The sequence below is a fragment of the Hydra vulgaris genome, chromosome 09 (assembly GCF_038396675.1).
Source record: "Hydra vulgaris chromosome 09, alternate assembly HydraT2T_AEP".
In the NCBI taxonomy this organism is placed as follows: Eukaryota; Metazoa; Cnidaria; class Hydrozoa; order Anthoathecata; family Hydridae; genus Hydra; species Hydra vulgaris.
Genome location: NC_088928.1, coordinates 40037256 through 40162500, shown reverse-complemented (window position 1 = coordinate 40162500; position 125245 = coordinate 40037256). Strand labels below are relative to the sequence as shown.

The following is a 125245-nucleotide window of genomic DNA, read 5'->3' as shown; positions in this document are numbered from 1 at the left end:
TATTGAATACATTAATCTCAAACTGCTTTTCTTCATTTTTGTGGAAATGAACTTCGTTCTTGGCTTCTTCGTGAGATTGAAAGTCTGATTGAAAGCCATAACTTGCAAGACCGGAGGCAATCAAATTTGTTTCATTAATGAATTTGGGCCAAGATGATCTAAGTCGGATGAGATCCTCGATAAACTTCTTCATAAGCTTCATCTCATCATCTAAAGAGATGTTAACTGATTGAAGTGAGACAATGACATAGTATAAAAGAGCTCTGAACCAAAAGGTTGTTATGATAATGAATTCAAATGACTGAATCCGTTTCTCCAAAGATTTTACTTTATTTAATAGATCATCCGTTAGATCAAGGTCACGAAGCTTTTGCAAAGATATTAGGATTTACCTAGGTCGATTAACCAACGGCTTTACAGCCTCAATGCGTGCACTCCATCAGTTTGCGAGGTTTGATGAAAAGACAAACCTGACGTCTCGGTAAAGAATTTTTATCGAATATGGCTTCCACTAAAAAGATTATAAACTAACTAAACCTGACCAAAATAGTTCTTCACTTCAACAGAATATTCAGCAGAATGAACATGAATAGATTATGAGCGCTGCATAGCATGTAGAGTGCTTGAGGATTCTTCTTTTTATGCATGTATTGTATATAAGTATTGTAATGTATGTATTGCAAGTATGATGGCTTGTACTACTTTGTACACAAGAGGCATGTTAGCTCCGTTGTTGTATCCTTGACCTCGGCAGTTTATTAAATTGATGTTATTTTGATTCAAGACATACATAATTAACTTGGCAATGTCCGCACTTTTCTCTTTTTCGATCATCAATGATAATATAGTAAATCGACGCATAAGCGTCGATTTACTATTCTATTATCATTGATGGAAGAGTTGTCTACGGTGGAGGAGTTGTCTACGGTGTCATGATTAAAGAAATCATGGCACCGTAGACAACTCCTCCACACTCTCTGATGAATTCATTTTGAGAACATTAAACCAAAAATGTAACTGAAGGGTCTTGTTGTGCTTCACAATTAGCTCTAGTGTGCCAAGAAAGTTGCCATCATCAATCATTTTTGATGATTCCAAAACATGGTTTATAATTACACATAAATCATGACTTTTTGTTTAATTATAATATATTAACAATAATGTAAATATAAATATAATAATTAACGTTTGTAAACACACCTCTGAAGCTAAGATTGCGTGATGCTAAAAAGAGAGTTACATCTAAGATGCACCGTGGAATTTCACGCCACCTGGCTGCCTCATTTCTTATCGATTTTTCAAGACTTGAATCGATCCCACACTGATTTTCCAAACTTTTTAAGGCTGTTTTCCACTTAACGTAATAGTTTTGATGATTAGGATTGTTTTAATGGCTTTTTACTTTGTCAGCTAGCTTTCTCCAGTTTCTATTGATGCCACCATTCTAAAGTAGAAGATGCGAATGATTACAGTTTCATAAGCTTGCTTGCTTCCGAAAAGTGAGCACGGGAAACAAAGTAATAATTTTGAAGTTACTCCAAACGAGCCAATCTCGATTATCTTTTCTCGATTGCGAGATACTTCGTAGAAAACTCATTCAGGTGCCTTTATATTATACAAGTCTCTTAAATAAGATAAAGGATTTTGAGAAACTTCAGAACTACAGCATTGCGTTCAACTTTTGACAAGTTTTCAGTCCACAATTACAAAAAATAAGTCTCCTTTGTTCTTCCTTTACTTATAAGCATTATATTTAGCAGATCAAAAGGTATCAACATTTTAGTAGCTTAGTGGTTTTGAAAGACTTATGGGATTTACCCATTAGATATAAGTATCATCTTCATTTATTTGCCAGATGGTGGTTGTATATTTAGTAGCCAAGCAGTAATTAATGTACTTTAACAATTGTTTTATGCTGATCTTGATTTTTTTGCAAAATGTAAAAATGTTCCACTTACATTGCCTGTTAGTAAAACTGATGTAAACGAGACTTTTTTTATGCTAGTCCACTTAAAACATACCCATTAAAACAAAATAAAATACTAATTGGGTGTTTGTTATGAAACAACATTATATTATTTTAGCAATAATATAATAATGTAAAACTAGAATGTTGGTTTTATTAAATTTTAAAACAAAACAATACGCTTTTAAATAGGTTTTGCTTTTACAAAAAAACGCATTCAAAGTTGCCCTATTTGTGGGGAAACTTTGAATGACTATTATTTATATCATAATATTAATATTATACAAAATCCCTTTATTTAAATATTATTTTGAATTTGAATATCTCATAGTAATCGGTTTACGGTAGTATAATTGTTTTATTTTTTTTATTTTATTTGAATTTTGAATATATATAACTTAATATATATATACTTAAGTTAACTTAATATATATATACTTAAGTTAAATTTAATTATTGCGTTAATAACACCATGAGAGTATTAAGTTCAATCTATTATCTTTATTTTCTTTTTTGTTATCCTGATATCCGGATACATCCGAATAATTTGAATTTTCAGTATTCGATATCCGGATAGTCATTAATGTCGAATATCTGGAAACCCTACTTGTTTGCCATAATCTTTGAGTGTACGTTTATTTTATTTTTTGTTCGTCCTATTTGCAGCATTTTTTCTGCCTTGAGAGCAAGAGTCTTTTTTCTTGTAACTCAACATTTTTTGTTTTGTACGTAGTCAAGAAGCTATAACCAATCAATAACTTTTTTGATACTCTATTGAAAAGAGAGCTCAATATAAATTTAAAAAGTTTATATAATTGTATAAATTATTCTCACTCTGATATAACAATAATTTTTACTCACTCTGATTACTCCAAGTAGAAAAATTTTAAGTATCAAACTTGAATGTAATAAACTTATAAATTTATTTTTATGATATTTAGCGAATCTAAATAAAAGCTTAGAATCTCAATTATGCTATGTACTTTAATCACATTGAGTACTATTTTGTTAAATACATTAACACAATTTATATATAATGTATGTTTTTTAGAAACAAAACAGCCCTTCTGAATATTTATGCCTTATATAAATCATTAATGATTTCGTTTGTTAAGCTCCTTATATTAAAATTAAACTTACTTGGTTACCCGATTAGCCCGTTATTAACTGTAGCTGATATGTATTGATTGATGATTCATATGAATGAATAATAATTATTAATCTATTTTAATAAAGTTAAAGAAAATAATTTTTGCTGTTGTATGCCCCATCTAATCCTGCGCCCGGGTAAAAAGTACCCAGTGACCAACAACCAACCCCTCGCGGCAGCTATGCAGATAAGCATTATTAACACAATCTATTCATCATTACTTTTATTATTACTACTATGATTGTTAACACAAATAAAATTAAAACATGCTTTTCTTTTAAAAAGATCCGTTTTAGATTCTTTTTGAACAAAAATTCCTGAATTTTTGAGAAAACAACCTTATTTGCAGAGAACAACCTTTTGCAAAAATAAATAAACTGATTATACAATTTTCTATCCTTATGCTGAAAACTTGGAAATAAAAAAACATTAATACCGAAAAGTTATGTATAAAGTAATTCTTTTAACATGTCTACAATGAAAAATTAAAAAATACCTTCTATATATAGATGTAATTTATTTATTTTATAATAAATGCTACCTAATATATTCAAAAAAATGATGGCAAACAACACTATGACACAATGAAAATTATATGGCAATTAAAAAATATGGATGTTTGACAACTAATCAATGGTTGGTAATTACTTAATATTTTGAAAAAAAAGTTACACGGAAAAAACAATAAAAATATTGGTAATGAAAAAAAATAAATTCAGAAAATTATTCTCCCTGCCGTCCATAATAATAAGTTGTTTCAAACGTTCCGTCCCACCGAGCATCATTTATACATAATTTTGGTTCAGCATAAAATTCATTTAGGAATAATTTCCAATTCATATATTGATTATAAAAGCAATACACACTATGATCGTTAAGCGTTTTTTTATTGTTAAAATTACTAATACCTCTATTTTTCCAAAAAGTTTTCATTTGATTTGGATAACTGCCGTGAACTCCTATGTACGTACTACATATATTTTTCTCATTTTTAAATTTTTCAACAAAAGAAGCAGGTGGATTATGATGTAAACGGATATCATGTCTATAATGAAAGCTAGGCAAACTCATTGTGTTAATCCAAATTCCAATCATTTGATCTGCCCACCTATGACATAACATTGTTTCTGGATCTTGACCTAAAAATATTTCAATTAAATCCCTCGATAGCAAAATTATGCTTTCGTCAGGACGCACCAAATCTTCAATACAATGAATCCAACCCCAATGATAAAGCTTATTAGGAGGCATGGGTATTTCATAAAGAAATCTTTCAAGACATAAAAAATAATCATCGTCGAGTCTTAAAAAATAATCAAACTTGAAATTTTGCATAGCCCACACCATATGATAAAGAAATCGTTTTCCAAAATCATATCCTCCGGTCAAATTTTGAAAATAAATGTCTCCATATTTAATAGATTCTGATTGCAGGTCAACACCATAGGAACTTGGTTTCCAATCAGTTAAGAACACACATTTGACAGATAACTAAAATTTTCATTTGAAAAATCAGATATTTTAAAAATCATCGAGGGAAACAATATATTAACTAACGTTTACTGAATTTTTCAGGAGGTAAATAAATAAATTTGTAAATAATACCCTAATAGCAAGCATTATCCATGCTTATTGGTACAATATTTATCTCAATATTGACTATATATTGTTAACAATATTGGACCAATATAAAATGCCTATATTTTGATATATATAGCCAATATTGGCTATATATATATATATATATATATATATATATATATATATATATATATATATATATATATATATATATATATATATATATATTTATATATTTATATATATATATATATATACATATATATATATATATATATATATATATATATATATATATATATATATATATATATATGTATATATATATATATATATATATATATATGTATATATATATATATATATATATATATATATATATATATATATATATATATATATATAATTTTTTCTTGGTTTATTATATTAATTAATTTTGTTGCAAATTCGCATTAATAAAAAAAAAATCTTTGCGAATTTATAACAATAACTTGTCATTAGATGATTTAAACAAAGAAATCTTTGACTTTTTATTAAATTTTGACTTGTGGGTTTATAAAAACTTAAAAAAAAAAAAAAATAAGACCAAGAAAAACCTAAACGAAACGCAATTATATTATATTTTCTTTTTACCACCCAGTAAATGAAATTACTGGTAAAATATACTATATTAAAATTACTTTATAAAATTACGACCAGTAAAACCACATGGCTTTCAAATTTGTTAGCCTTAAGTACTAGTTACTAAATAGTAAGTTGTCCACACTTAACTGATTTAGTGTTTTCGGAACATTTTCCTCCATCAAAGTTTTAAAAATCACTCTTTGTTCTTTTAAGTTCCATAACTGGAACGATTCTCGTAATACTGTTGCAACATAGATTACATAACATAATGCAACAGATTTTAAAATATCTAAAAATTATTCCTCCAGATAAAGTTTACCGTTTACCTTTCGTTTTTAAAGTAGTTTTAATTAGTTACTAGGCTCTTCTAAACTTGAAAGAGGGCGTATTTTATACTTTCTTCAATAATTTATAAAAAGAAAGCAATACAACAATAACACAACAACAATACAACAACAACAAATAAGACTTAACAAATGTGTTGAAATAAAAATGAAATAAAAACTTTTTTGTAATAAAAACATAAACCTTAAGTTATAGTTTTTCGTTCATATGAAGTTTTCAAAATGCACGTGGTCATTCGAGAAAGATCCACAAAACGAAAGTAAAAACTTATTACTATTTGGAATTTAATTATTACTTATTAGTTTAGAAATATTAGATAAATTATAATAGATCATATTTAATTATCTTAATATATTATCATCAGAGGCGATTTTACGACATGTGTGTGTGGAGGGAGGAGGAGAGGGAGTTCCTCCGCCCCCCAACAAGGTGATTTTCAAGTTATAGTCAGCTTTTTTACGAATTTAATCGGCTAGCCGGGTATTTGACACACTTTAGTCAGGTAAATTTTAGTTTTGAGAAACTTTTTTTTTTTAAGAAGCCAGTCGATACTTTTAATAATAACTAATCTATTCATTGAGTTGATATTTTTGGTAAGAATCAAGAAAGTAAAAGACAGTAGAGGTCCGAGACCAAGACCAAGATTCTAGGCTTTCAAGACCAAGACTAAGACCAAGACTTTAGGCTTCAAGACCAATACCAAGACCAAGACAGTTAAATATGAGTCTCGCGGCGTCTCGAGACCAAGACTTTAATCTCGAGACCTACATCTCTGATTATATCACGAATTTTTTAACGGTAAAATTAAAAAAAACCATGTTGTAGCAAAGTAATTTTCAATTTTTTCTCAAATTTAATGCAACCTCCAACCCCCACCCACCTCCTTTTCGTCTAGACCATTACTGTTTTAAAAATCAAGTTGTAGCAAGGTGATCCCATAAAGCCATATGTGCCAAATTATTCTAAGCTTGATCTAGAAAAACTAACAAATAAGTCGTATACATATTTTTATGTAATTCAGATCTCCATCTGAAATTATATGAAAAGTTACAAACTTCTCAAAACTTTGGTGAAATTTTTTTTAAATCAAAATAATATCTTGAAATCATTTATGATTACATATCCTTTAGCATACATATTCCAGAAAAATATTTTGTGAAATATGAACACTCCTAATATAATATAATGTAATATATATATATATATATATATATATATATATATATATATATATATATATATATATATATATATATATATATATATATATATATATATATATATATATATATATATATATATATATATATATATATATATATATATATACAGTGGCGAGCAAAATAATAAGTGTGAATAATATATTTCACTTAAATTGATATTTTACAGTATATTTTATAAAGTGACATCTAGAAACTGATTGCTACACAAACTATGCTTATTTTATTATAACAGAGAGCAGTATATAAATAATTTTAACTTTATAATATTCTCTCATATTTTCATAATTTTACTTGAGACTTTTTTCTCATTCGACCAAGAAGTATTTTTCTCCCGCGTTTTAAAAAAAAAGTCAACCAGTCAAAGGTACAACACGTACGTAGTACCTTTGATAAATGCGCGTTGTTCTTCTGACCAAAATGTCACAATTAAATATCGTGCAATTTTTGGACTTTTTTAATATTTTAGCTTGTTATATATTATATAGAAACTTCTGGCTTACCTCATGTCAATAAAAAAAACAAATATAACTAATTTGTAATTAATCCTTACTTAATTGTCTAAAACAATATATTGTCTAAACAAATAATTGCCTAAAAAAATCAATTCTTTCAATCTTCCAAAGATTGTGTATCGAAATTACGTCAGTCAGCATAACTAATAGTATTAATAATTATTTTTTATGAAATCAGTTATTATTACCATTTTGATAAAGTCACATATTTTCTTTAGTTAGATGTTACTTACATGGGATGATTACGGTTAGGGTCCAAAACATTAAATGCGATTTAATAGTACAAAATATGCGATTTAATAGTACAAAATATAATAGTTATTTTTATTATTTTAGATAAGAAAAGAGCAAAAATATATTTCTATAATTTATACTAGCTAGTGGTCTATATTCATTTACATATGACCATAACGTTTTTTACTTAGAAAATATTTTAATGATAACAACAAAAAATACAATAATAAAAGAGTATAATACATTAATTATTACAAGAAGTCAGATCAAGATCAAACAAGATATAGACGTTTAAATGAACTATGACAAGTACTCGGTGGTGGAAGTTTCATAATAATATCTTCAAGTTCCACTCATAAATATTGTCATCTTCTTGAATAAATTTGTTAACAAAGTCTCCTGATTTCTTAGGATACTTAATTTTGTAAACTATACCAGCAACTTCTATAACTTCTGCGATATTAAGTCTAGAGTATTTAGTTCCGGCCAACTTGACAATTAAAAAATTTCCAGAAACAATTTTACTTTCAGTATATTTACTCCAAAAACAATTTTATCAGAACTTTCATTATTTAAACACGTGTTAAACTGACTAAAAATAATCTGTTTTGCCTTTTTTTTTCTTTTTCTTGAGGAGAAATTTTTACATTGTTGGTTATTTGATTTTGAATCTAAAATAACTATAATTTCAGGTGTATCAGTTAAAATACGTGATTTATCCTTACGCCTTTTTAAAGTAGTTATTTTTTTTAATTTGGCTTTGGGGCGAGGTCGTATTATTTCAGGTGAAACAATATATGATGTCGATGGTAAACTCACAGGAGCCATTTTCCCTAAAACAATAGACAATTTTGATGGTAAACTGGCAGGATCAGTTTTAGAATTAATACTTTCATTAGAAATGCAAGTTTCAGTACTCACTATTGGTCTATCAGTAACATTTGCAGCTTAAAAGTCAATATCAGTAAAAGTATTTTCATTAAATGGATAAAATCTGGTACATTTAAAACTATTTACAATATTATTTCGTACAAAAGCATGAGGATAAGCTTGACCAATAAGATACATCATAAACTAAAGCTGGTTTACCAGCATTGCCTGGTGATATTATCCAATTATTCATGGCATTGTTATAAAAAGTTTTAAATGGTCCAAAAACACCACGATTGAGAGGTTGCATTTTATGGGTTGTATGAAAATGAATTGTCATTAAAACTATGCTTGATTTTTTTTCTAACTCAATAACAGAAATGTTTACATGACTCTTATGGTTAGCCATTAATAAATAAACAGGTTTTTCAATTGATAGTTGTATATTACTGATAAAATGTTCAAGAAATTGCACAAAAATAACTTTATTTGACCATCCAGACTTAATAGCTGCTTCTACACTTCCAGAAGGACAATTATTTAAAATGTAGTCTTTAAATTAAATACATGGAAATACAAGTAATGGTGGGATATTATTTCCAGTAGCATTAATAGCTGCAATCATGGTTACATTATTGCCTCGTTCAGTACTAGTCATGCTCCTAACTTGTTTTTTGCCTTTTGACGCTAGAGTAGACGGTAGACTGTGGTAATTCCTGTTCATCACAGTTCCAAATGTTTGATGGTTCAAAATGATAACGTTCTAAAGCATTTTTGTAATTTTTATACACAATTCTTGCGGTTTCTTTATTGAATGCAGAAGATCTACCAAGACTTGTAGGCTGTGGTTTACGTAGAGATAACTTATTATTATATCTTTTGCGAAAATCTCGGAGCCATTGCTCACCAGCACATTTATTTTTCATCCATAAAGTTTCAATTTTTTTATGATTTGCTAAAGCATACTCATATGTAAAGGATATGATCTGCTTTAATGTAAGTCTGTAATGCATATTTGCAGCATTTGCCAAGTAGTTTACCAAAATTAATTATTCTGTTGAGTATATTGTTTTGGTTTTTTATGTGGATATGAATATTTGTAGCTTCCAGATTTTTTAAACTGTTTCAACTGATATATCAAAGTTGATTTTTTAATGCAATATCTTGCAGCTTCACTTAAACTCATTTTTTGATCAAGCACAAAATTCACTGCATTAAGCATATCCGTTTCGGAAATCTTCTTGCGAAAAACACTAACCTTGCTAATTGGCATTTTAATTAAAAATGTATTAACCAAAATGATTAACTATTTTCATGCATTTAATTCCCTATAGTTATGCAAAAATAAAGTAATAAAATAAAAACCTGATTATAATGTTGCTACAGCTGTCCAAACTAACTTAATTGACAAAATTGATCATCGCAAGTGTAGTAGTGGTCCAAGAATAAATGGCGAGTTGCATTACAAATCAGTGGAATTATTTCATTTCCATAATACTAGAAACAATAATGCATGCAAGAGCAATAAAGTACAGCCACCTGATAAACTCGATAACAAATTTCATAAATTTGGCCTTTTAAAGTTCGCAAATAACTGAGGAAACAACTTTTGCCGGTCAAAGGTACAATGTCCTAGTCTGTTCAAAGGTACACGAGATGGATTTCTTTAACAATTATCGTCTTAATCCCCATTTACCGTAAGAAATAATCATTCAAACTTTTCCATAACAGCAACAATAAAAAAAAGATGTTGGGTAATGTTAATTATGTCGAACATTATTTAAGCAACAGTTTGTGACTGTTTTAATATCAAAATAAGATGAACACAAATATTTACTTTTTAAGAGCCAAAAATGATAATTTCTCGTGGATTGAAACAATTCAACCCAAGTATAATCTTTTACGGTAAAAAGAGTTGTCACAGACTATTATTTCAAATGGCACTTCATGTTTTTTTAAATAATAATAGTAGGCCGACAGGGTGGAGCGACCTAAGGTACAACGTGGTCAAAGGTACAACAGGTTCCCCTACTTAGAAAGTTCTGTAGAATTCGTTTTACTTTCGCATTGAAAGCAGTATTGTAGCAGCGATCTTTAAAGGTGTGCTCTGTTAAATCAGTATAATTAAAAACATTATCCTGTGGTAACGTTGTTCTAACGTTACAGTAAGTTATGTTTTTACCGAGACATACCTTTTAGTGGATATTTGCCAGAGGAAGTTTGCCGGTGGTTATATGTTGGAAAGATTATATTAGAAATACTAGATAATATTTTTTACTGTGTGAGTTAATAATATTTGCAATGTTGGGTAGACAGCTATAACTGACTTTTAAGTTATACCTATTAAAGATTTTGCAAAACTTATGCTTTTTAATTAGATTTTGAAAATTTCTTGCAATGTTGGTTCTTACATTTTGTGAAAATTAGGTATTAAAACAAATAATGTTTAGTGATCTTGATTTTGGTTTTGTTAAGGCAAGGTTTTTTTGGAAAGTAATCTTTTGATTATACCACCTATTGTAAAATGGTGTTGCTCTATCGAAAACTTCTATGCTAGATGAAATATTGCTAATTTGGTTGGATACCGTGGTTAGTATGGATTTAATAAAACTAGGAAGGTGGTTAGAATTTACGTTAATGTATAGTGGGTGGTCACCTAGTTTTCTGTATGGCTGAAAAGTATTTTCTGGCAGGTTAAACGTGACATTGAGAAAATTTACAATTTTTAAGTTACTTTTTACTGTTAGTTTTAGATTAAACTTCTACTTGAAAAGATAAACAATGTTTTTTAGTTTAAACTTCTACTTGAAAAGATAAACAATGTTTTTTGTTTTTAACGTCTGATGATCGCATAAAGTGTGAAACTCCAAGTCATGTTTTAAATTTAAATGTGATTATTTAATTACTCTTCAAATACATGAGGAGCCCATATGTAAAACGCAAAAAGAAAATTTTTGAGTTAAACTTTGCAATATATAAGACTTCGAAGAAAAGATAACAACAAGTGCACCAAACAATGTTTTTCAACTAAAAAACAAACAAAAAAAGAAGTCCGGATTTTACATGTTGTGTACCTAAATGCTTTAGCAACTAAGTAAAACATAAAAATTATTTTATGCAATTCCCGACAAAGAAAATATTGAAGAATTTAAAAATTTTAATTTCTTATAATAATTTTTACATACTTTTACATCCTTTCAAATTTTTTTTTAATTATAAACTGAAAATAAAATGTATTTAAACAAGATAAAATTATTGAACCAGTTTTCATTTTCAAATTTAATTGATTGCACAAAAAAGTCTTCATTTTTGTATAAAACAAAGTCAATTTCAAAAAAAGTCAACAAAGTTTGTTTTTTAGTTTTTGCTGTCTATTACTATTTCCAAATAAAAAGTTTTATTGGAACAAGCATTTTGTACACAAAGATTTCTTTTTAAAAAAGAGCACTTTACTTCAATCATTTTGTAGCTGTCTTAGTTAATACACAACCCATCAGGGCTAAAACCAGCCATGGCATTTAGGATTTATAACAAGATCACACTTTTTAGCATCACAGTTAACTTTTTCTTTTAACCATTGATGAGCAACATCTTCATTTTCATTACTCCAGTAAGTATTTTATTTTGTTCTTTAATCCATTTTTGATTTTGTATTCTTTAGTTTTTGATTTAATTTGAATTATTCTCTCAACATTAATTAATATTATCGCAAGCTTTAATGGTTGAGTCGTATTTTATGTACGTAAACAAAAAAACTAAGAATATTTAAAATTAAAAAGCGCTTTACAAAATATTATTGCATAATTATGAAACATCATATTAAGCAAAAAAAAAAATGTTTTGTTATGTCTAGTAATAAAAATCCGTTTTTAAAAAATTTTTATCTTTTCTTTTTAATATATTCAAACCTGATAAGTAAAAATTATATATTTTTTGTGACTGAGTTTCTCCCAACAAATTCATGTAATGTATGTAAATAGCTTGTAAATGAAGCTTGTAAATAAAGCCTTATAGCACTTTCTTTTCTTTTATTGTAATTCTTGTCTCAATAGAACGAAATGCTCGTGGTCATGGCATTTTTTAATTAAAAAAGCGCAATAAAAATGAAGTGTAAATGTATAAATAATATTATTTTGATAAACTCTTCTTAAATTTTAGGTTTCATGTTTTTAATGTAACGTACAAAGTTTTAAAAATTTCTTAATTTATGCAAACTCTTTTGTTATAATACTTTTGAAACAAAAGAACTTTTTATTTACTTTTTAATACACAATATGCGAGTTGCGTTTTTCACTTAATTAGTTTCACTTAAATAATTTCACTTAATTAGATTATTTGTGAATTAAGTGAAATTATTTAAGTGAAACTAATTAAGTGAAAAACGCAACAACAAACGCAAAATTAAAATAAGACTTAACCGCTTTTCTCCAGTCAAATTAGTTTTAATTAAATGGTCCACACAATATAGCATTTTTTTCATTACGACTAGGCTTAAATTTTTAAACATTTTTTCATTTGCTCGTTAAATAAATATTTCACAAAAATGATTTTGGCCAAATTTTATTTCAATAATTAACGCAGCCGTTGTCATTCCTTGGTTTAATTCTATATAATAAAATATTTGGTTTAACTCTAATCAATTTTACATAGTTCTCTTTGAATAATTGATAACCAGCTATTTTATGTTTAGCAGCTCGTCTTTCGAAATATCGTCTGATATATCGTCTGATATATCTATATACGTAAATATATGTTGATGTGTTATCGGAAACAGAGATGTTGTCTTTTTGACCATTAAGTTACATCTTTAGAGATTATTTTATTTTCATTACTATTAAATTCCTTGCGTGTAATTATACAAAATGTTGCATTTAGTGGAATCATGCTAGGGTTTTATAGAGTTAATTATATATTCATTTACTTATGTATACTTGTAAAATATACTTCAAACAAGCTTCTCTAACAAAAATCAACTACATCTACGTTTAATATTTGTTTATATTACAATGCAGTTAATACGATGCAGTTAATACAAATTAATACAAACTGCAATGCAGTTAATACAAATATTTGTGTATATTAAAATGCAGTTGTTCACCTGCGGAGGTTATAAGATTTTAGCGTAAATATAATTAATTATAAGAGAGAAAACTGTTATCTATGTACGAACTGTTATCTATGTACGAGCTTGCAATGCATAGTTTTTTTAATTAAAAATTAAAAAAACTATGCATTGCAAGTTTTTGATTTTCTGTACATACAAATGCCATAAAGCATTGCGTGAAATAATAATAAGGGGAAAAGTGAATCTACTCGGACTTTTGCAAATGGGCTCTTCATATATATACATTCATACGTTGTGGAGGACAAATTTATTCTCCTTGACGAAATAGGTTGACTCTGGAAATAGAAGAAATGCTTATGTTTTCATTTTTTTATGTTTGTATACACAATTTTAAATACTAAACATTGTTACAACTGCTATTGGTGCTTTTTTAAAATCTTAGACAGTTATTATTTTTTTGGTATTTGATTTCCACATTTTATTTTGAGAAAAGGTATACATTTTATGTTAAAAAGTTTTTTTGTTATTTGTTATTTATAAAAAGCTTAAAATTCTAAGTAAATTGCTTATCTTAATACCATTTTCTTTTTAAAATTGAAATAAAAAGCGTTCTTCTAAAATTGTATTTATTTTTGAAAGTTTTCTTCTCATAGTTAAAAAATCTAAAAAATATATATTATTTTAACTGAGCAATACAAATATCTTTTAAAATAAAGGTTTAGCTCTTATTTGGATCCAAGTATTTGTTTACCAGTGCTGATTCCAGGAAAAAGTTTACACGATTTAAAATTGTATGGTTTTATATTTAAAAAAATTTTAATAATTAGTCCACCTGTATCGGTCTTTTCCTATCCATCGGCATCGGCCACAAATGTGCAACCGGTACACCACTAATATGTATTTATTCTAATATATATATATATATATATATATATATATATATATATATATATATATATATATATATATATATATATATATATATATATATATATACACATATATATACATATATATACATATATATACATATATATATATATATATATATATATATATATATATATATATATATATATATATATATATATATATATATATATATATATATATATATATATAACCCGCGGAATAAGGAAAATTAAGGTCGCCAATTATTTGCCGACCTCAATCTTTTTGAGGCATCAGGTCGGCAAAAATTATTTGATACAAAGGTCTAACCATAAAACATAGAAACGAGGTCGGCAATTTTTTGCTCACCTCAAATACGTTCAGGTCGGCAGTTAGGTCAGCATTGCCGAATGCTGACCCTAATTGCGAGGGTGTATATATATAGGGGAAAGGCGCCTATGATGGCATAGCGCCTATGATGGCATACCGGTCATATTTCCATTAAAATTGGTTTTGGTAAAAAAATGATTAGACCTACATGACTATACTGACTTTACATTAGTTTTAGTAAAAAAACGTCCCTTGTGCACAAGTATTGTTTTTATAATCAACAAAAATCGATTTTGGGATGTGCTGTTGTAGTTTTATTTCCTTTATATATTTAAGATTGTGATTTTACTATTAACTGTGCAGAAATGAAATTTTCATGCATTTTATATTCAAGTTTTGTGCATTTAGTGAAATAGTTACTTTAATTTTATCTTTTGAACAAAGCAGGCACGGCTTGTTTTAATGAAAATGATGACTTTTACCCATGATGGCATACTGACGAGTTGGGGGTGTTGAAATATTGACGAGTTGGGAAAACCTTTTTTTTTTTATAAGAAAAACTTATTTTTAAGTAAAGTTAAAAGAAAGCGATGCTCCAAATTTTTTTTTGGTCCAAAAAATACGTAAAACGCAATATATCCCATGCGCATGCGCAAAATTTTACAATGCTGGTGTGTAGCACGAAATGGTAAATTAGGATGGTTTCGAGTAATTTCTGGCTTTTCTGAGGGAAGACTCTAAGGTTAAATGAAATCATTAAGTTACCCTCGACCCTAACTAACCCCATCCTCCCCTATGCCATCATAGGAGCAGTGGTTGCCTATGATGGCATACTTGTGCTTTTTTTTGCAATAAGAATAACTTATAAAAAAATAAAACTGATGAAAACTCCCAGAAAATTATTGTTCTAGATGTTACAAGGAATTCATATCAAAGCTTTTATTATTGGTCTTCAGGATACTGAATAAAGAAGCTTCAAAGTTAAGTATACCATCATAGGCGCCTTTCCCCTATATATATATATATATATATATATATATATATATATATATATATATATATATATATATATATATATATATATATATATATATATATATATATATATATATATATATATACATATATATATATATATATATATACATATATATATATATATATATATGTATATATATATATATATATATATATATATGTATATATATATATATATATATGTATATATATATATATATATATATATATATGTATATGTATATATATATATATATATATATATATATATATATATATATATATATATATATATATATATATATATATATATATATATATATATATATAATGTTAGTGTGTTCTACAAACGGAGAGCTCAATGTTCTTAAAGAACAGAGCAATGAATCTACTAATGGTGAAACAACTTGTTGAACAAAATTAGATAAGCGTTTTTACTAATATATATATATATATATATATATATATATATATATATATATATATATATATATATATATATATATATATATATATATATATATACACTCCTACAACATTTTTTATATATTTGTTATATATATATATATATAACAAATTAACACTTAACAAATTTAAAAACTTCATATTTATATTTTACCTTTGAAGTAGATTTGCATTGTTTTAACCAAGTTTGACGAATTGCAAGTCTTCTATCAACCCTAGATGGCGCAGAGGACACAATAATAATCAAGCCAACTGTTTCAATTTTATTTGCTTGGAAAGCGTTTAGATTTCTATATACAAAGTTTTCATTTAAGTGGTCAAACTTGTCTGGTCGTGTATGCCAAGGCAACACTTCCTTTATTTGTGATACTGTTGTATTATTATCAGAATTGTCAGAAACACTTGAAGATGGTTTCTTTCTGATTTTTTGTTTATCTGATTTATTGATGTTACTATATGAAAACATTTTACTCAGCCTTTGTTGATGTGTACTAAATTGTCTAGATTGTTTTTTATAAGTTAAACTATCTAATTTGCTTATAAAAAATTGGGCTGATCCCGCTGCATTTTGAATATGTTCTCCATTAATATTTTTCTTAAAATCATTATTTTTGTTAACTGTTGAAGTTAATTTGACTTCTGTTGATGACTTGTCTGATTTATCATAAAACCACAGTTGGTTGACCATAAAATGCTTATTGGGTAAATAAAAACTATTTTTCCAAAGAACAGGTACTACCATAATTAAAATTCCAGAACTTAAAATAACTGTACAAAATAGTCGTTTCAATAAAAATTTATTTTTGGGTAAGGCAATAAAAAATGCCAAAAACAAATTCAAAAATGCCATAAAAACCTCCGATAACTTTATTCCACCACCCAGCTTCAACTGTTGGTAACCTTTATTCCACCACTCAGCTCCAACTGTTGGTAACCTTTAAACTAATAATAGTTGTGATTATCTACAAAATGCAAATATAATTGAAATAATGGTTCTATGTAAATATATGTTGAAGCACACAAATATAAAATAATTAACATCAAAAATAATATGTAAATATATACAGCCAGAAATACCTTTAAGTAGCGCTAATATTTTATTTTAGCGCCACTTTAAGGTATTTAGTGACACTACTTAATGGTGTAAGTAGTGGCGCTAAATATACCTAATATATATATATATATATATATATATATATATATATATATATATATATATATATATATATATATATATATATATATATATATATATATATGAAGACCTCAATGGAAAAACCAGCGATGTCACATTTTTGAAAGTTTGGAGTTATGATTATTTTTCAAATAAGCATATTTTATTTTAATTACCAAGTGAAAAAACCTGGCTCTATATCTCAACAGCATTAACTATTAATTTAAAGAAATATACAATTTTGTTGCTGAAAATAACAACCACTCTAAGGAAACAAAAATAAAAACAGTACACAATTTATTTAAATTATATATTTCATTTATTATATTATTATATATTTTTATTTTTTTATATTTACTTACATATAAAATACTATTTTAATTTCCTAATTTGCTAGTTTTGCTTTCTTTATTTTTGAAACTTTTTTCCGCAACGCTTTATATAAAGAAAACTTGCAAACGGCCAAGTCGTCTAAAACAAAATACTCGTGCGTGGACATACAAGATCAAAATACTCGCGCGTGGACATACAAAATGAAAAAACGCACGCGTTTCCTAGGAAGGCTTGTATTATAGATATATGTATGTGTATATATATATATATATATATATATATATATATATATATATATATATATATATATATATATATATATACATATATATATATATATATATATAATACAATATATCCCATCTCTTCCTAAATTTTTTTTGTTTTTCTTTCCCTCACCCTTTTGATCTACTGTTATCGGCGAAATATACGTAAACAATTATTAACAATTATTATTAATAATTGCATAACAATTGCTAATTATTATTATTAGTGATGTCACGAATATTCGGCGACCTAATAAAAAAGGCAATCGTTTAATCGTCTTTCCCATTAAAGTTAAACCATGCTTTAAGTTCAGGTTGTCGTGAAAATAACATTTTTAATAAGTTTAGAGTTTTCTATACTAATTCAATCTATAGCATTTTCTGAAATTACCTCAGAAGTGCAAGATATACCTGAGCTGGTTATTTTTGAACTTTTCTGAATGGTTTGAAGAGTATGAAACTTTTAGGCATAACTGAATCGATGTTTTTCAAAAGGGCTGATTTGCTCAAAACCCGTTTCTTAGAAAACTAAAAAAAACTCTTTATATCTTTTAATATTAAATATGCAGAATTTGTTTAATATATTTTCAAATTATGTGTGCAAGAGTAACATCTTAGTACACTTTTATAATTGTTATAACTTTTCGTTTGTTAATAATTAGTATTCAGAAATTTCGAAAAAATTGCCTTTTTAAAAAAAATCAAATATTTCAGGAAGAAAAACAAATTAAAACTTCTTAAGAACTATAAGTATGTATTTAAAACAATGTTTTAACATGTCAGTAATAAGTATAATACATATATATAAGTTAATAACTAAAATAACTATCAGTAAGCATTAAGTCATTTTATTCTGGTTCTTCCTCAAAGTCACTATCAGGAAGATTTTCACATTCGTGAGTTGGCCAGGAGAACAGCTCATTATAAAACTCGTTGAATTCTTCAGGAATGAATTCTTTCAATTTTTCAAGGTCCTCCACCTTTGCTTTTAATGTAACCTTTTTTATCATGGTCATATACAAAATGAAATAAGTTACTAATAGAAAAGTGAACCTTCTTGTCTTTTTGGGTATTTTTACCCTTGGTTTCTGAAGAAATGCAAAACTTTTTGTAATGTTTTGGGTTCCATGTTTTAAAACCGAAAAAATAAGATGCATCTACTATTTCTTTCACAGTAAACTTTCGTGATCTGGAGCTGCTAATAATAAGCTCTGTGAGTTGATGCATGTGATAAAGACGGTCATGTCTTTTTAAAACTCTTGAAAACTGTTCGACTTTATCAAACCTGCCACTATCTGTCAAGTATAAGCAAAAACGTGATATGGTTTGATTTTTATTTTGTCCACTACAGTTGTCACAAAACAGACGTAATGTATTATACTTTGCCAGAACTAAGCTTAAAAAATCATTTAAAAATGTAGCCACTTCATTAGGTCCTTTTCTTCCTTGACCTTCATGGTACAAATATACATGACTTTTTTCTTCTTTAATGTTGTGTATAGAAAAAATAATGACTGATAGCTGTCTTATGTAGTAAAGTTGTTGAACAGGTATTTTTGGTAAGCTTATTGTCTTCATATAGTCGAGTGCCAATGATAGAATGTGCTGCTCTTTTAAGCCATCTTCGGACGTTTCATGTTTAAAGCATTGTAAAACTTTTTACTCCTGCGCTTATGAACATCTAAATCTGTGCTGCTCTTTTAGCTACATCATTGAGATTTGGTGATTTTAGTTTAAGATTTAATTCTTCACACTTGCAGCAAGTGTCCACTTGTGGTCGCCCAAACCGAAAGTTAAAATTTGCTTTAAAATGGTTCCAAAAAAAAGACTTGCTCACTTTTAAATCTGGATTTCTTTCACAAAAAAGTTGCCACATTGTCTTTATATTTAAATTTGCATTTAGGTAATATATATTTTTTTCCGGAATAATAAGATTCCTTGAGAGGAAATGATCTTATGTAATTACTAACAATGTCATGAACATTCTGAGAAAGACAATTAGTAATACCTTTTCCTCTTTTATCTTCAGGGATTACTCCAATAACCTTAAGGTTCCTTATTCGCCGTAATCGTTTTTCTCTAATACTTAGGACAGATAAAAATCCATTGCAACATATCTCTATGCGTACATTGCCCAAAATCATACGATAGGAGAAACTATTCGGTTGCTTTGGTTTTTGAAGATCCTTTTGATGCGGCACACTTCTTTTAACTTTAATGACATCTATTAATCCTTGAATATACAGATCTTGTTCGTCTTTGCTTTTTATACCACAAAATTTTGAAAAGATATCCACACAGTTAGCCTCTCCAAAGTTGTCCAAACACTTTTTATTGCACCTAAAAGTAGAAATCAAAAAAATTATTTTACAATTAATACAAGCTAGAAAACTGAGTTTCTATTAAAACCCACAGTATTATTTGTAGTTATAAATACAGAATAACAGTGACTTGGCACAAAAGTAAAGAAGGGAAATAGACTATTTCATGTTTTTATGTTTTTCTTTTTAGCGCTGCAACCTTTGTTATACTCTCAAGGACTATGTATAGTATAACGAGTATAATAAGAACTATATATAGTATAACATAGGTAGGTCTACCTACCTATGTTATACTCTCAAGAACTATGTAGGTCTAGGCTTACTATAACAAAATTTAACTACTCAGAGTATGTTTACTATCTGGAAAAAAATCTTAATAAAACATAGGCAATGGCATATTAAATAACTGCGCAAGAAGGGTTTAATATGTAAAACCTGTAAATTATTTACATTTGAGTCAAGTTACTCATAATACCTGTATAAAGCAGGTATAGGGTATATCCGTTTCATACAGATATGATGAGTAAAACCCATATCTTAGTATTATAGCTGGTTCAGACCTAGGGTTATATATATATATATATATATATATATATATATATATATATATATATATATATATATATATATAAATATATATATATATATATATATATATATATATATATATATATATATATATATAGTGACGGTTTTAGCTCAAACAGCGCCCTGGGCGAGATTTCTACGGCGCCCCTAGCTCAATTTAACCCCATTCAAAAAAAAGGCAAAGGGTAAAATAAACAATTAGTAATAACCAATTAAATAACCAATTAGTAATATAAATAACTATTTATTAAAAAAAAAACTAATAAAATTTAGCTTTTCTTGCCTTTCTATCGGCAAACTCTTTTATGAGTTTATCAAAGTCAATTTTTTCAGCGATTTTATTTTCGATTGACAAAGTTGCTAAGTTTGTCAACTTTGATTGGGATATTGTTGATCTTAGATAGGTTTTTATCAACTTAAGCTTTGAAAAAGTCCCCTCCCCACTAGCAACCGTAACAGGTATAGTCAATAATATTCGCAATGCTATCCATACATTTGGATATAGCTCTTGTAAGTGGCGATCTTTAATAAAATTTAAAACAAAAACAGGAGTAACCACATTCTTATCATACAAAAAAACTTTCAGACTTAGGAGTTCATCGCACAACATACTACCGTCAATATCTGACTTAGAGTCCACAGTTAATTTCAATTGGAGATTACTACAAAGTTTGACAAGGTCAGGTTTTCCCGGAACCTGTTTTATATTGTACAAAAAAGACCATGATTCTGAATACTTACTTAACTGATCAAATCTTTCATTGAATGAAGTTAATGTAGAGTCCAAAAGACAGTTAAAAAATTCAACTTTAAATTTTTTTTCTGGGGAAGTTATAGGCTCATCGCAGACAGTTTCTCCAGCTTGACGCTTAACACATCAAACTCTTGATGTGGCTTTAAACACAGGCTCAATTTCTAGTTCTTCGGCCAATTCCTTTGCCGTTAAAATGGCGGATTTGAATCCTGTATTTCTATATTCCTCCAAAAAAGTGTAGCATTTTTTCAACATTTCTGTGCATTTACCAAAATCTATGTCTGATGATTGTAGAGATTTACTAACAACATTAACTTGAAATGTCATACCAAACAACCAACGAAACTATGAAACTGAAATCTTTTAACTGTTCAGCTAGAGAAAAAGCCTCATGAGAGACTTGAACATCAGTTTTTTGATTTTTAATAGCCAAAATAATTAAAGCATCATGGATGGCACTAACTTGATAACGGACTGCTTTAACACTGCTTATTCTTGCTTCCCAACGTGTGTCACTTAGCTTTTTTAAGGTAAATATTCCCAAGTGATCGGTTAGAATTTTCCAACGATGAACAGAAGCTGAAAACAATGTAAACAACCTCTGAAGTACCCCAAATAAAGTGACTGATTTTACGGAAGACTTAGCGGCATCACATAGTACGAGATTGTAGCTATGACAGGCACACGGTACATAAACAGCTAAGGGATTTATTTCCAAAATTCTACTTTGAACCCCCATATTTTTTCCTTTCATGTTCGCTCCGTTGTCATAACCCTGACCCCTACAATTGTTCAATTCCGGTCCGTATTTATTTAAAACATCTATAATAACTTTAGTGAGTCTTTCACCAGTCGACTCATTAACAGACAAAAATTCTATGAAATGTTCTTTCACTGATATTTTATCGTTATTTGATGATAAATCAACAAATCGTATTGTCAGTGAAAGTTGCTCTAAATGAGTAATGTCCTGAGTACAGTCAGCTATAATGGAATAATATTTCGATTTCTTTGCGCGCGATATAATTTCTGACTTCACTTTTGCACCTATCAGTTCTATTAATTCATTTTGTATATCTTTTCCGCAGTAATGGTCTGAAATATCACCCTTCGTAGCTAACTGCAAGTGCTCCTGCATAACTGGATTAAATTTGGCTAATAGTTGTACTAAGCCTAAGAACTTTCCATTATTAGGCGTATATAGTTTGTCGGAGGTACCTCTGAACGCCATATTGTTTTCAGCTAAATAAAGTGTAATATACATCAATCTAGATAAAACATTATTCCATCTTGTTGTTTCTTTTCCAATCAAATGTTGCTCTTGGCAGTCTATTGTTTTCCCTGTTTTTAATCGTAGTTCAGTGTCGATCCATGAAAGATAAAACATTTTATGTGAAGTGCTATTCTCATGAATTTTTAACATTTCTGACAAGTGTTTCCAGTTGTTATATCCTTCAGATACTAAACTCGACGTTGATTTACTATCAAATAGCCGGCAACAAAAACAATAAACTCGATCCTTAGAGACGGAATATATTAACCAACGACGCTGAATTGTTTCGTTATTTGCAAGTTTTTTTTGCTTAAGTCATCTGGTATTTGTATGCACATCGCCAACGGAGTTTGTTGCACATCGCCATCGCAAGTAGATATTGTAGTTTTAGTACAACTCATCTCATCACTTCGAGAAACTTCGTCCACAATATCTTTAATAACTATCTGATCTACTGATGCATTCGTTGTTATTCCAGATGTAGATGTCACAATCAGGTCTTGATTTTTTGTTGTGATATATTTCTCTATATTCATAAACTTTTTTGTTTTTTGAAATTCTTTTTCTTTTTCTGCCTTCCGCTTTCTACATTCTAACCCAGATGGTTTTCTTTTGATAAGATCAACGTATTCATAAGTACTTACAACTATGTAACTTTTCTTTTTGTTCGTAGACAATAATAAAAGACAATAATAAGTTTTTAAATAAAATAACAGTACTTTTAAATAATTAAAATGAGTACCAATCTCGACCAATATAATGATTTTGCGCTAAATTTCGCCCTACCCTAACGCCGCCACTGTATATATATATATATAATATATTTAATTGTATGTAAATCATTTTACATTGAATGTTTGAACCTTACCTGCAAGTAAACTCAGGGTACTTTGGTGGAACTTCGATTTCCTTACTATTTATGTATGACTGTCCCATTAAACGTGTTTATTTTATTTTGTTATGTTTGTACTCACATGGATAACTTTCTTTCCTTTTTCTGGGATTTGGAATAGCAAGATCCATGGCTGAACTATTTATAATACTAACAATAACAACAATATATGAAAAACTATATTTTCCGCATATTGCGCCTAAAAATACCAATCAGTTGGAAAGTGATTTTATTTAAAAGGGCGTATTTGAAGCAAATTCTCCTTTTTAATAAAAACCAAAAACTTTCAGGTGACTTTATTTGTATAAGAAGATAACATTTAAACATACTTTCAACAGAAAATGATGAAGCCATCATAGAGGAACACAAAACATACAAAAAGTGTATTTTGAAATAAAATGTCAAACCAGCCTTTTTAATAAACACTGATTCAACTATAGTTAAAATATTTGGTGTATCAGTCAACAAATAATGTATGCTGTGACACAACCTGTTTATAAATGCCCATAGAGTAGTTGACTTATGCACTACAACAAAGCAGGTCGGAGCCCTCAATTTAATTAAGTGTTGCCGAATATTCGGCCGAATATTCGTGGCATCTCTAATTATTATTAATAATTGCTCACCAATAACATAGTAGACGAAAGGGAGGGGCGGGTAGAACCAAAAGCACAGATTTGAGTGTTAAAAAGCAACAGGTATCCAAAATTAAAAAGCGCTAAAAGATTGGGGATAATAAAAATACAAGAAAAGAAAAGTAATATGAAACAATTAAGACTATGTGAAAAAAGTGTAGACGGCATGGCCTAATTGCAGCTTAATAACTATGTAGGGGAAATGGGGCAAGATGACGAACGTTTCGAAAAACGCCTGTATCTTAGTCAATATCTGTCCCAAAAATTAAAACTTGATTTAAAAGTGATAAAAAATCATTCCGCGTCACTGATGTATCAAAAACCCACTCTAAAAGTAGAAAATAGCTAAGGAAAAACTCATTACACAATGTTAACTCAAATCGTCATCTTGCCCCGCATACGGGGCAAGATGACGATTTGAGTTAACAAAGATTAAAACTTTAAGAAAAGAAAACTCTATGAAGCTATAAACGCCTCAAAAACCATCATCACAAATTCTTTTTTATTAAAAAAGTAATACAAATAAAGGTGTAACTTTTAAAACTAATAAATTATACATTTATATCGGTCAATGCAAAAAAAAAAACAGTAACAACCTAGTAATCAGTTTGAGCAAACTCCAACGCAACAAAATAAAACTATTGTCAAACAAATATTGTATTTCGTAATAAAATAATGACTGAACAATACAAGAATAGCAAACAGTACAAGTAAACTTCCGTTTAATATAGATTACGGACAAGCCATCTTGTCCCGGTCATCTTGCCCCAGGCTAATGCAATCTTTAAAATGAATCAGAATCAGTACATAATCAAATTATCATAGCCTAATACTTCTTGTATGGCTTCCAGTTTAATCAAATTAAATAAAAATTTCTCGCTTAGCTTTAGCTGGTGATGTAGCGATGTAATAAATCAAGTAAAACGAGGATAAAAAGTTTTTTTCTTAATGTCGGAAAAACTTTTTTAATACTTAACTTTCGTCACAAAAATAATACTTTAAAAGAAACCATTGATAAATCTAGTAAAATTAATCCCTTTCAGCTAAAGTCAACTGTTATATTTAGTTTTGCTTAAGAGCTAACTGTAGGTCGTCATCTTGCCCCATTCGTCATCTTACCCCATGTTCCCCTATGTTTATTCGTCATCTTACCCCATGTTCCCCTATATGTTTGTGCGCCTTTCTTAGAAAATACAATGAAAGGCTTAAATGGTATAAGAAATCTGAATGTGAGGATATGTGTATCATTTATAAACATACAACAAAAATATTTTTTTATATACAAAAAAATAAAAGATAAGAGATCGTCCATGAAGTACGTACACTCGGATGGAGAAGAGGGCGTCTGCAAATGGCGTTTTTGAGATGGGGGCAAGAGGTCAATTATAAAAGTAAGGAGATATTAAATTAAAAAAATATCATAAAATGTTCGGTAGGTAGGTTAAAAGCGTACGTACTTTAGGGTGGTGGAGGTTTTCAAAAAAGCGTATAGCAAAATGCAAAGGGGAGAGGCTCAAAATAAAAGCGTGCGTAATTTATGGACGACCCCTAAATGGTTAAAAAGCAAATATATGACCGGCGGTATTTAAAAGAAAAGCAATTGAAATAATGAACAGTGATCGGATTTTAACTCCGTGTATGATGAAACGCCTTATCCAAATAAGCTAAACGCGCCTATACTTGTGAAAAAAATAAATATAATTATATTATGAAAAAAGTTATACATAAAAGTATACACATGTTTCAAAAGATTAAGTTGCGGTTGTCACGTGATTGTAATGTTATCACCCATTTGAAATGGTAGAATCCGTAAAATCGGTACAATTATTTTTCTTCATTCGAGTTTAATTAACAATGTAAAAATTTTTTACGCTGTTTTTTATTTCTAAGTACCTAATTAAGCTTTAGTAAATAATAAATCATTATTAATTAGTAAGTCACACCTTTAGCAAAATGTTTTAAGCAATGTTGAATGGATAATTTATATTACGTTGATATCATAATAAACGTACATCACAAATTACGTTTTTTATGATATAAAACATAAATAAAATTCAGCAATAATAAAAAATTAACGTCATAAATTCCGTATAAAAGTTATCTATACTTCCTTATAAACAGTTTGGCAGTTAATATATGCAAAAAAACTTGTATAGAATTCTCATATGTCGAAAAAAGTAAAGAAGTGATTATAATAAATCTTTACATTAGTCTCCTTTATGTTGTTGTTTTAACAATTTTGAGCATAACAGCTTTTTAGAATTATTATCAATTCTGAACAACATGTTAAGAATTGATAATAAAATATTTCATACTTTTATATCCACTTCTTCGCGTGATTCAATTTTTTTAAACTCCTTTATAACCTCTTTCTTACGTAATACAACGTTTCTTAACACTTTTATAAACACTTCTTGACGTGACACAATTTTTCTTCACTCTTTTATAACCACTTTTTTACATTATACAATCTTTTTATCACTATTACAGCTCACCTTACTACTTCCTCGCATAACCTAACTGAACAACAGCTAGAAATTAACTTTTAATTCCAAAAAAAATGAAACGATGCCGTAATAATGCATGACGTAAATATTAGTATATAGTTCTTCGCTGATATAATAATTACATCATTTATTTAGCACGTCTTCATAATGATATTCTTATAACATTCCTAATTATCAACAATTCTTTGAGGTTTTCCTTCTTATTTTTCGCAAGGTTCACCCCATTCAACATAGGTGCCGTTGCGATTGTTTTTGTTGACGTCAAAGCGACTTAATAGGCCGGGTGAATAAAAATGACAATTGCTTTTACTCAGTAATTGGTCAGCTTTACATAAATAAAAACTTGAGCAATTTTGCTTAAGTTTTAATTCAAGTAAAGCTGAGCATTACTGAGTAAATTGCTAAACTTTACGCGAATAAAAATTTGAGCAAAACTGCTGATGTTTTTATTCATGTGAAGCTGACCAGTTACTGAGTTATAGCAGTTGCTCATTTTTATTCACCTGGCCTAATCAATAGTGATAATATTTAACATTAAAATTATACAAATATATTTAACAAACAGATAGCAATTTATATTTTTGCTTTCCTCTTTAAAAAAACAAATAAGATATAAGAAAATCATTCTTTTTAATGTTGACTTTTTTTTTTGCTTTGCCTTATCCAAATTTTCCGCTGAAAATAGCAGCCACTGTAAAGATAAAAATAAAAACAGTTCGTAAATTATTTAAATAGTTAATTTTTTTTTTCCATTGAAATTAATTTTAATTTTCTATTTTTGCAGTTTTGCTTTCTTTGTTTTTGAAAGTTAGTTTTTTCCGCAACGCAACGCCTAATAAAAGAAAACTTGCGAACAGCCGTGACCAAGTTGTCTACAATAAAATACATGGAGTGGAGGAGATACCAGACAAAGAACCGCTCGCGTTTCCTAGGAAGGTTTGTATAAGTGCATTAGGGTGTCTCAAAACTTTTTTTTGAAAATTAAAATGTGGAAAAGTTCAATCATTATCAATATGTATTGTTAGCTTATAGTGAAAATTTCAGCTTTCCAAATCAACTCTAAGGTAAAGAAGATGGTTTTAGGCAATTCCTATATAATCGAATATTATATTGCAAATTTATATTTATATTATAACAATTTTTATATCACGAGAATTTAGCAAACATATCTTTTATTTTATTTAAATGTTTAAATAAAATTATTTGTATAATTTTTTTTAGTTATTTACATACTTTTATACATAATACATAACAAAAATCATTTAAAATAATATAATAAATAATTTAAATAAGATGTTAGAAAATAAATATTTGTTTGCTGATTCCAGGGCCGACGACACGATTTTCGAAGTGGACGGGCACAATCGTCAATTTTTAAAAAAGTCCACTATATCTAGAATTTTCTTTAAAAAATAAAGATAGTCCTTTAGAAAAAAGTGGACCCCCTGATTTTATTTTATTGAAAAATTAGAACATCTAATTGTGAACAATTAAAACACTAGGTTGACAAATTTTCAATTTTCTCAAATAACATATTTGATATATAATTAACAATATTAGTTTTTTTTTTACAATTAAATACATTGTTGGCTTTTACAATACAATTTTCCATTTTAAAGGTCAACAAGCAGTGGAAAAGTCTTTACTTGATTTTAAAGGTCAACAAGCAATGGAAAAGTCTTTACTTGATTTTAAAGGTCAACAAGCAGTGGAAAAGTCTTTACTTGATTTTAAAGGTCAACAAGCAGTGGAAAAGTCTTTACTTGATTTTAAAGGTCAACAAGCAATGGAAAAGTCTTTACTTGATTTTAAAGGTCAACAAGCAGTGGAAAAGTCTTGATTTTCTTCAGTCTCATAGACTACATCAAACAAAGTTTTTTTTTAATTAGGAGTTAACTTGTTTATTCTAAGAACTTTACCTGTACACCAAAAATATTTTTTAGTGTTGACTTTCATAATTTTATGTTGAATAAATTTCCCAACAAGATAATTAAGATCATTTAAAACATTAGGCAAGATGGTTAATTTTTGTTGATTGGCTAACTGAGACAGTCTTGCAATTTTCTTCAATTTTCCACATAACTCTTCTTTTTGTTTCAAAATCAAAATATTTCATTCTTTTCTTTCTTTAAGAGAAATCTTTCTCACAATGGGCTCTGGAAAACTCCTTTTTCTAATAATTGATTGCAAATTACTGAATAACTCATAGTTTATAAAGTCTATTCTCTTACCACCAAGCATTTTAGTTTTGTAAAAATATTTAGGTTCACATTTTGTTTCCATAACATACCTATAAAAATCTCCTAATATTTTTTTGGTTTTTAAGGAGTCACCTAACAATACATATTCATCATCTGCTTCTTTTGAAGTCAACCACACCTTTGTTCTTAATTTTAACAACTTATTTAACAATTTAGCTTTTTTAAAGAAAGTTTTATTTTCAGCTGCTTTTTTAGCTTTGTGTTTTTCAGACAATCTTTCACTCATTTCAAACTTTAATTCTAAATGGTGTTGTTTGCATTTATTTTTCATTTTATTAAAGTTACTTGAAGTTTTTTTAAGCTGAATAACTCATAGTTTATAAAGTCACACTCATACAAAGTCTTTTCATCCAACCAGTCTAGTGTTTTATTTTTATACCACATAGTATAAGCTTCTATAGTTTGTATTTTGGCATTAGGTTTTGTACGAATTAAAAGATCTAATACAGCAAAGCTACTTTCTGACGATTTGTTTGTTGTTGGGACATTCTTTGCAGACTTACTTATATTATCAGAAGATATTTACCTCCAGGAAGTTGATAACCAGATTGTCTTTCAAGAACAACCAATAAAGAATAACAAATCACTTTGTTTGCAGTGTTAAAATATTTAAATCAGTGTCAGCAGTCTCTTCAAATAATATATCATTCAAAATATCTTTATGAATATTAACATCACTTGGACTGAATATAGGTGTTTTCGAAATCATAATTGATGATGCATTTTTAGACAACTCTGAAAGTTTCATTTTTAAGGTTAACAAAAATGGATTCAAGAATACTTTTTTGTGATTCAATTATTTGTCAAAGTGGGCCAATAATCATTTTATCAACTAGTCCAAGAGCCCGCACTTCTGCTAAATATAAATTGTTGCTAATATCTTCTTTAACTGCAAGTAAAAGATTATTTAGATTAATTTTGAAGAAACTCTAAAATATCCTTGGAATGAAAATACAAAGTTGTAGCATTATAATAAAGTATATTAAATTTGTTACCAACAAAGGGTTCTAGCATACACTTACTTTGTCCTTTATCAGCAAGAAATGCATTAAAATACCCAGCAACTCCGGCTTCATCACTCCCCCTAACACGAAAGGCTTTACATGCAGTTCTTATTAATCTAGTGGCGCCTGATTCTGCAGTATTGAATGAAAAAATATTTTCATAACTACTGTTTAAAACTAACTTTTCAAATGATTTAATTTTTTTATCAGTATCTGTTGCAAAGTTGGTTAGTAAATTCACAAAAAAAGTTTGACATTTCAATGAAATCAGTTTGCTCACCTTTTTTTAAACTTTCTCAGTTCTTTATAACTTTAGGCAGTAATTTTTTTCTCAAATCTTTAAATTTTAAATTAAACAGTGGATTAACTGGCCCAAGATCAGACATGGCAGTTTTAAAAAAACATACAAAGTTAGAAAAAATTTTTTCCTTGCTGCTATTATTTAAAATTTTTGTTTTGGTTATCACATTAATAGTATAATCTGCATCACTTCCAGCCATTTTAAGTAATACAAAAGATAAAGTACTTCCACTTGTGGTAGTAACTTGGAAATTTTGAAAATGTCTATGGTGTTTAGTGATACCGTCATTGTAAAGACAATTGCTTGAATTACTTTCTACAGTATGTATCATTTCTTCTCCAACTTGAAGCTGAGCAAGTGCTAATGCTTCAGTCATAAACCGAGATTTTGTACCAATTGAGGGAAGCTTTTCTATATATAACTTTGCTAGTTTTTTCAAAACAATTGTGACAACCTCATTAACTTTATTTATGCTGACATTCAAAGAAACTTACTTCATAATAGCCTCTCTTATATCATTAGAATACCTTCCATTTTGAAATGTTACTATTTTCCGATCAAGGAGAAGACAATTTAAAATGTTCAAATCTTTATTTTCTTTGTATAATAATTTTTCTCCAATGTTAGGAGAGTCAATGTCTTTTTTTGTTTTATTTAAACTATTAGAAGAAAACTTTTCATGTTTATTTACTACCATGCTATACTTCTTGTTTGCATAATACAATTTTTTGCATGCAATTCTTTTTTCCTCATGAAGGAGTGCAACTTTTTTGTCACTTTTTTCAAGCCTTCCTATCAAAAGTTTATCTGTTTTATTAAGGTTTGTAATGACTTTATTATAGTAATCTTTCAATTCTTTTATTTCCTCGTTTTGTTTTTAGAATCGGATAAAGCAAATTTTAATATTTTAAAACAACTTTTTGAGGTACTATGTTTCAATTTTACCCTTTGTTTTACTGTTCTCACTTGATGTAAATACATCAAAAAAGTTTTCTGAAATAGGCGGTATTAAGGACATCGGATTATATATTCTTTTTTTAATGTTTTTTTCTAACGATTTAAATTTATCTATAACAATTTTATTTTTGTTGTACAAACTCAAATTATTTTCGGTTACTGAAAACAATTTTGAAAATCGGCTTCTAAAATTTGAGTACACCGTTTTCAAAAATTTATCATTCAAGCATAGATACCAATCATACAACTCTTTATGATTCATTATACTGAAGCTAATTTTATACAAATATTGATATCAATATATTTAATAATATAGTAATAAGCTATTATTATTTTTGCCGAAATTTCGAAGTAATATTAAAAAGGACGGAAAGGAAGAAGATGGGATTTAACAGGTTTTCAACTCTAATTTAAAATTTCGGCTGAAGTACCGAAAATCAGTCAGAACTTGGTTTTTTTAAAAGGTATTTTAGATCAACCAATTCATCACAAAACCAAAAAAAAAAATACACAGAAACGAGAAATGGTTATATATTATTTTAAAGGGTGCTAGAACGCAAGTAAAATAATTTTAAGCTAAGATAATTACCAAAACATTATTAAAATTGTTCCTACAGTCAGATAAACATTAAAAAATCTAGCATATATTTTATGAAAGTATAATCATTTTACTTTTCGTCAAAGCTTGACGAAAGTCCTCTACTCAAAATTGAGCAGCAAGACTGGTATTTAAAACTAGAATAGAAAATCATGTAAACGACCAGGAATTTAACAAATTGCATTGGCTGAAAATTAGAGAACGAATATAATTCAAGGTCCTTTTAAGAATGCACAAATTTACAGGGTGCGTAAAGTTTTTTAGGATACCCGTATATGTGGCTGTAATTTATAGAGAACAATTTTTTTTTGCATAGATCAATAATGGAGGACTATAAAGTAAAAACTAAAAACACAAGAAATGAAGAGACATGCAGTTATCGTCGCTATATGCGCGAAACACACTGATTTAGAAATCTCCAATTTTCTCAACTGCGCCGGATTATTCGTACATAAGGTTCGTCGTGAATTGGAAGCATCAGCTGGCGATGCAGAAACTGTTGCAGAACGCAAAAGACATGAGGAACATTCGGACACTACTAAAAATATACAATTTGTCACTTTCCACAACACTCCTAACATTTCGGGCTGAACAAACGTTATCTACTAATAAACCTTCAACTATAAATGTGCATAACAAAAATCTTCCGACTTCAAATTTGCAGTTTAATAGAAAAGATACCATTATTGTTAGTGATGAATTAGAACCTGAACCTAGTACTGCCCGTTCAGAAATATAGAATTGCCCCAGCCCAACTGCAATTGCAAACGTAGAATGAAATTCTGAGTTCTGAATTAGTCGGTTTGTACAAGCGACAAAAACGTAAAATGCTTTTCATATGAACAAGATGCTGAATTGAAAGAAAAGAAAAAAGACAATTTAGAACAGGAGGTGAATAAAAAGAAAGCTTACCAGAGAAGAGTAAAAAAAGCAAGATAGCTGAAGAAAATAAAATTCACTTCTTCATTTGAAGATAATCCAGAACTAAGAATAACTCTAAATGTCAGAGACAAGCCTGATGGGCCAAGATTCAAACAAAATCAGCCTTTAGTATTTGAAACTATTGTGAATATTGTGAATATAATATGTATGGATCAGCATCTCATGAAAAACGAAATAGTGATGTATATAGAAGCATCAAAACGTTAGACCAACTGGCTGAACAGTTGAAAATTAATGGCTTCACAACCAGTAGAAGTGAGCTTTAACTTCGTTTCTTACCAAAGCGCAGTTCATCTTTTGAAGGCCAGCGTCATGTATCAACGGTACCAGTAAAATTAATTAGAGCACGTAAGGATGAACACGCTAAACATATCAACGACTTGTTTTGTACTGCTACATTAAGGCGCTTATAAGAGTTAGCGTCCATGTTATAAATGAATGAAGTGTTCTTTTTGAGTCAATATGACAAAGCTCGTGTGCCAATTGGGTTTACTATTACCAAAAAATAAAGTCCATTACTTATGCACATTGAGTAGACAGTCAGCTTACCTGACTTAGGTGATGGCTGCAGAACACAAATTAATTCCATCGGTGTATGCTGGAATTTCAATTAAGTCTAATGGTCTCGGAAACCGAGAAGCAGTAGGATATACCAATCTATATAGAAATCAGATCAGAAAAACACTCAAAATCAACAGCATTCAGCCATGGAATTGATTTTCAAAGATTGCTTACACTCAATAAGTTTGAAATCATTACCAGAAGTGGTATTGATCGATTGGTTAAACCAATTTTTGACAGTTGATGGTGGCCCCGATAAGGGTCGAAGAACCCAAGATACCAAAAAGTAATAAAGGTTGCAGTACACCACTTTATCCAGCATGATTTTGATGCATTATTTCTTGCTACTAACGCTCCTGGAAGAAGTGCATTTAATAGAGTTAATGGAAATAATAAAACATTACTAAGTGGTGCCATTTTTCTAAACAGAAACGGCATCACTTAGTAAAAACTTGCTGGATTAATATTACCACATGAACATTATAGTAGCCATCTGAACGAGAGAGGTGTTTTAATTGATGTCAATTCAGGGACCACTCTTGCTGAAATTTGGTCAAGTTTGATAGTCGATAATTTTCCATTATTGGCAGAGTACATTGAGTCCACAGAGTCTGAGTTACAAGAACATCTCCTCTTGCCAAGGGATAAGAAGTGTCACATACGAACGAGCCAATATCTTACGCAGATTGTAAAACAAAATGACAATAAGCGCTGTTTGAAACCAAGAAGTTTCTATTTCAGTGTGATAAAAGACAGATTTCTTCAAGTTGTTCAAAAAGCGAAGGTCCTAAAATTCCACAACGAACAACGGACCCAGCATACCATCAATTTCCATTTCTGTTTGCAGCATAAAATGTAAAAGGTGACGACGCCCTTCCCCGCTCTTCAAGTCCGCATCGGTTAATTCCACGACTTGTACTGTCCATAAATATTTTTCCTTGGGATACTGGCGTCAACGCCTTTCCAGTTTATTCCAAAAAGAAACATTTTTATTCACCATCGGAAAATACTTTTTGCTAATTTTTTAATTTTAGCAAAGTTTCATCTTTTATTTGTTATAATTGGTTCAAATAATATTCAATTACTATAAATATTTAAGTTTGTTATAAATATTTAAACTTATATTTAATTGTTAAAATCATTAAATTTAAGGTTCATTTTATTCAATTATTTCATTTAGAATGTGGAATAGCTGCGAGATAATAGTTACTTTATAGTAGTAATATAAAAAAGTTTCAATTACAAATTCAATTATTATATTTAAATATATTAAACTACAATTGAACATTTTGAAAATATTATATCTTAATGATTATAAAGTGCAATTTTGTAAATCACTAATTAATTAATTGATAATAATTTAATAATAATAAAGATAATAAATTTCCTTTATCATTGCTGGCCATTGTAATTTTTTCATTAAACATATATACATGACAATAATTTTGAAAAATATTTTATATTTAGATGACTATCGAAATTAGTGATGTCACGAATTTTCGGCGACTTGATAAAAAAGGCAATCGTTTAATCGTCTTTCCCATTAAAGTTAAACCATGCTTTAAGTTCAGGCTGTCGTAAAAATAACATTTTTAATAAGTTTAGAGTTTTCTATACTAATTCAATCTATAGCATTTTCTGAAATTACCTCAGAAGTGCAAGATATACCTGAGCTGGTTATTTTTGAACTTTTCCGAATGGTTTGAAGAGTATGAAACTTTTAGGCATAACTATAGTTAAAATATTTGGTGTATCAACAAATAATGTATGCTGTGACACAACCTATTTATAAATGCCCGTAGAGTAGTTGACTTATGCACTACAATAAAGCAGTTCGGAGCCCTCAATATAATTAAGTGTTGCCGAATATTCGTGGCATCTCTAATCGAAATAGTGCAACATTTATCCAAAAGGAGGGGAGGGGGTCATCAATTTGTGACGTAATATTCTAGGGGAGTCTAAACTTTTGTGACACCTTGTGACGTGGGGGAGGGGAGAGGTCAAAAATTGCAATAAATTGCGTGACGTCGTTTATGGACGGCCCCAAACTCGGAATCAGAGACTTATTCGAGGAAAACGTCTCTTGAACAAGCTTAAGCATCCTGTAGTTCCTGACATGTTATGGTTTTTTTCTGACGAAAAAATTTTTGATCAAAAAGCCAATTGGAGAAATGACAGGTGGCTATGCTCAAATCCTACAGAGGTTCCCCGTGTTATGCACACGAAGTTTCCGCGACTGTCACGGTTTTAGGAGTTGCGAGCAACGAAGGACATGTTGTGCCACCTCACTTCTTTCAACCGGAGCTTCGGGTGGATACTGCCGCTTACATAGAGGTTTTAGAAATTGTTGCAAAACGCTGGATTGATAGTGTGCATGGGGACTGGCCATATGTATTCTAGTAAGACTCTGCTCCTGCACACAAAGCCATGACGACACAAGATTGGATGACCGAAAATTTTTATGACCACATCACCCCAAACTTATAGCCACCCAGCTCCCCGAATCTTAATCCCCTTGATTATTACATATGGGGCGCAGTTGAGAGAGAGACCAATAAACATCCCTATAACACTATTTCATCTCTGAAGAATGCTATAACAACCACAATGATCAACATGAACGAGGAGCATTTGATTCGGGTATGCAGTCGTTTCCGATCTTGGATTGAGTCCGTTATTGCCGCTAATGGGATTTTATTGAATAATTATATAGTCTAAGAGTCAATTAACGTTATGTAAAAATTTCATGGAATTATAACAAATTTTGCAAAAAATATGAATAAATAAATCTTAGTATTAATTTGTCCTCAAATACCGTACGCACCCTGTATTATTCTGGAAGCACCAACGTCATTATGCAATTTAATTCACTACTCAATGTCAGAAAGAACATTAAAGGAAACAAAATGCAGCAATCGTTTTGGTAATCGAGCATTATCCCACTATGGTCCTAAACTTTGGAATATACTTCCAAATATCATCCGTGACGAAAAAACAACTATTTATAAGAAAAAATTAAAATCTTATTTAATGATGAATGGTGAACTATTCCACTCTTTAATGAACTATTTCACTCTTTAATTTAATGATGAATGGTGAACTATTCCAACTCTTGAAAGTTAAATTAAAATCTCTTGAACATTAATATTAAAAATTTTACTAATATAATAATTTGTTACACAGCTGAGCAAGTGTTTTGCCAATTTTGTCCGCTATTCTGGGAAAACACAGTAGCTGTGGGTAAACATATGTATTTATTTATTTTCTAGGTTGTCCATAAAAACAGACAGCAAATATCCAAGAAAGTTACAAAGAAGTACCTGCAGAACATCTAATAAGTTTCAATATTGTCATCACGTTTTTGTTTTTTTTAACTCAATTTAGAACTGTTATCTGAAATAAAATTGTCACAAAATCTGCATCTTCCTTATTCTATTAGATATATTTTAAATTGAAACAGTGTTTTGTGAGCGATTTAATTTTAGAACTATCTATATTCAGAACTTTGAAATATAATATTCGGGAAAAACTCTATTATATAGAAATTACCTAAAACCACTTTCTTTACCTTAGGGTTGATTTGCAAGGCTGAAATTTTCACTATAAGCTATTAATTCATAATAATAACGATTGAACTTTCCCACATTTTAATTTTCGAAAAAAAAAAATTTTGAGACGCTAATGTGTGCATATATCTTATACTGCTGATTTACGTGAGCAGTATGACGTCATAATGAAATAGCCTGCTGCCGGGGGCTCCAGTACCTACATCGACTGACAAATAGCCTGACTCGCAGTGTAGTGCTGCTACATCGACTGAGGGTTTGGGATGGGGCAGCAATCTTTTCATTCATTATTCTTTGTTTTCTTCTTTTTCTAAAAAAGCCGTATGAATTTAGATAAGCAAAAAAAGTGAGCAAGTGCTCACATAAATGTGCTATAGTAGATATTTATGTGAGCACTTGCTCACATAAATATCTATATATATATATATATATATATATATATATATATATATATATATATATATATATATATATATATATATATATATATATATATATATATATATATATATATATATATATATATATATATATATATATATACAGCCCTCGGAATTAGAAAAATAAGGTCGGCAATAATTTGCCGACCTTTATCTGTGTAAGTTTGGCATCAGGTCGGCACAAAAAAATGTATAACAAAAGTTTGAAAATGAGGTCGGCGATTTTCAAGACTCGCTAGTGCAACATAGAGCTAACTTTGAAGCTTTTTTAAAAAAACGAACCAATATAGCAGTGATTAACTAGTGATTTTCCAAGTTCTTTCGGAAAGTTTAATGATAAAATTTCCATTTTCATATTTTGCATAGAATCGCGTGCTGAACCTTAGGTGCTTGTTTGTTGATTGTTCTTAAAGTTTTAATTATTCCACAAAAAGTCAGTCATTTAATAAAACTGGTGTTATTTGCACATATCTTTGCAAATCCAATGGTTACACCAATCATGACGATAATCATTCAAAGGAGGATGATTACAAGCAGTCAGATGAACAATATTAATCTGAGTCTGATAACGATAGTAATATGGGCTAGATTATTATTTTTTTCTTTATAAAAATCATTTGTTAATTTTATATTTTCTGACATTGGACTGCGAGATAAACATTATCAGCAGTAAAATAAATGAAACAATATCTCTGGGTAAATTACAGTCCTTCTTTAAAGCATAGCACAAAAATGGCAAATTAATCATTTGCCATTTTTGTGCTAGGCTTAACAAATTATCTTAACAAAACAGCAAAAATATAAAGGCTAGCCATATCATAAAAGCAAAAAATAACAAAAAAACCTAGGCTAGCCATATCATAAAAGATCAAAATTTTAAGATACTTTGAGCAATTTACTAAAGAATACACTAACAAAATGTAAAATTAAAAACATAACTAAAGAAAAGAAGGAATAGCTGTTTATTTGCTAGTTAATAGAAACTGGTTAAAACTAAAAGATGGATTTTATAAACAGCAAAACTTTAAACTTGATTATCTAGTTTTTGGGAACCCTTTAGGATTAAATTAGTTTCTTTAGCTGATTTAATCCCAAAAAGTTATTTAGGTGCTTTAAAGAGTCTTATAGAGCACCGCGGTATAGCATTTAACCAGGAAGTTTACGCCTACCTCTCTACCAATGATGCATATATGGCCAGAGGAGGCTACGAAAAACGGAGTTCAGTCCAGAGGCGTAGAAAGAATTTTTTGGTGTTCGAGATAGGTAACTTCCAGACATGGAGCAAACTCCAAACATTTATATGTTTATACTTATGTCAAATAATGAGGGTTTGCAAAAAATTGCGATGATTGGAGGCTGGGAACAAAAAAGCCCCAAAATTTTCGCCCCCCCCCCTGCCCCAAACGTGACAGCAACAAGTTGATGAAGTATTTTTTGTACTATTCTTAACTAGACTTATATTCATCTATAAATTTTAGATTTCATTTTAAAATATTTTAGCGTTCAAAAATTATGACCATATAAAGTTTAAACCCCCCTTAATTTGAGGGAGTTGCAAATTTTATATGGTAATAATTTTTAAACGCTAATAGATAATATTATGAAACTTAAAATCTATCGATGAATATAAGTCTAGTTAAGAACAGTACAAAAAATACTTCATCAACTTGTTGCTCTCACGTTTGGGGCAGGAGGGGGCGAAAATTTTTGGGCTTTTTTGTTCCCAGCCTCCAATCATCGCAATTTTTTGCAAACCCTCATTATTTGACATAAGTATAAACATATAAATGTTTGGAGTTTGCTCCATGTCTGGAAGTTACCTATCTCGAACACCAAAAAATTCTTTCTACGCCTCTGCTCCAGTCTGAAGCCAGAACTCTAACCACTAAACTCAACTACTACTAATTCATCCAATAAGGTTTTCAAATTGATTAAACTATTTCTTTTTTTTTTTAATTTTTAAATATCATTAAAACTTTAAAAATAGAAGTAGAAGGCCAACTACAAGGAAAAAGTTGCTTTTTTAAATTTTCTAAAAAAATAATTAGGAATAAGCTGTTAAAAGAAACTAAAGGACTGCACAATTTTTACGATCGTTAATCTCTGATTAATCAACTTCGAAGCGCGGTCGTCCAAAATGGTTTTCACTAAACTATTTTAAAGCATTTGATGCTTCATGGTAGTTTTGGCACACGGTTTCGATACTGCTTCTTTAATTTTTTTGTTATGCATTGGATTGGTACCTGTTCTTTTTTTTTAATATTTTAAATTATTGGCACCAAATTGTTTTATCTGTTGTGAAGTGCTTATTTAATCGCAGAGCCTGTTAGTACAGAATCGAGAAATTTTTCTGCACACAAGAGCTGATTAGAACACATAAATAACCAAAATAAAAAATGTAAGTTTGGCTCTGTTAGTCGATACGTGATTTCCCGCTAGTTAAGGCCTACTATGCCCACCATGACTTTAAAACCTGCTTTAATCGTTGCTCACTTTACAAATTCTTATAGCAAAAAATCACTTCTGTATACCAACAGCGGTTACTTAGGGGAGAGTGGGGTAATGACGAAAGCGGGGTAACTCTGAACATGGTCAAAATGGTATGATAGAAAAAAATAGTTGATTTCTTTTTGCCTGCTGAGAGGGTATCCCATACTTAGTTCCAGACATGCAGTATTGTAGTGAAGCTGTGCTCGTTGTTCTCATTAAATTGATCCTAACTTTTTCTGATATTTTTATGTAATTTTTTGCTCGAGAAACATTCCTGTTGAAGCTACTAAGGGTATAAAACCACTCCTTTTGTTGTTGTTGTTGCATAGTACCATAATCTAGGAGTTTTTAACACTAGATTATGGTACGTTTTGAAAAGTTTCATGATCTGCCCATTGAAACCGGATTATTTATTACAGTTGTAAGGCCTAGCATATCGTGAGGTTTTGTCTGTGATTTCTGCACTTATTACAATTAGTGTTTGTGATTACCCAAGGTGTGTTCTAAGTCTTTCTTAGCAAATATTTTGCTAAAGTAATTACAATTAGGTACGTTTCTTTAATTCTTACATTTAAATATTTATAATATACTTACATTTTTAATTTTCGAATTTGTTAAATAGATGGAAAAATCAGAATTTCCTGTAATAGAATATTTCTTGTAGAAGACAATTTAATCTGATGCCTTAAATCACAAAAATCAATTTACATCCAACATTGGATTAGTATAGGTAATTTTAGCAGAAATTTTTACTTTAAAGCCCTAAATTTAAATTTAAATTTAAAATCTGCTGAAATTTTGTCACAATACATAAAATAGGGTAAAAATAAAATATAATTTATAGTCTAAATTTGTTGCACTAACAGTTGATAAAAAAACATTGGTTGGCGAAGACGCAATTGTATAATTTTTAGTAAAGTTACCAGACCTACATCAAAAGAAAATACTTGAAATGAGATGCAATGCGCAACATTTTTCAAATGAAATCAACAAAGCGTCGTGGGCAGGACCGTCCCGAAGAGATTTTAATGGAGGGTTTGTGGTGACATATCTGTTTTTGGCCGACTAAAGCCAAAAAAAATTTTGCCGAATATTCTAAAAATAAAAAAAAAAAGTCCTCGTTAGCCGTCATTTGCCGACTGTCAACTATAGATCCAATTTTGCCAATTCCAATGTCCAATTTGCCGACTAATAAAGTTCGTAGGGGGGCCACGACCAGGACTCCCTACGGGACGGTCCTGGTCGTGGGCCAATTGATGTAGTAGTAATAATAACTTCAATTTATTCGAACATTAAAAAAAATATGTTTCTGGAAAAGTATGTTATTTTACAAAATTTTTGTTTTTTAAGTGTCTTTCTTGTAAATGAGATTAAAATTAAAGCAGTTATAAATATAATCAAACATATCAAACTTCGACTCTTGCATTTATGGTGTTTAACAGCATGCAACAGTTATAATACAAAACATGAAACAGTTTTGTATTATAACTGTTGCATATGCTGTTGACCACCTAACACTAAACTTAAAACAATACAAAAAACTTTTTTGTGTTTTAAGTTTAGTGTTAGGTGGTCTTCATGGTGCTTACTACTATCATAAATCTCTGTGAGCTTCTGGAATAATGAAATACTTCATTAAAATACAAATACCTAAGAAAGCTTCTATGATTCTTTAAAAAATTTGAAATTTTAATTGAAAAAAATAAAAGTAAATAATGTGTGTAAATAAACTATGCATATTAGTATGAAAATATGTGTGTGTGTGTGTGTGTATATATATATATATATATATATATATATATAATTATATCTGTTGCGCCCTAAAAAAAATGTGATTTCATTGCGGATGGCAGATCTGCAAAAATGTGATAAAAGTTTTTACTAATATGTTTCAAATAAGAAAACAGTTATAGCATTACCAGTAATTAGTTAACAAATAAATACATTACTTTAAATAGTTATTTGTTACAGCATGAAGAATTTAAAATGCCTTTAGAACATAATTTTTGTTGCTAACAAGAGAGAACAGTCTGAATCAATTTTAATCTCAAATTTGAACTTAATTAGTAAGCGTATACATTAGGGTTATGACTTTTTTTCAACCCCATACTCCTGCACTGTAGTTTGATGAACTTTTACCTGAAAAGCACGAAATGAACTATTATTTGCATATCTTTTGAAAAAAGTTCACTCCGCCATTGAAATATCAATTTTGACGTAGTAGTACTTATGTTTTTAACATAACTACTACTATGTAATGCATATTAGTACTTATGTCAAAATCGATTTTTCAATGGTGGGGTGAATTTTTTTCAAAAGATATGCAAATAATAGTTCATTTCATGCTTTTTAGGCAAAAGTTCATCAAACTACAGTACAGGAGCATGGGGTTGAAAAAAAGGTCATAACCCTTGTATACATATCATGACTCGATCATTGTGTAACAGATTATTACTTCATTAATAAAAATGATTTTTGATTAAGCCAATCAAAAATCATTTTTATTGTCACGTGAAACTTTTTTTAAATCAGAAAAAACGATTCAACTAAAAAAATCGTCAGAGTATTTTGTATATGTTCCAATCCATAAAATTTTCCTGAAATTGTTAAAATAAAAAAAATCTACTTTTTCTTTTTGAAGTTTTAGGCATTGTAGAGAATAAACTCTTACTTTGATAACAACTTTGTTTGCTTTTTTAATAAACATTTTCAGCTTGACAATAAGTTTATATATTTGTAAATACTTTATTGTATTTTAAACTGAAGTGAAAAATTAAAACGTAAAGATCATAAAAATAACTCCATTTTTTCTTAAATCATCAACAAATATATTAGTTTAAATAAAGCAGATTATGACTTTGACGCATCGTTAACACTTTATAAACGCATATTTTGGCTAACGTAAAACGGAAATTGCAACATACCTACCTATTGTATAAGTTTAAATTAGAATGCTACTGGATTAAGAAAACGTTTTATCGTTTTACGAGGCTTTTTTGAAACGTGGTAGTGTTTGACTATTGCTTGTTGTTTTGCGAGTTAGTCTATTTTCAACAGAAAATAAAAACGCAAGCATTACTGTGTATATATCAGGTAACCAAAAAAGTTCGTGCGGTTTTTCCGTATATAATAAAAACACACAAAACGACAAAAGTAAGTACATTTATTCATCAAAATAGTCACCATTAGCATCTAAAACCTTTTCCCAACGTAAAACAAGCTTATTTATTCCACTTCTAAAAAATTCTCGGTCCTTTGAGTCTATAAAAGCTTTCAACTCCATTTCAACCGCGTCCTGGTCTCGGAACTGCTGTCCTATTAAATGATTTCCCAGGGAAAGGAAAAAATGGAAATCAGTTGGGGAGAGGTCTGGCGAGTATGGTGGATGAGGCAAACTCTCCTAACCAAGGCTTTGGAGCTTGTCCTGAGTCACGCGAGCGGTGTGCGGTCTCGCGTTGTCGTGGAGAAGCAGAACTCCTCTCCTGTGCACCAGTGCAGGCTGCTTTACAAGCAACAGGTCGTGAACTCGTTGCAGCTGTGCTGAGTAGACCAGTCCAGTAATGGTTTGGCCTGTTGGGAGCAGCTCGTAATGCACCACACCAGCTGTAGTCCACCAAATGCAGAGTAAAACCTTCCGCTCGTGGAGATTGGGCTTGGGTGTCTTTGGGATGGGGTCATCGGGGGACAACCAATGGTAGCAACGCTTGGTATTGTTGTACACAATCCATTTTTCGTCGCATGTCAATAAACGATCAAGAAAAGGCTCAACATTGTGGCGTGATAAGAGTGATGTGCAGATCGTAAGCCGTTGCTTCTTGTTGTCGATCGACAATTTGTGCGGAACCCACCGACTCAGCTTCCACGCTTTCCCAATCGCATGCAGATGCAGGCGGATGGTTTCAACACTCACAGCAAACCTCACTGCAAGTTCTTGGCAAGTTTGGCTGGAGTCAGACTCGACAGCGTCCTTCAGTTCATCCTCATCAACCAACAATGGGCGTCCAGAACGCGGCAGGTCTTCGATGGACTCATCTCCCGAAGAGAATCGCTGAAACCACTTCTGTGCTGTGCGTTCACTTACTGTACCTTCTCCAAATGCTGTGCAGATGTTTTTGGCCGCTTGTGTTGCATTCCTTCCAAGTTTGAACTCGTAAAGTAAGCAAGATCGAATAATCGTTGGTTGGGTTGCCATCCTTTCTTTACACAAAACCTTTCCTGTAAGCTCGTTACAAGCCTACACTATATATGCAGCAACTGCGCGTGACACACGCGTTCTATTACGCAACAAAGCTACTTGCCTTGTGCGATGTGGGTGTTGTAAAAAATGCTAAAAACAATTCAATTACCAAAAACCGCACGAACTTTTTTGGTTACCTAATAGTAGTCAATCATAAAAAATACGAAATAAGATATTGTATTGTTTAAGTGTGAAACTAACAAGTTGGTTTATTTAGCATCGAAATTTAATGCATTTAAGTGTAGCATTTGACGATAATAAAAATCACATTCTTTATGAATGTACATTCATAAAGAATGTGTCAACAAAGTTACAGATGTTTTAAACAAGTTGTGCGTGTGTTTAATTATAAACGAAAATAATTTCTAATGTTAATTATTACCTGGATGTGTATTATTAATGGGGATGTAAAGTAATCAATTTTGTCCACTAAAAAATGTGACGATTCATTATAATGCATATTTTTCAAAATTAATAACAGCCTGGTATCTAAATTAATGTGCAAGTTAAGAATATGTTCATTTATAAAAAGTAGTTTGTTTTTTTTCTTAATTACTTTTTTGTAAAAAATTTACACCTACTTTTGATAATAGGGGAAAGGTGCCTATGATGTCATAGCGCCTTTGATGGTATGACCGGTTATATTTTCATAAGTATTGGTTATCGCGAAAAGGTGATTAGACCAACACGTCTATACTGACTTTACATTAGTTTTAGTAAAAAGGCGTCCCTTGTGCAAAAATATTGCTTCTATAATAAACAAAAATCGATTTTGGGATGTGCTGATGTATTTTTAATCCCTTTAAATATTTAAGATTGTGATTTTATTATTACCTGTGAAGAAATGTAATTTTTATACATTTTATTTCCAAGTTTTTTGCATTTAGTGGAATACTTAATTTTATTTTATTTTTTGAACAAGGCAGACATTGCTTTATTAAATGAAAATAATGACTTCTCCATATGATGGCATACTGACAAGTTAGGTGTGTTGTAATAATGACGATTGGAGAAAACCTTTTTTTTTTCTTTATAAAAATAACATAAAATCGTCAAGTTACCCTTAATGCTAACCAGCCCCATCCTCCCCTATGTCGTCATAGGAGCAGTAGTTGCCTATAATGGCATACTTGTGCTTTTTTTTAAAATAAAAAAATAACTAATCAAAAAATAAAACTGATGAAAACTCCAAGGGTTATAACTGTTCTACATGTAACAAAGAATGTATCCATATCAAAACTTGTGTTCTTTATGCATTTATACTAACATTCGCGTGGATAAGTAAGTTAACAACCATTATTTTTAGTAAATTGAAGGTAAAATAAATAAACTACTGATGTTACTTTTCTGTAAATGTAAAATATGTTTATTTTATGTATTATGTATTATTACATTACTTTTTAGTGGTACTCTTAAATCCTTAATACAAAAGATGGATGGAGGGGGGGGGGCTTATTAACATTTGGAAAATTTTTCCACCTACCTTAAGCTTATTAGACTTTTATTTTATTTAAATTTTATTTTATTAAACTATTATATAAAATTATTATATAAAATAAATTAATAATTTTAATTAAAGTTTATTAACTTTTAGTTGTTACTAACAAAAAATTTACATCTTATTATAAATAAATATCTTATAATAAATAACTAAAACAAATTCAATGAAAATTGACCTAATTGAAAATATAGTAAAAATTAATTCTCTATAGATGCTAAATTAATCAAATCAAAGTAAATAAAATTTCATGACCAATTATTATTTAGATAAACAATTCTCTATATTTTTATAGTCGCGTCTTATGTTTTTGCCGTACTGCAAAATGGCGGACGCTAGCTTCACTAAGTTATACCCAAAAAGCTGCGAGTCGCCATTTAGTTTTATTATTACGCTATTGGTTTAAAAAATCGTGATATTTCCGCTATCTGTATCTGTATAAGTATCTGGTCTGCAAGATAAACATTTAGATTGTTTATAAGTAATAACACTCAAAAGTTAAAATCTTACAATGGACTGCAAGCAATCTTATAAAATTTATTTAAAATGTAATTTTATTTAAGTTTTAAAAGATTTTATTTTATATATTTTAATATAATATAATTGCGGTATATTATGTAATTCTAGCTTCAGCTTTAAATTTCAGACTTGTGAAATCACATTTCCAGACTTGTAAAATCTCAAGTTCTTAAATGCTATTTTAAGCGAAGACTTTGCTCGGTGCTCGAATTATTTTAACTATTGCAAAGACATTTAGACAATAGAATATTGCTCAAGGAAATAAAAAAAAGAGCTAGTAATATCAGCATTTTTTTTGTTTACTTTTACTTTTAAGTGGAAAACATAACCTTAAGTGAAAAAAAACATATTTTTCAGGAAATTTATAGACTTAAACACTTTGTCAGAGCTCTAGCTCTTTTGATTTATAATGATGTTTAAGCTAAGGAAGTTTTTAAATTTTATTTTAAACAATTTGAAGAAAACCGACTAAAAAAACTCTGAAGAAGTTCAAAAAGAGACCTTATAAAAGTCGTAAATTTTGAATAAACAAAAAATCTTCAAGAATTTTTTTTTAAAACACAAGCAAATTAAACAAAAATGAATTTTTATTTATTTCATTTCATTTAAATTCATTTAAAGTTATAGACTATTATAAAATTTCTAAGTTATAGACTATTATTAAAATTTCAATTTCAATTTCCTAATACACCCCACTAGAGTTAAAAAAAAAATTTTTTAACTTTGAGGCCTTTTTGGAAATTTAAGGAACTTTTTCTTTTTTTTTTGTTTGTTTTGTTTTGGTATCAAAATTCTGGTTCTGTCACTGGTATTAAGAAATTTAGATTAGTTTTAAATATCTTGTTCAATATAGTCTTCAAACCAAAGTAAGTTTTTGTTTTTGTCCCATCGAGTTGTGGTTTTTTAAAAAGTATCTTATGGTCAGGGCCGCCGAGAGCTTTCATGACGTCCGGGGCATAGTAGCAATTAGGCGCCCCTGTAAGCATACATGTTTTTAAATTAAAAGCATGTACAATAATACAAGTTAATGACTGTTTTTTTTATCTGTAATACTGTCAATTAACATCCATATTTTCAAAAACCGCATCTGGATCAACAATACTTATGCAGCACATTCACTGATTTGGCTTGTTAAACAGATTCTATGAAATTAATATTGAAAACGCCCTTTTCTTGCTTTTCAGCTAAATTCGAATTCTAATGCATATAGATTGGAAAATAGGCATGTTGGAGATAGTTTGCGTCCGTTACCGTCAATGTCAACCATGGTATTATTAATAATTTTTTACGACAGCCATTACTTTGCATCTCTCAACGTTGAAAATCACAAGGCAGTTCTGGGACTAATTTACAGTGCTGTCGGTGTCCGCTTGCAGTTTTTCATAGTCAGAGGAATATTCATTGACATCAATAACTCATATAATCTTACTATCATCTGCGTATATCATATGGTATGGTTATAAATGCAGTCTGGTAAGTCATCTTTGAAGAACACAAATAGTAGTGATGCATGAACGGATCGTTAAACTCAGACGTTTATTCTCAAATTATTACTCAATGTTGTCCATTAGCAACCCAACTAGAGATCTAGCTGGCTTCAAATGTCATAGGCATGAGTCTAATAAAGAAGTTGTTCTGTCACACTGTGTTGAATGCTTTGGCAAAGTCATTTATTATTATTATCAACAATTAGTTATGTCAACAAGGTGTCCACCGTAAACTGCTTCCCTTAAAATGTTACGAGATTCAATCAGGTTTCAATCGGCGATCTTTTTGATGTACAAATCCTTGTTGAGACTTTGATATTCGATTGTACACAGTGTTTCGTAGTCCAATCTATGATAATTCTTGCACGGTGTAAGTGAGAGATACCAGCTCATAATTATAAGTGTTGATTTTCTTTTTTGAAGGTAAGTGCGGCATTTAATTTGCTTTGAGATTTTTACACTCCTTAGGGAGTTGTTAAACCTTAGCAAATAAAATTAACTTGGTTTTTTTTTATTTTATTTTCGCTATTTAAAATCGTTAATAAACTTTTTTTCAGAATAATCATAAAAGCGTTTATGATATTTATGAATAAAATATTTTACTTGGATAAGACCTGGTGTCTTTTTCAGTATCGTAAATATAAAAAACAAGTTAATATTTTTTTTTTTTTAGTTGGTCCGACCTACTAAAGAAAAGAGATAAATTATAATTAAACTATAATTATTTGGTATTATAAATTAAAGTCACATGTTATGCACATCACCAAGTAAATTTATTTTATAATAAATTTACTTGGTAATTTAAAAAGTAGTGTTTTATGTGTTATTATGTGTCATTATTGTGTGTTAAGTGTGTTTATTGATAAGGTCATCAATAAAAACAATTTTTTTTACTTATTTGTTTGTTTGTTTTTTCAACTTTCTTACTTGTCAAAAACAGATCAATTAAAACTCCTAATGTAAAATAGTCATTATTAAATGCATCTGCTTAATGATTAATCAGTTCAATTATTGTATGGTTAGTTAAACTATTTTTTTAAAAGCCAAAATGTTCATTATACTGCATATTGTTTACCACTAAATAATAATAATGTCTGTCGTACATGATACGTTCTAGTAATTTTGAGAAGAAAGGTTAGATGGAAATAGGTCTGTAATTTGAAAAGATAGATCAAAAATATGAAATAATGGCGGTTCAATGATGTTGCACTAATATTGTCAGATACAGCACTCAGAAGCATTCTACATCTCGGTTAGATGCAAATTAGATTCTTCCTTAATTGAGGAGTACATTTCCAAATGGGTGTAAGTGTCAAAAATAAAATTTTTCGGGAGGTAATAAAAAATGTTTCTTTTTTTCACCGTTATGACTTGCACAACAAGTTAAAAAGCGCATTTAAGACACGATGAGCAGTAGTATCGCTCCCACCCTTTGTAAAATGAGAATCAGTGGCACCTATAACCTAAGCAGTAAACTAAAAATGAGGGACTATGGCACTTACACCCTTTTGGAAACGCACTCTTCAATTGTACTGCTTTAAGATAAGATTCAAATTTAATGGTACTTGTCAGAATTTTATCTGCCAAATTCACTATTTTTAAAACCTTCGAGAAAAATTAGTTGATTGTTTTAGCTATAATTTTTTTATCAAAACCGTTTTTCTATTAAATAAAAGATTTTGAGGCATATTAATTTTTGGACTTTTTGGAATTTTTACCGATTATTTGTTTAATTACATTCAACGTTGTTTGAGTGTTGCCATTGATTACTCCAACAATTTTGCAGAATATATTTTTATACAATGCCTTTTTTTTTTATAGTTTGTGTAGTTTATTTCATTTTTATGTTTTATGTCTTAAATATTTTTCATAAAGCTTTCGTTTTTTCTTTAATGATTTAAGTAAACCCTTGGCAATCCCAGAGCTTAAAAGAGATTTAACAGGAAATGCTCTGTCATAATGTTAACAGAATTGTGATAAAAATTGCTCATAAGCAGCATTTGCTTTTTAAAATAGTAAAATAAGATTTCAATCAACAAACCAACATTTTCTGTCAAAAGAGTTCTTCAGAAGAGTTCTTGAGAATAATAAGTTTTTATTGATCTGTCGTGTTAAGATTATAGAATTTGCTGGTGAATTGTTTAGAATTATGTTATTAGTAATTAAGAATAATGGAAAGTAATTTGTTAGATCCGTTTTTATGATTCACATTCCTAAATGGCAGTTTTGAAAGTTATTAGTAGATATATTGTCAAGTAATGTTGATGAGGTCTTAGTAATTCTTTTAGATTGATATATTGTCGGAATCAGGTTATAGTACTGTAGAACTTGGCCAAAAAAATAGTGAAACCTAGAAAAAAAATTTATTCTTTTTCTAGGTTTCACTATTTTTTTGAGACATAATATATAATTAGAAAGATAATTTTATCAGCTTTTTAATGGTGTATCTTGTCACTTTTTTGGAGTTCAGCAAAAAAAAATAGAGGATCAAAATATGAATGTAGGTTTTTTCAATTAATTTATAAAATGTAATAAATATGAAACTTAGATATCACAGCTTCATTATTAAAAAAAAAAAGTGTAGTTCAATTGGCATGACGTTATTGAATGACTGAACAAAAGGAATTAAATACTTCTGAATTATGCTGAAGTATTTATTTTATTTTAAAAATAAATTTCGCTTTGAAATCGTAACTATTAGGAAAACAATTTAAAAAATACTTATATTTATCCATGTGTTTGAAACAGCTGTGAATTAAATATTAAATTTTTTTTTTTTTTTGTTATTCACCTCCTCAAGACCGAGAAGGCCACTACAGATGAGTAGGCTACTTAATATTGGTTATAACCCTCTCTCAACTCTATAATTCCGAAACACGAACCTTAACGAACAAGGCTACTGCGCGGAGAGACAAGTTGAGCGCGGTACTACCAGGGACGTGGTGGGGATCGAACTCGGAACCTCTCGCTTATGAAGCGAGCGCTTTACTACTACACCACTACCGAATTAAAAATAAAAAAATTTTGTATAGTTGACTGTCTTTCTATTTTGTATAGTTGACTGTCTTTCTATTTAAAGAAAAGATAATAATGAAAGGTGGAACTGAAACTAACATATTTAATGGAATAAAATTATGTGATAAATGCGGAGGTGTATAAATAAACGACCCTTCGAATCATGTAGGTTCGAAATATTCTGATTATAGGAAAAAAAAACATCCCCTGAATACTATTATAGAGCATGCTGTCAAGCTTAATTTATATAATTTTTAGTTAATAAGCTCAAACTGAACAAAACAACAAAAGCAAACACTTATATCCTCTAGAAATTTTTTTAAAAATCGCTCTTAAAAATAAATGAAAATCGAGACAGCGTATTACTAGAGCAAGTGTTTTTATTGTTACGGTGATTGTATATATGAAAAAATCCAAACCGCAACAAATTTGAAGAAGTACGTACAAAAAAATCAGTCATACATTCTACTACCATCAAAATATGCCGTAATAGAGAAGATCAACTTGCTAAAATTATAAAAACACGTTTAATCAGTGTGAATGATCTAATAGCAGCAGAAGGCAGATATCAAGTATCATGTAGATCCAGCTTCGAGAACCCTTTACCAAAATATTCAACATCTGGACGTCCTACTTGCAGTAACAAAATGACATCATTCAATACTATATGTAAATTGTTAGAAAGAGACAGAGTTGTACACGTCAGAATTTCATTCGAAAATGATGTCCATCAATGATGATGTTTATTTAATAAGTGACCAAAATTAAATTAAAGGAAATGTAATGAGTCTTTACGCTTTGTTAAAAGAGAAGGCAAAAGCAATGTAATTCTATTGGACATTGTTAGAAACATTTTATGTGAAAAATGGTACCAAGAAAAAAATACAAACTTAAACGAGGAGAGAGAGCGTTGTTTTAACAGCTGCAAAACTTTTTAAAAATGTCATAAAGAATCATGACCACAATTCCAACGCATATCCTAAAAATTGAAGGAACCCATGTACCTCGATTATTCATGTACCTCAATTATTAAAAACATTTATAAATGAACTAGTTCAAGCACCTTTAAAACAGGTTTCAATATCACAAGCTTTATTTTAATGAATCCCAGGTCTATTATGCCATTGCAGTTTGGACTTAGCGTTGCTGTCGATAACCGGTTTTCGTAAAAAAAAAAAAATTGACTTGTATATAATAAATATGCGCATTATTTATTTTTTATCAAAATCCCCAGAATCCAAACAATAACGATGTTTATGTAATTTTTTTAAGGTTATCCTTTACAAACAGAATATTGTAAAGCATGATACTATCGACGAGATCATATCTGGAGAGGGAACCTCCTTTCTTCAATTTGTTGCTGACAACACAGACCATGATATTGCTATTGTTGATGGAAAAAATACGCACTGTGGACTTGGGTCAATTATAATTGCAAATGGAAAATTCACAGACGTTTCGTTCAAGAGAAAAAAAATTCCAAGAGATAAAAAGGAACTATGGTTAATTATCAAGTCAAACGATGGGATAATGATTAGGCAGTACTACATACTTGACATACCTTCATTAACAAAAACAATATTCAAACCAGTCATTCAGGTTTGTTATGCATATTACAATTTAAAAAAATATTTACCTCTACAAACTATGAAAACTAATTGTTTTATTTAATTTTAGAAAATAATTCAAGCTCGTTTTATTGATCTTCTATGGAACATTGGCTACCTTTTCCAAAATCCATGCCCAAGTTGGTCTGGCTACATGAGCTCTGCAACAAATAATATTGTAAAACAGAAATCTAACATTGCTGTGATTGATTTACACGCTACTGATTTGGCAGCCTTAGATTCACTATTTTGCTTCATTATTGATCACTCTAAAAAAGTGAATGTTACAATGCCATACGTAACATTTGATCAGCAGCTTTACATAAAAGCATACGAAATTGTCTCTACAAAAAACTTAGATATATTTGTTCGTCTCGGAGATTTCCATCAACTTATGAGTTTTCTAGCTTCAATTGGATGTATGATGGAAGGAGGTGGTTTGAGAAGCGCTCTCAAAATAGTCTATGCCTCTTTAACAGTAGGAAACATGCAATCAGGAAAAGCATTTTCACGCACTATACAAGGCCATTTTTTATTTGCATTAGCAATATATTCACTGATATCAAAATTTTTTGGGGATGATTTGAATGATAGTGAGCAGAAAAATATTTTAGAAATGTATGATTCAGAATACCCTTGTGTTCAGGAAAGTAATGATCTGGCGGTTAGATTGCTGGTTTATAGAGAAAAAAAATTACCTGTGATCGATCAAAGGAGATAGGAGTATCAATACACTAAGAGATCTGAATGGTAAAACCTATAGAAACTACTCTTTCAAACAAAAAAAATCAAATAACAACATTCCAGAGCTTAAACTCCTGCGTATTTATTCAAGACGAAATTGTTACAATCGATCCATTATCACTTTTTGTAAGATAGGTTGTTGTTGTTGAAAGAAAGTCAGAGAATGAAGTGGATAGTTACTTTCAATATGAGTTATTACCATATCCAACATCCTTATTTAAAGGAGGTGTGATGAGATCAGCACATAAGTCAACATTGAAAACATCATAGATCATCTAGGCCATATAAAATCCGGAAAATTGTTTGGATAAAATATCCGGAAAAAATCCGGAATATATTTTCTCTTATGTTCCTCTTAATTTTGCTTTAACTGAGACGTATTAGCCTAATTCATTTCAGAGGCCTGGTCTCGAAATTAATTCGATGTAGGGAAAAAAGTAAAGATGGTAACTTTGTTTATAAGAAACATTAGCAAAACACTACTGCCACTGCTTCTATTATTTCCTTATTTATTATGTCTGAAAAGGTTGAAAGTTTTAATAAAGAGCGATAAATGGTTAAAAGAAATAGGACAATCTTCAGGAGAAACTTTAGAGGAACTACGAAACAAAATAAAAATGTATTTACGTTACCCAAAGCTAACAAATAAACTGAAAGCAAAAGCATACATGTATTATCGTTTTAAATGCAGTCTTGATCCGCTTGAAATACCTATAATTACAGCTAAATGGTCATCAAAAGAGATGTTATACCCTATTGTTAATGAAGATATATTTTACAGATACTGTGACTATAAAAAGTATGGTAGCCGCGGACAACAAGAAAAAGCATTTAGAATGCTACAAAGTTGCAAAATAGCTTCAGTTAAAACATTAATATATGAAAATTTTACATACGTTAAAGCAATGATTAAAAAATCATATGGCGAAGATTTGAGACGAGCTGTTTTACTTTTTAATGGGTTTAATCCTGAAAAAGGACATTGCGGTTGTCCAGTTGGTCCAAGTGGTTTGTGTTGCCACATTTTTGCACTTTTATTGTTTTTGAAACACTATAAAGATACAAAAGATAAGATTTTGGCCTTATCCTGCACAGAACAGTTACAAAAGTGGCACCGTCGATCGAAAAAAGGATCTATTCCAATGTTTCCATTAAATGAAATTAAACCAAATTCTGCAAAAATAAAAAAAAGAGATGGCAATACAATTATATCACCAGCAGATCCAGATCGAAGTTATTTTAAAAGAAATGTGCCATTAGTTATTAAAAATTTGAAAGAACAGTTAAAAAAAGAAATACCTGTAGAGGAACATGTTTATTCTGTATTAATGAAATCAAAATATGGACGCAATCATCTGTGGGTCAACACTTACACTATAAATAAACACAAAAAACTGCATTGGCTTTATCAGACCACGTTTATTGCAAAACCCCATTATTTGATCAAAATATAATTCACATTGATAACACTAAAATTAAAAACATCAACTTCTACATTAATAAACTCACTCATAATTCAAATGATGATACTTCAGGAAAAAAAATTGTTTTGAGTAAAACAAAAAATCTCACTAGTATCTTCCCAAATTATATTGAAATTACTAATGTACTTAGCGTTTATGATGGCCTAAAAGACAATACACTTTATACTATCATTAGAGAGCAAATTGCTAATGGTGTTGTAAATATTGACATCAGTAACTGTGTGACTCCAAAACCATCATGTGTTAATTACATAAACTTACATAAACATAATTACATAACCAAAACACTAATGAGTGGCACGAATACAGAAAACATAAAATTACAGCTAGTCGATTACCTTATTTACTGGGGATTTTAGGAAAACATAATTTCATATTATAATGGGATGTTATTAAAAATGGGATATCTACACCAGACCTAGGTCATTTAAAAAATATAAAAAGAGGTACATTATTTGAAAATGCAGCAATTAAAAATTTCGAATTTCTTTCAAAAGCAAAAATTGAAAAATGTGGATACTTTGATAGTTTAATTGACAATAAATATGGTTGTAGTCCTGATGGATTAGGTCCATCAGGCATTTTATTAGAAGTGAAAAATCGAGCAGCAGGTTGTGTTGGGCCATTAACAACATTAGCAAATTTTCCTCAATATTATGTTCAGTGTCAGCTACAGATTGAGTGTACAGGTGCAGAGTTTTGTGTTTTACAATCTTTCCATCCTGAGACCAATACATCAAAATGTTTTTTAGTTGAGCGAAATAACAACTTATTATTAATTATTAAAGAAATAGTAGATGCAATAGATGAAAGGAAGAAAATAAAAACATGGAATCATCTTGAAATCAAAGATCTACTCAGTTTTGGAAATAATATAATTGGTTATGTACCTGATTTTGTTATGTTAAAACCATTTAGAAAATTTATAAAAAAGTTATCAAAGTTTGTGCCTGTCATAAATTTTAGACATGAAAACAATTTTAACATTTTAACAGTTTAGTTTTTTCACTTGTATTAAGGTTTATTTTTATAAACAAATTATATATACATGAGAAATCAAATAATTATTCTTTTATTTCTGGACCTATTGGTTCCATCGTTAAATTAACAATATGGCCTAACATTTGCCATGTAGATGATAAAATATCAATTTGATTTATTGGCCAAACAGCGTTCATGATACCCCAGTTACGTATTCTTCCTATAAAACGCTCAACCTGAATGCGTGTTGCAGCAATATCAAAATTTTTAGCAATATCTTGTTCAGAAAAATGACTGCTATCTTCTTGCTTTGGTCTATTTAACAAGATGCCTTTCGTTGCACAAAAATCTTGAATTGAAAATCCACGATCACTCATTATTTCGTGTTCTTCTTCAACATATAAAGTGCCATTTAACTTTTCAGTAATTTCTGAGTCTGAGATTGATCCTGGGTAAATTTCACTGAATAAAATTCCTTCACCAATGAAATGAAATGCCAATCAAAGCTTTGCCAGTTTGAGTATTTTTATAATTGGAAAACATCAGAGAATTTAATTTGAAATTTGATGCACTTTAAAATTTGAACTCTGTTGCATCTACGACAAGGTCTGTCAAACCATGTTCTGTTTCAATGAAACTTTTGGGCATTTTTTAAGCAAAAATCCAGATGCAGGTTTCAAATCTATCTCATTAAATATAGTAGCTAAAAATATTACCCATCCAATAAAAATTCTTTGCATTGTTGACTTAGACTTATCTATTATATAGGCCATTACCTCTTGATGTAGCCCATGCCTACATATGGTTAGAACAGATAATAATTCTGTTGCTTTATCAGAAGTTCTACGATTCAGTGCGTTAACTTCACTTTCTGGATATGGCATTAAATGAGTATAAGGAGTAACACATTCTAAAATAATTTGAAATTGTTTTATCGATAAACCACATAAGTATTGAAACATTGTAAACTGTTCTTTTAAAAACTTATATTTAAATTGTTTTTGAGAGGATTGTTCAATTTTATTTTTTAGACTTTATATTTTTTTGGTAAGTAATGCTAGCAGATTTCAGCTTCGACAGTTCAATATTTTTTATATGAAGTGCTTTTTTCAATTGTTCAATTTTTTCCTTTGCTTCTTCAAGTTCAATTTTTATGTCATTCATTTGAGCTTCAGTGGAGTTAAGCTTTATATTCAATGCTAATTTAGATAAAGCTTTTTTTTTGTAAATAATTGGTGTTGTAGAATCTCGTTTTAGAGATTCTACAACACCAATTTTTCAGAAACGCTGTTTCTTATCTGTGTGGCAAGTTCAAATTTTCTCTTTGCTAATTTGTATCTTTTTTTTTAACATATCACTTGGATTTTTGTATGAATCAAGTTTAATTTTAGCTAGTGAGTGTTTTTTGCATATTTTTTCATATTGGTCATCTGGTATAATAATGAATGGTAAATCGTTAGGATTTTCTCTCTCTTTCTTGCTCCAATGAGTGTCCTTTTTCATACCACATATGTGTCTCCACATATGTGTCCGTTCATACCATTTGTTTTAAACAATCTCATATAGATTTTTTGCACACTTTCTGATCTCGGTAAACGATAGTATTTAATGAAAAGACCGTTTGAATCTTTTGATTTAAAATTATTAAAGCATAAAGCAGAAGCGCAATACCATTTAACCATTTTAAAAATTTACGAAAGTGATTAAATTATTAAGACGAAGTGTTTAGTGTTTGGTCTTTTATAGAACTAAAAGCTTCCATTTTTACTTTTTTCCCGACATCGTAAACATAAGTGTGCATGCGTCTGATGAATTTGTGTCCGCGTCTGATGAATTTGACTAATAGAAAATTTTTTGGATATCCGGAAAAACTAAAAGTTGAGAAAAATATCCGGAACTCTGGAAATATTTGGAAAAAGATAATCCCTGAAACATTCATAATCAATAATGTATCACCATCACCTGTATCAATAAAGATTGCTGATGGGGGGCGCATTATTGTGGTGCTACAATTGGAAAAAATGAGTTATTTATTGAAATTTTTCAAAAATACATTGATTTTTCTCAACACTTACAACTTGACATATCATTTTTATGATATTTTATCCCTATGGATACATCATGTACATACTGGAGCACAACATCAACGCATCTTTTTAAAAATGTTGATACGATATAAGGCTACAGATCTAAGAGTATGTTATAAAATTCAAAATATTATAAATAAAAGTGATGATACTCTTTTAAATTATGTATTCTTTGCACACACATTCACTGGGTGTGACACAACATCAGCAATCCATAACTTCGGCAAAACCACAATTTTTACGAAGTTGAAAAATTCAAATGAATTGAAATCTGCTGCAGATTTATTCTATCAGGAAAGCATTTCTACTGATGATATTGACAAGGGAATTATTCGTTTTTTTGAGCTGCTTCATTCACCTTGTTTCAATCTTCAGCAGATCAGTAAACATAAATATGATGAAATGGTGGCTTCTGATCGTGCAACTATTGATCCTGCTTTATTACCACTATCACCAAGAGCTACATATTACCATGGGCTCAGAGTTTATCAACAAATGAAAGTATGGAATATTTTGTATTTTCTTATAAATATTGGGTTATTTGAACTAGGATTGTGGTAAATGGAAGGAGGAGGAGGAGGAGGGGGGAGAGCGTCCTGGGAAACATTTTTTCCTAATTTTAAAAATTAGGTATAAAATGTAATATAAATTGTAAATATATATAAAAGAAATATTTTTCCTCTTTCCCCAGGTAAATATCGGCGTCGCAACCCGTGTTTTTTAAAAAAATTGCTCAGGTTAGCAGAAATCTTCTATTCACCTTTTTATCTGCCATTTTTTTTGTCCAAAAAAGTGACAAGATACACTATTAAAAGGCTGATAAAATTATCTTTCTAATTATATATAATATGTCTCTATAAAAATATTTTTCCGTGTTAAACATAAGTTCAACTTTTATATTGTATTAGAGTATCTAAAAAATGATTTCACATTTTTATTAGAAGAATAATAAAATAAATCTAAGTTAATGTCACCAGCGGATCCGTAGGGGTGGGGGTGGGGGGTAGGATGAAGGCGGTCGCCTCCATAGTATGTGTGGTGAAAAAAAAATTGGACTGATGACATATCAATATATAACGTAATTTCATAGTTACATACATTCAGACAGTTTAAGACTAACATTTTAAAAAAACTAACTAAAAAAGATGTAGCATTTTAAATCTAAAAATTACCCCTCCCCTCTTCCCCTCCTCCTCCTACTTTACTAGATAGTGCGGATCAAATAAACAAACCCCACCCTTCTCTCCTTCTTTCCTAGATGGTCTGGATGCACTGAATCAAAAAATTCAAATATCGCTCATAGCTTATGTTCACCAGTTAAACATGTTTCCGTTTTACACTAGTTTTGGTTATTTGTAGACTTGTTTTAAATTTTCTTAAATATCCACTTGATTGTCTATAAATAGAACCAGTTACAATATTTTTGTTAATTATTTCAATGCATAACAACTCACAATCTTTTCCATTATTACCGACATCGTTACGTAAAACAAAGATAATCGTTTTGCGGACAAAAATACTTACACCAAGTAAAACTAAGACGCGGTTAGTGAATTGGTGAATTGGTGATATGTAGCTGTTTAAGTCAAAATTCAAATCATTTTTTGAGGTTTTAAGCCAAGTTACTGTGAGATAAATTATTTTAAAACCACGATTATGTATACGCATTATTTGTTTACCTTTTAAGTAGTTATTATCAGTGTCGATAAACGGAGTAAATTCTCTCGCCTCTACTTTTCTTCCGCAGCATACGGCAGCAGACAGCGGCTGCCTCCTAATTAATTTTTGGCGGCAAAATGTTCTTTATTCTGCCTCCAGTGGCTCCCACCTATCTATTGGCGGGCGCAGCAAGAGTCTTTTTTGGAGGCAAAATGTTTCGGAGGCCCACGCCAATAGGAAGGCGGAAGTCAATGGTGGCCACTTTCAGAAGAAATTTATTGAACGTAATGAAAATTAGTTGCACGTTTGTCTTTAAGTTAACAATCAATTAAAATATAAACTGAAGCAAATGTTAAATATTTCACATCAAAGTTTAGCTTTATATGATTTATTACTATTAGCGTAATATACTATTACCGTAATACAGTGTGGTCGCAAATATATTATAAACATTAGCAGATATTTTTTCAATAACTTTTACAATATCCAATTATTAAAAATAAGTATTTAACGTTATGGTAAATGATAAAATAAATAAAAATTTTACCATACCCGCTTGTTCCAAAAAACTTTGACAAAAATTAGTCAATTTAATTACTTATAATAATTTTTTTTTGCCGAAAAGATGTATTCGCCAATGGCATAGAAGTAAAATTTCCAACTTTTAACTTTTGTTTTGAATAATAAAACTACCAATTTATTCTACTTAATTTATTAGTTTTGCAAACTTTTGCAAACAATCATATAAAATGAAACTTGATGTCAAATATTTAACAACTGTTTCTAGTTAATATTTAATTGCTCGTTAACTTAAAAGCAAACGTGCAATTAATTTTCATTACATCCGTCGGCGGGAGGCAAATATTTCTGCCTCCAATTTGGCGGCCGCAGCCAGTTGGAAGGCAGAAGCCATTGGAGGCGGCCTTTAAATAATTCTGCCTCTACAATTTTTTCTTGAGGCGGCCACCAATAGCTTCCGCCTCCCTATAGGCGTCAGCCTTCAAAACCTTTTGTCTCCAAAAAGCAACACTAACTGCGGCCCTTAATAGGAGGGCGGAAGCTACTGGTTATTATTACTAACATTCTTTGAACTTAAGATAAAAAAGAATTAAAAATAAAGTAATATGTTAAAAAAAAAATAAAGTCAAGTTAAGAGCTAATTAAAAAAAAAAATAATAATATATCACGAAGATAATTTTTTACTTTTGTTAGAGATCTAATCCCGAACAATCAAAATATTGTAAAAGATACACGCATATTTACCGGCTGCTCGTTTAATCTTGATCTGTTCCCTAAGAGATTTTCTAATTTGATCTATTTTGTCACAAAAATCACATCAAGATATTATAATATATAAAAACTATAAAAGTATATATATAATAATTATAATATATAAAAAACTTGTGCTCAATTAAATTTGCTAGAAAGTAGCAAACTTAATAGAGCACAAAGAGAGTAAAGAGAAACCGACCACCAAGTACTAAATGCATCTGTTTTTAATAATTCTAATGCCATATGTACAGTGTCAGAAAATATGTACAGAAAATTTAAAAGTCTACGAATAACCAAAACCAAAAGTATAAAACGGAAACATGTTTAACTGGTGAACATAAGCTATGAGCGATGTTTGAACTTTTTTTTTGATTCAGTACACCCAGGCCATCTAGGAAAGAATAAGAGGGGTTGGGGTTGATTTGGTTGATCTGCACTATCTAGTAAAGTCAACTAGGTCCGAGCCCCCCACCCCCCACCCCATCCACACAAAAAAAACTCCTTACATTTGCAAAAGAACCCCTAAATTTTCTGGGTGTGGTGGAGCCTAACCACGGCTTTGCATTTATACTTATTAAAACAACGTATTTTGATTGCAATTTGGCTCAAATAGTAAATCATGATAATTTATCAGAAAAGGAAAGAGGACTTTTAACATTTGAATTCCACAATAACTCTGAAAGACCCAAATCAAACAATGCGTTAAATATTAGACATGATCTCAACAATACAATTTTGAAAAAATTTTTTAAAAAAAGGCACAATTGTAAAAGTAAACAAAAGACTGCGCGAGGTAATATACCGTACTAAACTAGTTGATATGATTCTAAAAAAATTAGCGGTGTACCGACAGCACTAGCAGGGTTTGAATTAACGCAAAGGAATCTAATCGCTAAAACAAACTTTTTTTTGAATCCCTCCTCTCCCCCACCCCCTCCCCATCCCTGGCGCCGCACAATGCCTCAGAAACCTAAAAAAGTGGCAAAAAATACAATTAACAAAATGTAATTTTTTAGCTTAAAAATTTTTAAATCGCTTTTTCAAAACATTAGGGTTATCGTTATGATAAAGATTTTATTTTATAAATTTTGTATTTTTCTATTAAATAACTTTTTTTCTGGCAATGAATACAGTTTTTATATTAGAAGCGAATTTTGTAGACAATTGATCATGTTTTTAACATAAACTTTTAGACAAATCAAAAGCCTTAAAAAAAAGGGGAAATAGCTTATTTATATTTACAAAAAGTTACATACAAAAAATGTTCCACCTAGTTCCACCCTAATTTTTGTATCAACATCTAACTAATAGTATAGAAAATTATTATTCAAAATTTTAGCTGCACATATTTGCACTTTATTGAGTAATGTTTATAAGTATGTCATGGATACTTATAGCTAGTGATCGACCGAAACCGAAATTTAAGCCGAAACCGAAGTACCGAAACTTCGGTTCAGTAAAGCCGTAGCCGAAACCGAAACCGAAATTTCTGCCGAAACCGAAATTTCGGCCGAAATTTGAAAATGAATGTTTAAAATCCCTGAACCTTTTATGATCACCGAATTAAAGCAAAAAAAAAAACTATTTTACATATATCAAAGCAATCACCGTGTAACATAGTTTGATAAAAACTATAATATGTCAAGACATTTTAATAATTAAAGGTAATAATTGAAGTATTTTCTCTGCGAAATACATTTTTTTTCATGTTTTCTGGCAAAAGTCTGTTTCTTTCATTTGAAAGATTTTCTCCAGCAGTTAAAAACAACCTTTTAACTTCGGCAGATGTTGGTGGAGGTCTAAGGAATCTCTTTGCTACTTTTGCTAAACCAAACTTTGCTTTTAGTGATATTTTCTAATATAAATCTATAAACCTTTTTTTTTTTTTTGTTATTTAGGTGCCCAAAGAAGACCTATAGCATGGCGTACTTTATAACAGGCCTATTCACCGTGCGGATGACGTCATAAACTGGAGGCGAGTTTTTTTAAACAGAAAAAACACAACTAACGTGAATTCAACTTGAAATTTTATTTCCAATCCAAAAAATACTAAATAAAAAAATACTAAATAATTTTTTTTACAAATATATACAAATATAATAAATTTATACATAAATTCAGTATTTTATGATGGTTTTTTTTTTAAACTCAGTGTTAAATAACAATGTTATTTAACACTGAGTTTCAAAATTTTTTGTTTTGGTTCTTTTTCTGATCTTGGTGAGTACAAACTACAATAGTTTTTAAAAAATATGTTCGAAAGTATAACACCATGTTTTCTATTCATATTCAGTTAATATGATTCTGAAATAAGCATCATTAGATTGCACAAAGAAGAAATGCATGTATTATCAGCCACTTCACGAAACATAATATAGCAATATATAACCCATTGACATACACAATCACCAGGTACAGTTAATCCTCCACAATTGATTTCGTCTGTAAAATATCGGAATTTCTCATAATAAAAGCATGAGTCATCTGAATCTTCATCATTTCGGACAACATACCCAGCTATATAAATCAGACTCATTTTAACATCTATAGATACTATGTTTTCTAATTCTGGTAAGTTATCAAATATCAAACATTTCTCTTCGTTCATGTAAAAACCACATCTTTCACAAGAATGTCCTGATTTAGTAAAATCAAGACAATCACCATTATTGTCTAATTGCAAAAGTAGTTTTGTCTTTACAATACTAACTTTCTCTAATACTTGTTGTACAGTAATAAAATATGTACCACCTGATCCTTGTCTGAGTTTCCCAAACTGTTTTTCTAAAGGATCAGTGGTAAATGTTCTACGCAAAACATATTTATGATTTGTAGACAAGAGAAACTTTGACAACTCAACAAGACCATTGCATGTGTGATAGAAACTTTTAGAAGTATCTTTTGTGAAACTTTTACAACGAACTTTTTAAGAAGAACACATTTGTTTAGCTAAGTTTCCGAATTCTAACAGCTTTTGAAGATTAAAATCACCAGGAGAAAATATTGCAGCTTTTTTTGGATCACGCATACGTATATCTGCATAAGGGCTATGAACATTTACAATTCTCCAAAATTCAATTATTATTGAAAGAAACAAAATAGTATCATCAACATTTTCCGAGTCTGGATGACATTTTAAGGCACAGACTGTTTCTTCACAAAATACTTTTAGACAAGTTGAAACTTTTTGTCTTTCAATTGGTTTGGGGAATACAGCAACATCAGTAAGTTAAGATATTTTAATCATTTGCTTTGATTCTAATTTATGCAATGCTACAACGTGAGACCACTTAGCAACTTTTTTTTCCTCATTAACATAAAACTCAAGTTCCTGAGTCTTTTCAGTTATCCAATTATTGCGAATAATTTATTTTTTAAGAAAATTCAAGATATAGAGGACTTTTTTTAGAAATTGACGATTGTGCCTCTCCACTTTAAAATCCGTGTCGTCGCCCATGATTAGTAATATTGATTATTAGTAACACTTAATTTTTCTTAAACCCTCATCTTTATTAGGATGCTTTAAAAGCATTTTTTAACCTCTAGTCCGTTTAGCTGATATCTGGTTGGATGATTTTTTAACTAATATCTGGTTGGATAATTTTTTAGCTGATATCTGGTTGGATAATTTTTTAGCTGATATCTGGTTGGACAATTTTTTAGCTGATATCTGGTTGGATAATTTTTTAGCTGATATCTGGTTGGATAATTTTTTTAACTAAGTTTTAGTTAAATTCAACATATTAAATAGAAATTTCTGTCTTAAAATTCAGCATATACTTAGCATATAGATAAATTTAATCAAATAAATATTATTTTAAATTATAATTGTTCCTCTTAGTGAGTCCTATTTTGATTATTTTTAATTAAAAAGGCGTCTCATTGAAGCAAGACATTTTTGGATTTTTTATTTTTGCATATTCGCAACGCTAACTAAATTTTTTGGAAAATTGAACTCTCGAAAAATCGACACTTACGGTCGAACTCCTTGTCTAAAAAATAAAAAAACTGCCTAATAAAAAAACATCATTCACAAAAACTAACTTTATGTGGTTATTTTTATTACTTTTTCAACCAAATATGATTTTTTTTTTCAATTCGACCAAATAAATAGTGTTTTTTTTAGTTATAATTTTTCCCCATTAAATTGTCATATTTTAGTCATTTTCCCGTTTATAACAAGTGGCCCACCTACGCAAGACAACTTTTTTTGTTGTTGTTGAAGATTTAAAATTTCCTAAAATTCTTCACCAAAATTAACCACCATTGATTAAAAAATTTACAAAAAAAAAAAAAATTGATACACCCAACTCTTATATGCTTCCTCCAGCTAGTAAAAAGCCGATTAGAGTGATCGGATTTAATTTTTAACTTCAAAAATGAATTCCTGGACCCAGAAAAACCCTAAAAACATGTTAAATAATGTTTTTTCATAAATAAATATTTTTGACCATTTTTTTAGGTTTCCTAGTCACTGTGCACCGCTTTGCGGTAAGGGGTTTGCGTTAGTATAAAATTGTATCTTTTGTAAATAGTTTTATTTAATTTTTGAAAAAGGTCACCCACCATGACCCTGGATTACACACTGACTCCCATATATCAGTGAATTTTTTTTTCTTCAAAATCAATCTGGGTTTCAAAAGAACCAGAATTCTTATAGTAATTTCAAAATTCATAATCTTTTCTTCTGAAACATTTTTTTTTTAAATATTGCAAACAAAATGTCATAAAAAACAACCTTATCAATTTTTAGTTTAAAAATGTTGTTTTTGTATATAAAATTTAAGCAATTTATTTTTATATGAAAGCATTATTATTTCTGAAATCTCTATGAAACTCTGGTACTTTTGAGACCCAGGTTGATATACTTTTGAAATAAAAAAAATTCACTGATATATGGGAGCTAGTGTGTAATCAAGGGTCATGGTGGGTGACCTTTTTCAAAAATTAAATAAAACCAATGACTTTTCGGTTACTTTCAAACCAAAGTTCATCTGTTTTTTTATATTGAAAACTAGAGGTACCAAAAAGTCACATCCTTACTGCACAGTTGTTTCGACAATATAAAGGACTTTGTGCTAATGTATTCAACTTTGTGACTATGTTTCATTGCTGCTTTATACAGTTTCTAACATTAAAAAACACAAAACGCATTTAAAATAAAACGCAACGTTTTATTGTAAATGCGTAACGCAATTTAAAATAAAAAACGCAATTTAAAATAAAACGCAACGTTTTATTTTAAATGCGTTTAAAAAAAAACACAAAACGCATTTAAAATAAAACGCAAACGCATTTAACACAAAACGCATTTAAAATAAAACGTAGTAAATAAATAGAATTGTTCTAATTAATAAATTGAAACATTATCGTTTTAAAACTTTAAACTTTGCGCTATAAACTTTAATATTTGCGCAAAACATCTATGGAGAGTAAGATCAAAAAAACATTATATACCACGTTTTTTTTAACTTATTGCTTCTTGATCTAGCATACTACTAAAAAAAATATAAGTATAACTCATCTTTTTCATTCGAATGGATTAAGTCGATATTTTCATTCAAACTTTTTTGCAATAAAAAGTGAGAGAAAAAGAAATTGATTTAACAAGTCGATTTATATTTCCATAAGTTTAAGTATATGCTTAAATTATTTTTTTGGAAAAACTCTTTTTCGAACAAAAGTAGAATAATTTATTTTTTTTAATTAAAATTTTCGGTTTAATGTTTGCAATATGTTTCTACTTTTAAAACTATTTTAAAATAAACAAAAAATAATTTAATATTAAAAAAATATATATTTTAATAGGGTAACCTGGGGCAAAGCGAGACACTTTCAGGGAGAATGTTCATAACTTGAGAAGAATCACGTTTCACAACAAGAAATTTTGGAGGCCACTTGCACATTATGTGTCTAATGATCTCTTAAATATTTGTGGTGATAGGCTGTTGCATTGGTACATAACTAAAATCAAAATGACAACAACTACCCTGTCTCACTTTCCCCAAAACCTGGGGCAAAGTGAGAAAGATTTCATTTGAATAAAAAACTAAGTAAAAAATATAATTTTCAATAAAATTAAAGCAGACTTTTAATAATTTCGATCTGATTAAATATAAGAATGCAAATAAAAACACAAAAGTATCATTTTGTAATGTAATTTTTCCTTTTAAATCAAAAAACGTAGGAATTAAAAAAAAAATTAACAATAAAAAAAATGCATATGCAAAGTTTCATGTTAGTCAAAAAATTTGAATAAAATCTATTCACATAAAAAGCAAGCATCGTTTAATGTGCAGTCTCCGTGTACCCAAACAGTACATAAACAACAATCCAGTCAATTTGGGTACCATTGCACCATTTCCCTTGACAAACTGGACAAAACCATTTCTCTTCATTGTTTACATCTTTTTCAATCAAGCATTTCTTTAATTTTCTTTTCTTTTTGTTCTTTTTTATATTTTTTTTTTGTTTAATTTATTGTCAATGTTCTTTTCCAGTGAATTTTTTTTCTCATTGTTCTTTTCAAGTAAAAGTTTTTTCCTATATGGAGAACTAGTTATAACTTGAGATTTTTCAGCTAATTTTCTTTTTGGAGAATTAAGTTTTGGAATTTGAAGTATGTCTTCAAAAGAACTTGATGAAGTAGCAGTGGTCTCTGAAAAGCTTTCAACTGGCTTTAATTTATCATGACTCATTAATTCTAATGTAGTCAACTCTGGCTGCTGTAAAATTTCACTTTCTTTTTTGTTATCGCGTTCAAAGTGAATTTTATGAGGTATGGATAACCTGATTTTATTACTATTATCACTCAAAGATGTACTTGGATATTCATTTTCTAACAAATGGGACAATTGCTCTAAAACTTGAAGTTGCTCTAAAACTTGAAGTTGCTCTAAAACTTGAAGTTGCTCTAAAACTTGAAGTTGCTCTAAAACTTGAAGTAGCATTTTACATATTAGCAGCTCTTAAATATGCTTTATTAAAAATTTCTCCAAGATTTTCTTTTTGTATTCGTCTTCCTGAATGGTTTCGCATCCATCTCATACATGCTTGATTAAAAAAGGTTTTGAAAGGCTTAAAAAACCCACGGTCCAATTGCTGAAGTTTATGAGTTGTGTGTGGTGGTAGCAATAGCAAAAACAATCCATTGTCACGAGCATAGTTTAAAGTTTTAAACTTTTGGTATGAGAACGATGACCGTCAAATATGAGTAAAACTTTGTTGATTAAGGTGCATTGTACATGTTTAACAAAATGTTGTATATATTCAAGAAATAAATCAGTATGAACCCAGCCATTTTTTGAGCATCCTTGAATTGTTCCAACTGGAGCATTATCTATGAGTAATAATTTCTTTTTTTTGCGCTTAAATATCAACATGGGTGGTACATAATGACCAACAGAATTACATAAAACTGTTGTTGTGACTCCTTTTACCCTACTTGTCACTGATGTCACCGTTTTCCTGTAGATAACTTTTAATGGCTTATGGACGCATGACAACCCAGATTCATCACAATTAAAAATTTGATGTGGCTCAAAATGATATTTATCTAACAAATTCTCTAAATTACTAAAATAGATTTTAATATTATCTTCATTCAAACCAAATACTCTGTTTATAGAAATTGCTTTATAGAAATTGTTTATAGAAATAGTGATAAATCAGGATGGCATTTTAAAAAGCCTCGCACAAAGTCTTCTCCTGCTAATTTACTGCCTTTGTTTAAGGGATTTGGAATTAAATTTTTTTTGCAGAACTTACATACTATCAATCTAATATCCATCATTGAGAGACCATAAAATGAATTGTCCTTATCTTTAATATACTTATTTAGATCTTGTTCTTGGTTATCAGAAAGCACTTTTCTAAATCTTCCAAGTAAATTAGCCTTTTTAACACGCAGATGTAGTGAATTTTTTGGCACACTAAAGTTTTTACAAGCTTTTCTTAAAGAGATCTGCTTCAACTTTACTGCTGTAATAGCATTTTTCATGTCATCTTCGTTCCAGTTAGCTTGATTAGTTTTTCTCTTGTAGTTTCTCATTTAAAATTTTTTGGTCACTAAATGACAGAAGTTTGATCACTAAATGACAAAAGCTATGTTATATTCTTTTAAAGTTTCTAATAAAATTATGTTTTACTTTTACATAAAATTCTTTCATAAATTGATGATATTGTAAACGTTTACTTTGACGATTTATAAAGCTTATAAACTTATATTTATAAAGCTTATAAACTTGCTATCCTAAACGTTTACTTTGACGATCTTTTTCAGTAACTAGCGTTGTCGCACTTTCCCCGTAAATTTGAAGTTATATATTTCTTAAATATCTTTGAAACAAAATAATCTGACATAAAAAGAAGAATGGCAGCTGAAAGATAACAAATAAATGATTACAAACTCAATATTATGTTTGTTCTGTGGTAAAAAATGGCAGCGTACGTGGATTTTTTTTGACATAATTAAAAAAAATATAATTTTGATTTTTCAGTCAAATTGATGCAACTCGTAAGCTTTAAACCCACTTTTCTATGTCATATTATATGGAAAAACTGATGGAAACTACTTTAAAATATGAAAAAAACATGAAATTTTAAATATAATTTAACAAAATTACTGAATCATTTTTAAAAAATTCTGTACAAAGCTAGAAAACCTAATTGTCTCACTTTGCCCCAGTGTTTCGCTTTGCCCCAGGTTACCCTATTAAAAATGTTTACGATTAAAATAAAACTTTTTTCCTTACTTGCACTATCTTTTAGATTTGATATTGTTACTATAGCTAGATCTATGTTTGACTTTCAGGAATGATCCTCGCTATGCCACTGTGTATTACGGACGTTGCTGCAATTAAATTTATAATTATTGTCGGCGATAAAAAAATTTTAAATTACCTAATTTTTTTTTTTTTTATCAATTTCAAATTTCAATCGCAAAATCATTCGAATAAAAAAATTTTAGAAAACTAAAATTCCATTATTCTAAGTTTAAAAGGTAAATTTAACGTGACATACTTATGACCCCTAATATAAAGCTTAGACAAAAACATTCTACATTTTTAAGAATGGCCAAAAAACTGTTAAATTAGAAAAAAATAAATAACAAACCGCGAAAATACTTTTTTTATAAAAAAAACTAATCGCAAAGTAATTGCTTAACAATATTTAACTGAGTTTTGACTACTTGATAAAAATGTGAAAATTGAGTTGGTTAAATTGCCTTAATATAAAAACTTGTTATGAACGTTATTAAAAATTTATTATTATATATATATAACCATGGCCTAGTATATTCACGGCGGTATATTTTTTTTTTAAGGAGGAAATCAAGAGGCCGGTTTTGAAAGTTTTAGACAAAATACACTAAAATATTATTTTTAAAAACATCCTTTTTTCTGAATTTACATTTCAAGAATTTATATTAAAAATGGTTCTGCACCAAAATGTATAAATGATACTTAAGCAACAAATACAAGCAAATTCCATCTTTTCATTTTCCAAACAGACCAAAACTTAAACCGAATTTGGATACGATTTGTTAATCGTTCAGATTGGACTCCAACAAAACATTCTGCTTTATGTGAACTTCATTTTGAAGATAAATATATAATTAGAGGTGATAAATGCACCTGAATTGGCTTTTAAAACCTGTTCCTTCTAAGTATTCTTGTAAACTTTTGCAAAAAAAATCATCTTTACCAGTTTTAAAAACTTCTCGAAGTCCTCCTAAAATGAGAATATTCCGAAAAGATCAATTACAAATGTACAAAATTTGAATGAAGCATTAGCACCACCAGGGTTTCAATTTAAACGATTTGAAAAAGGTACAACACATTTTATAACATAGAATTTAACAGACATTATCCAACTATATTAGAATAAATAACAGTTACAAACTAGAAAAACATGACACTATTTTAGATAATTACAGATAGAGAGCTTTATCAGCCACGAGGCAGGCCACCATACTCAGCAGAGGTGATTCGATATGTATTACTTTTACGATATATATCTTTGCAGGCATACAAACTACTACTTAAAAAGTTCCCTTTATCATTAATATCTTTATTGAATAAAGTTCAACAAGGAGGTATCGAGTCTATAAAGGCTTTAAAACTTCTACGTGAAAAAGGAAAAATTTCTCCTGATTGTATTATGACGATAGAGGAAATGTATTTACAAAAAGCAGCACAAAATCAAGGAGCTGAGTAAGTTGGTGCTGATAAAGGTAACTTGTACAAAGGAATTGTTGCATTCATGATAATAGGACTAAAAGAATCTATTCCTTTTATTGTTCAAGCAATTCCAGAAGCCACATTTATAAAAAAAATTGTTATTCCAGACTTTAAATACCATAATGCGAATATCAATATTGATTGTCTATCAAGATATATTAGTTGGGATGATTTATACAAGATTTACCATAATGATAATGGTCTGAATAGGAAAACTTAGAAAAGCTCCAAAGCTTATATATGAGGTATTACATCCTGGAAATAATAAACAAAGTGCGCCACTTGCATTAGCAATTATACATGAAACTACAAGTGCAGCTTTAAAAAGCTATTATCTAAATTGAAAAGATTTTTCAGATTTTTTAACTATTTTTAACACTTGGTGGCTAATTCTAAACAAAGGTTTTCACCAAATATTATTGGCAAAGCTATTGTATTAGGAGGCAAGATAATGATATTATACCAAGCTCTGGTTGATTGGATTGATCAGCGGTCTCTTTCACCTCCATTCACCCTCACAACTCAAATTTCATCAGTATTGTAAATACCTTATGTGCTCAAGCACTGCTTGTTGACAAGCCCTTAATGATGGATATGATTAAGTGGTGACAGCTCATTTACAAAGTGATCTAATTGAGAGACATTTCTCACAATACAGTAGCGAAAGATTTCTTGTAAGTTTAAGAGAAAGTTTAAATTCAGAAAGAATTTTGTCATGTCGCTCTTTAACTAAAGACCATATAAACTTCTGGTAAGAAAATCTGTTACCAGATATTCATTCTTCCTTGACAATACTTGACGAACTGTTTGAAAATGGAATAGAAATAATTATGGAAAGTTCCCTTGATTATAATAGTCAAGCAATGACAATAACTATAGCAGCCTGTGTTTTGACAAAAAATTGTCAAAAAGGTCTAAATGCGAAAACTGCAAAGCATGTTTGAAAGCAAGAGACATTGATCTTGAAAATAACTCTTATCTATCTCTCTTATCACATGGTGGACTATTTGTTCCATCCAAACAGCTTGCAAAATTTGTTTATAGTGTATTTGTTATTTTGGATTTAATTGAGAATGAAATTTCATCTCTATTAATTCCAGTCATTAAATTATAAACATATCTATTACATAAATACCAGAGTTGTTAGTCCTTGGCCTTGGCCTGGCCTTAAAGCCAAAAATTGAGGCCTTGGTCTTGGTCTTGGCCTTGAAATAGTTGGCCTTGAAATAGTTGGCCTTGAAATAGTTGGCCTTGGTATTGGCCTTGAAAATTTTGGCCTAAGCCTTGATTGTTTTGGCCTTGGCCTAAAAAAAAATACACATTTTCTTATTGATTTTATTAAATTCTGTGCATAACCTTGGTCTATTTTTACAAAATGTGGTTTTATTGTCACAGCACTTGCTACTTACAGTTTTGTTAATAACTGGCATTTTGTTAATAAGGCAAAAATTGAAGTGTTTGGTCTTGAAAATGTTTGCGTAGGCCTTGGCCTTGAAACTCCTAATCTTGGCCTTGATCTTAAAACTCTTGGCCTTGTCCTTGGTCTTGTAACTTTTGGCCTTGGTCTTGACCTTGGCCATGTAACGTGTGGCCTTGGCCATGTATTGTGTGGCCTTGGCCATGTAACATGTGGCATTGGCCATGTAACGTGTGGCCTTGGACTTGGCTTTGCTACCTTTGGCCTTGTTAACAACTGATAAATACGCACCAAAAAGCAAATTTGTTTGTGAAAATCATGAAAGTTGGGGAATCACATTTTCAACAAAAATTCTTAAATGTTAAAAATTTAAAAAAAAAAAATTTTAATTGTTAAAATTTTTTAAATGTTTTTAAGTTATTATTGGTTTCCAATAATAACTTAAAAACATTTAAAAAGAGACAAAGAATAAAGTGAAATCTAAATTGCTTATATGTCAGTTGCATGGCATTTGTTTATATAGATTAACAAAATTTTCCTATTATTTTATTTTTTTGAACTACTTCTTGACATTTTTTTCTTAGCATTAAAATATACATGAACATGGCCTACTTAAATACACGGCCTTCTATTCTGCTTAAATCGAAAAAAAATAGAAGGCCAGTTGAAAAAACGAATATTCCATCATATGGACAAACTTTCTCAAAATATTTTAAATATTGCGCTATCAATGTTAAGTAAGTATATCTGGAACAGGATAAAAATTTTCGCGTTAGATTAATTGACATCTCTACTAAACTTCAACAACTTTGTACTGTTATTTGTGGCTGCTTTTTAATTATTAATAATAAATAATGGTTAACAAATGCTGTGTTATCGGTTGTACATCAAATTATAATGGTGGTGAAGTAATACCAGTCTTTGGTTTTCCAAAAGATGATGACTTGAGATAGTTATGGGTTAGATTTGTAAATAGAAATTGTTGGACTGTCACTAAATCATCTGTGATCTGCTTAAAACATTTTGATGAAAGTTTAGTACACAAAGGAGCATCAGAAAAACGATTTCGTTTGTTGTATAATTTGAAGCCTGTTCCTACAATATACCCGGCCAGCATTGCAACAGCTTCACTTCCAGCTATGTTTATACCAAGAAAATCACCAACTTAAAGAAAATTTTCAAGAAGATGAATATCAGAAGTTTCCAAATTCGATGATTGTGTTGTGTTCCATAAAATTATTTAAAATGAACGACACATACCTAAAGTTGCTGAATGTATTCGTATTGACAAAAATCTTCAAACTTTTTTATAAAATCTTCTAGTTTCTTTGCTTTCTTATGGTTTTATTGCCGAAAATCTGATTAAGAAGTTTAAATTAAGTTGCAAGTTGCTTTGTAGTCAAGAAGTTTGCATTGTCAACAGGAGTCGAATGACTATAGTTATTTGAATAAATTGTCCAGAGGTGGGCTAACAACTCCATCACTAGCCCTTTGAGAATATGTCTGTGATAGTTTTGCTATGTATGATCATGTATTTGATGTTATTTATTGATCTTAAATGCAACACCGTAAAGAAGCAACGTTAGTTCTTGGCAGTAGAGAAAGTTACCAACCATTTTTATGTTTAAATCACTAAAATTGTGGAAAGGAAATTATACACACTATTATTTTAAATATTTATTTTAATAACATCAGAAAGAGAGTCAGTGATTCCATTGTTGCAGATAACATTGTTGCCTTTAAAAAAAGACAGAGAAAAAAATAAGAATCTTTTGTTTCACATTTTTGAACAGTTTGTGTAAAAAATTTTAAAATACTTTTAAAGCTTACTTTCGAGAATTTGTGTATTATTTCTTGTACAGCCCTTGAATATCTTAAAAATTCTACTGACAGATATAACCCATGTCTTTCTATAATCATTTAAGTAATATATAATTATGAAGGTTAATAAATGTTGTGTTGTTTTCAATAAAGACATTTACTAATCATGATTACTATTTATTACTGAAAAGAAATCTAAAAAAAAGCCTAAAATTTTATAAAGTTTAGTGAAGTATAGTATATACTAAGATTAAGCTAACGCAAAATTTTTTATCATGTGCCAGATTTACTTACTTGAAATTTATAGCTCAATAATTAAAATATTTTGAGAAAGATTGTCCATCTGAAAAAGTATGCGTTTTTTTAACTGGCCTTCTATTTTTTTCCGGTTTAAGCAGACTAGAAGGCCGTGTATTTAAGTAGGCCATGACATGAATATAGATATATATTATAGATAAATATAATATACACAGATATAAATGTATATCGATTTGAATAATTTCTGTGACGATTCTCCAACAAATATTACACAAATATCTTTAAGTCTTTGATACCTACTTTATTTTAAAAATATATATACAATAAAAACCAACTGCCACTTTTACATTGAATAACTTTAAGTTAAAAATGAAGATTTGAGTTGTTTTTAAAAATAATAATACTCTGCGCAGCCATTTTTTCAATAAAAATCGGCCTCTTAATTTCCCCTCAAAAATGTAAGAGATACAGCTGTGAATATATATAAATATATATATATAAATATATATATATATATATATAACTGTATATATAACTATATATATACATATATATATATATATATATATATATATATATATATATATATATATATATATATATATATATATATATATATATATATATATATATATATATATACACTAACATAATATTAACACTTTCATTTATATTTTCAAGAAATAAATATTGAAGTTAAATCCAAAAAACACAATTAAAGTAATAAATTTTACTATGAAAAACAACTTTTCCAGTTGATCAAAATATTAAAAATAATCTATGAAACACTGCAAATGTAAGAAAAATTGCAATGCAGTTATATAATAAAAGACATTTCTAGAAGCTTTTTTAGATATTTGCATTATGATAAAATATTTTTCAGGATTGAATTGAATTTTATAGGATTTGCAGTAGCAGTGAACATTCTGAGGATCTTAACTACAACTGCAAACTCCTAAAAGTTCCTGCAACTTAATTCATTCCTGGAAAATATATCTATAATATTTATGGGCAGTTGAGTAGTCTTTATAAGCAGGATGATCCTGTATATAAAGATCACTAAGCAAGAATGCAAAATAAAATAACAACATTTAATGCTACATATTATAACATGTTATAATGTTATATTTTATAAATTATAATACGTAATATAATAACATATTATAATAATATTATAATATGTATTATAATATGTTATAGAGTTACATATTATAATTTGTGTTTTTTTTTCTTCATATTATTATATATGTTATAATATGTTATAATATAAACTAGTTGTTTGTGTTAATTTTAAATTTTTAGTCATGACAACAGGTTGACTAATAACTGCACATCAAAATTTAAAGCAAAAATCATTGTTGGCATATGGCAAAAAACAAATTAAAATTGATAAATTACATTCTATTTAATTTATCAAGTTTGATTTTTTGACATTAAAAACAACTTAAGTTATTTTTAGTCAATTTATCTTAAGTAAAATTATTTGCTTACTCACAAACTTAATCAAGTTATGATCAAGTAATTGTGAAGATAATATATTTATTTATATATCATAAATCATGTTATTTGTAAAATATTTAATATTAAAATCAATGACAATAGATGAGAAAATAAAAAGACAAAACTTATATCAAAATGCTGACAATTGATACCTGCAGCGCATGTAAAATTTAATATTAAGCATTTCTTCAATGTTTCCAATATATTGTTAGAAAACAATGCATTGAAAAAAATATATATATTCACCCCTCATTACTCATTTAATTGAACAGTTAAAAAAAATTAATCATAAGTATTTTTATTTATATCAATAAAACATTCAATGAAAAATACTTAGACAAACAAATATTAAAAAAATATATGCAAATTTGACTAAAATACAGCTGCAATTAAGATCAAATTTCAGCCAGGCACATGCAATATAAACCTTATTTCAGCCACTATAAAAACAGTCTCAACTAAAAAATTTTATGGATTGGCAGAATAATATTTTAAAAATTAAAGGATGACTAAACAAAACTGAATCAATAACCTAATGGGAAATAATAATGCAGTGAACTCTATAAAAGAATGTTCATAGACAATGAGAATAAAAATATTCAAATAAATAAAGACCATTAAAACCATTCATGACAAAGAAAATAGAGTTGAACTTTTTTGCACTCATTTTAGTAGGAATATTTTTTCCTACAATTTCTCTTTGGCTTCAGTTTTTGCTTGCTTTAATTTGATATTTTATAATCTTTTCGATATTTTTTGTTGTTTTTGTTAAGCTTTTTTTGTGTTTTCCAACTATTTAAACTTTTTTACAAGATTTTTCTTGCATAATTTTTAACTGCGTATTACTTGCTTCCTCAACAAAAGAAAGTGTAAAAACAAAAAGTTTTTGAATTTTTTTTAGTTTTCTTTATTTTGAAATCTGCAGCTGCATACCACAAAATATCACCATTTCTAGGATAAGATGAACTTTGATGATGAATTATGAATGAGGCAAAAAACAAAATTTTTACGATAGAATCTAATTGAGTAAAACTAATATTGAAACTGTCAAAAACATAAAACTGTTACAAAAACTAGTTAATGCTATTACAAAACTTTCTAGTTAATCTTTATTACTTCTAGCATTTAGTGTTTTCCATCTGACAAACATTAGATCCATGTCTTTTTTAGTAAGCAGTTAAGAAAACAGTCTAACTGTCTATGAGACTTTCCATAATTAAATCATCGCGGTTATGTTATGGAGTTCTTTACTGATTTAAAACTATTGTTATTGGTTCAGCTAAATAGTCATGTTGAACTGCTATAGTAGATCTTTGATTGATAAATTAAAATGTGCCAGACCTGTTTCAATTTGTTCAATATCAGGTGAAATTATTTTCATGTTGTCTAATTGACTATTGTTGTATCCTGAACTGCTTTTATTTGTTATAGAGATCTAGATTATTCACTATCATGTATACATAATATACAGAACTTGACAAGCAAGCTTTATACAGAATGACAAGCTTTATACAGAATGATTGAAGAATTATATTTAATGATTCCATATGATTTAATCGTAGATTCATTATTAGCCTTCATCATACCATTACTCCACATCTTTCTAAAATGTTCTGTAAAATTGGCTTTGTTTGTCATAACCTAAGTGTGGTTAGACATACCCTTGGTTGCATTTTTGTAAGAATTTTTAAATGGTTTAAATACTATTTAATCGCAAAGTTAAAGATTTGCTGGTATAAGTAGTAGGGTAGATAAGAGTATTATGAGCACCTTAAGCAAAAAATAGATTATTTTCAAAAAAAATTACACTCGATCTAAAATTTTTGCAAGTTTAGGGATCACTACTTATTATCCACTTAAATATTTGGGCACCCAAAATTTTTTCTGCAAAACACAGAGGTTTTAAAAAAGTAGCAAAAGTGCTCGTTACCCAGGCCAATATGACTTTAAATTAGCACTTTAAATTAGCTCAAAAAATTAACATTAATTAAGTAAAAAATACCAACCTGACAATTAAAACTAATTTGTGGAACATAATGATTGGTTATTAACATTATCATTAAAAGATCAAATTTTAGGCCAAAAAAAGAAGTTATTTCATTATTTTTTCAATTTCATTAATTCAAAACTTTAAACAATAAAAATACAAAATTTTTGAATTTAAATTACAGAAAGATATTTAATACAGTTAAAATAATAAAATTTTTTACTATGTTTTGTTTTTATTCAAAAAGCAATTCAAAGCACTGCAATTTTAGGACTTTAAATTAGGTAATTTCAATAAAAAATATGTAAATATACACAAAATAGTAAATATACACAATATGTATATAAACAATATATACAAAAATACATAAATATACACAAAATGAAAAATACACAAAAATGGTATCTTTAAATGAATTTAAAAATAAATGTTTATACTCATTGTTTTTCAAACAAAAATGGAAAGGATTTGTAGCTAATATATTTTTTTTTAAATGAAAAATAAATACTTATATTTTTAAAATCAAAATTTCGCGCCACAGATTCTTCCACCAGTAATGATAATATTTTAACACAAAAAAATGAATACCATTTCCATTAGATGAGAGCCACTAACAACATACTGGTTCCTGTTTTCGGTCAGTTCAAAAAAAATACAAATCAACTCGAACTTCACTACTCACATCTTAGAAATCTTATAGTGTGCTAATATTACCTAGATGCCCATATTACACAAATCTATCCGATACTAATTTAATAATTTTAATTTGGTTTTGCACCACCATATCTAATAATTCTACAAAATTGTGGGGGTCATGGGTATCCAATATTATTATTTGCGAACATGGCAATACAATTTTTTTTTAAGACTTAAACTTAAACTATAGTTTTGTAAAATCCTTATTACCCTATTTAGTCATTCCAGATTTTTCTCTAACTTCTTTATATTTAAAGTTCTTGATGCCCCTGAAGGAATGAACTGGACTTTAAAGTCAAGTAGATTCGTTTATCTGGAACTTTCCTAGCCTTCCCTTTTGAAATCATGCAAGGTGAAAAGGTAACACTTTTGTGTGTCTTAAAGAGTGGCTTCAGCCCTGTCTCACTCATGCTCAGTATACTTCAGATTAAATTTGATTAAATCTTTAAGTGTAATAACTTTGTAACCTTTTTTGGGCTCATACACTGATGGTAAACTATTGCTGTTTATTCTAACTGTGGAAAGGCTTTTTGTTTCTTATGCTGATTGTTGAATATTATAAACATATTTTAAATGTTTTGTGATTCATAAAAATATATCCATATACTTTTCAAATTTAACTACAAAAACTAATGAATATCTTAGGTCTGTTGTCAGCAAATTTTGACTTTTCTTTAAGTTTAAATAAAATCAAATTTTTCCTAACTGCTATTTCATTTGTAGTATCACTTACTCTTTGTAGCAAACTTGCTCTAGGTGCTTGGACTAATTTTTCAGCAGCAATTTGACATACACTTTAGGTTCATTATTTTCATTGTTTATATTTTTAATTAAAACTTTTGCTGACCATATTTACCACAAGTTGGTTGACTTTGTTTCTTTTTTTATGCTTTTGCACTGATGTAAAATCTCTCTAAACTTTTTACTGATCTAAAAGATTTAGCCTGTCTAAAATAATATCAACCTTTATATTACAAATTATCATAGTTTTGATTCCAAGAATAACTCTTCATTTAATTTTATGTAAAAGCTAATCTGAAGAAAAAGGTTATATACATATTGCTTTAAATATTTTGCTTTCTTCTTTTACTTTCTTCTATGTCATAATGTAACATAAACTGCTATTATTAAAAGATTTAAATATATTAAACTATCTTACAATGACATTAAGGATGTAAGTTACATAATTATGAAACATAAGAGTGGTCAGAAATAGCTCATAATATGAACTAATTCTGGCCACTCGTGAACCTAATTTTACCATTTCGATATAAACTTTTTTAGCTTTCGGCTGGAATAAGGTTAATTGATCATTCTACTTGGTACAGTAAAGTCGGACAAATAATTTAAGAAATCATTTACCCTAATCATAAAGGTAAATTGATCTTATTCTATAATTTAAAAGTATAATATACTAAGAAAGAAATATTTCAAATTTCATACCTATAAACTAAATGGTAACACAAACTTTTAATTGAAATTGGTAGTCTATGGAACAAATGTTTGTTTTGATTCTGCTTTTAACGTGACATTACCGCTTTTTTCTTTATTGGCTGTTTTCCTCAAGTCCCGTTTATTATATAAAAATAACGACCCATTCAATAAACTGGAATTTTAATGAAGTTTTCCTTTTTCTTTTTTTTTTTTTGTTGCTTTTTTTTTTTCTACAGTAAGAAGCGTATAAACTTTAATTAAAAATTTATGTTTTTTATAGTTAATGTTGAAAGTAACATTCGTATTCATCAGACGCAGCGGCGGTTTTAAGCACAGGCAAAGCAGGCATTTGCCGGTGGCCTCGCGCTCAGGTGGCCTCGCATTTTTTTTTCTTAGTACAAGTAATATAAAAAAATTTTCTTAGTACAATAAACAACGAAACTCATTTATTAAAATTCAATATAATTTATGCGTGCAGTATTTTTATAAACAGTATTTTTTTATAAAATATTCAACTTTACATATAAATCTATTATTATGTATGTAGCAATTTTTTTTTTGCGTTATATAAAATGCCTGGCAACCATATGAAAGAGTATGCGGTTTCTAGTTTCATATACATTGACAATGACTGTGACAAATATATCTTTGCCCATATACACCTACACGTCTCAAAGGCTTTTTCTGTTTTTCCATCCTCCTAACTGAATGACTTTTTGTTTGTTTATTTATTTATTTTATATAATATTGTCTTTACATTTTTACTGTTGCACAAGACATAATCTGAGCAGTGATAGGATGTTATGCTGGTTCCGGGTATTTGTTGTAGCGGTTTCTCTTTGAGCCATAGATCAGTGTTTATTCCATGTATAGGTGTTTTATCCATTGTGGATTCGATGAAGTATGGCTACATTTGCTAACAGTTATTGACAATAGTCCCATAAGCGGGGCTGCCCCCTCATCAAAATATTTTTCTGTTATCATGATTTGCACTCCTGATGTAAGTCATAATATTACAGATCTTTACATGATGTAAGTCATAAGGAACAGCTTTCAATTATTAGAAGTATGGCATAAAGACAGCGAACAGATATTGCACTGGATGTTACCCAGCAAGCACATAACGTTATTTCAACGAAATGGTTGATATATGAAAAAAAAATAACGATTTAAATTTCAACATGATTTTAACGTTATTCAATGTTAAAAAAAACGTTGAAAGTTTCAACGTATATTTTTTACTAAAAATAAACGTTGAATAAACGTTGAATAAACGTTGAATAAACGTTGAATAAACGTTGAATAAACTTTGAATTAACGTTTCAATTTGACGAGTGACAGTTTTGTCTCCTTACTTCAAAGTGAAAATAATGCTTTAGAAAGAGTGCAACATCACTTTACTAGAATTGTATTTTTATTGTGGAATTTGACATATGACGAAAGGTTGAAAAGCCTAAATATTACAGACCCTTCCTGATGTAAGTCATAAGGAATAGCTTTCAATTCTTTTGAGATGCGTTAAAATTAATCAGGAAGAAGTACAAATTGAAGAATTTTTTTATGGTTTTTTTCACTTAACTGATAGCACTGGTTGAGGTTTAGTTGAAACTTTTTTAAATTTATTAGCTGAGTATAATTTGGATCTAATGAATTGTCGCGGGCAATCGTATGATAATGGTGCTAACATGCGAGGGCAATACAAAGGGGTTCAAGCTTTAATCAAAGAAAAAAATCCCAGAGCTCTTTACGTTCCATGTGCTAACCACACATTTAGTCTAATGGTATGCGATGCTGCGAAATCAGTATCAATTGCAATTAACTTTTTTGGTACTGTTCAACGAATTTTTACATTTTTTGCTGCATCGACCGTTCGATGGGACATACTGCAAAGTGTTTGTAAAATGACTGTTAAATCATTATCAGATACGCGTTGGGAAAGCCGTATAAATAGTATAAAAGTTGTAAAAGATAATTTGGTTCAAATTATAGAAGCTATATACAAAGTTGCAGATTCAAGTTCAATTGGAGTTATATCCTCATATCAGATTATACTTTCACTTACAATTTGGCATGATTTATTGTTTGAAATTAACAAAGTAAATAAAGTTATGCAGAATCCCTCGGCAGATATTTCTATTATGATAAAATTGGTGGAAACTACGAAAATTTTTTTAGAATCATTCAGAAGTGATGAATCATTTGAAGCGATTATTAAAAAATCTGAAGAAATAGCCATAAAATTAGGTACTGAGCCAGTATTCCCTCAAGTGCGGCTTAGCCGAAAACGACGTATTTTTGAATATGAAGGAACTGATACACCTCTAAATGGAAAGTCTAAATATAAAATAGATTTTTTTTAATGCAATAATTGATGTTGCATTAGTTAGCTTAAATGAAAGATTCAAAATGCTTGATTCATACAACAAAATATTAGGTTTTTTAACCCGTACCGAAAAAATGCGAAGTTTAGATGCAAATGAATTGTTGAATGATTGTAAAAATTTAGAAATATCACTGAGAAATCCTAGTACAGAAGAATCGGACGTGAACCATGAAGAGTTATACTCGGAAATAAATACATTTTTAAGAATGGAAGCTTCGGCGGAATCGAAAGATGCACTGAAATTTTGAAGTATATTACGGCAAATTCTTTATTCGAAATTTTTCCAAATTTATTTATTGGCCTACTAATTTTACTAACTTCCCCTATTTCAGTGGCAAGCGCAGAGAGGTCATTTTCCAAATTAAAACTCATAAAAAACTATTTATGTTCCACTATGGGTCAAGACCGCTTATCTGCATTAGCTTTAATTTCCATTGAAAATAAAATAAGTCGGTCCTTGGACTGTTCTGATTTAATTGATAAGTTTGCGTCTTTAAAAGTCAGAAAGGTTAAGTTTTAAGTCAATGTAATCGATCCTCCTAAAATCTGCGAAAAAAATAAATGGTATCGCATTTTGAGTAGTCTTATTAGTGCATCTTCATCCAAAATAAAAAAAATACTTAATGTACATTTAAAACCTTTGTGCGTTTTTTCCTTCGTTACGTTCTAATAAATATCCAAAACACAATAGAACACAAGAATTAAAAACTCAACTAATATAATAGAAAACTTGCCTATGGCCTCGCATATGGTAAATCCGCAACTGATCAGACGAGAAGATGCTTCCAAACTTCCTTATAGCTTCCTAACTTCCTTTTGTTTTAACAAAAATGTCATGTTTATCTAAAATTTCCAAAAAAAAATTTTTTTTTTTTAATTTTTTTTTTGTCGAAGATATCTATTTCTAAATTATGTATAATTTAAAATTAAAAACTAAGAAAAAAAAATTAGATCATTAACTTTTAATTTTAAATTATTTTGAATATTGGTTTAGCTAGAAAGTAATGTGCAAAGTTCTGGAAATTTTGAATAATTTTCATGATTACACACAGTGGTCTGAAAAGTTTGATTTTTGATGCTAAGTCATAATCTGAAAGCCCTTTTTGATTTTGTTGGTATTGCGGTTTATCCTCCTTTGGCTAATTATCATATAGAGGCCACGTACCTAGGCCTGAGCTGAACTTGTCTAAGTTCAGCTCTCTAAAGAGCATTACAACCCACTTCGACGGACCAAGAGTAAGTGAGTTTAAGGAGAACAAAAAATATTAGATTGAAAGACAGAAGAAGTCAAATTAGAAGTATGGCATAAAGACAGCGAACAGATATTGCACTGGATGTTACCCAGCAAGCACATAACGTTATTTCAACGAAATGGCTGATATATGAAAAAAAAATAACGATTTAAATTTCAACGTGATTTTAACGTTATTCAATGTTAAAAAAAAACGTTGAAAGTTTCAACGTTAATTCAACGTTTATTTTTTACTAAAAATAAACGTTGAATAAACGTTGAATAAACGTTGAATTAACGTTTCAATTTGACGAGTGACAATTTTGTCTCCTAAACTTCAAAGTGAAAATAATGCTTTAGAAAGAGTGCAACATCACTTTACTAGAATTGTATTTTTATTGTGGAATTTGACATATGACGAAAGGTTGAAAAGTCTAAATATTACAGATCCTTACATAAAAACTACTACTACTACTACTACTACTACTACTACTACTACTACTACTACTACTACTGCTGCTGCTGCTGCTACTGCTACTGCTACTGCTACTGCTACTGCTACTACTACAATTACTACTACTATATAGTTTTGAACTGCACTGCTTTCCATTTCACCACTGAAACCTTGTCTTTCAAACTATAATTTAAAATAAAACAGTTTTACTTCATAAAATGAATAATTTTAAAAGGAATGAACGCATACCATACAGTTTTGAACTGCATTGTTTTTAACTTTACCACTGCAAGCTGGTCTTTCAAACTGAAATTGGAAATGAAACAATTTACCTTCATAGAATAAATAGTTAAAAAATAAGTCGAACAAACCACAGTTTACTTTATAGTTAAGATCAAAGTTCTCAGATAGTGTTTCACTTTTTCCAGAAGTTAGTACAATTTCATTTGCTAAGTCTCCAAAAATGCTGATAGATTTATCGAGCTGAGATTTAACAAAATAAAAAGCAAACGGCGTTAGTATATTTTTATAATCAAGTTCATGTTGAGAACTTGCAACTGCACTAACAGGAACCCGTTCTGTTGTATTTATATATTTATGGTCTTTTTCTTGTCGCATGCAGGCTATAACAGTAAGCAAATCTTTGAAGAATATAGGTAAAGGGCTTAACAAAGAAACAACCGCTTTAATTTTACGATTGATAGATTCAATACGATTAGTAGTACATTCTCCAAAAGTTACGTTTTGTTGCTGCCAACAACGCACCCACTTGAACCTACAAGCATGTCAATTAACTTCAACATATTTAAAAACAGATGGTGGCATAACTTTGTGAAACTCATTACGCAACATTTTATATTCCTTCTCAGTAGTTGCATATGTCATTTTTTAGAGAGCTTTTAAAGCAATCAGTCTTTGAGCTTCAGATATATTCATTTTTGATGTTGTTATTTCTCTGCTCCTAAAACGCAAAACATGAAAAATACACAACAATAAATTAATTTGTGGAAATGCATGCTCAATGCAATCACGCTCTGCCATGTCTTTGTCAGTAAAAAAAGATAATATCTTACTCCAGTTGATGTTTTTTCCTTGAATATTTCAAATATTGTTGAAAGAGAAACACAATCTTCTGATGCAGTTAAAAATATAGCTGCAATTTCACTTCCAACATTTGGTCCGGGGTCATTCCATATGAAATTATATAATTTCATATATGGATATATATATGTATAAATATATATATATATATATATATATATATATATATATATATATATATATATATATATATATATATATATATATATATATATATATATATATATATATATATATATATATATATATATATATATATATATATATATATATATATATATATATATATATATATATATATATATATATATATATATATATATGACACCCTTACGTCTCAGAATTTTTTCATTTTTACCTCACTTCCAGTCCATATTAAAAAAATAACAACTGCGAAAATTTTAGTTAAAAATACACATGGATTCCAGAGATATAGTCAGTTGAAATAATGCTGACTCGTCATTTTAGTGATTATCTGAAGCGACTACAAAGCAACTTTGACATTTAGTATCTTTATAACGGCTTGGGGAAATTTCCTAAAATTTGGTACCCCAATAGATTTTTATTAGAGGAATCAGAAAAATAGCACCCTCAAGACTTGATTGTTTCAGGAAATGCCTCGTTTATTCAATTTTGTTCAAAATTATTGACTTCTAAATTAATGATTTTTGGAGGTAAAATGATGAATGTGGCCCTAAATCCCGAGTAAAAAGTTTAACTGTATATCATTATTTCATCTTAGGTGTACTGAAAAAAATTAGATTCATCAATCAAAATTTGCATTTAAAAATGGTATCTATTTAGAAAAATTTGAATTATGTAACAAAAGCAATTGAAATGTTTTTTAAAACATTAATTTAAATAAAACACCAAATAGTGTTATTTAGTGATAATTTTAGGACATTTATATTCACATACCAAGTGAGGGCCAGGGGGGATTCTAACTAACTCTGCCCCCCCCCCTCAATCTCCCTGGATTTTTTTTTTTTTTTTTTGCATAAAATAAATTAATAATAAAATATTTTTAAAATAAAAATTAATAACATATATATTTTTTTAGTTTAAGTTTGAGAGACAATTTATTTTCATTATTTCATATTGGTGAATGGTTACATCCTATTATATAAAAACAGGCACAAGTTTTGTCTTTTTAAAGGTTATACTTTGCTTGTTTGTATTTTCTTAAAGAATGTTAATTTTATTGTTTTTATATTTTTTTGGCAGATAATAGTATAAATAATAAACATATTCAATATGAAGAAATGTGACAATGGAAAAAGTCTTAACATTCATTGTCACAAAACTGGATTTTCAGAAAACAAGAATTTGTTCAATTCAAAGATCTTCCTTGTGAAAAACAAAAAGAAATAATATGGCGAGCAAATTTAAGGGAAAACTATTGTTCAACAAGAATTATATGTTGTTATCATGAGTAGTTCTATTAGAATTATTTTGAGAAAAAAATTACAAAGTATTTTAACCCTTTTAGAACACACAAGGAAAGTAAAAAAATTGCTATAAACGGTAATCTAACATTAATTACAACAGAATTTATATGAAAATTAAAAGAAATTGAATTTATTATTCATAAAAAATTTTTTTTTTTTAGTTATTTAAAAAACTTAAAACTAAATTTGTTTCTTAGGTAATATAAAGATTTCCCTAGACTCGGCAAAATTTTTGCAAGAATTTAATGTTAATGTAACCCCAGGTTGGATATTCTGCAGTAAATGTTACAAAAAAGCAGTAGAAACTGATGAAATTTAAATTCTTAAAAAGAATGGGAATCAAAAAATGAGAAAAAATTAAGTTAGATACTACTATAGAATTGCTTGGAAGTTCACCAGTCAAACTAAAAAGTCTTTCAAAACACAGCAAATTGCCTGCAGCAAAACAAAAGTTTGAGAACACTATTGACAGAGTTGCAAAAATGGTCTCATTGGCATATAATATTAAAGAAACTTCTTTAACAATAGAAATAAAAAGCCCAATTTCAAACAACAACATTACCAATGACCATGATTCAAAAATTTTAATGTATGAAATAAAAAAATTAAAAATTCAAAAACTGACTCTTATCGCCATAAAGTGCAAATGTTAACACTCGCACCTATATCATGGATACGTACAAAGATATCAAGCTACTTTGAAGTGTCTGTTTCCAATTAGCATCAACTAAGGTTGTATCTTTTTATCATGCTTCCCACTTTCTTACTCCCAATTTTGTTCTTTACATCTTTAAATCTGAAATCTGTCCTTGTATGGAATACTGTTGCCATATCTGGGGCAGATCTTCCAATGATGCCCTTTCTCTTTTAGACAAGGTGCAAAAATGCATTGTAAACATAGTTGGACCTGCTCTTGCAGCCAACCTCCAACCATTATTACATCGTCGTAATGTTGCTTCTCTTTCTCTTTACTATAAGTACTGTAAGGGGCAAGTCTTTAAAGAGCTTGCGTCTCTTGTTAAATTAAATCTCATCTTTTTACTGTGACTGTTCCTAAGTGCTCTAAAAATTCTTATTCGTCTAGTTTTTTTCCTCAAATGTCAGTTCTTTGGATTTCGCTTCCTTCATCTTGTTTTCCTGATTCATATAATTTGCAATTTTTAAGTCATCTGTCAATTGTTATATTGCTTTGTAAACTTTATCTTTTCTCTTCCAATAACTTCCAACTCTAATTGTGATTGCTTGCAGCCTTGTTGGAAGTGAAAATATTGAAAAAAAAAGATTTTTGGCATCCTATCTTATTTTATTGTTTAAATTGTATTTTCAGTTACTATTTTTAACACTTTCTTGTAGCAACAGGCTATAAGATAGTCGATGTAGCAACACTCCGCGGATGTTTTAAAAATATATTTTATAAAACGTAAACACTTTTAATTAATTGTAAAAAGTATTGCGGTTTTTTTAAAAATGGTAAAATTTAATGTGCTTCCGCATTAAATTAATTGTTTTAACTTTTCGATGACACTATAAAATGTAGCTTAATTATCGAAGTTGTGCAATTGTTGTTAAAAGAGACTTTTTTTTACCATAAAAGTCTTTATCGAAAACAAGATAAAGATATATATCTTGTAGTTGAAAGAGGCGATATATATATATATATATATATATATATATATATATATATATATATATATATATATATATATATATATATATAATATATAATATATATATAATATATATATATATATATATAATATATAGTATATATATATATATGTAATATATATTTATTCTTGTTCGAATAGCAAGAAAAGTTAAAAATGAGCAGGGAATTCTATCATTGCCCGAAAAAAAAACTGGAAACCCACTTTTACCAGAAACAGTTAATTTAGTGATTAACTTTTATTAAAGTGATGAATTTTCAAGAATTGCCTCTAAGGTTTATCAAAGTGATGAATGATGCTAGGAGAAAAAGATTTCGTAAGTGTTGAGAAAAACCAACATGTTCAAAAAAGATTATTGCTACTCAATCTTAATGAATTACATGTTGCGTTTAAAAAATACTACCCAACATCAAAGTCAGTTTGTCAAAGTTTTGTATGCTTAAACCTAAATGGTGCATTACAACTAATGCTTCAGGTACTCACAATGTATGTGTATGTATACATCACCAAAGTATAAAATTTCTCATTGATGCCATTAGGTGGAATAAAAGTTATAAAGATTTCATGGCATTGATTGTTTGTTCTTTTGAAAATGCAGAATGTATGTTGCATCGATGCCCTGGTATTGAAGCATTAAAAACTTTTTTAGTGCAAGTGTTTATGGACCATGAGCTCGAAGAAGGTATAGCATTCAAGCAATGGCAGAGTATCGATTGTACAACACTATTATTACAGTCTTTTCCACTAGATGAATTTAATGATTTATTATGTCACAGCATTGACAACCTTTCCACTCATTCATATATTGCAAAAATACAAAATAGATACTTGAAAAACAGTAAAGAAAATCTTAACCAAAACGAATGCTTAATTTTAGGAGATTTTGATGAAAATTATCAATATGTTGTTCAGGATGAGGTTCAAAGTTATCACTAAAGCAAAAGTCAATGTTCACTCTTTACAATTGTACTTTATTTTATAGAGGAAAAACTTCTCAAACATAAATCTTTTTGTTACCTTTTAGAAGATGTTGATCATGACACATGATTTATTTACAAGACTCAGGAAGATATAACTAGATATATCAAAGAAGATTTACCTGATGTATCATGTGTGAAATACTTTTCCGATGGTTGTGCAGGACAATTAAAAAATTTTAAAAACTTTATCAATCTTTTTCATCACAGTAAAGACTTTGATTTAAGTGCTGAAAGTCATGGTAAATCCCCCTGTGATGGTATTGGTGTTTCTAAAACAAATAACTACTGGGCAGATTTTAGATGTTAATTTAATGTACTCCTTTTGTAAAGCCAAGGTAAATGGAATTTGTTTTAAATTATTTTCAAAAGATGAAATTGACCAAACAAGAGTTCAATTAGAAAAAAGATATTTAGGTGGAAGAACAGTTCCTGGCACAAGGATGTATCATCACTTTATTCCAATTTCTTCAAACACTATAAGTTATAAAAAAAACAAGTATTGATAAATGCACTGAAACATTTGATATCATTCGAACAAGCAAACATAATAAAGAGCTTTTATTAAACATAAAAAAAATAGATTATATTGCATGTTTTTATGACAGATTTTGGAGGGTAGGGATTGCTGAAGATGTAAGTGACCTTGATATAAAAGTCAGATTCATGCATCCACATGGACCAGGTAAAAATTTCTTTTGACCAATCAGAAATGACGAGTGTTGGGTGTTCAATTCTGAAGTTATATGCCGAATTTCTACACCCACAACAATATCAGGTCGTACATACAGCATATCTGATTTAGATTTAGAGAATATAAGCAGTTGGTTACAAAAAAAAATAGCTACATTTAAAATCATTTTGTTGTTATTTTATTAACCTGTTTTGCATTTAGAATTTGTCTTTCTTTTTTTCTTTTTTTCAAATCCTTGAGTGTAAGGCTGAAAAGGAGGGGAAGTTTAAATAATTCCCACTGTCTACCTCATAATGTCAATGACTATATTAGTCTTAAACTACTAAATAATACCATAAAGATGTTGATATAAATAAAAATGTTTAAAAACATTTCAATTTTTTTTGGTTTTAAAATTTAAGATTTTTAAAATTGTGAAAAGATCTCAGTTTTGAGTGCTTACTTTGAAATAAGAGTATTTATCGATTTGAAATAATGACAATAAATTTTAAAGTTTATAAAGTTTCTCAAACTTAAACTAAAAAAAAATATATATATGTTTTTAAATTATATTTTAATAATTATTAATTCAATTTATGAAAAAAAAAATAATAATAATAATAATTAGGGAGATGGGGGGGGGGGGCAAAGTTAGTCAGAGTCCCTCTGGCCCTCCTTTCCCATATGAATATAAATGTCCTAAAATAGTCACTAAATAACACTATTTGGTGTTATTTAGTGACTATTTTAGGACATAAAATTTATAAAACATTAAAACGAGATCGGAAATTTTTTGCCGATCTCATATACTTTTAGGTCGGCAGTTAGGTCGGCATTGCCGAATGCCGACCCTAATTCCGAGGGTTGTATATGTATATATAAATACAGTTAATCACAGATATTTTGACCCTCCAGGGGACCAAGGAAAACGGTTCGATTAAAAGAATGTTTGACTTAAGCGATGTATAACTGCCTCTAAGGTTTGTGTTATGTGTGTGTATATGTGTTGATGTATAATGTATCTTTATTCAAAAAGATTGGTATCTTGGTCAATAATGAAGTAAATTAGGCACAGATCAGTAATGAGTTGTTTTTTCCCCACTATTGATTACTTAATGTTCACATTCGCTTGTGAACAATGTGAAGTATAATAATACTTGTAAAATGTATAAATGTACTTTACTTTAAAGATATTTTTATTTAGATGCAGTTACCGGATGTTCTTAAATAAAAAGACATGTATCAAATCAAAATGAGTCTGATGACAGAAGGCAATAAAAATACAGATGAATTTGATATTGATGATGAAGATAACGATATCAAGATTTTATCAAGCTCGTTTTGAAAATAATTTTAATTTTGTATAAGTTTTTGTTTTAAAAATGCATAAATTATTTTTTTGGTTTTATTTGCTTTCAATAATTGCTTTTCAATTTCTATAATTTAATTACCTGCGTTAAAAAAATGGTGCCGGGCATAATAATGATAAGTTAAAGTTGTAACAATTGAGAACAAGATGTGTAGTACAATAGCATAAGATATACTATGACAGTTATTATAAGTTTATGAAGAATTATTGTTTCTTTTCTTACTCACAACAACACAATATTGTACAAAAAATAAATGCTTTTTCAGATTAAAAGAGTCACGGCGCAAAAAGCTGTATTTTTAAGGTTTATTCGTATATAAGTTGGTTGAATCAACGCTAAGTCAATGTTAATCTAACGTTGATTTTTGGTTTGTTTTCAACGTTGATCTTACGTTTGTTTTCAACGTTGTTTTCAACCATATTTCAACCATAAATTTTAACGGTTTTCCAACGTTGATTGTGCTTGCTGGGATGAACAAACCCTGAAAATTTCATTCAAAAATAAATCATAGAAGCTGAGTATATAATCTCCTCCTTCCTAGTGTTTTTCTTTATCAATAAATCCTTTTAAGCTTTAAGTTTCTTCGTTCTTAAGAAAGTTTATATAATCAAGTTTGGTTAAAAATTTTTTTATAAAATCAAGTTTGGTTAATAATTTTGGCCCAAAACAACCAAAAAATATTGTTGCTAAGGACGTTGCTAAGGTAACAAACTAATACATGTCATTATAGGAAGTAAATTTTGGAAAAATCTAATTAAAAAACATGTGTAAAAGTATATATTTTCTGAAAGAGCAAAAATTTCTCTTTTAAAATGCACCAATAACAAATATTTGGTTTTTACATATTTTTTACTAGACGACAACCTTAAAGAATGTACATGATTTTTTAGGCAGTTACCCGACGAAGATGTTCAGAAAGAACATTGTCAAATTTTGAAATGTCTTCAAAAGAATTTTAAAAGTTTACATTGTTTTCTTTGAAAACTGTTTCACATGTTTCACGATAAGCTAATTCTTGAGTACCAAGGAATTTTTGAGTACCAAGGAATTCTTGAGTACCAAGGAATTCTTGAGTACCAAGGAATTCTTGAGTACCAAGGAATTGCATAATACAAAGGGAGGAGTTAAAACTATAGTTTTTGCTTTAAATTAAGACTTTGAACTGTATTTTATACATTTTTATTTTTTTCAAGAAAAGGCTAAACCTTAAATAAAAATTAAATTGATGTACTTTTACTGGTACTTGGTTATAAATTAAAGCGCTTTTGTACAGAAAAAGATATAGCTTCAACTGCTTCATCAAGAATGCCTTTTAAATCTTAGGACTGTGAATTTTCTCTCGACGTCTTTTGCACTTAGAGTACAGGTTGTTTTATTTTTTGATTTTTATAATTTTAATCATGGTTAAAAGTACACACAACACCGAACATCAAGAAAAGAATATTATAAAAATAGAAAACGTTATTAATGCTTAAACAACGGGTAACCTATTATCTTTTTAACTTATTATTATTTTGTATTTATTAACAAAGTTAATTGTAATAAATTCATTCTTATATCGCATTTTATCTGCAATTGATGCTGATTATCGTTTGGATCTTGTTTTTTCAGTATATAGAAAAATTTAATCAATGTATTTGTTTTGTTTTTTTATCATTTCTCTCCATTTCTGATGTACGTTTTCTAGAAGAAAAAAAAACCCAAAGGTTTCTTTTTTTTCCGCCATGATGACTCAAAAACTTATTCTTTCAAATAATCAACTAACTTCTACTTTTTGCTGTAATTATTTTTTTCATTGAAATCCAGAAGCAAATACATCAAAAGTAGTTTAAAATAAAAACTTTGGCGCCCCTTAATGTGAGCTAACAATTAAATAAATATTTAACATGAATAAAGTAAACAATTAACTCGCAAACTTTTTCTTTTAAGCAAATAATTAACTGCTATCCTAGATCTAGTTATTTTTTCATTGAAGTGCTGAGAAAAAAATGTAAAAAATCATTCGTCTAGCATATAAAGTTTGGCGCCTTTAAAATGTAAACAACTCATTAGGTACATATACACATTACGGACGCTAAAAAATGTATATAAGTTTACTTTTTTTTAAATCGAAATTTAAAATTTTAATGATTTTAAAAAAAAAATTAGAAAAAAAAGTGTTAAGATAATCTTAAGATGAATATTAAAAATATTAAAAATATTAAAAAAGGAAGAAAACTGTTCGATTTTCACTATAAATATTACGAAGAGTACGAAGAATAAAAAATTGAATTGTATAAATTTAGCATTAACACAGCATTAATTTTTGTTCAAAAATCTCCCGATTGCCAGTTAAAGCGCGTTTTCATACTTACAGTCATAGTAAGTGGAAACGATCTAAAAATAACAATTAAATTTTAATAGACCGATCAGTATCAAAAGTTTTTGCGAGTGGTTTCTATCGGTACAGACATTTTGCGCTAAACTTGAATTTTATTTATAAGAAAACAAAGCGTATGTTTATGTACCTCATCCTACCATTTTTTTAATTATATCTTGAGATGATACTTTCACATTAATAACATAATATCAAATTGATATTTGCAGAAAAAATATTACAATAATCGGACACTCCGATTATAATTGTACTTCTAAATCAAAATTAATTATTAAAAAACAAAAAATCTATATGTAAAATAGTTTTTAAAATTTTTTAAAAAACCAAAATTAAAATCCAAAAATCTCACAAAAATAATTTAAAGAAATTATGAAATATAAGTAATCTAATTAGTAAATAAAATAAAGGGAAAATTCTTCTAATAAAAGGCTGCTATAAAAATTATTTAAATTGGTTTGTAGTTTGAAGGTTCTTTTGATTTCGTTGCAGGAAAGTAAGTTGTCAAGTACAGGCTGCCATAACCTAAAAAACAAAAATAAAAAATTACTACTGTCCAATCAATTTATCATACATGTTCTATTTTTATTCAACTTGTAAATTCTATTTCATAAATCTACACACACTGTAATTTGCATAGCTTGTTGAACAGCCTAGCTTTAGATATGTTGTGGATTAAATAGCTAACCCTAACTTAATCATAAACCAATAGAATAATTTATTCTTAAACCAATATAATAACTTAACCTTAATCTAATAGAACATATATACATCTAATATATACATCTAAACCTTAAAATATAATAACTTAACCTTAATCCAATAGAACATATATACATCCAATATATACATCTAAACGTTAATTTATTAAAAAAAAAAAAAGCATAACATTAAGAAAGGTGTCATCTTTTTGATATTTTTATAACAGGTAATATTTATAAAAACTAATAAAAGTAAATTATTTTCATATTTTGAATATCTTATCTTTTTTATGAAGGTTATAATATAACCTTCATAAAAAAGATATTCAAAATATGAAAATAATTTACTTTTATTTTTATATTTGTTCTAATTATATTTAATTTATAATATTTTCAAGATATTTTTATATAAGTTATATAAAAATATCTTGAAATGATATAAATAAAATCTAAGCCTAAAAAATATATATCAATTAATTTGAACAAATATAATTTTTGAAATCGAGATATAATCAAAACGTAAAAGGATTTTCAGAAATAAATTGAAACCAAAAAATTTGTTGTATGTAGATTCTTTTTGATGTTTGCCAGCACAAATTTTTTAATAAAAAGCCATAAAATTGAGCAGCCTTGCAAGTCATTACATCTGTGATACTTATTTTCAAATTTCCAATACTTGAAATAATCTTTTTGTGACATAAAAATTCAGAGTCCTATTGGGACTCCGCATCCATGCTTGGATCTTAGCTTTACTTAGATAACCTTAACACAAACATTAAGGTTTTTAATAATCTGATACCTTGTATCAGATTACTATAACCTCATACAAAGTATATCTGATACTTTGTATAAGATGTTTATAAACTTTGAAAAACAAAGTACAAATTATTTTTGTTTTTGAATATGCAACATATAAATGGATATTAATGAATATAAATATACACCAACATTTGTATGAAAAATTATTAATTTAAAACATTTAAATCTGTAAAAATAGAAAATTTGTGAACACTTTAGTTTATTACCTATATAATGTAACATATTCAAATAGTGGTTTGAATATACTAATTATAATTCCAAAAATATTTTTTTTGTAGCTGTTTATACTTTTTTTTCACCAGTCTTTACATTCCTTGAGGTCTTTCAATATTAAAACTGTTGTAATCAATAATACACTTCAATAAAAGTGTTTATCAATTTAATATTAAGTTAATGATATAATAATATGTAACCAAGTAAAAAATTTATCCCTCATAAAAATATTTAATGAAGTTACATACAAGTCAGTCTTCTCCGTTTGGCGAGCGCTTTCGCGCTCATGCTTTTTGCGCTCGCTTACACACGCGCCAATACTTTGGTCAGCGCTTTTTTTAGCGCTCGCTAAATAATTTTCGGGCGGGTTTTTATATTGCAACAAATCTTTTCTTTGTCAAATACTTTTATGATTTATTTACGTATCTGAAAAATATTTTTTTTTGCATAAGTTTATGCTAAGTAGAACTATTAAAATTATTAGAGCAATGTCATCTTATAGCGTTTTCCATGATGGAATTTTAGTAATTAACGTAATAAAAGATATTTTTGACATTCCTTTAAACCAATCAGAAGATTTTACTAACACGTGTAAACTATTAGAAAAAGAGAACACTATAATGTATAAACACGCTTTAAAAAAGGAAAAACTAAAATGGCAGCAAAAGGAAATACAAAGATTAAGCTAAGCGTATTTAATAAGTGGGATTTCAAAGATATTTTTGGCTGGAAAATTGTTAATGAAGACGGAATCGATTACATTAATTTCATTTGGTGTAAAATTTGTGCTAATCACTCAAGTAGATCTATAAAACCACGGGAAATAAGAGGAGCGACAAAACTTTCTTCTGATAATTTTACAAATGGAACCAACTTTATAACTATACATACAGTATAATTCACATGCTTTTACTATTATCACATTTATCCTAGGCTTTAATAATCCTTAGATACATGTTAAAGTTTCTGCTTAGCAATAATTTCTTATCTTCTTTTGTAGATTCAACGCCATCTTGCAAGCAAAACACACCAAAACGCGGCAGAAATTGAAAAACGAAAGCAGAAAGAAGATCGTATTAAAAATGTACAAAATGTTCCTGCACAAACTTCTATTTCCTCTAACATAGAGAAAGCCAGTCATGATGCATATCAAAAGCTTATTAATACAGCATATAAATTGGCCGTTTTTTGTAAATTGTTATTGACGATAATATTATGTATGTATAAAATTATTGGCAATTATAAAATTATTTTTGTCTCTTTTGTCTAATTTAATAAATAATAAAAATAAATTTGAAAGAGTTATCTCATATAAAATGGTAATAATTCCGATCTAGAATAATTTAGGGACTAACGATGGTCGAGCTGCAAAGAAGTTTATCAGTTCTATTTACTCAGCAGCTCTTGAAAATAGCAACTTGATTTTAAATCAAAGTCATTTTTACTCAATACTATCGGATGGTTCGCAAGCTCGCAAGGAGTAAATAAGAAACTGGTACTGCTCAAAACTACATTGAAAGGGTATTTATTTTAAATATAACTTTTAATTTTGAACAAGTCCATTTTAAAATAATGTTAAAAAGCTTTAAAAAAAAATATTTTTACTTTTTAGGTCACCAGTAACGAGGTTTGCACATTTGATAGACTGTAACGATTATGGGGGAACAGATGCTGCTTCTTTGAAACTTGGCATCGACAGCATATTTGACGAAGGCGGGCCTTTACCATGTGCCGCATTTCGTGAAAAATTGATTAGTTGCACAGCCGATAGTGCTAATGTTAACACGGGCCACAAAGAAGGTCTTCACAATAAACTTTGAAGAGACGGTGATCGCCCCTGGTTGGTACCAATACATTGCATCAACCATCTAGTAGAATTAGCAGTTAAAGATGCATTCTTTGAATCGTCTTTTAAAGATGTGGATAGGCTTTATGAAAACATTTTTTCACTATGCAAGTCTTCAGGAGTTGTAAAAAGCGAAATTACAAAAGCAGCTGAAGTGCTTAATATAAGTTATTATGCCTTTCCAAAGTTGAAAGGTACAAGGTTTATACCGCACAGTCGAACATCTATTTCCAGCCTCATAAATATGTGCCCAGCTGTTATCATGGCACTTGAAAATAATACGTCATCTAAAAAGGGTAAAAAAGAAACCAAAAATAAAATGAAGGGGATTTTATAACAACTTAAATCTTATAGAGTGCTTTGTAAAGCTTGCGTCTTTTTAGATGTTCTTGAAAAGGTTTCTCCTCTCTCTAAAGTTTCTGAAGACGATAACCTGCTAGCTTTTGATGTCAAACCCATACTGGATCGAGCTCTAATGGAGTTAGGCGACCTTTTAGAAAGCGCAGGAAAGGCGGACGAGTTGTTAGACAACTGTCTAATTTAGCTCGCTTTAAAATTGATGCAATAGAACCAAATAACCGTATTTCTTATTTCTGTAAGTATGGTCATATGCTTAAATTACCCGCTAACCGTAAGCAAATAGTAGTTATTCAAAAGATTTTTACTTTTCTAACCATGTCATCAGTAGAGGAAGCCTCCAACGAAAAAAAAAGAGTTACTTCTATATTGCTGGAAACTTTGAAGACTCAATTTGAATGTTTTAACGTTTCTGTATTTGCAAACATGGTTTGGATGGACCCAAGAAACTGAGTAATTAATGAAAGCCTAACTTATGGCAATGACATGATTGATTACCTGTATAATCGTTTTAAAGTACCCTTTAGTTATGCTGGATTCGACAAGTCAAAAGTTATAAATGAATGAAAAAGATTTAGATTTTTTGTAAAATGTCAATTTGCTATTGATATTTCCGAAGAAAAAAAGAAATGCGCTTCAAAAGTTTAGATGTATATTTTGAGATTCAAAAAAAAGAATTCTTTAATCTTTCACTTATTGCTGAGGTGGTGCTTTCAATTGCTGGTTCAAATTCTGCAGTAGAGCGCATATTTAGCATATTGAGGGTTATATTATCTGACAGAAGATCAAAGCTCAAACATGAAACAATGACAATGTTGATGTGCATTGGCTGAAACGATAAGTTATGGACAGAGATTGAGAGCGAGGCAATAAAAAAACGAGCACTAAATATATATCTTGAAACTCGTCGAAAATTAAAGATTGATAAACATATTTCTAGTTCTATAAACCAATCGCTTTCAGTCCCAATTGATGTAGATGGTAGCGATTTGGAGACAGGAGAAAATGAAGACTCAGATGATGAGATCTAAAAAAAAAAAAAATTCAACACTACTTTTTAATTAAAGTATTCTCAAAATATATAGAGGTTCTTAATTAAGAATAATATTTTTTCAAATTTAATTTTGTTTTAATAAGAAAAATAAAAAATTAATACTTTTTTATTGGGAAACATTTGATGTTTTCGCAATAAAAAAGATCTGTAAACTAAATTGGTAAAATTAATTACAAAGTACAAAATTTCGAGTGAATTAATGGATAGCACCTATAATCTAATTATAATATTTTTTGAAATCGCGCACGCCAGACAAATTATGACTGTCCGGCCAGCGCTTTTTCGTGCGCTGGCGGCAAATTTCAGACGGAGAAGACTGAATACAAGTATAAAAAAAAGTGCAGAATAAAATTCAGACAATTTTAAAATTTAATGAACATTACTTTGAAATTCATGAATACGAAATAAAACAGAAAACAAAACAAAAATATAAAAGTAAAAATAATAATTAATATAGACAATTATGAAGATCTAATAATAAAAAGATAAAACTTGGAACTTCAAACACTTTCAAGCATTTTTTTTTTCTCACAAAGCCTGCTTACCTCAGCCAAATAAAATAAAAAGTAATATTTAGTGTGTTTGAATATCCTAATAACACAATAATGTAGAATAAACATAAACTTACTTCATAAAATGATCTGATTGCATTTCTCAGTTAAACGCAGACAACACTGATATGTAGCCAGTCACACGTTGCAAAATAAGATATTTGTAAAAAAATTTTCATATTGTTTATATATATACTATTTATACCTACTTATATTATTTTTAAGAAATATATTTTATCAACAATAAGATTTTTTTTAAGAATTTTTAAATGTCAAGTGATAAATAAATAAAAAATTAAATAAGATTTACATTATAACATAAAGATAAAGTCTTAAAAATAGTTTTTTTTTTTTTAATCAAATAATAAAAAAAACCTTTTTAAAATGACTGCTTTTTAAAAATTTCTGAAAATTACTCAAAAAGTCACATAAAAACATCAGAGATAAACTCATACTTATCCTTTACTTTATTTATAAAAAAATTCCGCAAATGTTCCTTAGTGTGTTAGGTCCATATTTAGTTAGAGATTTTAAAGTTAATTTATTATTTTAGGTTTTAAGACTTTTTAAAAATCAAAAATGTCAATTTTTACAAAAAAAAAAAAAATATCTCAAGATATATTTACTATCTTTCAAAATCTCTAGTTAAAAAGAAAGATAATAATGCAAGTATCAATTTCAAATGTAAAACTGTGTGTATAGAAGAGGTAACATGGTTTATCGAGCATCCTTTTGTGGACTTATTTATTATGATTAAAATAATTCGAAGAATGTGTAAAAATACATATATTCTCCCATGAACAAAAAATGTAACTCATATTTCAACATATTAACACATTAAAACGTTCAATTTTTGAACAATTAAGCCATGATCCTTGGTTGCTTAACTGCATATTTTAGTGTAGACTGAACCAAACATTAATAAAAATATTCCAGTCTATACGACATTTAGATTTAATAGTCGCGCGAACAAATCGCGCTGAAAGATTTTAGGCCAAAAATTAACACTGCGTAAACCTTGTTGCTTTCTTTTGTTTAAAATGAAAAAACGTTATTTTGAGTCCGGTGCATCAAAGCGAAAAAAAAAAAAAAAAAAAAAAAAAAAGCGGTAGAAGCATTTCTTGATTTTTGAACAAAGAGATACTTTATTAAATTTTGTTACTTATGAACCACCATCACGTTCGGCAACATCAACTTTAGATGCTCAGAATGAAGAGGATCCTCGATTATTTTCCCAATACCTAAAATGTGGTAAAAGCAGTCAGATGTCTTTAAAAGAAGTGGTCAATGCATTGGTTAATTGAGTGACTAACAACTCTTCTACACTTCTTGATAATATAATAACTAATAACTTTCATAATAACCGTCTTAGCACAGGTATAATCAAAACTGACTTATCAGATCATTCATAACATTCTTAGTTACTAATAACATAATAAATAACAACATTCCTTTTAAAACTACTGTATTTAAGTGACAGATCAATGAAAACTCTGTAAAACAGTTTCAAGACCTTTTAAGAAACAACGTTGATTGAAATCTGGTATTGCAATCAAACGATGCTAACAACTCATATAATCTATTTTTAAGTCAATTCTGCAAACAAAAAAAATTATTGTGAACACAAAAACAGTTATGACTCCATGGATGTCTAATGGGTTACTAAAATCCTCAAAAAGAAAACAAAAATTGTTTGATAAATACTAAAAAAAAAAAAAAACTTATAAAAACGAAATGACATATAAAAACTACAAAAATATATTCGAAAAAACAAAAAGAAACTCTAAAAAGCTTTATTATGCAAAGCTATTAGACAAAGCAAGCGGAAACACCAAAAAAACTTGGAATGTAATTAAATAAGTAATTGGCAAAAATAGTTATGCGAGAAACACTCTGCCAAAAAAAATAACAGTTGATGAAAAAAATATTTATGATAAATCAATTGTTGCTGAAAAAATAAACAGATTTTTTATTAATACTGGTCCAAATTTTGTATCAAAAATTCCTCTGAATTCAACTTCATTTGAGTCTTATTTAAAAAATTACGATAAAGTTATGGACGAATCTAGTCTTAAATTAATTGAATTGCGAACCGCCTTTTATAATCTTAAAACTAACAAAAGTGCTGGATTTGGTAAAATTAACGTTAATGTTGTAAAATCTGTTGATCATATAATCGAACCACTTTTGTTTCACATCTTTAATTTTTCTTTTAGAACCGGTATTGTCCCGGAAAAATTAAAAATTGCACGAATCACACCGGTTTTTAAGACTGGCGATGACTCTATTATTTCTAATTATAGACCTATATCTATATTACAGTGTTTCTCAAAGTTGCTTGAAAGAATAATGTACAACAGGCTATTTAATTATTTATTAGAAAACAATATGTTGTACTCAAAACAATTTGATTTAAAAAAAATATGTTCCACTGAACATGCAGTGCTTGAAATAGTCAATCAAATAACAAACGCATGTACTAACTACTTTACATTAGGAGTTTTCATTGATCTGTCAAAGGCTTTTGATACGGTAAACCATAACATACTAATAAAATAACTTGAATATTATGGAGTAAAAAATAATAACTTACTCTGGTTCAAAAGCTATTTGACCAATAGAAAGCAATTCATCCAATATGAGCAAAAACAAACCATTCCATATGCTGTAATTTGTGGGGACACCACAAGTTACAGCATATGGAATATATTTTAGGACTCTTATTATTCTTAGTATATATAAAGGATTTAAATTTAGCAACACATTTCTTAAATTGTATTTTTTTTGCAGATGACTCCAATCTTTTTTATTCCCACAGAGTTATTAAAACACTTTTTGAAACAGCTAACGAGGGTTTGGGTAAGGTTAATGAATGGTTTATAAGTAATAAACTGTTTCTAAATGTGGATAAAACCAAATTTATTTTATTTCATAAAGTAAATAAATTAGAAAATATTCCCATTAAACTGCAAAATCTAATAATCAGTAACGCTAACATTAAAAGAGAAACTTCAGTTAACTTTTTGGTCGTAATATTAGATGAACATTTACGTTGGAGTGATCATATAAAAAGCATTGAGAAAAAACATCAAAAATTATTGGCATGATATATAGGGCTAAACCATTTTTATATAATAAATCTTTAAAAAGTTTATATATTTTTTTCATTCATTGTTATTTGATTTATTGTAATATTGCATGGGCAAGTACAAATCATACAAAATTTAAAAAAATGTACAGTAGACAAAAGCATGCGAGCAGAATATTATTTGGAGCTGACAAAATTGTACCATGTGAGCCTCTTCTGCGTATACTAGGCGCATTTAACGTTTATAAAATCAACTTACACCAAGTTTTAATGTTCATGTATAAAATAAAGATGGGACTATCTCATAAAATGTTTCAGTCCTATTTTGAAAAAGTAGTGCATAAATACCCGACAAAATATTAAAATAGTAACTACATTGTCCCTAAACATAATTCAAAACAAATTACATATTCAATTCAATATCGTGGACCTTATTTGTGCAAAAAGTTTCCTAACATTGCAAATTCGAAAAAAGTTAGTATACATCAGTTAAAAAATGAATCGAAACAGGTGTTGTTACTTATGGATTTTAACATATCCGATTTTAAATGCTTCTTTTAAACTAAAATTCAATTATATAAAATATGTCTCAGAATTTATCAACTTTTTTTTTTCTTTTTTTTATTTCAGTTATGATGTTTCCTCTAATCTTAAAAGTAATTGTTGAAAGCTAATCTGAGTTCTTGAACATTTTTCTTTTTTCTTTTAACTATTCATGAATTGTTATTTATTTTACTTTTAATCAAATTGGTTTTAAAATATACATAAATATTATGGTTTTTGTAAATTAAGTACTCTTTTATTTTTAATTTTTCGTTCTTTATTAAAATATTACTTTATTACAAATTGTTATAAATTTAATTTTTATATTTTTCAATAAATACTTTGTGTAATATACGTATATAGTGTGGCTTTTGTAAATACGTGCTCTTTAATTAAATAATTTAGTTTTTGTTTTTCTTCTTTACTTTCCTTTCAGTTTTTCTTGTTTACTTGATTATTACTCTTAACATGAATATTGTTCTTGAAGTATTTCTTAAACTAATTGTTATTTATTTTTACATTTATAATTTTCAATAAATAGTTTGTAAAGTATAAATATGTTATACGATTATTGTGAATACGTATGATTGGAGCTCGGTGATAAGACAAAATGTTTTCTACCTGCCCCGCCAGTGTTTTTCTTTATAAACTTTTAAATAGTAAAAGTTATAAAACGGCGAAATAAACAAACAAAACAAAAAATTTACAGAAAGAAATCAATGGCACGGAAGATACAGGTTTAAGCAATGCAAATGAGAGTCAAAATATCGATTTCAATTGGTTATAGGCTTATGACCATCTTCAATTAGGAAAAAAAAAAGTGTTTACTTGGTAAAAAAAGGACCATCTTGTGATTCAGGAATTAGTCTTCAAAATAAAAAATTAATTGAAATAAAATGTGGTGTTTCACAGATTTTATCCTTGGTCCACTAATTTTTTCAGTATATATAAATTATCTCAATAAAACTTCGGTTCTTAGGAGCATCCTGTTTGCTGACAGTTCCAAGTTGTTTTTTCAGACATAAACGAGACATAAACAAACTCTCTTTAAATATATATAAGGAATTTATACAAATTTCTTCCTGGTTCAAATACAATAAATTAACCTTAAATATTGACAAAACAAAATGGATTTTTTTCCAATCCTCTATAAAAAATATTTTTCGTCAAATGATTTTCCTAAACCTTTTATCGATTCAAGAAGATTTTATTTTTAAGTTTGTTGTTACTTATCTTTATAAAAATGTGTCATAAAAACCTTATATTGATTATATATCAACAAAAGTTGCAAAAAATACTGAAAACCTATATATGGCCAGAAATTTTCTGAACAAAAGAAATTCAACAGCTATACTACTTATTTATTCAAAGCTAAAAAAATTATGAAATAGTTGTCTGGGAGATAAAAATTATGAAAATATTGTCTGGGAGATAAAAATTATGAAAATATTGTCTGGGAGATAAAAATTATGAAAATATTGTCTGGGAGATAAAAATTATGAAAATATTGTCTGGGAGATAAAAATTATGAAAATATTGTCTGGGAGATAAAAATTATGAAAATATTGTCTGGGAGATAAAAATTATGAAAATATTGTCTGGGAGATAAAAATGGGAAAAATGTGTAAATGGTAAAAGTATGGTAAAAAATGGTAAAAGTTATGATGTCATGATGAATGAAGTTATGATGTCTTTATAACCATCAGAAACATGCAATGCACGTAAGATGTTGTCCATAAAGTACGTCACGCTATTTTTGACATTTTTTGCTCATAGGCATAATTACCTTGGTACTACGTTTACAGTTGTTACTTGGATGTTTCCAAAGTAAACACTGCATAGCTTTGAATCAAAACTGCATAGCTTTGCACCTATCTTGATAAAATTGCAACATATGCATTTATTTCGTTTTACTTATTTTGTTAAACATGTTTTATTAAAGGCATTAAAAAAATATATAATATTTTTGACGATAATTCCATACAAATAAAAAATCTATTCAAGTTTATCAATAAAAATTATGCGTGTTTTTTAAAGATAATAAAAGGTATATTAAATACATATTTTTTAACCTTTTGACGGCGAATTGGTACAAAATTATGAAAACTACGTGTTCCAGGTATGGTATTTTTAATATCCAATCGTTCATTAAGAGTGTTTCTCGCCAAAGTTAAATCTTCCGATAATATATAAATGAAATGTACACCTTCAATGTTTTCATTGCAATATTTGTACATTGCTTGTGGAGATGAAATAATATTACCCATATCTCTTTGCAAGCTTGCTAGTGTTGCTAAATGTTTGACTGTACCAGCTATCCCATCACAAGGTTGCTTACCGTGAATAGTTGCAAAAAAGTTCCATTGAGCAGAAAAACAAAAATCTTCAAGATGCAAACAAAGATTCAAAATATTTTTGTAATTCTGAAATTGACCGGCACACCCATCTGAAAAGTATTCAATATTTTTTATTTGAAGTAGATTTGTTTTAATATCATTGCTGACAATATCAATACTTTTATACACCGTATTCACATGATGCATCGTATCATCTGAAATAATACAATAAGATTTATGCTTGAGAAAACCTTCTTTTTTGAAAAAAATAATCACAGGATGAAGTTTAAATTGTAAACTTATCCAATGAAAGCTTTGTACTTTGTCCTGAAATACAAATTTATAGTTTTCTGAAAAATCACCAAGAAATAATGCTGTTGCCTCATTCATATCTTTCTTTCTTCATCTCAGGTATGATGTTTGACTCTTACCTAAATACGAGTGTGGTGCAAGTTTTGTCAGTTTTTTACATACTTAGTATCTGAATACAATGTATTCAGACACTGGCTCTTTATTACGCGTTAAGATTACCTATCTGTTGTTGTGTTAAGATTGACCTATCTGTTATTTTGTTGTTCTGTTGTTTTTCACTTATCAAATTCTACATCAAACTCTCCAATTAAATTATAAAGTTTTTCAACCAATGCATTCATAGATGCTGGGTATCTTTCACATTTCCGCATCATGCAATCTTTATTATTCATGTCACGTACAATATAATTTGTATAAATTGTAATATAAAATATCACAACAAGAGGATATAAAAGCAGTTTTAAATTCTGATGAATAGCACAGACGCATATGTCACAGACGCAATGTGTTCTTGAAGCACCAGCAGTAATACATCATTTCGGTCGCAATGTGCAAAACCTTTAACACCTTATTTTTATTTCTAAATTCTTGGTTTTGAAGGCAACAAACAATTCCTTTAAAGTACATAAGAGCAAACGTTTTTGCATATGAACACTTTTCTTTATGCTTACAAATTCTTTTTTACCAAGCATACAGGCTATGTTCATCATCTTCATAAAAAAGCTTGTCCAGTTGAAATGTTATATCAGGAAGAGCTTTTCCTAATTTAGGATTAGGCATGGCTAAAATACCTTTTTCTAATGCTAACTTAAGTGCATTTCAAGCTACATAGTTTGTACCATGCAATGTTTCAGAAACTATTTTTATTGACCAGTCAGTTGGAGCAAGCACTGTCAGTTGTATTTTTTTAAATGTTGCTTTAGACTTTGCAATTTTATTAGTTAAAAATGCCATCATGTTATCAAACAAGTTTGCTTTTTCTATATACTCATTGCCAAAACTTGACTGTTCTTGAAACTTTCTTCTGATATAATAAGGGAAGGCTACTTTTTTTCAATGGAGGTTGTTAATGCTGTCAATTTTTGTTTACTTTCTCTGATTTTACCTGACTTAATAGGAGATCAGCTTCAGTAGCTGTAAAGTGTGTATTTACACCCTCTTTTTTATTTTGAATGGGTGTTTCATTAACAATATCAAAATCTTTATCATTTTTATTTTCACTCATACTTTTTGATAAACGCTTCATAACTTTACATAGACAGGTTGGACACAACTATTTTCCAGGTATAAGATTTGAACTTTCTGAAAAGAAAATGTAATTATATTACTCAAATACTGTAACTTTATTATACTATTATTTCAAAACAATTCTATTACAAAAAACTCACGAACAATTTATAAAGAATGGTATGAACTTTACACACTCATTACACTTTTGTGAGTCAGAAATGGATTAAAAACTTTTCTGATTACTCTCATATCTCACTATTAACATATCATGATGGTGTTTGTAGATACTAGTAATTTGTTCTTCTTTCGTTTTACAAGTAATTTATGATTATTCCTGTAAATACCTTCAATTAGATTTCTTACTTGGGTATATGATTGTTTATAACAAGCTCGATAATACAATATTTCTAATGAGAAAAGTACACTCGAACACAAACAATATGTCTAAAGCAAAAATAAAGTTATATTTATAAAGAACATATTGTTTGATCAAATAGCTACTAGTTTTAATAGATATATTTTAAATGCCTAATTTTGAATTTGCTAACTTATTATTTTTTTAATTTATTCAAAAAAACTCCTCAGCAAAGCGTAAGGCCAAAACAAAATTGGTTCGTAAAGTAGATACATGTCTAATCTTTAAGATAATTGAAACCAAAATTTTTTTCTATCAGTTAGTTTTTTTCTAGAGCTGTTTTCTTGAGTTGTCATTGCTCTTTTTTATTGTCATTAGTTAGTGCGTTTTGTAGATCTTATAATAAACTATATTTTGTTGTTTTGAGTATTATAAATCTATAATTTCAAATTAAGATGGTAGGTATGCAAATAGACTACTTTCTGAAATCTAATACTCCGGATGACCCATTTTTAGTTCATTAAAACTGTTAAATACATATAGGGAAATAGTTTGCATAAAAAATATTTTTTATCTTTTAAACAGAAAGTCTATAATGGTGTAAAATGCGTTAATTTTGAATTAAAATAAAAAATTCAAAATTATTTTGCACATATCTAAATTGTTTTATTATACTCTGGATGACCCTAAGGGTTTGCATAAACCATTTTACCCAAAGAGTAATTAAAGTTTTTGTAAAAATACTACTTTTTTTCAACAAATGTAGATACAAATTTGCACCTAAACTGAATTTTTTATAAGATGTTAAGAGTTCAATGTAAAATCCAAGGGTCATCCGGAGTATTAGATCATATTAAACACAAATTTAAAATTTCAAGTTAAATGCTGAGTTCTATCTCGAGTTATCATGTTTTGAGTTATAGCAAACATGCAAAAAATTAAAAACAGAGAAAAATGCAAAACAAAAAAAAATATTTAAAAAAATAAGTTATCTCCTCAGTAAGAACCAGTTTGATATGAATCTACTGATTCTTTTTCACTTATTTTTATCAAAAAATCTTTTATTCCTGGCTCGCAATCCTTTTCTACGCTTTTTCTCACGCATTAAGCAAATGGATAAAAAGTTCATTCGTGAACTTTTTATCCATTCGATTAATGCGTGAATTATCTAACTTTGTTTCCACAGCTTTTTAAATTTTTCCTTTTAAGCCAAAGTGTTGTAAAACCTTCAGTATTCCTTTCCACCCATTATTAAAATGAATATCAGCTGAATGTACACCCATTTCTATGGTTTCCCTGCCAACAAATACAGTTTTGGGTAAATTTTTGTGAATAATACAAAGTATAAAATTTTCAACAGTACTGTTACAACTTATCAGCTTATTTATCTGTCTGAGTTATGATTTTTACTTCAAAATATGATATTTAGATTGCTAAAGACATTTAGCAGATACACCCTAATAAATGTTCAGAGTAAAATAAAGTATATATTAAGAGAGGAAAATAAAGAATAAACTTCTGTTTATGGTAACTAGGGACGTTGCTATGGGCTCTGATGCTACCTAAGAGTGTTTTAAGGTGTAAATATGGACCAAGAAATATTTTTTATTGTTTCCAATGTTAGTTGCATGAAAATAGACATATCAAAAAGTGAAACTCCACATAATTAAAAAATTCACAAAAAATTTTCTTTTGATCATTTATTTGCATCCCTACCACCTAGAGCTGTTTTCTAGAGTTGTACCAAGTTGGTACCAAGTTTTAGCTTCTCAAAATTACTACAAACACCTTGTAAGGGTAAAGGTAAACGAACACATTTCCGGCACTTTTCCTCCCTCATTTTACAGTCAAAATCTTTTATCAAAATCTTCAAATAAACTTTATGTTGCTGTAACTCTTAAAGGAATAAAAAGAATTTAAAAAATAATCAGAGTCTTTCCTTATTTAAATCTTTAAATATTTGTGCCAAATTTCAGCGAATTTGATGATGTAAATTGAAACCCCTTTTTTCTTTCTTTTTCCACATCTCTACTTTTTCCAAGTCTGTCGTGTCCAGAAGCTCTAAACATGTTTGTTGACTTATGATCTGCGACAAGAAAAAAATTCATGAGATGTAAAGACTTGAAACTTTTTGTTTCAAGTCTTTAAATCTCATGTTTTCAAATTGTTTTCAAGCCCGGAGTCCTGGAGTCCCGGAGTCCTTGCCACCATTATAATTAAGGACTCCGGGCTCAAAAATGATTGTTCCTCTAGCCTAAAAGTCTTAACTGTTTTCCTTTTTGTTGCCCATAAACTTATTTATATTTTTAGAGCTCCTGGATAACAAAAACTAGGATAAAGTAATCTTTTTGTGACTTTCAAATCCAGAGTCCTTTTTGGGACTCCGCATCCCTGATTATAACTTAATCAAATCTTATCCAAAAGTTTATATCTTGGTATCAAAAGATAGATACAAGAGTTATCTACAAATTTATAAAGGTTTCTAGATTACGGGCGTATCCGGGGGCAAGAGGAGGCACAAAACCATCATCCATACCGCCAATTAAGACTAATAATATTTATAAAAAAATGTTTTTTTTTTTAATGAAAATGTAAATTTTTATATACAAGATGTTTTGTAATTAGCTATCAGACCACAGTCAAATATAGAAGTTTTATCATTGTCTTTGGGTGGATGTAAGGGTGATGGTTTCAAAATTCTCTATTGTAAACCGAGGACCAAAGTTGTGGAACATAATATTAAATAATGAAATGAAAACTAATTATTCTCTAAACCAATTCAAAACAAAACTTAAGCAATTACTTTTGTTAACTGAAAATGAATTAAATTTTTTCTAATAAAACTTCTTTGTATTAGAAATCAATAATTGATAGTTAATTAATTAATTACTTTTGATTATTAATACATCAATAATTGTACATATATTTTTATCATTTTAAATGATAATCTGCTTTTTGAGAAATTTATTTTTTTATTTTTGCGTTATTTATTAATCTTTTACTTTTATTTTATACTGTTTATTTGCTTTTACTTAATTGGCAATGAAAAGTATTATAAATATAATTAAATAAGTTAAACTATAAAATGCTCTACCAATAAAATGTTTTTATATAAAATCATATCTTCTTATTTTTCAAACCAATTCTTAAATGTTATTTTTGTCATTTAATATTTTATTAAATTTTGTTTCTTTTATTTTACAAAATAATTGTTATATCTTATTTTTTGAAAAACTATAAATTTTAAACGATATGCGATATATTTAAATTTTCTTTTATAATATATATCAGAGATATATATATTGAAACTATATTTTATTGTCAAACTTTATTTTATTGTCTATATTTGTCAAATTTTATTTTCTATATTTTGTCTAGTAATGACGCATTTTTTGGGGCTTAATGATAAGACTAAATTTGTCTTCTTCTAGCCCCTGTCATGTAATTATTTTTTTATAAGTTACGACTGTAAATTTTTTTTTTATCGGCAAAAGTGTAAATAAAAAAAACAATAAAAAAAACACCCTATTATCAAAAATGACTCTTTTTTTTATAAATATTTATCTTTATAATTAAAAAGGAATCTAGTACTCAAATCAAAAATTATATTTTACTACTTTACAACATCACTAGTAGCGCACCCTTTGTTTCAAGGGGTGTAGATGGGGAAGAGAGCGTGTCATCGCCCCCCCCCCCCTCTTTTACAACCTAAAAAAAATTATATTTTTAATGAGATTCGAAAAAATATTTAAATGTAATTAAAATAATAAACTTTAATATAAAGCATCTTTTACCAAAATTCAAAATACATCACATAATGCTTAGTGATAGTTATAGATGGTTCCCCATCTGACCTGAAAAAACAAAAAAAGTTTTATAATATTATTTTAATTAGTTTACATCTCGGCTTAAGATAATGATTAAGATATTTATTTCCCTTAATGAAACTGTATAATAATCATTGTTAACAATAGACAGGATGTGAATGTAAGCTAGACCCGTCTATCAAAAAAATTGCAAGTTCCACTACTCGCTTTATATTTTTGCAAGTTCCACTACTCGCTGTAATTTTTTTTGTGCAAGTTCCACTACTCGCTGTAATTTTTTTTGTGCAAGTTCCACTACTCGCTGTAATTTTTTTTGTGCAAGTTCCACTACTCGCTGTAAATTTTTTTTTGCAAGTTCCACTACTCGCTGTACATATTTTTTGCAAGTTCCACAACTCCGTGTACATATCTTTGCAAGTTCCACTACTCACTGTTCATTTTTTTTGCAAGTTTCACTACTCGCTTTATTTTTTTTTGCAAGTTCCACTACTCGCTGTAATTTTTTTTTGCAAGTTCGACTACTCGATGTACATATTTTTTTTAAAGTTCGACTACTCGCTGAACATTGTTTTGCAAGTTCCACTACTTGCTGCACACTATATATATATATATATATATATATATATATATATATATATATATATATATATATATATATATATATATATATATATATATATATATATATATATATATATATATATATATATATATATATAGTCAAAAAATAGTAAATTCAAGTAGTAAGATAATAAAATGCATATCCAATAGTCAAAAAATAATGGCAACATTAGGAAAACATCAACTCACTGGAAAAATCAACTCAATGAAAATATCAACTACAATGTCAGCAACTAGCTGGAACTTTTTCATATAATAATCAACAGCTTCAGAATTATTTTCTTTTCTAGTAGAAATTAGAAATAGTATTATAAGAAATAGTAACAGCCTTTCTGTGTTTTTTTTTAAGTTTTTCCATTCTGCTATTGTGCAAGACCGTCATTGCTGTATCGGAATCATATCATTCATAATTACTATTGATATAGTATGTATTAAATATATATTATATTATAGTATATATTTAATATATACTATAATATAGTATATATTAAATATATAATATACTATAAATATAATATACTATAAATAGTATATTAAATTTAATATACTATAAATATATTATATATTAGGGCGGGTCAAAACCATACTTTTTTTTAAATTTTGACAAGCAACACTATGTGGAGTTTTTTAATTGGTATAAAAAACGTTGACTAACTTTATTTTATTTAACACACCCCCTAGAGGTGGGGGCAAAAATTAGGTTGTGTGGTGCACACAACCTAATTTTTGCCCCCAAATTTTTTTTTTTTTCTTTTTTTTTTGGGTATACATTCTATTTACATAAAAACTTTAAGCAAAAAAAAATTTTTCAATTTCAAAATTTTTAACATCATCACCTTTCAAAGTATGATATCATGTCAGCATAAGAAGTTTTGCTATGCTACTATGTCATTTTTTGGTTTATTCTATTTGTTGCATTTTAGTCTCTATACATAGTATATTTATTGTTTGTATATATATATTTGCCTACTTTTTATTTTTAGTCATTGAAAATAAAATCTAACTAATATTAAGCAACACATTGTATCATGGCAACATTTCATACTCGCAGTAAAACTGAAAACTTAACATTTGGACAAGGTTCTAAATTTCCGACTGCAATGATTCCTACAAAAAGAGATGTTGTGAAATATTGCTATTATGTTCGTAGAAATGAAGATGCTAAAGGCAAAGGATCAAGTTCTGCTCATGAATGTTACAGATTAGTTACCACTGAAATTGAAAATATTTGGCATAAATTCAGTTTTCCTACAATCGAAACAGAGGGAGTATTCTCAAAAGTATGTAGATTAATGGAAAAAGCATCCAGTTTAAATAAAACTTCAAACTTAGAAGAAACGCTAATTTTTATGACATTTTGACAACATGTTGGACAAATGTTCATGCAACTGTTATGATTTAGGAGTAGAAAGAGAGAAATGCAGATGTACTTTTAAAGTCCCAATAAAAGAATGGGATGCGTTTGTTGGGCAAAAGAAACGCACAAACCAACTTGGACTACTTGATCGTGCCTACACATCTACTTTAAAGAAAACTGAAAAAAGAAAAAAAAACAGTTAAATACACATACAAATGTTGAGAAAGACACTGATAGACAAATAACCGATGACATTTTTTATGAATTTGGGGATAATATCATATTAGATGAATCTAATAATGAATATGACAAGCTGTACAAATCTAATGTCTTAAATATAATATCATGTCAGCATTTTCTCTCATTCTCTCATCCAACATTTGTGTTGGACAAAAAAATGTAAATGAGAGAAAATGCGAAAATTTGAAATTACAATCTATTGGTTGTGATGGAAGAAAAGACAATACAATAACAACTGCAGGGATAATTAAAAATAACATATTACAATTGTTAGAGAACCAAGCAGCAGCTATATAGATCATCTAACACCTGATAATGGAACTTCTCGCTGCATTGCTAATGAAATTCTCCATTTAATATTTGAAACTGGCAGCAGCGGTTCTTTAAATGCTCTCTTATGTGATACAACTGTAGTAAATACTGGAAAATTTGGAGGAGTGATAAAATTAATTGAAACGGAACTTGATAGACCAATGCAGTGGCTCGTTTGTCAACTGCATTTGAATGAACTTCCCTTTAAACATGTATTTGAGTTGATTGATGGAAAAACTTCTGGCCCTGGATCATTTAAAGGAGAAATTGGTAAAAAAATAACAGAAGACAAAATCAAAAATATCTTTACAGTATCTGTTTATCTATTCAATCAGGAGATGTTTCAAATGAAATCTCTAAAAATTCTCCCGGAAACATTCATCATGCTCAGGGGCTCACAAGAGCAAATCGTATTCTACGCTTATACATTTCTACAGAAAAGCCAACAAAAGAACTTATTGACTTAGTTACAATAATTATGCAATGCTATGCACCAAGATGGTTCCAAATCAAATCAAATTATTTGGCAATCAATGGTGCTCAAAATTTTTTGTATATTGCTCAACTAGTTAAAAATGCAATTATTGATGTAAAATATAAAGAGGTAATGGAGCAAGTTTTGAAGCAAAACTCATATGATGAAAGAAACAGGTTAGAACTACAGCCATTCAAAGGATACTTAAATCCAGGTTAACTAGCGAATTCAATAGACATTTCAAACTTCCTACAACATTAAATCTTGGAGCCATAGATTACTGTGAATTAATAAATTGGGACATCGAGGAAGTTCATTCACCACCTTAACTGAATGACTATTCAAATGAAGATATTTTGAAAGCCAATGACACTCCATTAAGTATCCCAAAGTATCCTTGTCATAGTCAGAATATGGAAAGAATAGTTGGAGTAGTCACAAAGGCATCAGAAAATAGATATGGCTACAAAAAACGTCACAAATGTGTAATAAACCTGAAGGAGTCCAGGGGAAAAATGCCTAAATTTGATTGGAAAGAGCAATGGAAATAAGACATTTATAAAAATATACATTTTTTTGTAGCCTATAAAAATTTTTCCTTCTATTTTTTTTATATTTCTAAAGGTTTGGCTTTTTTGCTTAGAAAAGGTAATATATATGAACAGAAAGCATTTTAAATATTAAATCCTTTTTAAACATTTTGAATCCCCTATTCTAATAAAATACCTAAACAGTATTTTAGTAGAACATTTTTGTAGTATATCTAAATCATTACAATTATATAAAGTAAAATAAAACAATTATAAAATAGTTATATATATAAAAGTTTCTTATACCCCCTTTTTCTTTAAAATGCTTAAAAATCAGATTTTGTGTGCGACTCCTACAGAGGCTAGCACAGACCTAAAAATTGGTATACATCCTATACACATATATAGGAACCCCCCACAATATGCTGCTTCTTAAAAAAAAATTTGACCCGCCCTATAATATATGTCTATATATTTTTAGACAAATATTAGTATATTACTAATATATGATATATTCTAAATACATAAAAAAGCAATATATTATATTATTATATGATATAAAGTTTTTTAAAAATGTAATAATGTGATTAGACTGAGCAAAAACCATGTATTACACAATGTAACAAAAAAAAAAAAAATTTCTGTTTATCAAAGTTTTTTGATGTTTCTTAATTAATTTGAGTATGCTGAGTCTGAATATGACATTGGATTTTTTATTGCATCAATCGTTTGGTCGTAAAAAAAAAAAAAATCAATTAAACATATAATTAATATAAATCGTTTTGCATTAGATTCTACTTTAGTCAATATAAAACATTTACTAATTCAAAAGTGTTATGTTATGTTACAAAACTTCATGTTACATCATGTTTCTTACATATATTACATAATGTTACATTATATTGTATTGTAACAGTCTCTCACAATCTCAAAAAACACTAAAAGTGAACAGTAGAACGAGGTTTTCTTTTATGAAGTTTCTCGTCATCGCGTATCAAACACCAGATGTAGTCACCCATCATAGCTGCATCCCATCTGCCCTGGTATCTTTTCTCCATTGCAAGAATATCCTGATGGAAACGTTCCCCGTGCTCTTCACTCACATCACCCAAATTTGGTCTGAAAAATTCCAAGTGTGAATGCAGGTAATGCAGCTTTATTGACATTCTGCATTTCATATCTGCGTACCGTACAATTAAGTTTTCCACTATCTCTTTGTAGTTATCACTCTTATTGTTGCCTAAAAAGCTATGAACAACATGTCTAAATGCAGTCCATGCTTCTTTTTCAACAGCAGACATTTTGTCCTCAAGCTCCTTACATGCCAACATAACTTTAATCTGTGGACCAACGAATATACCTGCTGAAATTTTTGCATCTGACACCTTTGGAAACATCTGCCGAATATGCTGGAATGCTGCACTATCTGGGTTTAATGCTTTGACAAATTGTTTGATAAGACCAAGTTTAATGTGAAGGGGTGGTAGTAAGATCTTTTCAACAGGTATCAGAGATTGATTAATAACATTGTGCAAACCAGGCTGTAAATGTTCTCTCACTGGCCACTCACGTCTTGTGAAGTGCTGGTTTGCAGCTCTGCTATCCCATAAACAAAGAAAACACGAGTACTTTGTGTATCCTCCTTGCAGACCGAGAAGAAATGCTAGCATCTTAAAGTCTCCACATACATCCCACTTGTAACTGTCGTAGTTGATTTTCTCAAGCAACAACTTCACGTTCTTATAGTCTTCCTTTAGATGAACGGAATGAGCTACTGGAATCGAAGGAAATCGGTTTCCGTTATGGAGCAAAACTGCCTTTAGACTTCTTGTTGAGCTGTCAATGAATAATCTCCACTCTTCAGGATTGTGAACAATGCCAATGTCATTGAAAAGACCACGAACGTCATGACAATAGCACAGTGATTCTGATACTACATAAAAGTATGCGAATGTTTCATGTCTTTTTCGGTATTTCGAGGTTCTGCAGCTTGGATCTAATAAATTCCATTCTTTCAAACGTGATGTCAGAAGTTCTGCATTTGATTTAGTGAGACCTAAATCTCGTACTAAGTCATCAAGTTCTTGTTGGATAGGGAAATGAGGTGAATCATTCGGTTCCCTGAAATCACAGTCATCATTGAGTTCATCCGGTGAGTCTACTTCAGAATGATATGCAGCTGCTTCTTCGGATTGAGGTGGAGTAGGAACAGGCAATTCATCACTGTGTGGAACTGGTCCAATAGAAGATGGTGTACTTGGATAAACTAGAGTCAGCCTATCTTTCGGTTTTTTATACTTTGAAATGTCAACAATGCAGAAAAAGCAGTCATCATGATGGTTCGTCGGTTCTCTCCATATTCTCGGAATCGCAAAGGGCATTGACTTTCGGATTCCACGCAGCCATCCTTCCAGAGTTGATCTGCAGCTACCACAACTGTAGTGTGGTGCCCACGATTTGTCCTGATCTCCCATAGCCATGCCAAAATAAGCATGATATGCAGTAAAGAATTTTGTACCACTGACAATCTTATGTTTAGCTTGTGTTGGACTAATATAGTAACCACAAACATAACAGAATGAGTCAGGACAAAGCTTGCAGGATCTACTAGACATATTCACCACTTCATGTAACAGTTGTAATTAGTTAAACTGAAAATAAACACACGAATATAGTTAAAATCAGCATATATATATAATGTTTTAATTGCATTACACATATACGAAAACTCCGAAATATACTTTATGCTTTTTCTCAGGAAATCTTGATGATAGAGAAAAACCAATGGTACCACTGAAATCAGCATACAAAAATTATGTAAGAAACATTAAAAAATTAACATAAACAAAAATGTTGTTACATGGTGTTATTAATTTAATATATAAAAAATGTTATTTTTACATGATACTTTATAAATGTAATATTAGTACTTATATCACAAAATCATTGTATAGAAAAATCACATAAATTTTTTAATAAAAATTATTATTGGCTTATAAAAACAAATATTTAATATCCTTCACTACCCTCCCCCCCCTCTCCTCTAAACAGAAGTCGAAAAACAAAATTTAGGTACCAAATGTGAGAGTGAAAATAGGGTATCTGCTAATGAAAATAAGTTCTAGAAATTTGACATGTGCATAGAAAATGTATAAACTTAAAAAAAAGAATAGGATAGAAAAAAAAAAAGATAATATCTTTAACATTTACTAAGCACAAGAAGTACAACACACTTTTTGATATCAATAAATAACACTTTAACTTTCGTCAATATAATAAAAAAATACTCTTTAAAAAAGTTCAACTATTCTACTTTTAAAAAAACTTTTAAGTTAATAAAAAATTAAAAAAAAAAATGCTACAAAACACCATCCTACTATACTGCCTAAACGCCAAGTTCTAAAAACGTGGAACAGTTTTTTAGCTCAAAAATCGGTTCCGTAAAACACGGGATTTGACATACCTATCTCGGTCCAGTTTTCAAAGTACTATGATCTAAAGTAATGTTTAAATAAAATAATATCCTTTAAAATGCATATAGTTATACATATAACTCCTGATAGTTAACTATATGTATAACTAGTTATACATATAATTACTTATAAAAACTTATTTTTTAAGGTTATACTTGAACAAATTAGTACCAATTAATTCAAATTCAAGATTTAGTTCAAGTTCAAGTTCTTATTTATTCATTGCTTTTGTTAATTTTATATTTATTTGTTCAAATTTGTTAATTAGTACTATTTCTTACTACAGTAAGAATGTTTATCATTGTTGAACGTGATTTTATTAGTAACTTAATTTTATTTTCAACATATTTTGACAACACCCGTTACATTTTAAATGATGACAGCTTTATTTTTCTATTGATGTTAAATTTATTACGTTTCAATAACTCAGATTGAATCTTAACTGAATTATTGTGAGCTTTGTAAGGGTTTGTTGTATACCAAATGGTGTTGTAAATAAAGTAAAAATAAAAAATATATATATATATAAAATATTTAGGCTATGGGGTCATCCATAAGTTATGCCAGTAGATAGAGGGGTAGTGTGAGCTGAAAAGTTTAACAATAATTGACAATGGGGAGGGGATTTTGAGACCAAAATAATGTCAATTAAAAAATTGAATTAAAAAAAAAAGTAAAACATTTTATTTAAAAAAAAAAAAAATAATAATTTATGCTAGCTATGAGCAAGTTTTAGAGGTATTTACACCAACAATGTGGTCTGAAAACTTCTTGCTTTTGTTGCTTAAAATTGTAGAGGATCATTGGAAAAATAATTTTAATTTAGAAATTAGCTTGCTTATCTGAAAGAACAACTTATGTTTTTTTTTTTACTTTAATTAAGTACTGTTGCGAATAAATGTATATGAACCAGAAAAAAATGATGGTATATGCATTTTTTATATTATATTAACAATTCAGATATACCATCATAATATGATAACAAAAAATGACATCATTTTCAATGGGAGATGACAAAAAAATTGACTGAGTTTGATAAAGGGTGATTGTGTTCAATAAACCAGGTCATCATCTGACATCATTATGCATAGATGACCCTATGATTTAGGTAAAATAAGTAATCAATTTGCCATATTTCTTTTTAGAAAGTGTAAGAAAAAAGCATTGTTATGCTAAGAACCTACCTTTTGAGCAAGCTTTGGCCACCTATTTTATAAATTCGAGAGACAGAAGTGGACGTGCGAATAGCAAAAGAACTAATAACAATGCTCTAAATTGATTTTAACTTTGTAGACTAACATTAATAAAGTATTTAGAAATAATAAATGAAATATAGATGATTTTTATAATTTGTATTTATTTCCATTAATTATCAGTTGTAAGTCTCTATTTTATAAAATGAATTAAAAAGCTATTTATTTATAGTATAATAATAATACATAAATACTAGTTTCCTAATGCTATTATCATCACAATGTTAATGGTATTCGTTTTAAAGTGAAATTTTGTAACAATTTTATTGTTTTAATGTTATATATATATATATATAAATATATATATATATATATATATATATATATATATATATATATATATATATATATATATATATATATATATATATATATTATTTTTACTTTATTTACAACACCATTTGGTATACAACAAACCCTTACAAAGCTCACAATAATTCAGTTAAGATTCAATCTGAGTTATCGAAACGTAATAAATTTATCATCAATAGAAAAATAAAGCTGTCATCATTTAAAATGTAACGGGTGTTGTCAAAATATGTTGAAAATAAAATTAAGTTACTAATAAAATCATGTTCAACAATGATAAACATTTTACTGCAGTAAGAAATAGTACTAATTAACAAATTTGAACAAATAAATATAAAATTAACAAAAACAATGAATAAATAAGAACTTGAACTAAATCTTGAATTTGAATTAATTGGTACTAATTTGTTCAAGTTTAACCTTAAAAAATAAGTTTTTATAAGTAATTATATGTATAACTAGTTATACATATAGTTAACTATCAGGAGTTATATGTATAACTATATGCATTTTAAAGCATATTATTTTATTTAAACATTACTTTAGATCATAGTACTTTGAAAACTGGACCCAGAGGCTTTATTCCCAATAACACTATAGTACTCCAGGTTAAAAATTGAAAGGTTTCTGTAAATATCCTGTTTTTATTCCTCAATGTAGTTCGTAAGTCCCTTAAGTCTAAAGGACCTTATTATATCTAAAGTTATAAGTTTTGGAGCCTAAAAAAAGTTACAAAAACCCATCTCCCCCCCCCCCTATTTTTTTCTTTTTAAGTAAAGAAAGTTGAAAATTCTTTGACTTTCAAACCTGCATATCTTTGTGGGACACAGCAGTGTCCCATGCATGCATGCTTGGTTTTCGACAACATTTGAACTTGCATCAGTTAATTGTTTGCAGATAATATACTCAAGAACTGTATTCAAATATCATATGAACTTATTAGAGAATGTTCATATGATATTTGAACATCACAAATTTAATAATAGCTAGTGTTGTGATGTGTTATATAAATAATACCATAATAGATTATGACATGAAAATAAGATAGGGTATGAAGACAATGATCAAAGAATAAATTGACTTATAGAAATTTAGATGTTTGTTTATTAGTTTCAGAATATTATATTATGTGCAGGGATGCGGAGTCCCAAAAAGGACTCCCGATTTGAAAGTCATAAAAAGATTACTTTATCCTAGTTTTTGGTATCCAGGAGCTCTAAAAATATAAATAAGTTTATGGACTACTAATAGGAAAAGAATTAAAACTTTTAGGTTAGAGGAATAATCACTTTTTGAGCCCGGAGTCCTTAAGTATAATGGCGATAAGGACTCTTGGACTCCGGGCTTAAAAACAGTCTTTAAATCTCATGAATTTATTTTTTTTAGCAGATCATAAGTCAACAAACATGTTTAGAGCTTCTGGACACTACAGACTTGGAAAAAGTAGAGATATAAAGCCGGAGTCCTTTTGGGATTCCGCATCCCTGATTATGTGTGACGAAAAAGTAAAGATACTTTTGCATCCAGCGTCTATTGAACCCAATGTCTACATCATTGTAAAGTAGGTTTTTACATTTTTATTTTTGTTTTTTGTTTAACTACTTATCCTAATTGATCACTTTTTTTCAGGATTCTTTTCATGGGTTCAAGCTCATTACGCATAATATGGGTTCAATTACCCATAATACGTTAGTCATTGTAAGCAATAAATTAGGAAATAATTATTTGTGAAATATTGTAGTTATTAATTACTTCAACCTGGCTAATAATTAAAATTGCTCGACTAATAAGGTTCCTTATTAAAATTGCTCTCTTTCTCTCTCTCTCTTTATATATATATATATATATATATATATATATATATATATTTTGTTCTTTTTATTACATTATAAATAAGCATTTCGTTACAATATTTAAAATACAAATATATAATAATAAAAACATATATATATATATATATATATATATATATATATATATATATATATATATATATATATATATATATATATATATATATATATATATATATATATATATATATATATATGTGACAATAAAGAGGTTTAAGTTTAATTTTCTTTGCACTACCCCAAGCAATGTTTGCCTAGTTTATGTGACAATGAATAAATGAGTGATATAATTGTACTAAAGTACGTTTATTTAAAACATTTCTTGCTTTTTACAATATTCCTATACTTTTTGAAATTTTACTTGATAAGTTTTTAATGTGACTTTTCCATGTAAGATTTTCATCTATACAAACACCTAGAAAGTTGATTACTGTTACTTGTTTAATTTGTATATTGTCAATAACAAGATGAGGCATGTTAATTGGCAGTTTATGTTTTTTGATAAGAGGATGGAAAAGAACCCATTTAGTTTTATCAATGTTAAGAGATAATTTGTTAGTCTTAAACCAGTCAGATATTTTGATCAACTCGATGTTCAAGCAACTAAATAAAGTAGGAATGTTTTTGTGTGACATGAATAAATTGGTGTCATCAGCAAACATAATTGTTGTTAAATCCGAGGCTTTGTATAAATCATTAATATAAATAAGGAAAAGAAGAGGTCCTAATATGGATCCTTGAGGAACTCCACATGTAATATTTAACAAATTTGATGATAATGTTTCATCGGCGTAAACAAATTGTTTGCGATTAGTTAACAACATTTTAATTTTTTAGCAAGAATTTTATGATTAATGGTATCAAACGCTTTCGCTAAATCAATAAATACTCCCAATGTGAATTTAGAATTATTAAATGAGTCTGATATACTTCTTGTAAGCTGAATAATTGCATGCTCTGTTAAATTATTTTTTTAAAATCCATATTGCATGTTATATAATAATTTGTTTGATAAAAGGTGATTGTATATTCTGTTGTACAAAATTCTTTCTAAAATTTATGAAAAAACAGAGAGGATAGAAATTGGACGATAGTGTTTAACATTAGTTTTTTCTCCTTCTTTAAATATAGGAGTAATTTTTGCTATTTTTAAATCATCAGGAAAAACTCCCTGATTAATAGAGCATTTAAAAATTTGGAAAAGTATGTCTTTTAAAACGTCAAAACAGTTTATAATAACGTTCCCATTGACATCATCTGGACCAACTGCTTTATTTGACTTTAACAATTTATAAGCACTTTCAAACTCTTCAAAAGACAAATCAAAAAAATTTAGATACGAGTTTAGAGGGTCATATGTTGCCTTAAATGATTTTTTAGGGTTTGGAATTATTTCGGCTAGGTTTTGTCCTACAGATACAAAATATTTATTAAATTCGGAAGCAATTGTTTTTTGATCAAGAATAAAATTATCATCTACTTTAATAACTGAGGGCAAAGATTGCGATGTTTTTTTAGTGTTACCCGTAATTTCGTTTATTAGTTGCCAAGTGCGTTTAGAGTTTAATTTGTATTTTTCAAGTAAATTAGTGTAATATATTAATTTTGAATTTTTCCTTAGGCGTTCAAATAGTCTTACGTAATTTTTATAATTGGTCTTACTCTCAGTTGTTTTCAATTTTAAATATTTAATATAAAGTTTTTGTTTAATTTTAGATGATTTTAGAATACCTTTAGTAATCCATGGCGATTTAATTTTTTTATGTTTGTAATTTATTTCTACTTTGGGAAAATTGATATCATAAATTTCATAAAGAATTTTAAAAAAAGATTTATATATTAAATTAATGTCTTCAGAAAAGTTAATAATGTCCCAATTAACTAAAGAAAGTTGATATTTAAAAGATTCTAGGTTTTTATCATGAAAAAGTCGTTTTTTAAATGATTTTTTTTCATTATATAAAAATTTCGCATAAATATCTATTTAAAAGAAAATAGGGAAATGATCAGATATGTCACTTTTAATAATGCCTTTTTTAAGCGAATTATTAAAAATATCATTGGTTATAATGTTATCAATTAAGGAAGTTGTTGTTTGAGTAATTCTTGTTGGTTTGTTTATTAGAGGAACTGCTCCATTTTCAAATAGGCCATTATAAAACCCATTAATGTCTTTTTTGACGTGATACTCAAAGCAATTTAAATTCAGATCACCTAATATGTAAAGTAATTTCTTTTCGTGGTTGATTTTATTTACAATATCGTCATGTAAAAATGAACTAAATGTATTAATTTCGCCAGTAGGTGGGCGATAACAACAGCTAATAACAATATTTTTAGTTTTATTGCTTAATATTTCAATCGTTAAAACCTCTATATTGACGTCAGAAATACTCATGTCATGCCTAACAAAATACCGTAGGTTTTCTTTTACATAAATAATTAAACCACCGCCGCGTTTGTTTGTTTTCCGCCCTAATGAAATTAAATTATAGCCCGGTATTTTAAAATTATTATCTAAATTTGAGTCAGCAGAACTACACCAGGTTTCAGTTAGGCAAATTACACTAAAAATAGTTAGATTTTCCTCAAAACTATTGCAAAGATTTTCAAAATTTTTTTAAACTTCTTATATTTATATGAATTGCATTAAATTTATTACGCTCAAGAAATTTTTTTATTTCAAAAGTATAAAAATAGCTGCAGTTGCTTTGTAAAGCATCTGTTTCACTAAAATAACTTTGATCCGGATCGGAGTCTTTGTTAAGTATAAAATCATTAAATTTAAAAATGTCAAAATTTTTAGAGCAACTTGAATCCATTTTTGTATTTAAAAACAATAAAAATTAAAAATAAATAAATAATAAAGATAAAATCAATAACTCTAAAATAAAAGAATTTCTTAAAAGTCGCGCGTTACAAGTTTATTATATACAACTTTAGCATATTTACCTTTGGCTCTCAAATCTTTTGCTTCTTTAAATAACTGTTTTCGCAATTCTAAAGTTCTTTCACTGTAGTCTTCATTTACGTAAAATCGATCGTTCCACAATTTTAACTGAACATAGTTATCCAACGCAGTTTTTTTGTCTTTGTAGTTTAAAAATTTAACTATTATGGTTCTGTTGTACTTTTTTCCATCGCTACTTTTTTTCCCTGTCCTGTGCGCCCGTTCAATTTCAACATTACTTTTAAATCCAAGTTTTGTCTTTAAAACATTTTGAATCTTTTCCTCACTCAATTCCCACGTTTCGTTTTCATCTTCTTCAATTCCCGTAAACCTTAGGTTATTTCTTCTGCTCCTGTCTTCCAACTCAGCTAGTTTGTCTTTGACAACAACGTTTGTAATATCATTTTGGTTTGATGTTAAGTTTGGCTTTTTTTTCATTTCAGAAAGTTCTTGAACAATTGCTTCATATTTCTCGCTAAGAAACTCCGCCGATTTCTTTAGTTCATTAGTTTCTTTTTAGTTTTGTATTTTCTTCTTGAAGATTTAATAGCTTAATTTCCATTTTATCAAACTTCTCGTTAAATATTTTTAACAAAGTATTCTCATGAATATCTTTAATTTGAGAAACGGTAAATTTAGCCATTTTTAATTTAGTTTACAAAAGCACGTCCGTTCACGTCAAAAGTTTTTGCGTAAGTATATATATATATATATATATATATATATATATATATATATATATATATATATATATATATATATATATATATATATATATATATATATATATATTTATATATTTTTTTTTTAAGAAAATGTTTAAAGAAAGTTAGAAGATACTAAAAACCTTGGTATTATGCAAGCCGAAGCGATTTAATTAAT

At 28.6% G+C, this 125245-nt stretch overlaps 2 protein-coding genes and 1 pseudogene across 8 annotated transcripts; all 3 read right to left on the bottom strand.

The window, feature by feature from the left end:
* Positions 1 to 3549: 3549 nt before the first annotated feature.
* Positions 3550 to 80400, bottom strand: LOC100197483 (beta-1,3-galactosyltransferase sqv-2). 7 transcript variants are annotated; one of them, XM_065805686.1, is made up of 5 exons: positions 80090 to 80400; positions 69480 to 69577; positions 54543 to 54617; positions 16428 to 17215; positions 3550 to 4607 (listed from the first exon to the last, which is right to left on the bottom strand). In XM_065805686.1, the coding sequence occupies exons 4-5, from the start codon at positions 17121 to 17123 to the stop codon at positions 3840 to 3842; spliced, it is 1464 nt and encodes a 487-aa protein (XP_065661758.1). In that variant the 5' UTR covers positions 17124 to 17215; positions 54543 to 54617; positions 69480 to 69577; positions 80090 to 80400; the 3' UTR covers positions 3550 to 3839. The 7 variants fall into 7 exon arrangements, with proteins under 7 accessions (XP_065661758.1, XP_065661755.1, XP_065661756.1 ...); XM_065805683.1 differs by lacking the exon at positions 54543 to 54617 and having other exon boundaries at positions 16428 to 17235; XM_065805684.1 differs by lacking the exon at positions 54543 to 54617.
* Positions 21079 to 24870, bottom strand: LOC136085099 (zinc finger MYM-type protein 1-like; annotated as a pseudogene).
* LOC136085473 (histone-lysine N-methyltransferase SETMAR-like) lies at positions 43537 to 44328 on the bottom strand. Its single transcript, XM_065806783.1, has one exon. The coding sequence runs from the start codon at positions 44326 to 44328 to the stop codon at positions 43537 to 43539; it is 792 nt and encodes a 263-aa protein (XP_065662855.1).
* Positions 80401 to 125245: the final 44845 nt, after the last annotated feature.

What these genes read in the sequence shown, in the direction of transcription:
- LOC136085473 (XM_065806783.1), bottom strand. Translation starts at nt 44,328, where the DNA reads ATGGCAACCCAACCAACGATTATTCGATCTTGCTTACTTTACGAGTTC.
- LOC100197483 (XM_065805686.1), bottom strand. Translation starts at nt 17,123, where the DNA reads ATGGCATTTTTGAATTTGTTTTTGGCATTTTTTATTGCCTTACCCAAA. An exon ending in AATGCAAATCTACTTCAAAG is followed by an intron (nt 4,608 to 16,427) that starts GTAAAATATAAA and finishes TGAAAATTTTAG; the next exon opens with TTATCTGTCAAATGTGTGTT.